Source organism: Athene noctua, chromosome 26 (genome assembly GCF_965140245.1).
Source record: "Athene noctua chromosome 26, bAthNoc1.hap1.1, whole genome shotgun sequence".
Lineage (NCBI taxonomy): Eukaryota > Metazoa > Chordata > Aves > Strigiformes > Strigidae > Athene > Athene noctua.
Window position 1 is genome coordinate 7,892,199 of NC_134062.1, and position 131,363 is coordinate 8,023,561.

General features: G+C 56.4%; 15 protein-coding genes across 29 annotated transcripts in view; 7 read left to right on the forward strand and 8 right to left on the reverse strand.

Annotated features, from left to right (window-relative positions):
* Positions 1-3,470: 3,470 nt before the first annotated feature.
* VSIG10L2 (V-set and immunoglobulin domain containing 10 like 2) lies at positions 3,471-9,135 on the reverse strand. Its single transcript, XM_074927489.1, is given in 12 exon segments — positions 3,471-3,701; positions 3,780-3,886; positions 3,959-3,983; positions 4,061-4,183; positions 4,473-4,775; positions 4,862-5,243; positions 5,245-5,519; positions 5,800-6,078; positions 6,245-6,520; positions 7,060-7,344; positions 8,576-8,926; positions 9,019-9,135. Coding segments are annotated over 12 exon segments (2,559 nt in total). The 5' UTR covers positions 9,095-9,135; the 3' UTR covers positions 3,471-3,624.
* A 1,146-nt stretch (positions 9,136-10,281) lies between these two features.
* On the reverse strand, positions 10,282-17,365 carry DDX25 (DEAD-box helicase 25). 3 transcript variants are annotated; one of them, XR_012635215.1, is made up of 12 exons: positions 17,065-17,365; positions 16,932-16,976; positions 15,910-16,045; positions 15,728-15,820; positions 15,501-15,603; positions 14,680-14,794; positions 14,134-14,311; positions 13,540-13,777; positions 12,189-12,351; positions 11,831-12,019; positions 11,072-11,543; positions 10,282-10,774 (listed from the first exon to the last, which is right to left on the reverse strand). XR_012635215.1 is itself a non-coding variant. In XM_074927318.1 (11 exons), exons 1-11 carry the CDS (start codon positions 17,243-17,245, stop codon positions 10,713-10,715), a joined length of 1,506 nt encoding a protein of 501 aa, XP_074783419.1. In that variant the 5' UTR covers positions 17,246-17,365; the 3' UTR covers positions 10,282-10,712. The 3 variants fall into 3 exon arrangements, 1 of the variants encoding a protein (XP_074783419.1); XR_012635214.1 differs by having other exon boundaries at positions 16,932-16,979; XM_074927318.1 differs by lacking the exon at positions 11,072-11,543 and having other exon boundaries at positions 16,932-16,979.
* A 43-nt stretch (positions 17,366-17,408) lies between these two features.
* On the forward strand, positions 17,409-23,870 carry PUS3 (pseudouridine synthase 3). Of its 3 annotated transcripts, none has more exons than XM_074927319.1 (5): positions 17,409-17,445; positions 20,631-21,064; positions 22,198-22,763; positions 23,126-23,316; positions 23,446-23,870. In XM_074927319.1, exons 2-5 carry the CDS (start codon positions 20,678-20,680, stop codon positions 23,757-23,759), a joined length of 1,458 nt encoding a protein of 485 aa, XP_074783420.1. In that variant the 5' UTR covers positions 17,409-17,445; positions 20,631-20,677; the 3' UTR covers positions 23,760-23,870. The 3 variants fall into 3 exon arrangements, with proteins under 3 accessions (XP_074783420.1, XP_074783421.1, XP_074783422.1); XM_074927320.1 differs by having other exon boundaries at positions 22,198-22,466; XM_074927321.1 differs by lacking the exon at positions 23,126-23,316 and having other exon boundaries at positions 23,446-23,699.
* HYLS1 (HYLS1 centriolar and ciliogenesis associated) lies at positions 18,246-24,140 on the reverse strand. 3 transcript variants are annotated; one of them, XM_074927323.1, is made up of 2 exons: positions 24,086-24,140; positions 18,246-19,484 (listed from the first exon to the last, which is right to left on the reverse strand). In XM_074927323.1, exon 2 carries the CDS (start codon positions 19,458-19,460, stop codon positions 18,645-18,647), a length of 816 nt encoding a protein of 271 aa, XP_074783424.1. In that variant the 5' UTR covers positions 19,461-19,484; positions 24,086-24,140; the 3' UTR covers positions 18,246-18,644. The 3 variants fall into 3 exon arrangements, with proteins under 3 accessions (XP_074783424.1, XP_074783423.1, XP_074783425.1); XM_074927322.1 differs by having other exon boundaries at positions 24,001-24,110; XM_074927324.1 differs by lacking the exon at positions 24,086-24,140 and adding an exon at positions 20,900-20,993.
* A 159-nt stretch (positions 24,141-24,299) lies between these two features.
* RPUSD4 (RNA pseudouridine synthase D4) lies at positions 24,300-27,652 on the forward strand. Its single transcript, XM_074927240.1, has 7 exons — positions 24,300-24,480; positions 24,917-25,082; positions 25,332-25,533; positions 26,500-26,593; positions 26,687-26,837; positions 27,143-27,240; positions 27,393-27,652. Exons 1-7 carry the CDS (start codon positions 24,310-24,312, stop codon positions 27,576-27,578), a joined length of 1,068 nt encoding a protein of 355 aa, XP_074783341.1. The 5' UTR covers positions 24,300-24,309; the 3' UTR covers positions 27,579-27,652.
* Positions 27,625-32,361, forward strand: PANX3 (pannexin 3). 2 transcript variants are annotated; one of them, XM_074927237.1, is made up of 6 exons: positions 27,625-27,754; positions 29,050-29,175; positions 29,904-30,046; positions 30,138-30,352; positions 30,500-31,164; positions 32,015-32,355. In XM_074927237.1, the coding sequence occupies exons 1-6, from the start codon at positions 27,625-27,627 to the stop codon at positions 32,074-32,076; spliced, it is 1,341 nt and encodes a 446-aa protein (XP_074783338.1). In that variant the 3' UTR covers positions 32,077-32,355. The 2 variants fall into 2 exon arrangements, with proteins under 2 accessions (XP_074783338.1, XP_074783339.1); XM_074927238.1 differs by having other exon boundaries at positions 27,642-27,754; positions 28,991-29,175; positions 32,015-32,361.
* An 8-nt stretch (positions 32,362-32,369) lies between these two features.
* Positions 32,370-39,226, reverse strand: SIAE (sialic acid acetylesterase). Its single transcript, XM_074927236.1, has 11 exons — positions 39,200-39,226; positions 38,795-38,838; positions 36,980-37,141; positions 35,836-35,999; positions 35,627-35,765; positions 35,359-35,542; positions 34,906-35,015; positions 34,681-34,814; positions 34,308-34,462; positions 34,039-34,234; positions 32,370-33,295 (listed from the first exon to the last, which is right to left on the reverse strand). Exons 2-11 carry the CDS (start codon positions 38,835-38,837, stop codon positions 32,993-32,995), a joined length of 1,590 nt encoding a protein of 529 aa, XP_074783337.1. The 5' UTR covers position 38,838; positions 39,200-39,226; the 3' UTR covers positions 32,370-32,992.
* Positions 39,006-42,145, forward strand: SPA17 (sperm autoantigenic protein 17). Its single transcript, XM_074927242.1, has 6 exons — positions 39,006-39,037; positions 39,409-39,582; positions 39,839-39,909; positions 40,035-40,097; positions 41,225-41,283; positions 41,922-42,145. The coding sequence occupies exons 2-6, from the start codon at positions 39,429-39,431 to the stop codon at positions 42,136-42,138; spliced, it is 564 nt and encodes a 187-aa protein (XP_074783343.1). The 5' UTR covers positions 39,006-39,037; positions 39,409-39,428; the 3' UTR covers positions 42,139-42,145.
* A 1,549-nt stretch (positions 42,146-43,694) lies between these two features.
* On the forward strand, positions 43,695-48,019 carry NRGN (neurogranin). Its single transcript, XM_074927243.1, has 3 exons — positions 43,695-43,906; positions 45,865-46,071; positions 47,846-48,019. The coding sequence occupies exons 1-2, from the start codon at positions 43,892-43,894 to the stop codon at positions 46,069-46,071; spliced, it is 222 nt and encodes a 73-aa protein (XP_074783344.1). The 5' UTR covers positions 43,695-43,891; the 3' UTR covers positions 47,846-48,019.
* Positions 48,020-48,726: 707 nt separating this feature from the next.
* Positions 48,727-57,626, reverse strand: ESAM (endothelial cell adhesion molecule). Its single transcript, XM_074927239.1, has 7 exons — positions 57,511-57,626; positions 51,907-52,064; positions 50,598-50,811; positions 50,362-50,517; positions 50,012-50,134; positions 49,727-49,865; positions 48,727-49,369 (listed from the first exon to the last, which is right to left on the reverse strand). Exons 1-7 carry the CDS (start codon positions 57,554-57,556, stop codon positions 49,018-49,020), a joined length of 1,188 nt encoding a protein of 395 aa, XP_074783340.1. The 5' UTR covers positions 57,557-57,626; the 3' UTR covers positions 48,727-49,017.
* A 6,990-nt stretch (positions 57,627-64,616) lies between these two features.
* On the reverse strand, positions 64,617-88,978 carry MSANTD2 (Myb/SANT DNA binding domain containing 2). 4 transcript variants are annotated; one of them, XM_074927377.1, is made up of 5 exons: positions 88,461-88,978; positions 75,859-75,903; positions 74,982-75,240; positions 72,648-72,708; positions 64,617-66,282 (listed from the first exon to the last, which is right to left on the reverse strand). In XM_074927377.1, exons 1-5 carry the CDS (start codon positions 88,968-88,970, stop codon positions 65,430-65,432), a joined length of 1,728 nt encoding a protein of 575 aa, XP_074783478.1. In that variant the 5' UTR covers positions 88,971-88,978; the 3' UTR covers positions 64,617-65,429. The 4 variants fall into 4 exon arrangements, with proteins under 4 accessions (XP_074783478.1, XP_074783480.1, XP_074783479.1 ...); XM_074927379.1 differs by lacking the exon at positions 75,859-75,903 and having other exon boundaries at positions 74,982-75,084; XM_074927378.1 differs by lacking the exon at positions 75,859-75,903.
* Positions 88,979-97,427: 8,449 nt separating this feature from the next.
* ROBO3 (roundabout guidance receptor 3) lies at positions 97,428-110,153 on the forward strand. Its single transcript, XM_074927198.1, has 26 exons — positions 97,428-97,575; positions 101,326-101,652; positions 102,727-102,884; positions 102,969-103,089; positions 103,160-103,298; positions 103,551-103,678; positions 103,770-103,894; positions 103,982-104,153; positions 104,264-104,475; positions 104,800-104,881; positions 104,967-105,135; positions 105,225-105,391; positions 105,726-105,847; positions 105,931-106,150; positions 106,234-106,346; positions 106,462-106,633; positions 106,752-106,937; positions 107,023-107,149; positions 107,223-107,326; positions 107,409-107,561; positions 107,719-107,863; positions 108,035-108,202; positions 109,415-109,521; positions 109,592-109,669; positions 109,749-109,856; positions 109,939-110,153. Exons 1-26 carry the CDS (start codon positions 97,428-97,430, stop codon positions 110,151-110,153), a joined length of 3,966 nt encoding a protein of 1,321 aa, XP_074783299.1.
* A 61-nt stretch (positions 110,154-110,214) lies between these two features.
* ROBO4 (roundabout guidance receptor 4) lies at positions 110,215-118,529 on the reverse strand. 5 transcript variants are annotated; one of them, XM_074927412.1, is made up of 20 exons: positions 118,430-118,529; positions 118,261-118,305; positions 117,875-118,153; positions 117,660-117,798; positions 117,458-117,585; positions 116,538-116,650; positions 116,220-116,439; positions 116,010-116,131; positions 115,251-115,422; positions 115,020-115,170; positions 114,804-114,934; positions 114,250-114,426; positions 113,880-114,165; positions 113,202-113,786; positions 112,962-113,114; positions 112,752-112,871; positions 112,242-112,661; positions 111,836-112,161; positions 111,584-111,718; positions 110,215-111,506 (listed from the first exon to the last, which is right to left on the reverse strand). In XM_074927412.1, the coding sequence occupies exons 1-20, from the start codon at positions 118,509-118,511 to the stop codon at positions 111,373-111,375; spliced, it is 3,918 nt and encodes a 1,305-aa protein (XP_074783513.1). In that variant the 5' UTR covers positions 118,512-118,529; the 3' UTR covers positions 110,215-111,372. The 5 variants fall into 5 exon arrangements, with proteins under 5 accessions (XP_074783513.1, XP_074783515.1, XP_074783512.1 ...); XM_074927414.1 differs by having other exon boundaries at positions 112,242-112,391; positions 112,512-112,661; positions 112,752-113,114; XM_074927411.1 differs by having other exon boundaries at positions 112,752-113,111.
* Positions 118,530-119,023: 494 nt separating this feature from the next.
* On the reverse strand, positions 119,024-125,052 carry HEPACAM (hepatic and glial cell adhesion molecule). Its single transcript, XM_074927452.1, has 7 exons — positions 124,902-125,052; positions 122,486-122,827; positions 121,979-122,260; positions 121,778-121,871; positions 121,261-121,334; positions 121,102-121,172; positions 119,024-121,015 (listed from the first exon to the last, which is right to left on the reverse strand). The coding sequence occupies exons 1-7, from the start codon at positions 124,984-124,986 to the stop codon at positions 120,728-120,730; spliced, it is 1,236 nt and encodes a 411-aa protein (XP_074783553.1). The 5' UTR covers positions 124,987-125,052; the 3' UTR covers positions 119,024-120,727.
* A 1,083-nt stretch (positions 125,053-126,135) lies between these two features.
* The window catches only part of CCDC15 (coiled-coil domain containing 15), a 16,950-nt gene continuing 11,722 nt past the window's right edge, over positions 126,136-131,363 (forward strand). Inside the window, exons 1-5 of the mRNA XM_074927483.1 lie at positions 126,136-126,182; positions 126,918-127,115; positions 129,123-129,272; positions 130,163-130,345; positions 131,203-131,301. Coding sequence (XP_074783584.1) covers positions 126,942-127,115; positions 129,123-129,272; positions 130,163-130,345; positions 131,203-131,301 — 606 coding nt within the window. The 5' untranslated portion in view covers positions 126,136-126,182; positions 126,918-126,941. The remainder of the gene's footprint in view (positions 126,183-126,917; positions 127,116-129,122; positions 129,273-130,162; positions 130,346-131,202; positions 131,302-131,363) is intronic.

Sequence of the window (131,363 nt, forward strand, 5' to 3'; positions counted from 1 at the left end):
TGTGCTCCTCCAACCCTCCGGTCCCTGAACGCCTCCCATCCTCTTTCAGTTTCTCTTGGAAGAACCCAGTGGGTAAATACAAAAAAACAAAACAAAACCAAAAAAACACAACAACTTTGGCTGAGTCCGTAGAGCGTGGCTTGAGGAGCAGAGCTCAGTTTGGTGACTGTGTCGTTCGGCGGTTGATAACACTTGTGTTTGCAGAGCACGGGTGAAAATCCAGCCTGTCTCCCCTTCCCACTCACAGAAGACAGAAATCCAGTTCAACTGTGCTCCTCGGTTTCAGGGAATACTCACGGCTTGAACAGCCTCTGAGACGAAACAAGTTGCATTCAAGCAGCTCCCGCTGGCTGTAAGAAACCTGCTGGCCCCGCGGATACAGCCTGATGTAGGTGTTGCAGCATTAACTGCAGGGTTTGAGTTTTTTCTTTTTTTTTTTTCCTCCTTTCCAAATTTAATCAGAGTAAATAAACCAGTGCTTGTAAAGCACACCCCCCCCACCCCCTGAAAAAAATCGAGAAGGCCTGACCCCAGAAATGAGGTGCATAAATTACAGCTAGAGCCGGGCCGAGGCGTGTGCAGCCGCCTTTCAGCCTTTCCGAGGAGGGAGTATTTTGGGAATATTTTTCTAGGCGAGGCTGGCAGCGGGGCTGGGGAGGGGGGAACCGCCGCAGCCCCTCGGGGAGCCGAGGCCCTACAGGTGCAGCGATCAGCCGCGGTCTGGGGAGCGGTTTCCCGTCGTGAGGGAAGCTCTTGCTTCGGTAGCACCATCTCTCCGTGGGCTGGTCTAAGTGCTGGGGGGTTTTATTCCTTTTAGTGCATTGTTTATAAATCTATTCTTTTTTTTTTCCCCTTTGTTTTTAGGGCTGTGCGTCCTCCCAGACAAAGCTGCTTAATTCTGAAGCTCCGAGCGTCGCAAAACCTGTGGGCTTCAACTGCCACCTACCCCAGAGCGACTGCAAAGCCCCGCTCCTCCCTCGTCATTTATCTCCTCCATCTGCTCCTCGCAGCTGCCTTTTACCCTGGCTGGCTCTTTCCTACGCCCAGACCCGCTGCAAGGCTTCCCCCGCCTTCCGGTGGAGGTTGGCAGGCAAGTAGTTGGGTTTTACCTCTGGCTGCTTTGTTTTCCCCAAACGCTGAGGTTTAACCACATTTTTAAATGACTTCACTTAAATCAGACCATGGTTGTGTCAAAGGCGCTATATTTTCCTAAAAAGCTGTAATATTCCTTCATAAATGTTACATACATACATACAACTACACACTGTGTAGTTTCTGCAGGGGTTTGGGGTAGCATTTTTATTTTTTTGGGGTGATTTGATAGAGTGATGCTTTTTTGTGGCAGAAGTGGGCATTAATACTCCATGGGCACTGATGTGAGGTTGGTTCTCATTACTTGATACTTCCTGACAGGTTATTAACAAATACGGGAGAAAAGGGCCAGACATGCCCTCGTTTATCTCTCACACCAGAAAACAAGGGCCAAGGAAACTGTGGACGCTCAACCTTTTCCTTGGATGCTGCCTCCCTCCATGCTTGCATTGACGTGGGGAAAAAAACATCACTAATATCTGTTTTTAACAGCCTGCAGTTTGGCCTGAAAAAGGGGATTTTAGGGTGAAGATGAGGACCCCTTCCCCACTCCATCAAAGCTTTGGTCCTGTCTCTGCACCACATTAAATGCAGTGTGATCCCAAAGCAGCATCCGCAACCTTGGGCTGGGGGCAGAGCTTTGGCCTTTTTTTTTTTTTTTTTTTTCCACAGAATCACAGGGGTTTGGGTTGGAAGGGACCTTAAAGATCATCCAGACCCCGCCCCTGCCCCAGGCAGGGCCACCTTCCACCAGCCCAGGTTGCCCAAAGCCCCGTCCAACCTGGCCTTGAACCCTGCCAGGGAGGGGGCAGCCACAGCTGCTCTGGGCAACCTGGGCCAGGGCCTCCCAGGGAAGAATTTCTTCCTTAGATCTCATCTGAATCTCCCCTCTGTCAGTTTAAAACCGTCACCCCTTGTCCTATCCCCACACCCCCTGATCCAGAGTCCCTCCCCCCTTTCCCGCAGCCCCTTTCAGCCCTGGGGGCCGCTCTAAGGTCTCCCCAGAGCCTTCTCTTCTCCAGCTGAACCCCCCAACTCCCCCAGCCTGTCCTCACAGGGGGGCTCCAGCCCCCCAAGCATCCTCGTGGCCTCCTCTGTCCCCGCTCGAGCGGGTCCGTGTCCTTCTGCTGTTGGTGCCCCAGAGCTGGACCCAGCCCTGCAGGGGGGTCTCCCAGAGCGGAGCAGAGGGGGACAATCCCCCCCTCGCCCTGTGCCCCCCCTGCTCTGGGTGCAGCCCGGCACACGGGGCCCTTTCTGGGCTGTGAGCACACGTTGCTGCCTCAGAGTCAGTTCTCCACCCTGGAACCCCCCCAGTCCTTCTCCTTGGGGCTGCTCTCCAGCCCCTCCTCGCCCAGCCTGTGTCTGTGCTGGGGATTGCCCCGACCCCTGGGCAGGACCTTGCCCTTGGCCTTGTGAACTCCACGAGGTTTGCACAGTCCCCCCCTCCAGCCTGTCCAGGTCCCTCTGGATGGATCCTTCCCTCAGCGTGTCCCCGCCCCACACAGCTCGGTGTCGGTGGGGACTTGCTGAGGGTGCCTCGATCCCACTGTCCACGGCCCCAACAAAGGTGTTAAACAGCGCCGGCCCCCACCCCGACCCCTGGGGACGCCACTCGTCACCGCTCTACCCTGGGACATCAAACCATTGACCACAGCTCTGAGTGAGACCATCCAGCCAATTCCTTACCCACCCCGTGGTGCATCCGGTAAACCCACGTCTCTCCCGTTCGGAGACACGGATGTTGTGTGGGACAGGCCAGATGCTGCACAAGTCCAGGTAGATGACATCATTTGCTCTTCCCTTATCCCCAACACTGTAACCCGCCGTAGAAGGCCACCAAATACATCGTGTTGGCTCTCACCAGTGACCTCCTCATTCTCCATGGGCCCCAGCACAGCTTCCAGGAGGATCCTCCCCGTGTTCCTTCCAGGCACAGAGATGAGACTGACTGGCCTCTAGTTCCCTGGGTCTTTCTTTTTTTCATTTTTTTAAAAATGGGGTTTAAGTTTCCCCCTTCCCAGTCACGGGGAACTTCTTTCCCAGGGTGCAAAAATCCTTATTTTAGTCTAAATCTCTATTTTAGCCCCAGAAGTAGCAGAAGGCTCGTGGCTGACCTGGAGAGGTTTTCACCCAGTCACCCACTTTTACCCACACTGAGGCTGTGCTGCTTTTTGTAGCCATGGGTAAAGCCTTAGCCTGAGCTTTTAGGCCAAGCCTTCTGCCCTTCTTGCTGCCTGGACGCTTATCACGATTTCACTCCTCCCTTGTACTTTTTGGGGTTAGAAAAGCTTTCCCTTCCCCAAGCCCAGGAAAAATCATCTAAATCATCTTATTTCCCCTAACGCCTTTTTAAATATAAAGAAGCAAAACGCCTTTGCTACCAGCCCCAAAGTTTTGGTCCAGGTCTGGATCACAGATATTTTTCCATCAGCTGAGTTTTGACTCCAGCCATCCCCCCTTCCTGCCTTTATTAACGCAGAGGGACGTGCAGTGGGGAGAGGAAAGGGAAGTAAGGAGGAGAAGCCGCCGTGGTCACGGTGTCACCGGCGTGGTGACTGTGACGGTAACCGGTGGCTCCTCGGCGGTGTCCGGCGGTGCTGAGAGTGCTTCTGGGAGAGATGGGGAAGAGTCTCTGGGTGGGGGCTGGGTCACCAGGGTGGGTGCCTCAGCCCCATGGGTGCTGTTACCTGCTGCTGGGCTGGGGGCAGCCGCCTCTCCCGGTGCTGCTCCCTCCTCCCCGGTCGTCTCGGCGTCCTCTGGTGTGCCGATGGGCTCCTGGGCACCGGGACCAGCCCTGGAAAGGGGGGGACAGAGTGTGTGTGTGGGGGGGGACGCGCTGGGCGGGGACGCTGGTTTGGGCACTCACATGCGGAAGAGCAGGTCGTGCAGCCCTGGGGACAGATGGACGGACATGAGGTGCAGGGGGGCCAGGGAGCAGCTGCGGCCGCCCCCTGCCCCTGGCACTCACGTGGGAGAGTGTCGCGGTGGCGGGCGATGCAGTGCACAGCCAGGAGAGATGCAGCGGTGGCCACCAGCATCCCCACCACCGCTGCCGCCATCACTGCTGGGTAGGCCTCGAAGGGAGGCTCGGCTGGAAAAGAGCAGCTGCTGTCATCCCCCTCCGCTCCTCTTCTGGGGGTAATTAGGGTAACAAGGCACCCCGGGCAAGGAGGGAGCATGTCAGTCAGCAGGCGCCCCCAACCGCAGCCTGGCAGAGCGCAAGAAGGCAGCGGGAAGTGGGAGCCTGTGCCTGTTCACTCTGGAACCTACTGATGGTGGCTCACACTCAGCTCCTCAGCTCCACCAGGGTACAAACGTCGCCCTACTCCACTCCAACCCGGATTTTCCCCCACGGAGTGGCGTCCCCTTGCCCACGTCACCTGGCGTCTGCACCTCGGAGGGGTGCCCGGCCGTCCGGTGGTTGACAGCCAGCACGCGGAAAGCGTAGATTACGGCTGGGTCCAGCCCCCCCAGGCGCCGGTCGCGCGAGTGGGGCTCGATGTCGCCAGCGGCTGTTTCCCAGGGGCCAGGCACCCGCCGGGAAGGTTTCTTGGCTTGGCGCCGCTGCACAACGAAGCCGGTGAGGTTGCCACTGCCCTGTGTCCGCCATTCCAGCCGCACCTCGGTGCGCGCCCGCGTGTACCGCAGCTTGCTGATGGTGACGTTAGGGGGGGCTGGGTACCCTGCGGCAAGAGGGCAGCCGGCAAGAGGGGGGTGACCTCCTTTTTTTAGGATCCCATCTCCTCCCACACCCCTCCCGGGGACTCACGGTCCACGCGGAGGTGGACGGGGAGGCTGGCGGTGCCCACGGCGTTGGCCGCGGTGCAGCGGTAGATCCCGTTGTCCCGCGGCCACTCGGCGTCGTGGACGCTGAGATTGACCCACTCTTCTCCCCGTTCTAACCGGTATTTTGCCAACCCCGGCGTCACCTCCCGGTCCTCGGGGTCGTACCAAACCACGGTAGCGCCGAGATTGGCCCCGTGGCCGTGCCGCCGACACGCCAGCCGCGCCTCGCCGCCCTCCAGCACCGCCACCTCGCTCCTCTCCGCCTCCAGCTTGGGGACCTCTGCGCACAGGGCGCAGCGGGGAGGGGGGGAACGGTGCCGGCGTGACCCCCCATCCCGTGGTGGCAGGGAAGGAGAGGGAGGGGGACGGGTCCGGCTTACCCAGCCGCAGGCGGCACTCGGCGCCAGCGGCCCGTAGCGGGTGGTCGGCAGCGCAGATGAAATCCCGGCCCCCCAACGTGCCGTTGGCACTCAGCACCAAGATGGCGGCAAAGGGCGTGGGGTCACCCAAGGGCTGGCCCCCACTGTCCCACCAGCGCAGGGTCACCGGCGGCGTCCCCCCCTCCCACCGGCACCGCAGCATCACGTACTCGTCGCCTTTGGTGGCCGCCGCCGCGCAGGAGGGGCCACCGGCCGGGACCCCTGCGGGAGGGAGAGGCGTCAGGGCGGGGCGCGTGGTGCTGTGCTTGAAGCAGCCCCCCCAAAAATAGGGGGGCCAGCCCCCTCTCCCCACTTGGCGCTCTGGCTGTGCCGAGGGGATCCCTGTTTTGGAGCAAGCTGGGGGTCCCAGCATCGCCTTGGGGTGTGGGGATCTCCACGGCTCCACTGTGCCAAAGGGGGGGTCAGGAAGGGATATTTTTGTTTTTTTTCTTGGGGACACAAGAGACACAAACACTACAGGTGCCCCCCCACCAGCACTCACACAGGGTGGTCCCACACACGGCCCCCTGCGGCAGCGCGGGGTGGGAGGCCAGGCAGGAGAAGGAGCTGCCGTTCCTGGTGGCTGCCCCTGGCTGGATGCTGGTAGTCACAGAAAAACTGGCGCCCATCACCCCCTCTTCCTCCTCCTCCTCCTCCTCCTGGGGGCCCACCCAGCGCAGCCGCACCGGGGGGAAACCCCCGGGCCAACGGCACCGCAGGGCCACGTCCCGCAGATCACCGGTGGCCACGGCAGAGCAGCTGGGGCTCCCGGCCGGTGGATCTGCAGGAGACCGGGGTAGGATGGCGGGGATCCCCACCCCACTCTTACCTCCCCCCCCCCAGATTACCCCTTGCACCCCCGTTCTCACCACCGAGCTGCATTGGTCCATCTGAGACGGAGAGGGGGAACCCACCGGGCTACCTCCCGCCGCCCCAAGGCTACTTACAGTAGACAGTGAGGACGATGGTGGCCTGGGTGCGGGTCTGGAGGTGGGGGTTCTCGGCCAGGCAGGTGTAGGTGCCCGCCTGGGCGCGGGCGATGGCGGCCAGGACGTAGGTGGGGCCGGTGTGGACCTGGGACCCGTTGTGCAGCCAGACGTAGCGGCTGGGGGGGTTGGAGGGAGCCAGGCAGGTCAGCACCACGTCCTCCCGCTCGCCCGCTGAGAAGCCCCCGGCTTCAGGGGAGAAGGGCTCCACGCTGATGGCCGGCTGGTCGGGGCCGTCTGGGGGGACACGGGGACCTTTAGGCAACTGGAGCGTCCCCACGGAGGGCATGCGGCCCTCCCCACGTGCTTGGTGGCCCGTGGAGGCACCATGGTGGCCATGGATGTGCCACACTGCTTGGTGGCCATGGATATGCCATGGTGCTTGGTGGCCACGGAGGCACTGTGGTGGCACAGCCCGTGGTGGCTGTGGAGGTGACATGGTGTCTGGTGGCTACGGACACACCACAGCAGGTGCTTGGTGGCCATGGATATGCCACGGTGCATGGTGGCCATGGAGAGAGATGGTGCCAGGATAGCAAGGTGCTTGGTGGCCATGGGTACATCATGGTGGCCATGGAGGCATCACAATGGCAGGGCCCGTGGTGCCCATGGATGTACCATGGTGGCCATGGACATACCATGGTGGCAAGGTGCTTGGTGGCCATGGCCATGCCATGGTGGCATCTCCAGCCCTGAGGAAGCCCCAACAGCCAGTGCCTGAGCCCCCACCTTGGCTCAGCCCCCCCCCCCTCCCTGGTGGCAAGCGGGGCACTCACAGACAATGTCCAGGTAGACAGGCTCGCTGGTGCGGTTGTTGACCTCGTTGCCCACGGTACAGATGTACCAGCCAGTGTGGCTACGGTTGGCGGGCGTCAGGCGCAGCTCTGCCCCGGACCCCCCCAGCCCCTCGGGGGACACTGAGGGACCCCCCCGGGGCTGCTGATGCTGCCAGGAGAAGCTCCGCGGCTCCGTCCCCTCCCGCACGGCGCAGGTCAGGGCCACTGTAGCCCCCTCGGCCACCGCCGCCGCCGTCGGCCGCACAAAGGGCTTGGAGACAGGCACTGGGGGCACCGAGCCGTGAGCGGCCCCCAAAGCTGCCAGCCCCTCCCCCCCAGGCCTGCTGGGAGCCCCCACGCCCCTCCTGTCCCACCCCGGGGTGATCTTGCTAGCCCTGATGGCTAGTGAGGGGGAGCTAGAGCGGGAGGGCTAGTGAGAACATCTACGGGCTAGTGAGGGGGTGTCCCGGCTATGGGTGTGGGGATGAGCTGAAGCGGCCACATACAGGCTAACGAGACCAGTTATGGGCTGGTGGGATGCTGGGATGGCCAGGGCAAGGAGATGGGGATGGTTAGTGGCCTGCTGTATTGGCTAGTGCAGTGCTACCCCACTGTGTTGGCTAGTGGGGCACTACCCTGGCTGGAGGCAGGGGAGTTCATGAGCTAGTGGGGTGTACTTTGACTAGAAAGGTGCTGTGTTGGCTAGTGGAGTGGAGTGCTTTGCTGGCTAGCGAAGTACTTCACTGGCTAGTGGGGCTCTATTTTGGCTAATGGGATGATTCACTGGCTGGTGAGTGCTACATTGGCTAGGGGTGAGCTACTTTGGCTAGTAGGGTGCTATGTGGGCTAGTGGGGCTCTTTGTTGGCTAATGGGGCACTATGTTGGCAAGCAGGCTGCTTTGCTGGCTAGTGGGTTGCTATATCAGCCGGTGGGTCACTATGTTGGCTAGTGGGGCTCTACACTGGCTGGTGGCACACTTTCCTGACTAGTGGGGGACTCTGTTGGCTAGTGGGGGCTCTCTGTTGACAAGTAGCATGCTTCATTGACCAGTGTGGTGTTGGCTAGTGGGCTACTACCTTGGCTAGTGAGAGCTCTCTGTTGGCTAATAGCATGTTTCGTTGACAGGCAGGGTGTTGGCTAGTGGGGCTCTGTACAGGCTAGTGGGGCACTCTTGGCTAGTGAGGGCTTTCTGTTGGCTTGTGGGACCCTCTTGGCTAGTAGGGGCTCTCCGTTGGTTACTGGGGCACTGTTGGATACTGAGGGCTCACTGCTGGCTAGTAGCATTGCTTCACTGACAGGCGGGGTGTTGTCTAGTGGGCTACTACCTTGGCTAGTGGGGCTCTACACTGACTAGTGGGGCCCTTCACTGGCTAGCGGGTTCCTTCATCTGCCTGTAGCACGCTCCACCGCCAGCGGATGAGACTATTGGCTAGCGGGCAAGGGGAATGCGACGCTGGCCTGCCAGCCGCTCCATGGCTAGCAGGATCCCAGGGGAGGCAACCGGGAGCAGCTTACCCAGGACTCGCAGGAGGACAGCGGCGTAGCCGACGCGGAGCCGCCCTCGCTCGGGGAAGAGCCCTTGGCAGAGGAACCGGCCCTGGGCGGCCGCTCGCAGCTCCCGCAGCTCCAGCGTCCCGTTGCGCAGCGTCACCCGGCCCAACGTCCCCGCGCCGGGGGCTACCGCCACCTCCGGGCCCGAGCCCACCGCCACAGCCCGCGGTGGCCCTGAGCCCGCTGCGAAGCTCCAGAACACCACAGCGGGGGGGGCCGCCGCCACCGGCCCGCAGCTCAGCTCCACCGCCCGGCCCCGCACCCCCGTCACCGCTCGCTCCTCGTAAGCCGCTTCGCCGGCCGCCAGCGGCTGACCTGGCCCAGAGGTGCGGCGACTTGGTCAGGCCGCTGCTAGCCACACCCCAGGGGGGTGGGGGAAAATTTCGGGGTGTCGGGGCTCTGCTCACCCCCCGCCAGCGCTGGCAGCAGGCAGAGGAGCCAGAGCCCCCTCCGAGGCGGCAGCAGTGCCCGGCCCGGCTCCATGGCGCCATGTCCGGCCCCGCGGCGGGATGCTGAAGCAGGGCTGCGCTCTTGGCTCTCCGGTTACCCCTGGGTAATTAGGCCCGGCCCTGATTAACCGTTAATTATTTAGAAACCTGGGCAGGGAGAAGCCGCGGGGGGGAACCCAACCCCGCTGCCTGCCTCGGCCCCTGCAATCTCAGGGCTGAGGCTGGGCACACTCGTGGCAGTTGTAGCACCATCCCCTCCTTCCCCCACAAGAAAAACTGATTCCCGTTACCCCCAGCCCTTCCCACCCCATTTTTGGTTTTTCTTTTGCTAAAAAAGGAGAAAATAAGGTGCCACACTCCCCTCCCTTCTATCAAAACCCGGGGGGTTTGGGCACCGGGGGAAGCCGGGTGCTCGGCGCCGAGCGGGGTTTGATATTTCATCTCCCGCGCTGTGCCGCGCCCCGGCCCATCAAACATTCACGGTGGGGCGGCGGCACTGTAATGCAATGCCGGGGGGGTGGGGGGGCTGGAGCACCCCCATGGAGGATTTTGGGGTTCAGATGACAGGGACACACACACATCTCCAGAGCCAGCACCCACTGTGGAAAGGCCGTGGCCAGAGCCAGTCATGCTCAGGAGGTGGCAGCCCATGGGCTGAAATTCCCCTCAAAATAGGGCATTTGCACAAAATCATCCCTCAATATTTTGATTTTTTAAAAAAAACCAAAACATCTGCCCTCTGGGGTAGGGGTACCACCATGGGGGTGTTTCACTGAGGCAGTGAAATGTCTTGGGATGCTGATAACCCAGGGGAAAATAAATAAAGATCCCAAATATAAGGATTTTTTGGCACAAGGGTGCTGGTGTCAGCACAGGATGAGGCCCAGGTGCTGAGGGGGGGCAGTGTTAAGGCTCAAGACCGGCCTTCTTCCACCTGCTGGCCTGGCCTGGCCAAAACAGCAGAAAATTCCCTGGTGTCCCTCCTCCCCCACCCCGCTGCCACTTCCTTAATTACAATTAATTTCTCTTTACCAAAACCGACACCATTAATACCGAGCGGGAGGCTCCCAAGGCCTTCGGGGATAAATAATTCCTTTTTGTCAGAGACCGGCGCTGCGCCGGGATAAATCTTTTGGGGACAAACGGGTCCCTCGTTTAGGCCGCGGTGGGATTGGGGACGGCGGCGGCTTCCTGCTGCCATCTAGCGAGAATGGGTTAGTTTGGGCTTTTTTAATAAGAAAAAAATCAGGAGAAAGGAGCAAGTTACAGAAGTTTTTTTCTGAGCTGTTTCTGACAGAAACGCCACCCGCCACTGCTGCCTGCAGACCAGCAGCGGATTTTTTGGGCCAGTTACTGGATTTTGCCTGTTTTCTGACCCCTCCGAGCACATCTAGACCCATTTTTGGGGAGCTTTACCTCATGTTAAACTCCTCAGGGGATCCCTCAGGCTATGAAAACCTTGGGGATACAACAAGGGACAAAAGCAAGAACGATAACCGCTAGGGCTGAAGGTTCCCCCTCGCCGCCTCCTAAAACACTGTAACAAAACTAAACAGCTTGAGGAAACGTGAACTGGGAGATTTTCCCCTGGAACTTTTCCTGCTGTTTTGAACCAGAACTGTGATCTGGGAGAGCGAATCCCCATTGCTCACTCAGTTTTCAAGCTTCTCGAGCTCGTCCATGTTGTCCGGGTCCAGCTGCTTGATCTTGGTCTCTGAGAGAAAAAAAACAAACAAAAAAACTGTCAGTGTTTGGCACAACCAGGGTGAAAACCCACCATTTGCGTGCGCGTTAGGAAGCTCCCCGAAGCGCTCGATGCAGTATTTCCCGTTTGTGGCCTTCAAGCAATAGAAAAATAAACTTGCAGGAAGTAAAGTGTTAAGTGGATAAAGGGCAGTGGCTGAGAGAAAGCTGCTGAGAGAGAAAGCTGCTGAGAAAGCAAGAGGTGGCCCAAGCGTGAAGCAATGCGTCGGGTTCAGCTTCCAGCCACGCTCCCGCTCTCTGCTCCCACCTCCACAGTGATGCCAGAAGGGGAAGTTCCTTTATCCAGGCCCTGGCCCTCGAATTGCAACATTAAGAAGGAAAAAGTTGGGTGGCTGGGAGTTCATCTGCTTGGATTTTCATCCTTGGAAATCCCACACTGGGCTCCTCTGGCTAATTCTGGCCGTGCCTGTGGTCAGGCTCATCCCACCTCGTGGTTATTCGAGCTGCTCATCCGTTGCCTGACAATTCTGCCACTCAGAAGATAACTGTCTTTTCCCTTAAAATAACCAGAGGGAAAACAGGCACTGGGATTTGAAAAGCCACTGGTGCAGCGACAGCCTCCTGAAAACTCCGTGGAAATCCTCATGATGTTTGTGAGTGACGAGCGATTTGCAGTCAGGTAAGGTTTCAGCTGCTGGCTTTTCTCCCCCATCCAGGGCTAAGCTGGGGTACCAGCTCCCCCCGGACCGGGACGTGCAGGGTAAAGGTAGATAAAATGCCTGAAGGAGGGAAAAAAAAGAGGTACTGAGGCACCCTGGGTACCTGAAATGTCCCTTGCAAGTCATGCACCACCTCCTCGGCTGTTTCTCTGAAAATCTGGCCGGTAGGGGAAAAAAAAGAAAAAACATCCTAGAAGGGCTGAAAGCTGCATCTGATGCACTGATGGGATGAGCCCCGGGGAGAGGAGCAGCTCAACAAGGTCCATTTGCAGATGGGAAATGAAGCAGAGGGGGATGACCAGTTCCAAACCCACCTCCTGGTGAGGTGTCGACGCGCAGATACTCACGGAAATGCTCCTCTATCATCCGCACGAGCTCCAAGTTCTGACTTTCCACCATGCTGAAGGCGATGCCCTTCTTCCCAAAGCGTCCCGTTCGCCCGATGCGGTGGAGGTAGGTCTCGAAATCCGGCTGGTTCTTCTGCCCGGTGGGAAGGGTGAAGTTCACCACAATGGTGACCTGCTGCACGTCAATCCCTGTGAAAAAAAAAATAAATAAAATGGGGAGAAAGGGGCTGTGGAAAGGCATCGCAAGTCGGGGAGGATCTGTCGCTCGAGCCCACGCTGACACCAGAAGAACCGGTGGTGAGGAAGCATGTTTCATGCCCCTCGGAAGGGCGAGGGGCGTTGGGATTTTCGGGGGTACCTCTGGCACAGACGTTGGTGGCAATGAGGACCTTTTCCTTCCCGTCGCGGAAGCGCTGGATGACGTGGGCCCGCTGGGCTACTGTCAGCTCTGCTGTCAGGATGGCGACCTGGTGCCCATCTTGGCTCATCTCCACCGACAACCAGTCCGCACTCCTCCGAGTCTGGGGGAGAGGCGGGATCAGGTTTTATTTTCCCCCACTCCTGAGCCCCTGATCCTTTTGAGGGACCTCGCGGTGCTTGTTAACACCCCAAAATAATCCCAGAATCATCTCAGTTGGAAAAGCCCTTGAAGCTCCTCCAGTCCAACCATGACCCTCACCCTGACCGTTCCCAACTCCCCCAGATCCCTCAGTGCTGGCTCAACCCGACTCTTCAACCCCTCCAGGGATCCCGGGGACTCCCCCCTGCCCTGGGCAGCCCATTCCAACGCCCAACAGCCCCTTCTGCACAGAAATCCTTCCTCAGAGCCAGCCTGACCCTGCCCTGGGCAGCTTGAGGCCATTCCCTCGGGGCCTGGCGCTGGGGCCTTGGCTCCAGAGACTCATCCCCCCTCTCTGCCCCCTCCTGGCAGGGAGTTGCAGAGGGCCAGGAGGTCTCCCCTCAGCCTCCTCTGCTCCAGACTGAACCCCCCCAGTTCCCCCAGCCGCTCCCCAGCAGACCTGTGCTCCAGACCCTGCCCCAGCTCCGTTGCCCTTCTCTGGACACGCTCGAGTCATTCAATGGCCTTTTTGGGGTGAGGGGCCCAAAACTGAACCCACTCATCGAGGGGCGGCCTCACCAGTGCGGAGCCCAGGCTCAGATCCCTTCCCTGTCCCTGCTGGCCACGCCAGTGCTGACACAAGCCAGGATGCCATTGGCCTTCTTGGCCCCCTGGGCACACTGCTGGCTCATTATCAACACCCCCATGTCCCTCTCTGACCGGCAGCTCTCCAGCCACTCCTCCCCAAGCCTGTAGCGCTGCTGGGGGTTGTTGTGGCCCAAGGGCAGGACCTGGCATTTGCCCTCAATGAAACTCCCCCAGTTGGGCTCAGCCCATGGCTCCAGCCTGTCCAGGTCTCTCTGCAGAGCCTCCCTGCCCTCGAGCAGATCAACACTCCCACCCAACTGGGTGTCATCTGCAAATCCACCGAGGGTGCACTCGATCGCCTCGTCTAGATCATCAATAAAGATGTTAAACAGGAGTGGCCCCAAAACCGAGCCCTGGGGGACACCACTTGTGGTGAATAGGGTTAAATCCAGTTAGCAGCCAGTCACAACTCTTTGGGCCCGGCCATTCAGCCACTTTTTTACCCAGAAAAACATATGTACAAGGCAAAAACGATCTCTGTGGGCAGGCCGAAGCACTTCACCTGGCAGAAGATCATAGCCTGGCCAATGGTGATGCTGCCATAGATGTTGCAGAGGGCTCTGTACTTCTCCTCCCTGCTCCTGCACATGAAGTAGTACTGCCGGATGTTGCTCAGGGTGAGCTCGTCCTTGCGCAGCTTTATCACGATGGGGTTGGAGATTATCTGCATAGCAAATGCCCGCACGTTTTCCTTGAATGTGGCTGAGAACAGCAGCATCTGGCAGCCGCTGGGTAAAGCCCTGGAGGGGAGAAAAAGGACTTGTCAGCCCAGGAGAGCAGCCTGATGCCCAGATGTGCTCACTGGAAGCAAAAAAAAAAAATTGAAAAGTTGATTTTGAGTCACCTAATGGTTCAAAGGAAAGGTAAGCGAGGTAAAAGTCTTCCTGTGTGTCTCACCATGAGGTTTTACAGCAGGCTGGACCCCTGGCCTACGCAGGTCAGAGCCTGCTGAGGTGCAAAAGCCAATTCTCACCGCAGCAAGCCCCTTCGACATCACAGGGACACAGACTGCTCGTTCAGCGACCGATTCCCTCAAAACTGAGCAAAAAGGGAGAAAAAATGGGTAAGCCGGATGGCAGCTCTCAGGAATCCTCACCTCTGAACACGCATGCTTTGACAGCAGAGGCCCTGAGTGTCCATCATGATGTCGGCTTCATCCAGCACAAACAGCTTGACCTTCTTCACGTCTATGAGTCTGCGTTTGAAGCACCAGTCCAGCATCGTCCCCGGCGTCCCGATGACGATCTGCTCCTGCAGCCTGGTGCCCTGCAGAACTGTGAGAGGGGAAACTGCATCCCAGCGCCTCCAAAAAACGATGGGTTTCTGTTGCTCGGGCACGTTTTTCCCCTTGGTTATCTCAGATTCCACAAACTGGATCTTGAGATTAAAATTACAAACAGGGCTGATGCTTCCCTACAGCCTCGGGGAGTGGGGTGGAAAGCAGCCCCACGTGGGAAGGAGGGAGACTGGAAGCAGCCAGCAATTGTGAAAAAGACTCCTTAGGCAGTGAGGGGAATACAGACACTATTTTACTGGCCTTCACCGGGGTCTGTGCGGCTCAAGGCTCTAAGAGGGGATCCCTGTAACCACTCAACACTCCCGTGACGGCGCCGGTAGCTCTGCTCGGCAGGGCTGGACTCACCTCTGTTTCCCCGGACAGCGTATGTAACCTTGACATCAGCACAAAACCTCCCGATGCTCTCAATCACGCACCCAATTTGCAGGGCCAGCTCGTAGGTGGGAGCCAAGCAGAGGCACTGGGGGAGAGATAAAAGAGCTGTCAGAGGAGAAACGCCTCGATTAAAGGGTGCTCCCGGGATGGGATACACCGGGCAGGCAACAGTGTATTTCGAAGGGACGGAAAGAAGAGCAGAGGAAAATCCCACAAGCTAAACTCCCTCCGAAGCACGGGGGGTTCAGGTAGTTGGTCACATGCAGAGGTTAGAGAGCTGGGAATGCAGCACAGCTCGAGGGGTGGAAGCAGGAAGAAATCGCTGTAGCTATTTTTGAGGGGGATATGTGTCTCCCGAAGCATGGTGTGGCTCGTTTCTGCATCCAGCTTTAAAGCCGCGGCTTAGATCGCCCTGTAGGCTTGAGGAGGGACTTCAAACTGCAGTAACCAGGGCACAAAGCTGATTCTGCGTATGGAGAGGCAACGGGAGCTCATGGGGGCATTTAAACCACCAGAAAACCAGCAGTCTCTGCAGTCGCTTTTCAAAATTTAAATTCCAGGATAGCTAGAGCCTGGCTTAATCCACCACTAGCAACTAAAAGTACCTCCCTTGAGTGGGCACCACGCTTTCTGTCCTACCTGCTGCTGCGATGGTACCTGGGGGTTTATTACCCCCCTCCAGCAGATAAAATCACCCAGAGACGGGGCAAAAAACAGAGCTCTGCCCCCAGGCAGTGTCTTGAGGACGTGGGCAAACCCCTCCTGCATCAGCTTTCCCTTTCCTGCGTTACCTGCGGGTATTTCTCAGTGGCATTAACTCTGCTCAGCATCGCCAAGACAAAAGCTGCTGTTTTCCCTGTCCCTGACTGGCTCTGGGCAATCAGATTTTGGGGCCTGCAAGGCAAAGGCTGCTTAGTGGCATGAAAAGGGAGGGGGGGGGGGGGGGGGGGGGGGGGGGGGGCGTCCCCATGATGGGGATGCCTCAAGGGGGGGCTCACCCGCCTGGCATTCTACTCACGGATATGCCAGCATGATCGGCAGAGCCATCTCCTGGATTTTGGATGGTCTGTTGAAGCCCATGATGTAAACCCCCTGCAAAAGCTCCTTCTTCCTATGAAAAAAGCAACAGCAGAAAGGGCCTGTTGGACGAACAGCAGCGGCTCTCGCTCTTTGCCGGGCTGGGGGCCGCTGGTGACTCACAGGGGCAGCTCTTCAAAGCTTTTGACAGAGAAGAGCGGGGAGCTGGGGTCCTGCTGCAGGACCTCCACACAGTGGCTGGACTCCACGAGGGACGTGCGGATCAGCTTGTTGAGCAGCGAGACTTCTGCCAAGTCCACTGGAAAAGGCAGAGACTCATTTGAAAAAAAATGACATTTTAATGAGAAGTCTCTCACAAAAGTCCCCACTTCCTGCAAATACTGGGGTCGCCGGCCATCCCTTCTCGCAGGGATCACAGAATTACAGAGTCACTCAGGTTGGAAAAGCCCCTCGGGATCATCGAGTCCAACCCTCAGCCCGACTCTACAAGTTCTCCCCTACCCCACATCCCCCACAGCTCATCCCAACGGCCCTTAAACACCCCCAGGGATGGGGACTCCCCCCTCCCTGGGCAGCCTGTTCCACTCTCTGACCACTCTGTCTGGGAAACATTTTCTCCTCCTGCCCAGCCTGACCCTCCCCTGTGGCAGTTTCCAGCCGTTCCCTCTTGTCCTGTCCCTGATCCCCTGGGAGCAGAGCCCAGCCCCAGCCTCTCTGCAATGTCCTGTCAGGAGCTGCAGAGAGGGATGAGGGCTCCCCTCAGCCTCCTCCTCCTCACACTGAACACTCCCAGCTCCTGCCCTGGCTCCTCACAGGATTGATTCTCCAGCCCTTCCCCAGCCTCGTTGCCCTCCTCTGCCCTCGCTCCAGCCCCTCCAGATCTCTCTGGGATTGAGGTGCCCAAACCTGGACACAACCTCCAGGTGTGGCCTCACCAGTGCAGAGCACAGGGGGACTGTCACCTCCCTGCTCCTGCTGGCCACACTATTTCTCATACAAGCCAGGATGCCGTTGGAGGCTTGTTGGGATCCCGGACACCGGTAAGATCTGCACGGAGTCAGTGAGTAATGAGCGGGACCCGCCACAGAAACCCCGCAGCCCCGCTCCCTGTCTCAGTTTCCCCGCCTGCTTCACGGGACGGCCCCGACACCCCGGCGGCCGCACGGCGAGGCGCAGGGACCCACCTTTCTCGTCCTCCTCCTCGTCCTCCTCCTTCTCATCGCCGCGGCCTGCTGAGGGAGGAGAAACGGGGGCGGTGTGAGGCCGAGGCCTGGCCCGGGAGCCCTCCCCGGGGCTGGGGCCGAGGCTTCCCCTTACATCGGCGGCAGTCGAAGGGGTCGCGGCGGCGCGGCGAGGGGCGCAGCGGCGGGGCGGGGGCAGAGGCGGCCGATGCGGGGCGGCGGAAAGCGGGGGGCAATGCGGGCAAAGGGACGAGGCTCCGGGGATCGGGGGAGCGGCCCAGCGCCGACCAGCTGCCGCTGTCTCCCTCCGCCGCCATGGCGCCGCGGCGGCCGGAAGCACGAGTGGCGCCAGCGCGGGGCGGGACAGCGCCCCCTGGCGGGCGGGCGGACCGCGGGTACTTTTTTCTTTTTTTTTCTTTTTTTTTTTTCTTTTTTCCCTTTTTATTTTTTTAAGGCGGGTGGTGGTGTCACCGGACGGGGCGGGCTCTTCCGGGGCACCCGAACCAGCGAGCGGCAGGTATGGCAGGCCCGGGGGTGGGGAGGGGCAGGGACCGCTCAGGGTGCCGGCGCTGCCCCCGTGGGGTTTGGGGGGTCCCGAGGGTCCCGGGGACAAGGGACCCCGTAGGGCGGGGAGGGGCTCCCGCCGCGAACGGGGACCCCGTAGGGTGCCAGCACTGGTCCCCGTAGGGGATTTTTGGGGGAGGATGTCTGTGGGGAGCTGGAGGAGCCCGTAGGGAGGTGGCGCTGTCCGCCGTAGGTTTCGGGGGGTCCCCAGGGGACAGACCCCCCCTTATAGGTGGATGGGGGGTCCGCAGGGTGTAGGAGAGCCTGGGACCCCCCCACACCCCGCAAGGTGTGCCAGAACCCCCCAGGGTGGGGTGACAGTAGGGTCCCCAAGCTGGCGGGAAGCATGTGTGTGTGTCCCAGCCCCCATTTTCCCCCACATTGTCACCCCTGCACTCCCCTCCAGAGTGAGTTTGGGGGGACCCCGACTCGGGGGTCACCCACTTCCCCTCCAGCCCCTTTCCCATCCACCCCAATGAGGTTTTGGGGACCCTCTCCACAGGGCCGAGGGGCCAGAGCCCCCCAACCTCTCACTGTGGCTTAGAGGCCTTTCCCTGCACAAGAACTGCCAAATCCCCTCAGTCCATCCCCATACCTGGGAAAAAAATAACAATAATATTATCTTCACTTCATCCTAAAGCTCATTTATTTTAAAAATGAAGTGAAATAAGGGGAGCTGAGAGTTTGGATAGGTCTGGAACAACAGGCCTTGACAGAGGGAGTGAGGCAACGTTTCTAATTAACACACAGAGCTATAACAAACCTTCCCACACGCTTTATTAAAGAAATATTGTCGAGATGCCAGAAATAAAAAAGTGTTAAAAGCTCACACAACAATCCGGGGGCAATTACATGGCCAAAAAAAAAAAGTCACCAGGCTCGTTACATTCTTATTTCTCCTGTTGTTTGAAAAGTCTCACAGCCTGGGTGGTTTTTGGGTGCCTGCTCCCCTAACTCCTGGTTTTAACCCAGAGAGCCGCTCCGCATGACGTGGGAGGCAAGCGGGGATGTTTCCTTTAACAATCCGAGGTGCTGGGGTCAATTTTTAATATGAGAATTTAACCCACTTGACATGCAAAAAGGGGATTTTTCCAAATTAGAGGAGGGAAAGCACGCATGTGTGTGGTTAAAACATTTGTTTTCCTTCAGGAACTAGGAGGAGGTGTTTTTTCGGGGGGGGAAGCCGTTGGCCAGGTCCCAGCGCACCTCCCAGCGCAGGGCAGCTCTCTTTTTTTCGGTCGGCACGGTGTAAGTGTTGGGGACGTGGAGGCGTTGCGGCTTGCTGGGCAGCTCGGGCTTGCAGAGCATCTGTTCCCGGATGCCCCAGCGCAGTTCTTGCCGTTGATCCTCCCCCGGGATTCGGAATTTCTCCCATTCTCGTTTATATTCAAAATATTTGGCCACTCGGTCGGTTTTTCTCTGGTTATGACCCAGCGGCTCAAACCGTGGAGGAATGAAGGACTTGGGTTGTCCCGCCGCAGCGACATAGTGAGAAGCGGAACAGCTCCGGCTCCTGAAATCCCCGAGGAGAAAGCGGGGACTGTCCCCACAGGGCCAGCGGTGAGGGGATTCATCGAGGGAGCTGCTGCTCGTCTCGATTTCCCCCTCGGAGATGCTGTCTTCCAGACTGGTCTGGAGCGGAAACATTTTCCGCCTCAGGCTGCAAACATCGGCATCACTCTCCGGCTCACTGCTCACCGACTCGTCAGAGACCTCCACTCCTCCATCAGGTCTGCGCCTCAGCACCTTCCTTTTCATGACCAGCCTCCTGGGTCCCCTCTGATTGTTGGAGAGTGTAGGAAGGGCTGGCTGCACCCCCAAAACATGGGAGGCCTCGGCGTAGGGATCGTCGCGGGGACAGGCTGGCTTCTGGGCGTACAGCCGGTTCAGGGCCAGTGCGGCCGCCAGCTGCTCCTCATCCTCTGGAGCGGCCCATCCAAACCTCTCTGGCCCCATCACCTCCTCCATGATTTCTGCCACACTGGGTGGATTCTGTCAAAAAAAAAAAAAAAAAAATTAACCCAGAGTTAATTTCTTGCAGCACGTTTGAGCTGGCTAAAGACATAAAGGGGTCTCTGACAATTTCTGGGGTTCAGGGGTGTCAATGTAGGCTGCGGTGAATGGGATGGGGGGGTCTGGGAGCGCTGGCTGCGCTGCTAGACCTCCCACCACCAGCAGAAGGCTCCTTCCCTCCAGCAAAATGGAAATGCAGTGCTGCTATAAAGTCCTGAAAGCCTCTAAAGTTATAATTAAATTATAATATATTACATATATAATAATTTATATTATAATTAAATTATAACCCCCCTGAATTCCTGCTTAAGAACTACGCTAAAACTAATTATATGAGCAGTCATGTAATAGCAAGATAATGGACAAACACAGGGCAGATTCAGTTTGCTTTGTAAGTGCCGGGCAAGAGATAGTAATGATTTTCCCCTTGTACCTATTTTTAAAAACACAGTATCCAGACACAGTTTAATCTAGGGACATCCGAGAGGGTTTTTTTACTTCTACTGAGGAGGAGAAGGCTCAGGGCGGTGTGTCCAGCTGTTTGTTTAGATGTTGGCAACCACAGCCCAAAGGCTGTTTGAGTCTGGTTGTAGTAAACCTCAAGATCTGCGGTGAAAAGGGGTCCAGAGGCGGTTTCCACTCGTGCCACGGGTTTGGGATATCCGTACGCCGCGAAAACGGGTTGGAAAAACGCGAGTTTTAACCATGCCGTTACAAAATGTCGGAGCAGATGGCGCGGTGAGATGAGTGGCAGCCGTCAGCGGGCTGTCTGAAGTGTTGATGCTGGATGAGCATGGCGTGAAAATGGAAAGGGCTCGGCGTGGATAGCAAAAGGCTAGTCGGGAACGTGCTGCCGCCACGCCTGGCTGACAGAGCGGAGCCGATCGTGCAGCGGCAGCTGGGGGAAGAGGAGTGATTCAAAAGTGCCAAAAAAGGAGACTTGAGTAAGATGAAGCTGTCCGAGCAAAGGCCCTTTGGTCCTTCCTGTGCTCTGCTAGGAATGCCAAGGGGTTAAAAAAATAAAGAATTGTTCCATGGGTAACAATTATTTTACAGAGTAAGCCTCTAGGTGTAATAAAAACCACATTAAAATTCAAACCTTCTGATTTCCTTCTTCCTTTGCAGACCCTGAGGAGCTACTGGCAACTAATTAAGGCTCCAAGACGGTGGCTATGGCAGAGGAGAGCGTGGCTACTGATCAGGAGCGGCTCCTGAGGAGGGTGCAGGAGCTGGAAGAGGAGGTGAAGAGGCTGAAGGAGAAGCTCCAAGAGGACAAGGAGGGCGCGTGTAGAAAAGAGGCTCCTTCAGGCCCTGGGAAAGCCAAGAAACGCCACCAACGGCCCTTTGATTTTGGTGCCTACGGGCGCAGACACGTGGCGCTGAAGATCGCCTACCTGGGCTGGGGCTACCAGGGGTTTGCCAGCCAGGAGAACACCAGCAACACCATCGAGGAGAAGCTCTTCGAAGCCTTGAAGAAGACGCGGCTGGTGAACGACAGACAGACCTCCAACTACCACCGCTGTGGGCGGACAGACAAAGGAGTCAGTGCTTTTGGACAGGTCAGGATCCCCCCCCAGAGGCTTTCCCAAATTTCTGGTGGGATGGAGAGGTGGTGGCATTACTGTTCTGCAGTGATGAGCCACAACAGCACAGGTTGGATTAAGTTTTTAAAAGCCATCGGCTTTGAAATCTGAAAATGAGCCTGGTGATGGCATCTTGAACACAGAATGATGATTTTAGACCCTCAAAGTGCTTGTTAGCCCTTATTTTTTTTTTTCCATATTAGTGCTTTTTTTTTTTTTCTAGAGGCCTGCTTGGAAAGGATGAAATGTGTTCTAGGCTGCAGCTTCCCCTAAAGCTCAGTGCTGCCAAAAAAGGGGAGATGCCCCTTCCTTGGCAGAGCCCCTTTCGGCTGATTTAACTGGCTACCCCCCCCCCAAAAAAAAAATCCAAGAAATGGATAGCTTCCTGTGGAGCCAGGCAGCTGAATTCCTGCGCAGAAGGGTCTGAGGGGAGGTGCAGCAAGCGGAAGGGAGCGTGGGAGTGGGAGCTGGAGGGAGGGGAGCAAGCCGGCCCGCTCAGTGGGCACGGAGCCATCGGGCTGGCTGAGCCCTTCCTGCACTGCGCCGGCTTCGCTGTCAGGCCAGTTTCTCCTTCCATCCCTGCTCAGGAAGCGGAGCTGGCTTTGCTTTTGCCTTGCCAGGGTGGTTTTGGCTCAGATGGGCGATCTGTTCTCCTTCACAAGATGAGCTGCAGAAAATAAGGGATGCGAGCTGCCTTTTCTTGCACCGTTTAAAGTCCACAGGCACCTGCGGTGTTAATTAACTTGTTCCCACACCAGGTTTCCCAGACAGCCAGGCTGTTACTGTGTTCAAGTCATCACCTCTAGGAAAAAAAAAAAGCACATTATATCCTAAAAACAGTGATTAAATTTGAAGCTGTTTCGAGACCGGACTACGTAGGCAGTCTGCAACTTTCTCTGTTTTATTAAAGGAATCCATAGCATCTGCTAGCAACCTTAGCAGAGGCACTTGCAGCTTTACCCGCAGGAAGGAGTGGTAAGATTGCCTGATTTAAGACACCTTCATCTGTAGGAGATCCTGAATTTATTTCACAGCAGTGTAGGAAGACTTGGCTTGACACGCCGAATACGCCCATCTGTGATCTAATCCTGGCTTTCCTCGTTTTGCAGGTGATTTCCCTAGATCTCCGCTCGAACCTGTCGGAGGGGAAGAAGTTCAACGGCCACGAGGGTGACTCAGGAGGCAAAAGCGAGGGGGAGGAGGAGCTCCGCTACACCCATATTCTGAACAGGGTGCTCCCACCCGACATCCGGGTGCTGGCCTGGGCCCCCGTGGAGCCCGATTTCAGTGCCCGGTTCAGCTGCCTCAAGAGGATTTATCGCTATTTCTTCCCCTGCGCCGACCTGGACGTGGCCCTGATGCATGCTGCAGCCCAGAGGTATGTGGGGACCCACGATTTCCGGAATCTGTGTAAAATGGACGTCGCCAACGGGGTGGTCAACTTTCAGAGGACGATCCTCAGCGCCGGAGTGACGTGGGTGGAGAGAGGAGGAGAAACCGGGCTGCGGGATCCCTTCCGTCTGTGCCAGTTTGAAGTGACAGGCCAGGCGTTCCTCTACCACCAAGTCCGCTGCATGATGGCGATCCTCTTCCTCATCGGCCAGAGGATGGAGAACCCAGAGATCATTGACGAGCTGCTGGATGTGGAAAAGAACCCCCGAAAACCGCAGTACAGGTACTGAGAGCTTGGGGGAAACCTCCTGGGCTGCTTCTCAAAGCGACGGCTGCGTGCGAAGTGCCGCTGGCAAGCCACTTCTCTGCCAGCCTGTGAAGCAGTCTCTCACAATATGGAAGCAAGCTGCCAGTGGCCTCTCAGGGAGGCACCCGTAAGGATCTCATTTTTCTTGCTCTCAGACAAATTTGCAACAACTTTAGCCCTTGGTATTAGGTTAAAACTAATTTTTTTATTGGAAAAAGGAGTTTTATAGAAGACAGGGCTGGTTTTGGCAGAAAGGACAGGCCCGTGCACTGTTGCTTAAGCCTTTTTTGTCACAGCATCCCTTCAGACAGGGTAACACCTTCTCTCCTTTTCCCTAGCATGGCAGTTGAGTTTCCCCTTGTCCTATATGACTGCGAGTTCGAAAACCTTCAGTGGCTCTATGACCGAGAAGTGCAGGAGTTCAACGTTACCCACCTACAGCAGCTCTGGGCCAACCATGCAGTCAAAACTCAAGTGCTACATAACATGTTACGAGGGTTAGATGCTGCGCCCATGGCTACTGGAAAAAGTAAGGGATGGTTTTGTGGCAATACGTTGGAATCACAGAGGGATGGGGGTAACTGGCTTTGAAAAATAATTTTAAAAAAAGGGTAATTAGATTGTTCAAACCACTGGTGTTTTTTCAATTATATTGCAGGCCCAGGGAACAACACGACTGTCCTCTGGGGAGATATGAAGCCTCCACTCTGCAGCCAGGTCAGCGGCTTCGTGGAAGGTGTCAAAGCCCGCACCTACAAGCCTTTACTGGCCCGCCCCAAGTGTGAGGGGCTGGAGGCCCGCATCCGCCACTTTGTGCGGAGGGGCCGCATCGAAAGCCCGCCGGGCCTGGAGGTGGCGGGGGACAGAGACGAGCAGCCCCCTGAGAGCAAGAGGAGCCACCGCAGCGATGCTCTGGGGAGCAGCGGTGCCACGGAGCAGCCTCCCAAGAGTGTCTGCGTGGACATCAAGTGATGGGTCACCTCAGCAGAAGGGCAGCTTGCTGCTTTGCCTTTTTGTTTTTTTTTTTAAGTTGAAAAATACGTAGTTTTCCAGTTCTATTTTTATAAATTTCAAGAAATCTTACGCAGTGCTGTTGTGTCCTGCTCTGGGAGGGGATGGCGGGGCCTCAGCCCCCTCAGAGCCGCTCACCTCGATGCGGGGCTGGGGGGGAAGGGGGCGGGACAGGGGGCTGAGGCGGCCGGGGCCCACCCACCTGCTCGGCGTCCCCGCGGGACCCACATGCCCCCCCCGGTACGTGAGCGGCGCCCTCGGTACCCGCGCAGGGCCCGGCTACTCACGTCGTCCCGCGGCCGCCGTCACCAGCCACCAACCGTCGCCGGCGTTTAAACTGCCGGGCAGGGGCGGGGCCTACTTCTGAGGCCTGCCCTTCGCGGCGGTACTATTGGACGACTTGGGTGTCGCTCGGCTGGCCACCCGCTTCCGATTGGACGGGCGGGCTGAGGCACCGCCCCCGCGCCGCCGCCATTGGCCGGAAGGGGAAAGAGGGGCAGGAGGAAGGAAAATGGCGGCGGCGAGTAGCGGGGGGCTGCGGCGGTGGCGGCCCGCTGCGGGCCTGGCCCAGGCGGTGCGCACCGTCTGCGGCGGCGGCGGCAGGCGGGCGGCGGAGACACCGCGGGCCGAGGAGCTGGCGGAGCGGCTGCGGGCGCGGCGGAGCGAGGAGGGGAAGCGGGAGGTGAGCGGTGGGCGAGGCCGCGGCCCGGCCGGGCCCTGAGGGGGAGACTACAACTCCCGGCGTGCACCGCGGCGCCGGGGCCCACAGGCCGAGCGGGGCCCTGGCCCCGGCCCTGCCCGCCCCGGGTGCTCCCCCGGCCCGGCTGTGGGTGGGATGGGCACCCACTGCCGTCGCGCCTTCGGGTTTTCTCTCCCCGCCTCGCCCGGGCAACGGGGGAGGATCTGGAGCGGGATTTGTGGGTGGCCACCCCTGCGCGTGAGCCCACCGAGCTGGGTGATGGGGTGGGACTGCAGCGACAGCCTCAGCCCTTCGTCTCCGTAGCGACTGGTCGCAGGACAAACATCGCTTCAGCGAGTTGCTGAAGGTCATGCGGGAGCTTTGGGCGAAAGCAAAGAGCCGTTTATCCTCCACCCATGGCGTTTTGTTCTCTCCTCAGATCCCCAAAGACCCAGTGCAGAGACGGGTGCGGGAACTTGCCATGCTGAGCAAGTGGCTGCAGCAGGTTCACCCCAACGTCCTGGCCAAAGTGCTCAAGCAGGAAACCGTGTACCAAAACAAGGAGATTGTGGTGATCAACAAACCCTATGGCCTTCCTGTGCACGGTGAGGGCAAGCCGGCCGTGCCACAGCTGCACCGATGCCATAGGGGGGGAAATGGCTCCATGGCACTGACAGGGGATCCTGTGTCTCCATCCTCCCTGTGCTGAGGTTTTCCTTCCCAGGGAGGGGATGTGGGGAGTTTGTCACTTTTAGATTTGTCACCGTTAGCCTTCGTCTCACATTTTGGGGGTAATTTAAGGTACGTGGAGAGGTGAACATCTCCCCTGATTGCTTTGCCTGTGGGTTTTGCAGGCGGCCCTGGAGTCAAGAATTGTATCTCTGATGTGCTGCCGATTTTGGCCAAGATGCTGGAGAACATGAAGGCTGAACCCCTCCACCTCTGCCACCGGCTGGACAAAGAGACCACGGGTGTGATGGTGCTGGCACGGAGCAAAGAGGTGGCAGAGACGATCCGGCTTCTCTTCAAAACTCGTCAGGTGGAGAAGATCTACTGGTAGGAAACATCAACCACAACAACCCCCAGCAGCGCTACAGGCTTGGGGAGGAGAGGCTGGAGAGCTGCCAGTCAGAGAGGGACTGGGGGGGATTGATAATGAGCCAGCAGTGTGCCCAGGGGGCCAAGAAGGCCAATGGCATCCTGGCTTGTACCAGCAATAGCGTGGCCAGCAGGGACAGGGATGGGATCTGACCCCTGGGCTCGGCACTGGTGAGGCCGCCCCTCGATTCCTGGGTTCAGTTTTGGGCCCCTCACCCCAAAAAGGCCATTGAATGACTCGAGCGTGGCCAGAGAAGGGCAACGGAGCTGGGGCAGGGTCTGGAGCACAGGTCTGCTGGGGAGCGGCTGGGGGAACTGGGGGGGTTTAGTCTGGAGAAGAGGAGGCTGAGGGGAGACCTCCTGGCCCTCTGCAACTCCCTGCCAGGAGGGGGCAGAGAGGGGGGATGAGTCTCTGGAGCCAAGGCCCCAGCGCCAGGCCCCGAGGGAATGGCCTCAAGCTGCCCAGGGCAGGGTCAGGCTGGCTCTGAGGAAGGATTTCTGTGCAGAAGGGGCTGTTGGGCGTTGGAATGGGCTGCCCAGGGCAGGGGGGGAGTCCCCGGGATCCCTGGAGGGGTTGAAGAGTCGGGCTGAGCCAGCGCTGAGGGATCTGGGGGAGTTGGGAACGGTCAGGGTGAGGGTCATGGTTGGACTGGAGGAGCTTCAAGGGCTTTTCCAACTGAGATGATTCTGGGATTCTGTGAAAGGTTTGGGTGGAGAAGTGGCTTTAAAGGGCCCATAGGGTTTGAAGAAGGGGGGAAGGGACTGTCACCAGGGTGTGAGGACATGGGGCTTTGTGGAAGCGGTGGGTGTTTGTTGATCTTCCCTCAAACAACTTTTTACGGCGCTGGGTCGGGAGAGGGGATGAGGGGAGGGTTCCCTTCCTGCTGGAGCAACACCCCGCAGACCTCTGGTTTCCCTCCCCAGGGCAATTAGCCTGGGGGACCCAGATCCTGCGGAGGGCATTGTGGAGATCCCCATCGTGGAGAAAGAGGTGCAGAGCCACCAGTCGCACTACAAGGTGAGCTGCATGTCCTTGGGGCCACCATTCTGGCCTCACGCTCCCCATCACCCCCCTCCTGCCTTCCCGTGGGCTCACCTCCCCGCCATTCAGATGACGCTGGCCCCCAACTACCGCCTGTCTCCAGAGGACGGGAAGGTGGTGAAAATCCGCAAGAACCGCAACGCTGAGAGCGCCGTGACGCGGTATCGCCTCCTGGCCAGCTCTTCCGCCTGCTCTCTGCTGGAGCTCCAGCCCATCACGGGTGAGGCCTGGCCGGGTGTCTCAGGGGTTGTATCAGCTGCTGGATCCACCCTGGCTGTGCTTTTGGTGCAGTTCCACAGCCAAGAGCAGTGCTGGAAGCGAGAACTTGTCATTAGACCTGACTGAAATAATCTTTGGGCCAAGGCTCTGGGAACAAGCCACCCCGGGGCGATGGTTTGCTGCCAGGCTGCTCTCTGTCTGCTGGTGGTTTTGGCACAGGATTATCTAGCATCGAGGGTGGCAGGTGAGAGCCGAGGCCTGGCCCGGCTGGTTGTCACATTTTTCTTCTTTATCTTCCCTCCTCAGGGGTGAAGCACCAGATCCGAGTCCACCTGGCCTATGGCTTGGGCTGCCCCATCCTGGGGGATCACAAATATTCGCACTGGAGCAAGCTTGCACCCCAGGTAAGGCAGGTCCCGTGTCGAGGAGGGGGCAGCCAGAGCCAGATCCAGGGCTAGGCAGCCCCTTTGTGTCCCCCAACTCCCCGTGAGATGGGTGTAAGTCCCAGCTGAGGAGATGAGGTTGCAGAAGGGAAGTTTTCTGTCCTCGCCCACAGAAGCTTCCTGAAATCACCTTGAAGAGGCTGAAGCTGAAGCAGAGCAAGGCTCGCCACTTGCCCCTCCACCTCCATGCCCACCGGCTCTCTTTGCCTCTGGGCGAGCAGATAAACATTGTCTGCAAGCCACCTTTCTTCTTTCAAAAAACTCTGAAGAAGCTGGACCTGGACATCGCCAAGGACTAATGGGGCAGGGTGGGCGTGGTACCGTCTGTCTCCACATCTCCAGCACATGGTAGCGCTGGGTCTGGCCGCTCTGCAGCAGTGTCCTCCTTGGAGCCAGCGGTGTGATGAAGTCTACAGTCTCTGCTGCTTCCCAGAGATCTCCTGTGTTGGTACCGGCATTGCTGGCTTCAAACCAGGTACCTGCCTGTGCTTCTCGCCCTGATTAGGTGTGGAAATGTGGCTGGGAGTGCAGAAGAGCCTCTTGTTCGGACAAACGAGGCTAGGCTTTGCCCAATCCATGTTTTGAACTTGGTCTCTGAGCAATAAAAGTGGCGGTTCCTGCCAAGGTGAAGGGTTGTGTGTGTCTCTGTGCTCGGGCCAGGTGGATCTCGGCCCCTGGGCTGGTTTGAGCGTGCCTGGGTTCAGTCCCTCCCGGTCTGAGGGCTGTCACTTGTCCCTCCAGAGCTATTCAGCAGTCTCTCCCTCCTATCCTGGCATTCTGCGCTCAAATTTGGAGATTCCCTTCATTTGAAAAATCCATCGAAAGTGCAATTTGGCAGCAGCTGTGGGGTTTTGTTGCTGTGCTGAGAGATTGTGCGGGGAGTTCCTCTGCTTGGCTTGGCCGTGCCACTCTGGGAATCCCTCTGCTCTGTGCTGCCAGCAGTGTCGGCGCAGGTTTCTGGGCACTGGCTGCGCTGCTGGGAGAAACTTTTCCATCCCACCTCCACTTCCAATTTCCTCGCCACTTATTTCTAGATCCTGTTATCGGGATCCCTCTCCCTCAGGAGCTTGCCTTGGAGCCAGATTCCTTCCCCTGTGCCCCACAAGGGAGGCGAGTGGAGAAACTGAAAAGCTGGGGAACCACAGTTGATATTCTGCCTCAAAATCGATGCCACCAGCATCACTTGGCCTGTCCCCAAAATCTCAGGGCTGGACAGCAGGACTTTCCCCAGCCCTTCTAGGGTTTTTTGTACCCCATGGGGCCACCCTGTACCCGGCTGGGGCTTCTCGGTAGGGTAATACCCTGTCTCCTGCCTCCCGGCTCCTCACGTGGGGTGGGAATAGCCGGGGAGCCCCACACCCCTCAAACGTGCTGCCAGAAATACCTCTGCTTATGAGAGAGAGGCATAAAACCACGAGGAGCCAGGGAGTGGCTGTGGCTGGGGAGGAACGTGGCCTTCCCAGCCCAGTGCTGCGACTGATGGTGGCTTTTTTTTTTCTATTTTGGGGTGTGCTATTTGCAAAAAAGGTTTCCCCCTGTAATTACCAGTCAATTTAATGCACTGTCTAAGCTGTTATTTACAGCTGCTTGGTACAGAGAGTTTCAGCCCTACAAAGTCCCTCCTCGAGCCGGTCACGCCTCAGACGACACCAGAGCCCCCTGGCAGCAGCAGCAGCAGCAGCAGTCGCCATCGTCTTCTCTTCTTCGCTAGAAAAATGTCCCTCTCACACACGGCCGCTGAGTACATGCTCTCCGACGCTCTCCTCCCAGATCCCGGCGGTTCTCGAGCCAAGGGCCTGCGGTTGGAGCTGCCAAGCGATCGCCTGCTGAAGTTTGTCACCGTGGGGCTGCCTCTCTTCCTTGTCTCGCTGGCGTTCGCCCGGGAGTTTTCTGCCGGTGAGTTGCTGCTTTGGCCACAGGGATCTTTGGGTTGTGGGTGGTGGTTTGGTTGGCGCTCCCTTGTGTTCGTGCTGGTGTGGTTGCGGTCCAAGACGAGGCAGCCTGGAAATCCTGTTTTAAGAACCATTCCATCTCGGGGGGTATTTATTGATTGGTTTTAGTGGATTATTGGCCGTTGGGAAAGCCCGGGAACAGCTGGGAAACACCAGGACCGGTGGTGAATCAGCGCCCCACCTCTGCTCTGTGTGCCCCCAGCACCTTTGGGTGCCACAGCATTGTTCCTGAGGAGGAGGAGGAGGAGGAGGAGGGTGCCAGCAGTCTGGCTTAGGGGATATGTCCCGCTGGGATTCACGAGGGCAGCACAGAAGGTTGCATTGATGGTGCGTTGTGACCTCAGGCTAAATCTGGCCTCGGCCAACATCCCACCGCTGGCCCTGGGGATTTGGTTTGACTCCGGTTTCTGGCCAGTCTCTTTAATTCCCACCCCTCACCACCCCCCTGCCGTGTACCCAGGGCTGTGCTCAAAGGGTTTGTGTTTGGGAAGCACTGGAAAAGTCCTTGCTGGGAAATGCAGCTATAAAATGGCTGTGAAAAAGGCTTTTTTAATTCAAAGTGATGCCTTATATGTAATCACCCTCCTGTAATACCTCGGCACCCGGCCACAGAGCGCTCACATGTGCTCGCCCAACCTCCGTGGCTGACGTTCACCCTTCTCCTTCCCTTAGGCTCACAGATCAGCTGTTTCTCTCCCAGCAACTTCACGGGGAAGCAGTCCGCCTACGTCGACACAGCTTGCTGGGACTCCCTCGTCCACCACGGCTTCGACGCCGAGGGACGTGCCATCACCAAGTCCCTCTGGGCTCTCAAGGTAGGGACCGAGCTCATGTCTGGGTGCCCTCAGGATCCCACCTGGTGAGGTGAAACAACTGCTCAAATCCCTGCTGGTCTCCTTCACCCAGGTCTTCCCCTACTCGCTGTTGGTGGTGGCAGTGCTCATGTACATGCCTTACCTGCTGTGGCGTTACGCGGCCGCCCCCGCCCTCCACTCCGACCTCCTCTTCATCATCGACGAGCTGGACAAGTCCTACAACCGTTCCGTGCGTCTGGTGCAGCACATGAGGAAGGTCCAGCAGGCCAGCGCCGAGCCGGAGCGGTTCTGGGAGGAATACGAGAGGTGAGGAGGCCACTGGGCAGCCTCGACTGGTCGCTGCCTCCCTCCAGAGTCCCTCCTTGGGGCCGTGGCTGTGCTTAGGATGGACTTGGGTGAAGCAGCTCGGTTGGGGGGGTGGCTCTAACTTCCTGTGTCCCCTTTGCCCCCCAGGGCCCGCCAAGAGAGGTATTTTGAGTTCCCATTGCTGGAGCGCTACCTCACCTGCAAGCAGCATGCCCACTCCCTGGTGTTCATCTACATCCTGAGGAACCTGCTCCTGCTCTTGTTCCTGGCCGCCACCTGCCTCTACCTTGTCTTCCTCCACCTCAACATCTTCTTCCAGGACGAATTCAGCTGTTCCATTAAAACGGGGCTGCTCCAGGCGGAGCCCCACATCCCGTCTCTCATCCCCTGCAAGCTGGTTTTCTTCTCCGTCTTCCAGCTCATCAGCCTCTCCATCGGCGGCGTGTACGTCCTCCTCATCCCCGTCGTCGCTTACAACGCCCTGCAGCTCTGCCAGTGGGACAAGGGCCTGCTCTCCGTCTACGAGATGCTGCCCGCCTTCGACCTCCTCAGCCGCAAGATGCTCACCTGCCCCCTCAACGACCTCAACGTCATCCTCCTCTTCCTCCGGGCCAACATCTCCGAGCTGACCTCCTTCAGCCGCCTCAACGCTGTCAATGCCTTGAGGGAAGCCACCACCAACAAGCAGGACATCGATACCGTCGTCGACTTCATGACGCTGCTGGCTGGGTTGGAGACCACCAAGCCCAAACATGCCCTCTGCTCGCCCGAGGCCGACGGCAGCACTCCCCTCTCCAATGGCGGGGCTCTAGGTAGGGTTATTTTGGGGTAGAGAAGACTTCTTTGCTCTCCTCGTGCGTCCCACGCTGCCAGATCCCACCCTGCGGCAGGTGGGGGGGTTGGATCCATCCACTGCCACCCTAAACCTTTGGCCAAGACCTTGAGGTTTTGGGGGGAGAGTTGGGGGGCTGCCGGGGGTCACCGGGAGGGCCGATGGTTCTGTTTACAGCCGAGGATGGGTTCTGGCAGCTGGGACATGATGCTACTGCGAGCCCAGGCGTGGGCAGGAGTTGCTATAGGAACAGAAAGCAGAGAGCTTGCCACTTAAATCTGGGCAAAACCGGGGGGCTGAGTCCCTGTTTTTGGCAGAAAGAGCAGCCCAGCCTGCAGGGAGCTTTAAAACCTGGGCTGGGGGGGGCGGCTGATGGGATGCGGTGCCTGCCCCCTTCTCCGGTGAGCACGGCACTGGCGGGGCTGCGTGGGGAGATGGAGATGAGGTAAAGCCGTGTCCCCCAGGGCCTTGCGCCCACCCTCTCCTGGGTGCTGGGGGTTCTGGGAGCTGGGGGTGCCTCCTCTGCGGTCCCACAGGGATCCCCCACCCACCCCAAAACTGCCACAGCAGCAGTTTCTAGGCTGTGCGAGATGGCTCGTCCTTGGCAGGGCAGGAGCTGGGAGGCCTGAGCTCCTTTCCTGGCCCTGAACACATCACCTGAGGGCTGCGGTTTCAAAACAAAAATACCCAGATTTAGCATCATTGTTGGCATGGCAACCGCGAGGCTAGCACAACTGGCTCTTGAGCTAGTCACAAATCGGTGGAGAAAGCCCAAGATGTTTGCGATCACCCGGTTAAATAACGTTCTCCTCTTCCTCCCCCTTGCCTAGAAACGAAGCCTGGAGTGGAAGTGATGGGAAAAGCCTCCCGGGACTCGCTTGGCTCTGCCTGACCCCAGGAGCAGGCAGCAGCAGGCTGCAGCAGGCCGGGGGGTTGGGATCCTGGGATCCACTTTTGATCCACTTCCTCGGTGCCAGCGTTGCTCCAGCGCATTAAAATCCAGTTTTGATACGGCCTGGTGGGGTCACATCTGTAACGCAACGGCGGTGGCCGGGCTGCGCTCACCGGTTCCCTCCCTGCGTTTGGGGTTCCCCTTCTTACGGATGGTTTTCCAGAAAAAAAAAGAAGAGTTAAACGATCAATTTTTTATTATTTTTTTTTTTATTCTGCAGAGGGTGCCACATCGTGCCTCTTCCACACAAATTGCCCTGCTTTTACAGCAGGAGGGGGGGAACGGAGGACTAACGGGTGCTCCTCTGAAGGGAAAAAGGACCCGAGAATAAAATTAGCTGGTTTATTAACTATTTATTAACTATTTATATATTAACATGGAGGTGGAAGGCTACAAAGCAACACACCCTGCGCAGCTCCACGTCCCAGCCCCAGTTTAGTTGTGGGGTTTTGGGTTTTTTTTGGCAGAGCTCCTCGCGCCCTGCCTTCCACCCCATAGACATGTCCTGCGAGCACCCTGCCACGGGGCTCAGGTGTCTGTGCCCCGAGAAGTTGGGGTGTCATAGGATGGGGGGAGCCAGGGCCAGCTCTGCAGGCAGTGAGGAGCAACAGTGAGAGGTTCGATTCCCATCAGTGTGTCCTGCTGCTTGGCTTAACATCATTTTTCATAAGTTTTATTTTAAATTGGCTTTTGTTTTGTTTTTTTTTTTCCCTTGCAGCCTTGACTTCAGGCCAAAGAGAAGCTGGGAAGTGTTTAATTAGTAAGACAGTAATCAAACCAGCCGCCTCCCCAAGTCTGAAAGGCACAGTGCCAGCAGCTTTGCATGAGGTCTGAGCTCCCTTCCCTGTCCCCTCACTTAAATCCCCCGGGAGAACCGGGAGCCAGGGATGAGAAGCATCTCCCTCCCTCTGGCTGTTTGGGATCGCCCTGGGGTTTCCCCTGTGGCCAGGGTGTCCAGGAGAAAAGGGGGTGCGGGCAGCCCCCAGCTGTTGTAGAGGATGCAGGACTGGTAGTCACAGGGCCACTCAGCCCAGGCGTAGCGCAAGGCCAGCACCAGCCCCCCACAGCCGGCCAGGGCCAGTGTCACCCTGCGGGACTCCACGGCCACCACGGGTGCTGGCAGCCACCTGCATGGGGACGGTGGGTTGGAGCAGCAGACCTGGGTGAGGGGAGAAACCTCCATCACAGTGGGTTCAGAATCCCAGAATCATCCCGGTTGTAAAAGCCCTTGAAGCTCCTCCAGCCCAACCATGACCCTCCCCCTGACCGTTCCCAACTCCCCCAGATCCCTCAGCGCTGGCTCAGCCCGACTCTTCAACCCCCCCCAGGGATCCCGGGGACTCCCCCCCTGCCCTGGGCAGCCCATTCCAACGCCCAACAGCCCCTTCTGCACAGAAATCCTTCCTCAGAGCCAGCCTGACCCTGCCCTGGGCAGCTTGAGGCCATTCCCTCGGGGCCTGGCGCTGGCTCCTTGCCTCCAGAGACTCATCCCCCCTCTCTGCCCCCTCCTGGCAGGGAGTTGCAGAGGGCCAGGAGGTCTCCCCTCAGCCTCCTCTGCTCCAGACTGAACCCCCCCAGTTCCCCCAGCCGCTCCCCAGCAGACCTGTGCTCCAGACCCTGCCCCAGCTCCGTTGCCCTTCTCTGGACACGCTCGAGTCATTCAATGGCCTTTTTGTGGTGAGGGGCCCAGAACTGAACCCACTCACCGAGGGGCGGCCTCACCAGTGCCGAGCCCAGGGCTCAGATCCCTTCCCTGTCCCTGCTGGCCACGCTATTGCTGGTACAAGCCAGGATGCCATTGGCCTTCTTGGCCCCCTGGGCACTCTGCTGGCTCCAGCCAGCTGAGATTCCCTCTTCCAGCCCTGGGTTGGGGGGCAAGAAGGCTTTTCCCCTTTTCCTCACCTCGAACGCCCGCGTGTCCCTGCGGCGCCAGATGAGCTCCTGGCTGTAGGTGATGTTCAGCAGCCCCCTGGTCACCTCCAGCACGGCGCGTGTGGGGTACGGCCCTTGGAAAATCACATTTTTCTCCCCATATGCCACAGCCCTGGCACCCAGCTGCAGGCGGTGAGCCACGTTCTGCTTGTCCCGGGGGTGGATGCTGCCGAGGAGGAGGAGGTTGGTAGTCGATAACTTCATCCCCTCCAGCCTCGCCCCCTCCGCCTGGGACTTGCCTGCCGTAGGGCGAATGCTCGTCACCCAAATCCATTGCCACAGCCATGAAGGTGCGTGGCATCCTGGCGTTGGGGACAACCCCCAGATCGGCCGTTTGGTGCCAGCGGAGACGGGCGAAGCTGTCGGCCGGGCTCTGCTGGCGATAGGTGGACAACTACAAGGCAGAGAGGGGTGTTTCTGGGGGTGAAAACGGGAAATGGCGCAGCCATCACTCCCAAAACCACCTGCTGCGGTCCCTGCCTGGGCTTTGGCACCCCGGCAGGATCTGTCTGCGGATTTACAGCATTCTCTCCCTCCCACCAGCACAGAAGGACGGGTAAAACCCCACAAAGGGTGGGGGTCCTGCCCTTCATCCCTCCTCCTCCTCCTCACCTGCACGAAACCGAATGGGAGGAGCAGCTCTGTCTGCCCGAACGATCCGATGTGGAAAGCCTGGCGCCAGTCAGCGATGAGGGCAGGGAAGGTGCAGTTGTACTGGTCCGTGTGCAGGAAGGCATTGGCCTCGCCTGTCCCCAAAAGGGGCTAGTGAGAGCCCGCTGAAGCTAGCGGGGAGGGGACAGAAAATGGCACGGGGGTGGCGTGGGGGGGGGGGGTTACCCTGGTACCAAGCGACACCCCGCAGCGTCATGTTGAGCAGCGGGTGGATCATGGCGTTCCACAGCACCGAGGGCGTTTGCGGGCCCGAGAGTTGCCGCTGTGGGGAAATGCTGGAAAACAAAGCTGAGTTTAGGGGGGTGCAAAACACGAGGCCAGGCTTGAAGCCACACCTTCAGGAACCAGCTTTGCATGGTTAAAGCAAAAGGGGAGCTCTGGGGTCCCCCTCTTCCCCCCACCGCTCCCTTTACCTGCCCAGATGTGCCCTATGCCCTCAGCATGAGCGTAAATCTGGGGATTTTACCCAGAGCGGGTAAAATGGTGCATAGAGGGGAAAGCGGGGCTCCGGGAGAGGGATTGGGATGGAAAGGGACAGACAATGCCACCCCGAGAGTGGCAGGGGTGAGGATACTCCCAAAAATCAGACAGCAAGGTTTCCCCTGCATCTTCTCTCACCTCTCCACATCCCCCAGGAGCCCGCACGCCCGCAGAGCTCTGGGGGAAGACCAGGCCTCGATGGGGGTGCCCCCCCAGGCTGCCTCCACCAGCCCGAGGGGGTACCGCAGAGCCTCGTAAAGGTAGCGCCCCAACAACCAGCAGATGGCCGAGAAGTAGGTGAAATTCCCGTGGCCCAGGTTTTCTGTTCAAAAAACAGTGGGCTGCAAAGGGAAAAAAAGCCATTTCTGGGCTTTTTTTGGGTTTTTTTGAGGTGTCTTGCACTCACCAGCCGTGGGGATGGACCACGGCAAATTGATTCGCTCCAGGTCATCCAGCTCCATGTCAGAGCGGGCGGGCGCCGCGGCGAAGATGCGGACGTAGGGGTAGTGAGTGGCGGCGGCCAGCTCCTGGCTGGCGTTGGCGACCTAAGGAAGGGTTGGGAGCGTGCGAGGCACTTCCCTGCCTGAGGCAGCAGGATCGGGCCGCGGTGCTCACCTGCAGGACCGTCATTGCCATGTTGCTCTGCCCGCTGCAAAGCCACACGTCGCCAAAGTAGACATCCCGCAGCGTCACGTTCTCCGAGCCCTGCCCGGCCGTCAGCGCGTAGGGACCGCCTTGATCCATAGGGTCCAGGATAGTTGTCCACATCCCAGAAGGTCCTGGAAGAAGAGGATGGTGCTTATCTTTCACAAACCCAACAAAGATCTCAAGATCTTTGCAAATGAGCAGCCAACAACCAGACAGGCGACGAGGGAAAGCTCCCCCACTGCAGAGCCAGGCTGGGGAAGTGGATTTTGGAAGCTCTCCACCATCGGAGGGTCTTCCCTCCTGCAGGAACGTAGGGGTTAAAAAGAAAATCTCGAAGACAAATGTGTGTCAGAGCAGAAGCTGCTGGGAGGAACCAGGATTACAGGAGCAGCTTGGTGTGTGTGACACCGAGATGTCTCCAGCTAATTTTAGAGGCGCCGATTTGAGGCGTAAAGATATTCTGCTGGAGCTTAGCATGGATTTTCTGGCCCGGCTGGGACTGGATCCTGCAGATCTCCCGAGAGCAGCAGATCGCTGCTCTCTCCCAAAATGCCTCCAGCTTGTGGAGGAGCTCTTTTGGCAGCAGTTTCACCCCCCCTCAGAAAGGTGAAGGGCAGCCCCCCGACTCACTTGGCAGGGAATGAGATTTGAGATGCCTCCCAGTCTCAAGGAAGGCTCTGTGACATCCTTCAGGTCTCAGAGATCCCCTCCGAGGGGGGAGACATCCAAAAAAAAAAGCCAGGAGTGCTCTGGAGATTTCCCCAGAGATGGTTTTGACAGGGAGAGGAGCTGAATCCCCTCCCCTCTCCCCTCCGCAGCCTCATCATTCGGCTCAAAGCCTACGCGGTGCCACCCACTCCAGCGGCAGCTCGGCTCCCGCTCGGCACCTGCTGTTGGGAAACCAAAGTGAGCAAAGGCCGATGGGGAGAGGGACAGCTGACCCCCCCTTTCCCCACAGATCTCCTGGAGAAGGCAAAAGCATGGCCCCAGGGGAGACGTCACCATCGCAGCCACCTCCCATCCAGCAATGGGACAAACCCAGTGGGTCTGATTTGGGCTCGGACTGGTGCTCCTCGGCCACCAAAACCACCGGCGAGGGTCCAGGACCCACCTTTAACTCGCGCCATCTTCTTCATGACGAGGCCACCAGCTCCGGAGAGAACCACGGTCACGGCAGCCCCCGGCTCCCCGTAGCCCCACACCACGGCTCCCGCCGGCTCCTTCTGCAACACCATGTGGTCGCCGTAGTAGGAGGCGAAGCCAAACATCGCCCCTAGGATCAACAGAGCACAAACATCCTCTCCAAGAGGCGAAAAGTGATGAGAAAAATCCCACACACAGCCTCTGACTCCCTCTTAAATGCAGATTATTAGAGATCCCACTTTAATTTACAGCTTCCATCAGTCCCTGGTCAAGCTTAAAGTGGTTAAAATCACCAAGGAGCTGAGGAAGCAGCACGATTTTGTCCCCAGGAAAGCCCAACCCTACGAGGGAAGTCACCTCCCGAAACACAGAAGCTTGTCTTACGCAGAGTTTGGATAAAGATTTAGGTAAAAAAATTTTCTAATAACAGTATGGGAGCGTTTCTGCCAGCCCAGCCTTGCTAATAAATATCTTCTGACATATTTTTCCCTTGCAAAAAAAGTTTGGTGAGTGGTGGGACAGGGAACACCAGGCACATGGCACCAGCAAAGACGCTCTCAGTGGGGAGGGAAGCAGAAGTCTCAGCCCTGGTACCCCCAAAAGCCCCATTTTTTGGGGTGTGAAAATAAAACCATGCTTGAAAGGGGGTGAGGGCAATGTCTGCAGGAGAGGTGATGTGGGTGGTGATCCCTGTTGCAGAGATCAAACCGGGGCTAACGGAGCCCCATCTCCTTCACTGCTCATCCCAGGTTGGGTTTAACAGAGGAAAGAAACGATGTCCTCGGCCCCTCTGAAATCAGCCGCATCGCCAGTCCCACCGTCTCATGCGACGAGGCTCCAAGAAGGACAAGTTACATAAAAAAATGAGTCGGAGGAGGAAAAAAAAAAAAAAAACAAACCCCGAGACGCCGGGGAAGAGACTGGAGGCTATAAAAAGCAGCTGGGAGGAGGGAAGGGAGGAGAGCCCACGAGACGCTGCCGAGGAGCCGCATGCGACTCCCACCTTACATAAAGCATCGTCCCATGGTGGCAGCGACACGCCAAGGGCGTCGGAGAGGGGCTGGGGGTGTGTAAAGGGTGTCAAACAAGGGATGGGGGGGATGCCAAGGGTGTCAAAAAGGGAGTGGGGGAGTGTAAAGGGCATCAAAGCAGGGCTCTGGGGGTGCCAAGGGCATTGCAAAGGGGCTGGGGGGTGCAAAGGGAGTTGAAGAGGGGCTGGGGGGTGCAGAGAGCACTGAAGTGGGGCTCTGGGGGTGCCAAGGGTGTCAAAGATGGGGGGAGGGGTGCAAAGGGCATCACAGAGGGTGTAGGGGTCATGCCAAGAGTGTCGAAGAGGGGGTTGGGGGTGCAACGGGCATCAAAGCAGCGCTCTGGGGGTGCCAAGGGTGTTGGAGAGGGGCTGGGGGGTGCAAAGGGCATCGAAGGGGCAGTGGGGGGTGCCATGAGCGTCAAAGGGTGTCGAAGAGGGGGTTGGGAGTGCAAAGGGCGTCGAATCGGGGCCCTCGGGGTGCCAAGGGCATCAAGAGGGGCTGGGGGGTGCAAAAGGCGTCAAAGCAGCACCGCGGGGGTGCCATGGGCGTCAGAGTGCGGCTCAGGCAGGTGCCAAGGGCATCGAAGTGAGGCTGGGGGGTGCAAAGAACATCGGGGCGGGGCTCTGGGGGTACCGAGGGCACCAGAGCAGGGCTCGGGGGGGCGGGGGCCCCGCCCCCGGGCCGGGCTGCGGCGCGTGCCCGCGGCGCTGGGGGTGCGGGACCAGCCCCCCCACCGCCCGCAGCCCCTTTACCTGCCGCCACCGGAGCCAGCGCCAGCAGCACCCACGGCGCCATCCTGGGGGGCGACAACGGGGCGTGAGGGCGCCGCGACCCGCCGGGACACGCCCCCGCCGGCAGGCTCCGCCCACTGGGGCGTGGCCAGAGGGCGGGGGCGCGGCCTGGGCACGCGGCGCCGGGCGTGTGTATACGGGGGGGGGCGTTGCCAAGCAACAGCGTCCTCAGCACAGCCAGAGGCGCCGGCGCGGCCTGGCCGGGTCGGAGCGAGGGAAGGGGCCCGGGCCCGGGGGGCGCGAGGAGGAGGGTGCGGGGAGCCGGGAGAGGGAACCGGGAGAGGGACCCGTGGGGGGACCCGTGGGGGGACCCGTGGGGGGACCCGTGGGGGACCGGGGGATCCGGGGCCCTCTGCGACCACTCACCCGCCCCGCCCGGGCAGCCGCTGCTGCGCATGCGCAGAACAGGAGCGGCCGTGCGCAGGCGCGGCGGGCGGGGGGAGGGGAGCGCCCCCTAGCGGCGGCGCTGCCCCCCACCCCGGCCCCGGCCTCCGATCCGCGGGTTCGAGTCCCGGCGCTGCCCTGTCGGGACAGCGGGGTGCGGGTCGCTACTTAATCCTGTTGTGGCGCTGCAGGGGGCTCGGGAGAGGCGGCCATGTCCATCCCTTTCTCCAGCACCGCCCTGCGGTTGCCCGCCGGCTTCCAAACCCTGCTGGAGGGGCTGGCACTGGAGGTGCTGCGGGCACAGCCGCCCGACGTGGTGGCCTTTGCTGCTCAGCACTTCCGAACGCTGCTGGAGCGGAGAGAGGGTGAGTGGCCCTGCCCAGCACCACCCATCCCCGCACCTCCACGCCCTGCTTATCCCGCGTGGCGTCGCGCCTGCCCCGTGTGCCCATCACCCAGGGCGTCAGGCCTGCCCCTTTGTGCCCATCCTGGGGGACTTTGCGCCTTCCCGACACTCCCATCACCTCGTGCCACCAGTCCTGCCCTGTGGGCCCATCCCCGGGGTGTCAGGCCTGCCCCGTGTGCCCATCCCACAGGGCATCAAGCCTCCTTCCTCCCCAGAGAGCTCAGCTGACCCGGCAGTGCGGAGAGCCCGGCTGGAGGACGAGCTTCTCACCCAGCCCCCTTTCCAGGTAGGCTGCCCACCCCTCCGGCCCGCTCTGGAGAATTTGGGGTGCTCGGAACCCTGTGTCCACCCTGGCCCTGCTGCCCTTGTCCCATCCCACCTAAATTTTACGTTTTCCTGCTTTTCCTCCAGAAGCCAGAGAAGGACAAGGAGAAGGAGGACAAGGACGACGAAGAGGAGAAGTCAGGCGAGCAGGTGGGCAGTGTTGCATCCACACACAGGGTAAGAGACACAGCACCCACACCCAAAACAGGGCTATCTGAGCCCAAAACAGCATCAGGGGTAGCTGACAGCACCCATCAGCGTTGGCACACCATGATTCCTCCCCAAAAAATCCTCACCTTAATGCAGCAGAGAGGAGCAAACCCATGGGCAAAGGGGAGCACGCCCCCATAACCCTCTTTAAAAGGGACACCTCCCTGCAGACCTGACCCGAGCGCTCGCCCCAAATCCCCCATTTGGCAACATCTGAACCCAAATCGAGGTGCAATGACTCAAAAAAAAAAACCCCAACCCTTAATTTCCCTACCAGGCTCCTGCCCTTCTCTTGGGGGCGGGTGATGATCTCCTGTAGCATCCCTGCGGCACTTTTTTAATGAGAATTTTTATTAATGAGGTCCCCACCGTTATTAGCGACTCTCACCTGAGATTTCTCCCCTAAAAAAACCTGGGTTTAGGAGCTGGGCTGAGCTCGAGATGGTATTTTAAGGCTCTATATTTAGGCCCCTGCATCCCTGGAGGTTGTCAAAAATTTAATAGTGTCCCCATGTGAAGGAGGGATGTGACATTGCTCCTCTTCTACCCGCCCCCCACCCCAAGGGCTGAGATGCGTCCGTGACATTTTGGGGAGCACGTGGGCCCCCCCCCCCATCCCATCCCAGCTGATGAAATCTGTGTTTTCCTGTTAGAGCGGTTTCAAAATCCCAGCTGGGCGCTGGAAAAAAAAAAGGGGTGATGGGGTTTGAGTCGAAACCGGCTGCTCTTTTTTTTGGGGGGAGGACTGGATCCCCCCACCCATGCTCACCCCAGTTTTGCCCCCCCCTTTTCCTGTTTTTTCCTGGGGGGAGCCAGCCATATGCAGCATGCGGCACTCGCCCACGGCACGGGGCACGGCGGCGGCTCTCCCTGGAAAAACAGGAAGGAGGGATGGGGAAAAAAAGCTGGCGGGGACCCCGCGCCGGGGCTGATGCCAACCAGCTACGCCTTGACCCCCCCCTCCCCCCCCCCCCGTCACCGCCTCGCCGGCTGCCGGCTCCCGCTTTGGCAACGCTGCCTGCCCAGGGCACCTTTCCAGCATCAAATTCCCCCTTTTTTTTTAAAAGGATTTTTTAACACCTCGGTGCCACCATCTCAAACCACGACGGCGGGATGTTTCCAACAGGTATTACCAGCCGTGGTGCCTGTCCCCTGCTTCCAAAGTGTGACTTATTTTATCAGGATTCTGATTTAGGAAGTGCAGGAGCACCTGGAAAATCATCACCCCAATATTTCTTCCCCCCCCCCCATTATGTTGCGTCCCAGGGTGGGTTGTTTTCTTGGATGAAGGGGCCCGGGGAGAAAAAATGCAGAGCCTGGAACGGGCTCAAAAACCGCCGTTAATGATTAGAAATGTTCTGGCATTTCGCATCCCTCCTCCGCAGCCGCAGTCTGCGGGAGACGCCGGCGCTTGGCGGCTCTGCCAGGACTGGGGGGGCTGTGGCCAGAGTGGATTTTGGGGACAGGGAGGCTGTGTGCCACTGGTAAAAATGGGGGGCCATCTATTCTTGCATGGAAACTGCTCCCAAACCCGCTATCTTTGTGCATTTTGGGGGGTTTACTGGTACCGGGATGATCCTCCTACCATTTTGCATCCTAGTTTTGGGGCTAGTTTTCCCAGATCCCTGAAAGACGAGTCCCTCCGAGAACCCTTTTTCGCTCAGCTCTCCCCAAAACACCCCATCTTCCCTCACCAGAGCAGGCAGTGATGGACCTGCAGGGTCTAGAAAAAAAAAGGGAGAGGGATTGTTTTCCCATCTACAGATCCCAGCAGAGCGGCCGAGGCTTCGCCTGGAAGCTGGAGCGGGGGTTTTCTGGAGCAGAGCTATTTTTCCCCCCCCGCCACGTTGGTGGGAAGATGTGGTGGTGGAAAAGCGTCTCCGGCGGGGAGAGCCGGGTGCGGGGGAATCAAGGGATGCTGCGGGAGCACCCATCTTCCTGGGTGTGGGGCTTGGGGGGGCTTACCCGCATCGGTCAGTGAAAGTGTGGGTAGGGATGGGGCAGGGTGGGGAGCAGGGTGCCCTGGGAAGGTGGAGGTGTTGGGGGGTGGGGGCTGGAGTGGTCTCGGGGACGGGGATGGAGATGGGGATGGGGATGGGAACAGGGTTGGGGACAGGGACAAAGGGATGGGGACAAAAATGATGGTGGGGGTGAGGTTGGGGGTGGTGCGGGCAGGGGAACAAGGATGGGGACAGAGCGGATGGGGATGAAGTTGGGGAGGGGGACAAGGATGGGGTTGAAGTTGAGGATGGGGACAAGGATGGGGACAGAGATGATGAGGTTGAAGTTGGAGATGGGGACAAGGATGAGGGGGTTGAGGACAGGAATGGGGATGGGGATCATGACAGGGACGATGACATTGGGGATGGGGACAGAGATGATGGTGGGGATGGTGATGGTGGGGGTGGGGACGGGGATGAGGACAGGGCTGGCGACAGGGCTGGTGGCAGCAGTGGGGACAGTGCTAGTGCCAGGGACAGGGACGGTGATGTCAATGGGACAGTGACGGTGATGATGATGATGCCAGTGATGGCAAAGAGGAAGGTGGGTGCCACCAGGTCCCCAGGCAGGGCACACCCCCATGAGTGAGCCCAGCTGGGGAGAGCCTGCGTGGCCTGACTGCACCGGTGGGCCAGGGTGTGCTGGTACCTGTCTGGGGGGGGCCACGCCGCATTTCGGGGGCCGGCCGGAGCCGGCATCGGCGTGCGGAGCCCACGGGCAACTTATGCAGTTGCTTAGCAACTCCCAAACCCGGATTAGAGGCGAGCGAGGCGGGCGATGCAGGGGGCTGCAGCCCCCCGCATTGCCCTGGGGGTGTCTCCCCTTTTCTGGGGTCCCTCCCTACCTCACCCCGCCAGCCCCAGCACCTAAGTGTGGTCCGAGGGCTGAAGTGGGATCTGCAGGTAGCACTGAGGGCTGGAAAAAGAGCTGGTTTGCAGGTCTGGCTGGAAAATATCCCAAATTTGGGGGAGTTGGATGCTCCGGTGAGCAGTGAAAGGACCCCCAAACCCTGAAAGAGGAGCCCCCCTCCTTTGCGTGGAGCCCACGTTTGGACACATCACCCCTGGGCTCCAGCGGATGCTCGGTGGGAAGTGGTGTCCTGCCATGCCCACCCTTCCTCACCATCCTCATCCTCACCATCCTCATCCTCACCCTCCTTCAGAACCAAGCCCTAAGTAGGTCGTGAAGGTTTTGTCCCCTGTGCAAAGAAACTTGGGGGGCAAATCCCCCCTCTGGCATTGCTGCGGGCCGAGCATCCCTCCCCCCCTCCAATAACCCATCACCCCTGTTTGCTGTAGCTTCACACACCGCCCACCCCCCCGGCCCCCCAAAACCAGCTCTATTAAACCCGCCACACTGCGGGTGAAACCCGAAAGCGCCGTTAAATATTTGATTGCATCCTCCGCGTGTAATTTTATATTACACGAAACTCCGACGCGAGCTGCCGGCTCCTTTAAGCGTTAGGAGGGAGTTGGAGGCTGCGAAATAAAATTGGAGGAGGTTAAAAAAAAAAAAAAAAAGAGAAAGGGAAAAAAAAAAAAAAAGAAACACCAACCTCCCCCCCACCAAAAAGCCTGGCAGGGGTGTAGGGCTGATAGGCTCGCCCGGAGGAAAGCGCATTACGTAGGCAAGCGGCTCCGCTCAACTTGCCACCTGCGCCGGGAGAGCTGCCGGGGAAGCGAGACCCTGCCGGAGCCCCTCGCCCATCGCTGGCCACCCACCCGTCCTCCGCCATGGACTGCTGCAACGTAGGTCCCCCCTCTTTTCCCCCAGTGCCTCGCTTTTTTTCTGCCTTTTATTTATTATGATTATCATTTATTCTTATTGTCGGCTCCTGCCGGAGCGGGGTACGGGGGCGGTGGAGGGGGTTTGGGGTGGTGGAGGCGGAGGGGTGGGGAGGGTGTTTGCAGGGAGGGGGGGATGCTGTGATGGGTGCTGCACCCAAGAGCTCAACTCTGCACCCAGTGCTGCTGCAAACCCCCAGGCCCTTATTTCCCCCCCCCCCCCCCCAAACCCCCTTCCCCTCTTTTTCGCATCAGTTCAGGATCCGTCCCGCCGGGGCTGCAGCCACCTCACCCCACATCCCGGGCAGGAAAGTGCCCCCCATCCCCAAATCCAGCCACCAGACAGGGTATTCTGATTCTGCTTTTCTTCCCCCAAAATTACTCTCTGGGTGAGATTGGAGGTTGCTGGTGGATACGGGGATAAACTGGGGGGCAGCAGGGGGCTGCACCCCTCCATCCTCACCTGAGGGCGAGCACCCCTTGCTGCCCGGCCACCAGCCAGCTCAGGGAACTGATCCGGCAGAAAACCGCATCCTTTTTCCCCCCTTTCTCCCTTTCCCCCCCCTTTCCCCCATTTTCCCCCTGTCCCCCTTCTTTTCACCCCTTTTTTTCCCCTTTTCCCCCTCCAGCTCAGCTGGCAGCACAGAGAGAAGCCCCCCTCTCCCCTCCTGGACACATCCAGAGAGGCAAAGCCCCCCCTTGATATAGGATTTATCCCCCCTGGATATAGGATTTTTCCCCTTATATATAGGATTTCTCCCTCTGAACAGAGGATTTCTCCCCTACATACCAGATTTCTCCCCTACGTATAGATTCCGTCCCCTCAGCTATCAGATTTCTCCCCTGGATACATGTTTTCACCCCCTAAATATAGGATTTCTCCCCCTAAATACACAGTTTTTCCCCATGGATATAGATTTTTGCTCCCTGGATATAGGATTTCTCCCCTGAATATAGGCTATGCCCCCCATATATAGATTTTCTCCCCTAGATATGGGTTCTCCCACCTGTATATAGGATTTCTCTCCTGAATATAGGATTTCTCTCCTAGCTATAGGGTTTCCTCCCCCTGGCTATAGGATTTCTCTGCTGGCTATAGGATTTCTCTCTTGGATATAGGTTTCCCCCCCTTGGCTATAGGATTTCTCCCCCGGCTATAGGATTTCCAGCCCTGGCTATAGGATTTCTCCCCCGGCTATAGGATTTCTAGCCCTGGCTATAACATTTCCACCCTGGACATATCATTTCCACCTTGGACCTGTCACTTAAGCTGCTGCTGCTCTTTCTCTCCCCTCACCTTTCGCAGCGGTAAAACAACCTGAACAACTTTGCGGAGCCACGGCGCGCTCTGAGGGGACGAGCAGGGTCCCCCTCCCCCTAAATCTGCAGCTTCCAAATAACCCCCCCAAAAAGCCCTCCTTTAAGTCCTTTAACGCACACCCAGGGTGATGCAAAGGATGCACCCGCGCCGCTGCCGACACCGGAGCATCCAATGCCGCCTCACTCCCGGCTCATTTAGTTTTCCTGTTTGGTTCCCCCCCCCGCCCTTGACCTCAGCGCCGGGTCCAACCGGGATGCGGCAGGAGGGGAGTGGGCTGCGGTGATTTATCCTCGGCACGGGGTGGGCTGGGGGACTTTTTCCCAAATGTGTTATGTTTTATGACCAAAGCCCTGAGGAGGGATGCGGGAGGATGCAACAGGCTGTGCAGGGAAAGGGAAACTGAGGCACGGCCAGCTTGTGTGGAAAATCCCCCTCCTCAAACCCACGGATGCTCTTCTCCCTCTGTCACAACCCTCGAGGAAGCAGGATCCGGCCCCAAAGAGGCTAATTTAGAACCTTATTTAATAAATTAAATTGAGGAAGGGGGGGAGTGGCCTTTTTGGGGTGTCACTGGCCGTAACCCTCCCGTTGCCACTGGCAGGAGGGAGCCTGCACGAAGCTGGACGAGGACATCCTGGACATCCCCTTGGACGATCCCGACGCCAACGCGGCGGCCGCCAAGATCCAGGCTAGTTTCCGCGGCCATATGACCCGCAAGAAGATCAAAGGGGGCGAGATCGATCGGAAAACCAAGGACGCCGAGTGCGCCAACAGCACCCGCGGCGGCGACCTCCGCAACGGCGACTAGGTACGCCCCAAACCTCCCTTATCCCCCCGCCCCAAAGTCGGGACGTTTTTACATTTTACTGCTCCGAGCATCCTTCCCCACGGCGGTTCGGGATGGAGAAGGGGTTTTTCTTCCCAGGAGGTGAAAGCATGGAGACAGGCAGCCCCTGCCTGCCCTAATTTTGGGAGCGCACCGTAGTAGTTAGCATGGGAAGGCGAAGCCCTAGATTTGAATTTAATTTCTCCCTTAGCAACACCACCCCGAACGCCTCGCCTCAGCACATGCTATTTTTAAAAGCCTGTGTCACAGTCTCCTGGCAGGAAAAGGTAAATTTAAAAAAGCGCCCACGGCGCCGAGGCCGCGTGGCATCGGGGCCCGGGGGGTGGCTGTGCCGTGCCCTGTGCCCGCTGGCCAGCGGAGCGGGGCCCTGGCTGGCGGGAAGGAGGGGTTGGGGTGAGCGGGGGGGAGGTCGCGCTGCCGGCGCAGCCACGTGGGTGTGGCGGGACTGGGGGGGGCGACGCGACTGGGTTGGAACTGGGGTGCTGTGGGGCTGAACTGAGGATGAAGTGGGGGAGTAGGGGGTGATTCCAGGGGGCTGCAGTGAGGATGCAACTGGGAAGTAATGGGGATTCGGTGAGGGTGTAACCGGGATACAATGGGAATTCGGTGCGGATTCAACTGGGGTGCAATGGGGATTCAGCGTGGATGCCACTGGCGTGTGGTAGGGATTTGATGAGGACACAACTGGGATGCAATGGGAATTCAGGGAGGACACAACTGGGGTGCAGTCGGGATTCAGTGAGGAAGCAACTGGGAAGTAATGGGGATTTGGTGAGGATACAACTGGGATGCAGTGGAGATGCGACAGGGAAGCAGCTGCCAAGCGCAGGCGCTGTGAAACTCATTAGGGCCACAAGGTTCATTAGGGCCGCCTCGTTAGGGTCACCTCATTAGGGCCGCCTCACTAGGTGGGCTGAGCAGGTCTGCATCAGGTGAGCTGGGTTCACCTACTCCCACCAGTGTCCTCTGCCCCGGGGGGGCCAGGCTGGGCGTCCCCCCCCAGCCCCCGGCTGCTGGGATGGGGCTGGGGGAGGGCAGGGTGCAGGCCAAGGGCGCAGGCAAGGTGCAGGCAGGCGGTGGGCGGGCTGCAAGTAGGGCGTGGGCAGGGTGCAGGCAGGGTGTGAGCAGGGTGCAGGCAGGGGTGCCAACAGGGAGGGGACAGGACATGGAGAGGGTGCAGGATGCAGGAGCAGGGTGCGGGCAGGGTGCGGGCAGGGTGCGGGCAGGGTGCAGGCAGGGTGTGGGCAGGGTGCAAGAAGGGTGCAGGCAGGGTGTGGGCAGGGTGCAGGAGCAGGGCAGGAGCAGGGCAGGAGCAGAGTGCAGGCAGGCCATAGGATCAGGGCAGGAGCAGGGTGCCAAAGCCAGGTGCAGGCAGGGCAGGCTTCAGCAGCAGGCTGCAGGCTCCAGCAGCCGGGTGCAGGCAGGATGCAGGCAGGCCATAGGAGCAGGGTGCAGGCAGGGTGCAGAAGTGGGGTGCAGGCAGGCTGTAGGAGCAGGGTGCAGGCAGGGGTGCCAACAGGGAGGGGACAGGGCATGGAGAGGGTGCAGGATGCAGGAGCAGGGTGTGGGCAGGGTGCAGGAGCAGGGTGCCGAAGCGGGGTGCCGAAGCGGGGTGCAGGCAGGGCACAGGTTTCAGCAGCAGGATGCAGGCTGCAGCAGCTGGGTGCAGGCAGGAGGCAGGCAGGGTGCAGGCAGGGCTCAGGCCCAGGGCTGACCACTCTCTCCTTGCTCGCAGGGGCCGCCAGGTGCTCCCCGGACCCCCCTCGCCGCCGAGCCCCCGCCGACCGCCGAGGCCCAGGAGCCCCCGCTTCGCCCCGCTGCCCCCCGCATGCGCCTCCCGGGGCCCCCCCGCAGCCGGGCCTTGCCCCCCCCACCCCCGGCTGCCCCCTGACCCCCCCCCCGGCCCCCCCCTCCCCAATAAACATCCCTGCCAGAGGCCCGGCCTGTCCTTGGGCACCTTTCGATGTCACCCGGCGGAGCGGTGAGGTCACAGCGGCGGAGGTGGGCAGGGCGGGGGGGTGGGGGTGGTGGTGTGATGTCATCCGCGCACGCGTGACGTCACCAGCCGGCGCGTGACGTCGTATGGGCACGGGTGACATCACGGCAGCGCGTGTGGCACGGGGAGGAGGAGGAGGCGGCGGCTCGTGGGACATGGCGTGACGTCACCATGGGATGCGGGATGGCCGCTGTGATGTCACACCGGGGCGTGACGTCATACAGGCGCACAGCACCGACGGGCAGCGCGACACACGGCAGGGTGTGACGTCACGGCCACAGGCCTTGGGGTGTGACGACACAGTTGCGGCCTGGCTGGCGCGCCGTGACGTCACGCCAGGCCCTGTGACATCACACCAGGCCCTGTGACATCGTGCACATGCTGTGACGTTACCCAGGCGCTGTGACATCACCAGGAGAGACGTGGGACCCACAATTCCCTAAATCCCCACAAATTCACCCAAACCCACGGCGCCGGACAGCACGGCCAGCTTTTAATCAGAAAACCCCTAAAAAAAAAGTGCATATTCCTCCCACCCCCCCCGTGCCCCCCCCCAACCCCAACCCCCTCCTCGCTTTATTGCTCTTTTACGAAAAAGCCCCCATTTCAACTGAGATATATATATATATAAAATAAAAAAAAAAAAAAAGAGGACACACCCCCCTTGGGTGGGGCCGGGACTATTTTGGGGTGTTATATTTACGGGGAGACTCGGTCCCCCCCAAACCCGGGGAGCCCCCCCAAAACCAGGGAGCCATTAAAAAACCCCCATGATGAGTCCAGCTGCTTGAGGCGTCTTTTAGAAAAACAAACAAGAAAAAAATAACAAAAAGGGAAAAAACCACCCCCAGAAAATGGGGGGGGAAGGTTGTGCTGGATACCTGCACCCCTTTTTTTTTTTAGCGGGGGGGTCACACCAAGGAGCCGGCTCGGCTCTGCGCCGGCACCATGACGGGGACGGCGCCCGCCCGTGCCAGGCTGGAAGGGGGCAACGACCCCCCCGGGGGGTCCTGGCGGCGTTGGGGGGCCCCATTAACGGCAGGGGCGGGGGAGAGGGTGGGGGTGTGCGCCCCTCGGCGGGGCGGGGGGGGTCCCCGGTAGCTGCCGGTGGTGGTGAGGATGGAGGCGGTGTCGGAGGGGGGTTTGGCCCCGTAGGGTCTCTCCCGGGGGCCGGCGATGGAGGACAAGGTGCTGGTTTTGGAGATGGTGTCCGCAGCCGGGCTCCGGGCCCACGAGGGAGTCTTGGGGGCCACGGCGTCTTCCCTGCCAGGGGGGGACAACGTCGGAGAGATCGGCACCAGCAAGCCCCGCGAGGCCCACCCCCGGCATCCGCCCCCCACCCACCCCCTAAAACAGCGACAGGGACCCCGAGGTTCTGCAGAGCTCCTCAACCCCAAAGCAGGGGGGCAAGAGGGGACGGGGGGAAAACAGAGACAGAAAATGCACTTGTTGACTCTGAAACCTAGTGATGACTGGCCAGAGATGGAAACCTCCCCACCCCATCTGTTAACTCTGAAGCCTAGTGATGACTGGCCAGAGATGGAAACCTCCTCCTCCCCCCGTTAACCCTGAAGCCTACTGATGACAATTTAAACCTCCTCTGTGGGAGGGGCGCCTCACTTGATCTCGTTGGCTGCTTCTTCCTGGCTGTCACGTTTTTTCCTCCGGTAGCCGACCACATGGCGGGCAAAGAAGACAACGGTGGCGAGGGCACCCAGGGAACCCAACACAGCACCGGCAATGACGGCTTTGGTGCTAGCTGCCGGAGAGAGACAGAGAGGCAGCAGGGAGAAGGTCAATACCCCCCTTATCCCCCCAGGGGACACCACGGGGACCAGGGGACACCACAGGGACCGTGTGTGTGTCCTCCCCAGCCCTGCCCCAGCCCTGCGGACACGTACTCACTTGAGTGCACCTCCAGGACGATGCTGCACTCAGCTGAACCCACTCGGTTTTCGGCCACGCAGACGTAGACGCCCGACAAGTCAAGGGAGAGGTTGGTCAGCTTGAGGGTGCCCCTGGCCCGGTCTGCGGGTGAGAAATTTGGGTGCTGCCCGGCGGCCACCCGCCCCCAATTCCCCCCCACCTTCTTGTGCAGGTGGAGTTAAGGGGACAGTCCCCTGCCTGCTCAGGCAGCAAGGACAGGAATGGGCAGAGTTAAGGGGACGAAGCCGAAAGCGCCCCACAGACGGAGCCTCCCAGGATTTTCCAGCCCCCTCCCTGCTCCCCAATTCCCCACCCTGGTGCCACCTTACCCTGGGCAGGGGGGAAGAAGACTTGCAGGGTGGGGTCCGTGCGCTGCCACTGGTAGGTGGGCGAGGGCTTCCCCTTCTCGGAGGCACAGCTCAAGGTGACGTTGGCTCCCACAGCAGGGTCACCGTGCAGGTGGCAGGCGGGGGGGGCCGGCGGCACTGCAGGCACTGACGTTAGTCCCGAGGGGACACCATGGGGTGGGGTGTGGGAGGAGCCGGGGTGACCGGCGGAGCCTTACCCAGCACGGTGAGGTTGATGACGCCAATGTTCTTGCCCGTGCTGGTGGCGTCGTCCACCACATTGACGGTGCACATGTACTGGCCCGAGTCGCGCTCCCGGGTGGCGTTGATGAACAGCGAGATGTTGTGGGTGAGGATGGGGTACAGGAAGCTCACGCGGGGCTTCAGCTCCGTCTCCTCCACCTTCATCACCCCATCCATGTAGGTCAGGATCTGCATGGGGGAAAACGTCCGCTTGGTCACCTCTGGACGGTGTCCTAAATTTTGTGGAGTGGCCGTCACTGCGGAAGCTCCCTCCATCCTCATCTGCCCCCAGCAAACACAGCGCGGGAACCAGCGGCATCTCCCCGTTGTGGGTTCCATGAGCATCCTCCTACTGAGGGCATCTCCCCATCGTGGGCATCTCCTGATCATGGGCACCATGCTCATCCCCCAGTGCAGGCATCTCCCCATCGTAGACACCATAAGCACCTCCCTACCATGGCCATCTCCCCATCTTGGGCATCTCCCCATCATGGACACCACAAGCACCTCCCCCTTGCAGGCTCCACCACAGGCATGACCTCATCATGAGCATCCCGCCAACAAAGGCACGTCCACATCATGGGCACCACGAGCTTGAGTCCATGGTGGGCACCGCCCCATGGTGGGCACCGTGAGCTTCATCTTATCATGGGCACCACGGGCACCGCCCCATGGTGGGCACCGCCCCATGGTGGGCACCACAAGCAGCTCCCCATTGCAGGCACCATGGGTATGTCTCCATCACGGGCATCGACCCATCATAAGTACTGTGGGCACCTCCCCATTGTGGGCATCTCCCCACGGTGGGTGTCTCCACATGGTGGGCTACCTGAGCTTTCCCCCATCGTGGGCACTTCCCCATTGTGGCCACCATGAGCTTCACCCCATCGTGGGCATCTCCCCGTCATGGGCACCTCCCCATGGTGGGCACCACGAGCTTCACCCCATCATGAGCACTGCCTCATCATGGGCACCAATGAGCAGCCCCCCACCGCGGGCACCTCCCCATCATGGGCACCATGAGCACCTTCCCATTGAGGGCATCTCCCCATGGTGGGCACCAGGAGCTTCCCCCCATCATGGCCACCTCCCCATGGTGGGCACCAGGAGCATCGCACCACCATGGCCCCCTCCCTATTGCAGGTACCAGGAGGTTCCCCCCGTGGTGGCCACCTCCCCATCACAGCCACCACCCCACAGTGGGCACCACGAGCAGCCCCCGCCACCGCCACCTCCTGGCTCGTCGCCCTCCCTCCCCCACCGCAGCCCCTCCCCACCGCTCACCTGGAAGGGGCCAGCATCTTCCTTGTCCAGCAGCCAGGTGACATAGGGCTTCTTCTGGGAGTGGCTGGTGTACCAGGCGGGCAGCACCGCTTGCTGCCCTTCCACGGAGAAGACCGACCCCGTCCCCACGTGCACCTCCAGCACCGCCGAGGAGACGCCTGCCCGCGGCCAGAGAGGGAAGAAAACGGGACGTGACTCAACCCCAGGTGCTGCTTTTCTGTAAAAACCCACCGATTGTTGGAAAAACCTCCTTCTTCCCAAGGGGAAACCCAACAATCCCAGGTTATCGCCGGGCGGCTGGGCCGGGGAGGCGTTCTTCCTCCTTCTCCCCCACGGGAAGGGTTTTATGGCTGCTCCGGAGGATGCCGGACAATGCCGTTCCCTCCCATCCCCATTTCCCCCTGCCTGGGCTGGGAGAACCTCCGGCTGAATATCCCCCCCAACCCAGCAACCACTGCCTCTCCCTGAGGGGCTCCAGTGCCTGGACACCCCGTTTTAGCCCAGGGTAGGGGTACCCCCAGCCCTCCCCCACGCTGCTGCACCAGATCCTCCACTCCCTGGGATTTACTGGGGGGGGGGAGCACCCACAGACACCTCTCGAGCCCTCCCCAGCATCCCCTTTTCGCTGCCAGCACTCAGCTGGGATCATTCATGGGTGCCCTTTCTTGACACCCCCATCCCATCCCCACGTCCCCGGCGTCCCAGCAGAATCCCACTGGGAGAAAGCAGCGGGATACAGGCGGTACCGGGCTGGAGAGGGATGTTTGGCTCCCGGGGGAAGATTATTCCCCAGCTTTGCCCAGAAGGCTCAGCCAGAAAATTAATCAGCTCAGGCGAGGTCAGGTTTTGTGCCGGGGTTTGGTTTGGTTTTGTTGTGTTGGTTTTTTGTTTGTGTTTTTTTTTTTTTTTTTTTTTTTGTTTTTGTTTTTGTTTTGTTTTTTTTTCCCCCGGGGGAACACCACCGAGGACCTGCATCCCGGTGGCTCCATCCCTGCATCCCGCCCATCGATCTGTGTCCCCGGTTGGCCCCAGTCCTGCCAGCGCCCCAGGACCGCTCCAGATCGGGATGCAGGGGGGAAGGGACGGTGCTGCCCCATCACCCCGAATCCTTGCTGCTACCTGGGATTTGGGGGAAAAAAAACCCAATTCTGAAGGATTCAGATCCAACGGCCTCACCCTCTTCCCTATGAACTCAGAGGTTTTAATTTGATTTTTTCCAGGGTGGGAGGAGGAACTAAAGGCTCGGGGGGGGTATTCTTAGCCTCGTGCCCGCATCCGTTCATCCCCCCCTCCCGGCAAGGCATCGGCGCGGTTTCCGGACGGAGCCTTCCAGCTCCGGGCAGGAAACTCTGCTCCGGCCGATAAGTCTTCCCAGGAATTAAGGAAAGGAAAAAAATAAAAAAAAAAATAAATAAATCCATTCTCTGGTGAAAAACTGGGAGAAATCAGCCCCGGTCTGGTAAGGATGCTTAAAAATAGCTCACCCGGGCTAAGAACATAAACCCTTAAGTCCTGGCGAAGGGGGAAAAAAAATGCTGCTGGGTGATGGAGATGGCAGCGGGGAGCCTGCCCGTGAATCATATCGTGGGCAAACTAATTGGTATTAGTACTATTATTAATTATTTTGAGCTATTGTGTGGAATAAAATACAGAGTGGAAAAATAATGGTAATTATATTGGAATTATTTGTCATTATGAAGGCAACTGTATTAAATTTAGATAGTATGTAAGAAAATATAAGGTATCCAATAATGATATTGTAATTTCTATAATAAAATAGATATTAGATAATATATTATATAGTAATTATAAACATATTTTCATAAAATAGTAATAATATGGGGATTTGATAGTGACAATAGTGATCATAATAATGATAATAGTGATGATCGTAATAATGATTATGATAATAATGATAGAATAATTAAGCTAATGTTAATAATAATAATATAGTTCATTAATTATGCAGACGGCATTATTAAATGACACCACAGCTCCTAAACCTCCGTGCATCCCCAACAGCTGTTTTTTCAGCACGGCTCCTCCACCATTATAAATATAATTGTATTAAATTTAGACAATCTATAAGAAAATATATGACATATAATAATTATATTGTCATTTCTATAATAAAAGAGAGAATATATAATATACGTTATATAATGATTATGAATATAATTATATTTTTATAAGAATAATGGTAATAGTTATAATAATAATAGCAATAGTACTACTAATAATATCATAATAATGTTCATTAATGATGCAAACGATCATTAAATGATGCTACAGCTTCTAAACCTCTGTGCATCCCAAAAGCTGGGAAAATCCAGGTTTTTCAGCTCGGCTCCTCCACCAGCATCACTGCTGGGGCACAAAAAAGGTGATGGGCCAAAGGGTGCTGTGGGAAATCCAGGCTCAGGAGGGTGAAAAGATGCTCCGGCACCGGCCGGGGGCTTCCCGTCATACCCTGAGGCATGAAAACAGCCCCCTGTGTTTCAACTGTGGCAAACCAACCCACACCCGCTGCAGGCCAGGCTCCTCATGCTCTCCCTGGGGGGTGTTAACTCTGAAACCTAATGGTGACTATGTTAATAGTGCTTTGATGCTGCAGCTTTGCTCTGTCATCCTTAAAGCCATGGCGACAGGAGATCACGCCTCCATCATCCCCCCTCCAGCACATCGGGGAGAGGTGGGTGGACGGATCTGGATCTGGAGGATGCTCACTCACCTAAATCCTCTATTTTCTTGCAGAATTCACCCAAAATTCCTCATCTGGGACAAATTTGACCCTAAAAAGGGCTGGGAGTGTCGCTGCTTGAGCTGCGGGCATGGGACCGAACTCTGGCATCGGCTCCAGCTTTAGCCACCTCGCCGCTTCAAATCCTCTAATGCTTTAACCAGATCGAAAAAATTAAGCCGCTTCCGGCGCTCATACACATATCGGCGGGGGGGGGGGGGGGGGGGGGGGGGGGGCGGAACTCGGGACCTCCCAGCTGCTATTTGGGCTGAAAAACCTTGATTTTTCTCCAGCCGCCCTGAGCTAAGCACCTGCCCGGGTGTTTTCCCCCTGCTCCAGCCCATCTGCCAGGATTTTTTCCCTATGGAAAAAATACCTTTACGTTTACTTTTAAAAATACCTTTCCAATTTTTTCCCCATGGAAAAAAAAACCTTTAAATTGACCTTTCCGAATAACTTTCGATTTTTTCCCATTGGAAAAAAAACCCCTTTCAATCCACCTTTCCAAATAACTTTCCATTTTTTCCCCTATGGAAAAAAATACCTTTAAATCCTTGCGCACCTACCGCAACCTCAATCGCTGCGCCTATGCTAAACACCCCATCCTCATCTAAAAATCACATCATTTCACCCCAAAAAAGAGGCTTCCCAGCTCAAGGCACAGCCTGAACCCCCCAAAACCCAGCATATCCTCCCCCCGCCTGACCCTATAAGCTATTAACCGTATGGGGAATTAAAGGCTGGAGGCGGCTGGGGTTTGATGACCCCGCTCGATAGGATTAAGGCACTGGAGCCATGTGAAACCCAGACCCAAATTAAATCCCAAGAGACCAAGCCTGGGATTTAAAATACACAGCGGGAATCCAGCCGGAAAAACGATCCTTCAAAAAAAACCTCGGAAAAAGGTCAAGGAGCATCTCAGCGATGCGACATGCGACACAGCCTCACGTTTTTTTTTTTTTTTATATACATATTGGGGGGGTATTTTTTTTTTTTTCCTTCTTTTAACTTTGACTATTTATAAACGGGCAGATAGGAGATGCCGGGCTGTGGAGCAGCGTCCGTTGGGAAAATCCACAGCGGCTTTTCTCACGACCCTGGGGTGGGGGGGCAGAAAGCGCCGTATCCTCCGGAGAGACCAAATTTGGGAAAAAAAAAAAAATAAATAAAATAATAGTAATAATACGTGACTTTGCTATAGATAGAAACACGCTTTAACCCCTGATGTGGGAGAAGGCGGTGGTGATGGGATGGGGATAAGATTTGAGGTGGAAATGGGGCAGGAATGGGGCAGAAATGGGGATGGAAATGGAGATGGAAATGAGGTAGGAATGGGGGTGCAAATGGGATGGAAATGGGATGGAAATGGGGGGGTGGAAATGGGATGGAAATGGGGGTGGAAATGCCAAACATCACCCCTCATTTTGCTTTTCCCCGTCACGATCCCGTATGGACCCCACAGGGTGGGGACGGGATGGTTGAAAGCAAATGTAAAGGCAAACCACGAATTTTGGGCTCAAAACCATTTTTTTGCTGCATTTTGGTACTCTTGGTCTCTAAAGTGTCACATCCCAGGACTCGGATGTAAATTTTTTTAGGGGGCTCCATCACGAGCCCGTGGCAATTCACGCCGTTGGGATGCAGGATGTGGTGGAAGAGGATGCTGGTGGGCTGTAAGATCGAAGTGACCCCTGTGCCTCATCCCAACACCCTTTAATTAATTTTTATCATGGAAAAAAACCTTCAAGGAGAAAATCCCAGTGGCTCTGGGAGCGGGGACCCCCACCCAGCATCCCGCCGGGGAGGAAATGCTGCTGCCATTGTTTTTGGGGCCATTTCCTCTCCCCAAAGGCCTCTCCTTCGCCGGGAACGCCAAAGGACGTTTCCCTTCGGAGCAACTGTGGCGTTGCCAGAAAAAAATCAAACCAGAAAAAAATCAAACCGGGTAGAAAATTAGGGTGGGGAAGAAGGGGAAAACCCCATGGAAAGGGGTCAAGACCCGTCACTCCAAAACCAGCTGGGGTGGCCTTAAAGCACCAGTAAACAAGGGAGGTGGCAGGTTTTTATCACGGGATAAAGAAAAAAAATTGATTTTTTTATCTGCCTGATGCCAGGCAGGGGGGTGAATTATCAACCCCAGCACCCCGGGATCCCTGGGGTGTGCCCATCCTCCTCTTCCCGGAGTGGCTTTTGGTTTGGGGGTGCTGGTGGGCTCGGCAGCTCCGAGGAACAAAGCGTCTTTTCCCCGGGGACCCAGATTTTCCCCTCTCGGTGCACCCCGAAGAGGGGACAGGTGTGGATTGGGCCCCCACACCCCCCACCTACCTGCTGGAGTGGGGGAGCTGGGGGCACAGAGAGCGGCCGGTGGGTGCTGTGACACCCCCCCCACCCCCCAAAAAATATCCCTAGATCCTGTCTGGTGCCCCCCTACAGCTCCCCAGGGTCCTACCCGCCGGTCCCCGGCGCCCGCGCATCCTGCTGGATGCCCCCCGACAGCTCCAAGCCCTGCCCGGTGACCTCCCGGTACCGCCCCGTCCTGCTCGGTGCCCCCCGAAAGCTCCCGCGCGTCTTGCCGGGTGCCCCCCTTGGGACCCCCCCATCCTGCACGGTACCCCGAAGTGCTGACCGGTGCCCCCCCGGTACCCCCAAGTCCTGTCCAATGCCCCTCCGGTATCCCCCGTCCTGCCCGCTGTCCCCCGACGCTCCCCCGGCTCTTGCCGGGCGCCCCCCCGCTCCCCCCGTGCCCTGCCCGGTGCCCCCCCGTTCCCGCGCATCCCTCCCGGTGCCCCCGCCGCTCCCCAGCGCCCTGCCCGCTGCTCTCGGGCCCCCCCCACCCCGCGCCCCCCCGGTGCCCCGGGGCTCACCCAGCAGCGCCGCCAGAGCCAGCGCGGCCCGCGGCAGCGCGACCATGGCCGGAGCCGCCGCCGCAGCAGGTGCCGGGGCCGGGGGGGGAACCGGGAAGGGGGGCCCCGCCCCGCAGGTGGGGGCGGGGCATAGTAAAGGAGGCGGAGCATAACGAAGGGGGCGTGGTCTCGTCCCACCCCACCCCACAGAGAGGGTGTCCCAGCCCCAAGCAGTGCCCCCCCCGCGGGTTCAAACCACCCCCCCAGCCATCCCAGCCACACCCCAACAAATGTCGAGGATTAATTAATTACTGGGGTTATTAATTAATTATGATATTAAGGTTGTTGTTACCCCCAGGGGTAACATTTCTGACTGATGCTGGGGCACAAATTACCGAAGCAGAACAATGAGGACTCTCCGCTCCATCTAGAAACTAATTGTCCTAAATGGGAAACCCCAGCCAGTGCCTCTGACTCTGGTGACACTGTGGTTACCAGGAGAGGAAAACCCCGTTAATACCGTGGTGGCCACAGGATCTTCCCCGATGAATCTCTCAGGCATAGAAGTTCTGAAGGGTAGGCAGTGGCGGGACACCCCGGGGAACTCGTGGTCTTTTGGTGTCTCCCAGACCAGGCTGGAACATCAGGCACTGAGGTGTGTTTATTGCAAGCGGCACCAACCCCCAAACTGACAAACGTTAAACCCTACCCATTGCCTCTAGGAGCGAGGGAGGAACTTACACCAGTTCTGGGAGATTTGAAAAAGCAAGGGGTTGTAGTTTCCACTCACCCCCCCCTTCAACTCTCCAGCACAGCTGGTCCAAAAACCAAACGGCAAATGGAGTTTGACAACAGACTCAATGCCACTATCAGCTGCTGGACCAACCACTGCTGAACTGATAGCATTCAGGAACAATCCCACCCCGTCATGGCAACAATTGGTGTCAAATATGTGGTTTTTAATGGTCCCTTTACAACCTGAGGACCAGGATCGCTTTGCCTTCACCTGGGAAGGACACAGAACACCTCTACAGGACTTCCTCAGGGATACAAGCACTCCCCCACACTAGCTCACCATGCTCTAGTGCAAGAGCTGGAAACGATCCCCAGAAAATCAGAGGTGAAGATTTATCAATATATAGATGATGTACTCATAGGAGGGAGCCAGGTAGAGAAGTTAGAGAAACTCAGAAGGACATCATCACCCATCTAGAAAGTATAGGGCTGACAATTCCACCTGAGAAAATACAGATCCCTTCAAGTGAGGTGAAATTTTTAGGAATCTGGTGGAAGGGAGGGATGACTTGTATCCCACCGGATACTCTCTCCTCTCTCAATCAGAGTCAAAGAAAGACTTGCAGCATGCACCAGGGTTGTTTGTGTTTTGAAGGAAACACATTCCTGACTTTTCAATTATCGCTAGGCCCTTGTATGACTTACTGAGAAAGAGAGGTCAGTGGGAACGGACTCAGGTCCATGATGAGGCTTTACAGTTCTTGGTGTTTGAAGTGACTGCCTATCAAGCCCTGGGTCCAATTCACCCAACAGATCTGGTTCAAATTGAATGGGAGTTCGCCAAGACTGGACTCTGCATCCATTTGTGGCAAAAGGACTCAGACGGGCTGGTTAGGCCCACTGGTTTTTATTCTAGTAGCTTTAAAGATGCTGAAAAAAGGTACACAACTTGGGAAAAGGGTCTATTTGTAGTTAGTCTAGCTCTGAGATAAGCCGAACACACCATCCGGCAACAACCTATAGTCCTCAGAGGCCCGTTTAAAGTGATCAAAGCAGTTTGGGCAGGAACTCAACCCCCTGACAGGGGGGCCCAGAGAGCCTCTGTGCAAAAATGGTATGCACAAATAGAACACTACTGTGAAATCTTTTCTGTAACTGAAGGAGCCACAGAAGTGTTAAATATACAGGATGAGGTAGACCCGAGTAGGGAAACACCCGAGCTTTGGTCTGTAATACAAGTAGATTCTCCATTTTCTGGACAATTGCAAAATGTCTGGTTTATGGATGCCTCGTCAAAGCGAGAGGGAAAAATCTGGAAATACCAAGCTGTGGCACTTCGGGTAGACACCAAGGAACAGATCATTACCGAAGGAGAAGGTAGCGCACAAGTAGGAGAACTGTGTGGAGCGTTTTCCAACGCAAGGCTCAGACTGCTTCTTCTGTCTATATCTATACTGACTCTTCTGCTGTGTTCAAAGGTTGCGCTGAATGGCTTCCGTTCTGAGAACAAAAAGGGTGGGAGGTCAATAGAATACCTGTATGGTAAAAGGAAAAATGGTAGGATATCCTTACCATTGCCAGACAAGGGAAACTTGCAGTAGCATGGGTAGCATCTCATCAGCAGGATGATACCCCAGTGAACCGATGGAACGCCGAGGTGGATGAACTAGCCCGGCTAGCTGCCCTACAAAGCACCCAGATAGCAGAAAATTGGGAAAGTCTGTTAGGATGGTTACACACAAAACTGAAACGTTCAGGAGTTAAGGACCTCTATTGTGAGGCACAAGCCCGAGGGTGGCCAGGGAAGAATGTAAAACTTGTGTATCTTCCTGTGAGCAATGCCGCATCTGCCTGGACAGACACCTGCTGGGGGCGATCCCCTGCATTCGAGAGAGGGAAAAGCCTATGGGAGGCCTGGCAGATCGATTGCATCGGTCCCTTTCAAAAGTCAGAAGGAAAGTACTATATACTGGTAGGTGTAGAGATAGTGTCTGGGCTAGTGCAAGCTAAAGCATGTGCTAAGGCAACAGGAGAAAACACAGTAAAAGCTCTGAAAGAATGGTTTGGAATTGTCCCCAAACCACAGCCGATCCAATCAGATAACAGCTCACATTTCACAGCCAAAGTGGTCCGAGAGTGGGCAGCTCAGGAAGGAATTTTGTAGGTGTTTCATACTCCGTATTACCCCCAAGCGAATGAAATTGTGGAAAGAACAAATGGTCTACTAAAACACTTCCTCAAACCGCATAAGCCAGGATGGGCTGAGCGGGTGTGGGATGCAGTGACCAGCATCAACAGTCGCTGGGGGGTAAATGGATGCCCAAAGATCACAGCATTCTGTCCTAAACCTCCAGCAATCATGCCAGCCCCACACAGTCCTGACCACGCCAGCAATCCATCCCATTTCCCAGGACAACCTGTCTTGGTTGAACTCCCCACAGTGGGCAAAGTGCCACTGGTGTTGGACACACCTCTTAATAAATACACCTGGAAGGTCACAGATGCCTGTGGAAAAACTCACAAGATTCACACTAGATGGATTGTTCCCTCTTTCTAACCCGAGAAGCAAATTTGAGGAAACAGGCGACTCAGACGCACCCACAGAAGAAGTGAAGCAGACACAGATTTTAGTGTAATTTGGTTAGGATGTGTATGTTAATTTTTGTTATATTATTTTGGGGATTTACCTATAAGAGTGAAGGGAAGCCAATTCTCCCACCTCCCCGCAACCCGTATGACCCCCTTGAGGATAATGAATTTGTTTTGTTAGCAAAAGCTGTAAGCCAAACCTTTAATCTAAGTCACTGTTGGGTCTGTGGAGGATGTCTAGGATTATCAAGCTGGCCATGGGTTTCTGCACCCCTCACTCCAGCACAAATTGTAAGCAAATATAGTGAAACTGATAACACCACCCGGGATGATAGTGGAACATGGCCAATCCAATTTTCTACTGTGGGTCAATATTGCTCGAATCACACCCAGAAGGGAGGAGTCAATGTGGGGGAAAGCAGGTGTCAACGGACACTCACACATAAATTGGTTAACAAAGACAGAGGTGTTTACATATGGATGTGGCTTGATGGAACCGGGTGCAACAAAAGGTTTAAAAGGTTTTGGTCAAACAAAAATGAAACCTTATATGCCAAAATGAAACTACTTTTACCATCAAATCTGCGAGTGGAATAACTACACTGGTGCCTGGTATTGTACCGGCCGGACAAGCAATAGCCCAAACAGCTTTTTCAGACCTTTGGGAAATGAAAACACAATTTATTTCCAATTCCCAAAGGCTGCAGCTGGACCATTTGCTAAAGGTGCCAAAGCCCAAAAAGGCCTTTTGGAATCCCAGTGAATCAGTATCAGGGGCAAGAGAACCGATTTATAATTTGAACCGTATAATTCGACTACAAGCAGTCTTAGAAATTATTACCAATAAAGCTGCTAATGCTATAGACCTTTTAACTCACAATCTCAACAGATGCGCACTGCAATCCTTCAACATCGCATGGTTTTGGATTATCTAATAGCTGAAGCTAAATGTCTCTAATGGTTGTTTGGAAATAGACGATGTAGTAGTCCTTCAACTGACCACAGACATGAGGAAACTGGCCCATGTCCCTGTTCAAACATGGAATGGCTGGAGTGTGATTTATGGTCTTGGTTATCCAGAGCACCATGGGTAAAACAGCTTTGATTTTATCTGTTATGTACATTTGCTGCCTTGATGTTTTTGCCCTGTATTATTCCTTGCTTTATCCAGCTAATCCAACACGTTGCATCCAACATGCAATTCATATCCACCGCCTCACCTGCTGGTGTAAAGCAGATTCGTGTTGTTCGCCAATCAAAATCTGCCACTGTATCAATTATTAAAACTTGATATATACATATATATATCTTTTAGTGTTTTTCATTTGTCTTTGTCTGAATTTAGGATAGATGCTTTTAGGCCTGAACCACACATAACAACTACCTCCTTCCCCTCCCTGTCCCCAAAGACCAGGAGCACATCCCTTGGCTGGGCCTGGGATGCATTTTGTTTAAGTATGTTTGGTTAAAAGACTTGAATTGGTAGTGTTACTGTTACCTTTTTATATGTTTGTTTAGAATATTGTTAAGGTTGCTACAAATACTGGTATAGTTTGTTTATTTTGGTTTAAATCTGGGATAGAAGTTTCTAGGCCCAAATGACACATGTGCTTTAGGATAAAGGGGGTGTGGGAAGGGATTTTCCCACCGCACATGCTGACCCCAACCCCAGCAGACCAGAGCAGCAGATCGCATGGACAACCAGGGCCTCAGACACTTTGTGGTATTTTGTTAAGAATCACGGGAATATGTTGGAAATAATCTCAATTCACTTCATAGCCTTAGCCATAATAATAATTTTCTTACTTGCTCTTGCAATACTTCTTTCTTGTCCCTGTGAATGTCAACCATGTAAACTGCTGTCGCATTCTTCTGCTGATTTGTCAGAGCCTTAAAATTGGTTTATATGGTTTTGGTTCTATAAAGTGAGTTTTAAGCATGATATATCTGTTAAAGATGTTATTAGTTATATGTTTGTTAGCTAAAGCTGTTTGTATTTGTTAAAGATATTGTTAAGGCCATGTTTATTGATGGAAAATTTGCTGGAAATTTTGTCTGTTACTGTATTGTGAGCTACTTCTGGCCTCTCTCTCTCTCTCTCGCTCTGTACCGTTATCTTTCACACCCCCACAAAGACAGCAATGTTGAGGCACAGGTTGGTGTAAGGGACTGTGTTGGACTGTATGCCTCAATCATTGCTGTTGCACCACCACCACTTCCTGGCCTCAACGTCTTGTCGACATGGAGAAGTACACTCTGGAGAAGAGGAACAGTCCTTGACAAAACCACGACATTCACCCGAAGTTAAACTGAGGTGAGGAAGACGTGCAGGCTGGCACGACCACCGTGATGGTGAGCATGTGCGCACGGGGGACCTTGAGGCTGCATGTATTACAATGAGCCCCGTGGAAATGGGTGGACTTTTCGGAAAAATCGTGGGGGCTGGGACAATAAAAGGACTGTGTACTCCTCTCTCGGACTCTCTCACTCTTGTCATCACTCTTGGAGCACCATCACCTGCACCAAGACCGAGCCAAGGGTACATCGCTGGATTCGTGGTGGTGGTAATCAATCTTGCTGCATCTCTACCGTTTTCTTGCTTAGGGAATCTGATTTTTTCCTTTTTCTCTCTGTCCTATCTCTATTACCAGTTGTGTGTACAATAAAGTTCACAAGGTGGGATGGCATCTGATCTTGTTTCTGTCTTAATCTCACTCTTGGGATTGTTTAAAAACCCTCCCCAATATCGGATCAGGACAGGGGGCACAGAGGGACCCCTAAACCCTCCCCAGCCACATGCCCCCAGCATCCCTCACCCTCCTCCTGCTGACACCCCTGGGGCACTTTGGATATTAATCCTTAAAAAAAAACCCTTAAAAATACCCAAAAAAGGCCATTTTTGACTCTCCAGATCAAGGTCCCTGATTTTAGGGAGCGCTGGGACAAATCCTTCCCAGTTTGGCCGAGGTTATCCTGGTCCTTGATCCAACCAGGGTCAGACCTCGAAGCACGAGCAGAGATTAGACGCTGCCGGTGGAGGAGGAAGAGGAAAAGAGGGGGGAGGAGGAATTAATCCCTTCTCGGCCTCATCTCCACCCCACCCCCCCCCCATCCCTCATAAATCCCGCCTGGCCACTGGGATTGCAGGATCCGGCCTTGGAGAGGGAGGAGGCTTTGAGGGATCAACCCAGCCCAATTCTGCCAGGATCTCACCTCCTGCTTCCCCTCTTTGGGGCAACTCACCCTATTTTGGAGCAATTCACCCTATTTTGAGTGGGGCAGGGGGGGTGTGACCTCCTCCTCTTCCTCTCTCCTCCATCTCAGGGCTCAGTCGCAGTCGAAGGCGATGCTAAACTCCACGGGGGCAGCGGTTGCACCTTGTCAAAGATTTCAGGCATCTCCACGGGGAAGGAAACAGGCTCCAGCAACGCTCACCCACCGTAAAATAAGGAAATTAAACATCTCTCGCAATAACGACTCCTGGAACAAAGCCCCGGGGGAAATATCCCAGGAGAAGACCTCCGCATCCTCCCCAAAATTCCCCCCTCGAGGAGGAGAAAGATTTGCCGAAGCCCGTACGTGTTTGCTTGATTTTATTAGGACCGACACATTCATTGTATGTCACAACTTCACCGATCGATGAGCTTTAGAAAATAAAAAAACCGAAACTGCCAGCGCCAGCCAGCAAGATAATGGGGCTTATATAGTAACACGTCTGAAAAAGGCATTAAATGCGTCCTCCCCCATCCCCGTGTCCCCCCCCGTCCCTGTGTCCCCCCCCTCCCAAACCCCCCTTCCCCATTCTCACAGCTTTGATTGTATCCATAAGCATGGTTCAACAGAAAAAAAAAAAAAAGTTTCCCAGCTGCCAGGTTATTCTCACAAAGAGGCTAACTAGAACTCAAAAAAAACCCCAAACAAACAAACAACCCAACAACAAAAATAAAACAAATAAAAATAAAAAGGCCAGGAATTATTTTAATGTTAAAAAATAAAATAAAATAAAAGCGGATATGGCAACGCTACTAGTAAAGTGGAATACATCACAGAAACCAAAGTCTTTTTGCAGGCAACACTGTTTGGAGAGAGGAGAACACTCGATGGGTGAAAAAAGTGAAGTTCTAAATTATATACAATAGTATCTAAGGGTGGCTTTGAAAAACAGTCTCCTTTAACGTGATTCAACGTTTAACTTGCCGTTATCTATTGCTTATTTATTCAGATCCGTAATAACACTTAAGAGACATGGATGCGTAAAAACGAGACACCGTGGAATAAAGAAAAACCAAAAAAACAGCTTTTCATATGAAAATGCCACGTGTACGCGCTTGTCCGATGTGGAATGTACCTACAGTCGTTTCACGGGCCGGGGGCTTCTCCTCGCCGCGCCGCTCCGGTAGGAAAACCGGTCGGTCTGTCCGGCCAGAGAGCCGGGACATGCTCGCTCGCTGGGGGGAGCTCGGGGGAAGCGCCCCGCAAGCTTCTTATCACCCCAAAACTCGTTTCCAGGCGGAAAAGTCCGACTCGCCCGGCTGTGAACGGACAGGATCCGAAAGCGTCTGGTAGCGAGATGGAAAAAAGGGGCAGAAAGCCCTAATCCTTATGAAGGACGAGACTCAGTTGTTAAATTTTAAGGGGTATCCGATGGCTTTTTCCAGGCACTCTACCAAAGAGCCGGCGGAAAGAAAATCCCTCTCCACTTCCACAAATTTGATGTAGATGGATTTGGGCGACACGCCAGGCTCTACGACGCAGTTCTGAGATAAAAAGGCGTTGATCCCGACCCAATCTTTGCTGAAGGTTTTGGTGTTTGCCTGAAAGTGTAAAAACAGGCACTGCTGGAGAGTCCGGACCTCGGCGATGCCGAGGTAACAGTAGATAATCCGGGCGGATTCCATGTCTACCCGGAGGGAGGCTTGTGGCGAAGGGACCTCCAGCTCCCCTTGAGTCTCATTGCCAGGATCGGGCCCCCTGTGCTCGGCGAGAGGGGAGGGGGGCTTCTCGTGGCACTCTTCGTACCCGATGGCATACAAGCCAGGGCTTTTGGGGATCCCTCCCGGTAATAAATACTGAACAACGTTTCCTCCGGTGGGCTTGGAGTGAGCGATTGGTATCCAGTCGATCTCCATGTGCAGCTCGAGGCATCTGGCTTCGCTGATGGTGATCTCCAGAAATTTGTAATAAACGTTTTTCCAGTTCATTTTCTGCACTCTGGTCATGATAACCCGACCCTCTGGTTTTTCCGAGTTGAAATATTCCCGGAGCCGCTTGCCGAGGGGTACCTGGGAGCTGATCTCCGCGTAGTGGTAACGAATATCCTCCTTCCAGCGGGTGTTGTAACCGATGCCGAAAATGGCCAGTTTGTTAGAAAGATGTAGCCTGGAGAAGTCTGTCCAGCTCTGAAACAGCTCCCACTTCAACTGGACTGACTCCAAGATTTGCATAATATTCTGCATGACGTCGCGCTTCCTGGAGATTAAAAAACACGGAGAAAAGGATAAAGGCATCAGTAAACCGGAGCGGCAAAACCCTCCCGGCCAACACAACGACCTTTGGAAAATAGTAATAATCCCTTTCAGCTTTCTCAGCTGCTTTTTAGACAGTGGGTATTTTATTACTCTATACATCCTATGTTGCTAGGTGAGTGTATGGATTATAACACCACACTGATGTTTTTTTAATTAATCTCAACAAAACTAAAGAAAAAAACCCAACCCGAACTCCTTCCAATATCTCAAGCAAACAATCTCTGCAGGAAATAAGATTTAATGCAAGAAGTTCTGCAGGAGATAACCCAGTAAAGAAAACGAGAGCGGATAAATTCCCAAGTTCAGCTTCCAAGGAAGATTTCTGCTCTTCCCAATCCCCAAAAAACACACAGTGGAAATGTCCTGCTCCTACCTGCACTGCTTCAAACAAACCACGAGCAAACACATGTCTGGTGCCGCTAAATAAATGCAAACTCAGTTACTGAGTTACTCTTTACATCCACTTGTCCCCAGCAGCACCCAGAGTTGCATCCACCGCTCCAAACACTCCCACCTCATCATTACTCCAAAATTAATGTGAGTGAACGGGGCTGTAATTGTACAAAAACCCACAAAGCAAGGGCCAAGTCGGTCCCGGCGCTGGATCAGGAACATGGTTCAAGGGACTGACCCTGCGGAGCAGAAGATGGCTCAGACGCAACCGAGACGATAACCTGCTGTGGGATGGATAACAGAAATCCCTCTGGATTGCCAATAAAAAATTCCCTGCATTTCCCAAGATTTCTCTTCGCTCCCAGCAGCGATGGCAGCATCAAAGCGAGTTTCCACGGGGGGATTTACGCTTTGCTAAGCCATCAGGAGCGAGCGTTCGCGTGCGCTTGAAGCAAGCTGGAATAGCTTCCTCCAGGATGAATGAGACACTTAGGGTGTAATTAGCTAGTAGGGAGAACTACTAATTTTAGGAGTTATTGTCCTGTAATCAAAGCTGTAGGAAGATAATGCAATACTCATTTGGTAATAGAGAAATCTCTCTTGGTCCAACAAATCGGATTTGAAAGCTTGCTCCACGCAACTCTCTTTTATCTGTCGTGCCGAACTGCAATTGCACAGGGGGCCACCACATCCCCAAGAGGATCCTCCCTCCTCCAATATCCCACCAGAAGAAAATACTGTGTCATTAATCCCTGCACCAGGTGGCACCAGTTTTCTCCTACGGGGTTTTCTTCTCCGTGGCACGCACAAACTTCCCTCCTCTTGTGGGTTCCTTTGCTGCGTTTATTGAGATCACTTAAACTCCCTCAAAGCAGCTTTTCCCAACAGCTGCCCCATAGCTGGGGCACGAGACTGGTGAGGGACTGAAGCTTTTTAGGCAAAAGCAGATATGACACCCCACAAACCGCACAAGGGGTTAAGACTCCAGCAGCTGCATTTCTGCCCGGTAAATCCCTGCATGGATCAGGTGGCCTCTTTCTCCTGCGTACTGATGTAAGAGTTCAAAGAAATAAGGTTTGGGAGCTGCAGACCCTTCCCGTGGTGCTGGAGGGGTCCAACCTCACAGCCTCTGGTCTCAAACCCCCTGGCTTTTAGAGGTGTAAATACAACACGTGTGATTTTGGGAAGGTTCTCCACGTGCTGGCTGTCCTTCAGGCGACATGGTGCCTCCGGGACTGAGGGCGCTGGACTCGGTGTCGAGCAGCTGGACACCCAGCAGTCAGCACATGCCCGCCCAGCAAACCGCAGCCGGGGTGTACAAACCCCCCTGACCCCCGGCTGAGATCACTCTCTGCTCACGGCCACAGGAGGGACACATCCACCAGCGTGCTGCCCGTCTTCTCTTTAGCAGCAGCAACCACGCCAGAAGATTCTTGGTTTGACCTTAAAAGTCACTTCAGCACGGGCCTCTCTGCCACAATCAGAGCGTAACCGAGTTTCTAGAGCACCAAGGAGGGGACCTGCTTGGCAAAAGTTGTTGTCTGACCCCAGAGGCTTTTAAAAACGCCTGCTGCATCACCAACAAACTCCTGTTTCTTATTTTAAGTTACTTCTGAGGAGTTATTTACACTTCCCCCTCCCTAGCAGCAAAGGAGAAAAACACCATACAAGAAAAATGCGTATTTACCCAAATCCATTTGTATTTACATACAAACACTGAGGCAATACTGAACCATTTCAAAGCTTCTCTACAGCTTCCCCGCTGCTTCTTCAGATGCTGAGCATCACAGCATCGCTACGCTTGGAAAAATGTCTTTTTTTAGACTTTTGGAAATGCAAGTTCACCTTCCGGGGACAAGACACCAGCCAGACAAGGGGACACAGTAAGCGCAGGGCTGTTGGTAGCACAGAGCTTGCGTTTCACTGCTGTTATACACTCCTTCGACTCAAGAGAGACAGCTGAACTCAATTTAAAGAAAGCAGTCCCATCCAAACCAGAGACAGAAGAAAGCAGCGTGGGTAGATTTTCATTCAACAGTGGAGGAACAGAGCTAAGAACCAAAAAAAAAAAAAAAGAGCTCCCACCTTTATTAATTACACTATAAATATTCTCGCTAAGTTTAGTTCAGCACAAAATAGAGCTGAAGCTCTGGTGAAAAAAAAAATTAGTCACTCAAACTGCTCCTGCTGGGGAGAGGAATAATTTCACTACAGATGATCTCTGGCAGCACCTCACGTATGGGAGAGAAAGGCTTTCCACAGAGGGAATCCATCACTTTGAGCACAGAGGAAGCAATAGGGGAAAAAAAGAAATTTTAAAAAGCTTTGCTTTTCAGTTTTAGCATCTTCTCTTCCCGCTTACACCAGGACACTGTGGAGCTTCACTTTCCCAGGCTCTACGCAGCATCTCCATGATTCAGCCAAACACAGGTATTATAAGCAGTAAGAGACAAATTGTTACTATTATTTATTTTTCAATAGAAAAATCTAAGCGAGGGGAGGGCTCACCCTCTGTCAGCACTGTGTGTCACAAGGCAATCCCGTTTTTCATCTGCAGAAGGTGCCCTAGAGCTGGGTTTTACTCTATCGTCAAACCATGACCTCCCTGCTGGAGGCCTGGAGACCAGCCATCAGCATTTCTTTTTCCCCCGGAAGCTTTTGCAATTCAAATGAGGAAAGATGCGAGACAAGACATGGTGCAAATTTGTTTTAAGGCACTGTTTCCAAACCAAAGCAGACTTCAAAGAGGCTGGAACAGCTGGTTTCAGTGAAAGACCCAGCTCGCCAAGCTTTTTCTAGTTCATCTTTGCAAAACGAATAAAACCGCTCCTCAAAAATAAATTTAAAATAGCAGAACAGAGTCTTAAGTAGCATTTCACTTTTTAAAACAGTTTATTTGGAGGCAGCAGCGTGCCAAAGGGATGCAACAGCAGAGCCGATGTGGGGAAGGAAAGTTCAGCTGACAGAGCACAAGACCCAGACACAGCTTACCTAGCGCTCCCCTCTTCCTACACCACCAAAAATAAGGTTTTCCCTTATTTCCTGGGTTGCCTTATGTGTCCGTGGAGGCTGGTTATTTACTACCTGAAGCTAAGAGAGGTCTGTGCTAATGTGCTGTGCAGCTTGCTTGGAGCTACAACCTCTGGTGTGCACGATCAGCAGGCAGGAGCGGCCGAACCCCTCGCAGGCAGCAGGAGTAAAGCGAGCTCCCCCTCTTTGCACAGGTTTGTGGTCAGTTGATAGCAACAGCAGCCTCACACGTGTGTGTTTGATCAGGAAAAAAAAAAGAGCTGGAATAAATTCCAGCACCCGGAGAGCTCAGCGATACGTTTCCTGCAGCAAGCATCTCGGTGGCACTCTCCCACCCTCTCTGCTAGGGAAATAATGTCACAGTGCACATCTGTTCCCCTGTTTTAATGCAAGCTGCTTAGCTCCAAAAAATCCTTCCAAAAATCCCAGGGGAAGGAAAGAGGGAAGCAAAGACAAGATTTTCAGCAACATGTGTGCTTACAGTCCAGCATCATGCATCATAGTTTCTTCACCTCAAAAATTGCAGTGCAAGGTTCAGCAGAGTCAGAACACACCATCACACCCTCGGATTTTATTGAGATTATTTCTGCTGCAAATCTTCATCCAACCAAGCAAGCAGATGAAATGGCCTTATTTCAACCTCCTTTGAAATAAGTGATATGTATTTTAAAATGCTGGCCAAAGAGGTAAAAAAGTTTGGCATCTATTTATCATCTTTATCAGCCTTTTAGGAATAGATGGAATACTATTTTTTGAAGATAAATAAATACCCAGTTTATCTTCATATCAGATACGTTCTCCCAAATGCTTTTAATCTACTAAGTTAGAGTTTAGAAGTTCCTCGCTCTCAGAGCAGGGAAAAGAAGTTTTCAGCAAATCTCTGTGTTCGAAGATGCTTTGTGCTTCCACTGAGCACAAAAAAATGGGCTTATCACCTGCACACTTCACAAATCGCCCAAGAGTTCAGAGACTTCTGTGCATTTTAGACAGAACTTGGGGGGGAAAAAAAAAAGATCAGAAAACTCTGAAAGGTCTAATCTACCAAATCTAATCCAGTAATCCATCTACATTTCAAAACCTGTGTCCTGGTTTTGGCTGGGATAGAGCTAATGGTTTTGTTTGTTTTGGTTTTTTTTCCTTCCTTCTTAGCGCTAGAATAGGGCTGTGTTTTGGACTCAGTGTGGGATTTGATATGAAAATACTGAAAATGCACTGATGGGTTTAGCTGTTGCTCAGAAATCAGGGACTTCTCACGTCCTGCCAGTGTACAGGTACACAAGAAGCTGGGGGGGAGGCACAGCCGGAGCACTGGACCGGAACCAGCCGAAGGAACATTCTGTGCACTACCCATTTGTATTTTCTATTATTATCATTATTATTTTAATTTTATTTCAATGATTAACTTGTTTTTATCTCAATCTACGAGTCTCCTTACCCTTACCCCTCCAACTCTCCCCCCATTCCCCAGGGGCAGGGGAGGGTGAGAGAGCAGCTGCCGGGCGGGTTTAAACCGTGACGACCTAGAAGAGAAGATTCAGGCAGTCCGAGCCCCTGCCTCTGAAAATTCAGGATTATTTTTCTACGCAGCTCTCTAAAGCACGCCTTGAAAGGTAAAATTATCCCAGAAGAGTTCTAAGAGAGAATAATAACAATTCTACTGAAAAAAGTTATTTTTCTCCAGGTCATCCCTGATTTGCTAAACTGAATTTTCTTCACAATAAGAAAAAAAAGGCACTTTTGGGTACCACAAAAATCCATCTTAAGTGAGGAGTCTGATGAAGCTAGGCCATTACAATGAAAGCTTTTTTTCCTTTTCTATTTTTTTTTTTTTGGGGTGGGGGGTGGGGTGGGGTGTGTTGGAGGATTTTTTTTCATTTAGCTATAGTAAAAAGCCTCTGTTGTATTACTAACCAGAGACACTGTTAATGCATACAGTGCTGATGATTTCCTCCCCTACAGCAGCTCGTGTTCCAGCATAGGAAATACCACACTGACTTCAGATGACACTACAAATTGCTGGGGGGGGGAGCTCCTGTGTGGAACCCCCTCAAAAAGGATCTGCAAGCCAACTTGCGATGGCTCGCTCCCATCGCAGACAGATCTACAACCACCCTGGGGTTTTAAAACCCTAAAGGTTGGAAGAAAATAGCCCTGGTCTGAGTAAATACAGCACAATTCCTTTCATTTTTCAAAATGCTCTGTGTTATTGTTGGCGAGGCAAGGGAGCTTCACATGCTCGAAGCATTCGATATGCTCCGGTATTTGTCAGATTAAACTGATCCAAAAGGTTTCAAGTCAGCTCTGGAAAGTTATAAAAATAATAATAAAAAAAAAAAAATCACAAGCTTTGGCATGCCTTCCCACCAAGGAGGGGAAATGAATGAACTTTTCCTGCAAGCCTTACGCACACCAAGCCAACAGTACACACTACTACAGGGGTGCTGCATCCCTCTTCTCCCCCCTTCTTTCCTCCACTCCTCCTACATTCTCTTTTTTTCTTACATCTAAAGAGGCAGATAGGAAAAACAAAACAAAACAGATTACAAATAGATCCAAGAGCTCAGCCTCATGTCACGACACCTGCAGCCTGCCCACAGCCCCCCCTAATAAATCTGATGTGTATTTTATCTGCATTTTAAGTCCTTGCATTCATATAGTAAGTCTTGTTTCGTCTGCTGAATGATGAAGCCAAGAAGAAACAGAGTTGTGAAGCTTTTCAGATGTTCTGAGGTAACTGGAATAATGCGTAAAGCAGATTCAACTGTATGAATAGTCTTTCACAATATATTTATAATTATAATCAGAAGTTTCAAATATCCTCCCCTCCTGCACAACATCCCCAGGGAAATACATTCCAGGGTAAAACATTCATAAATTACTTACTGCGTGTCTTCTGAAGATTCCTGTTTTATCTTTAATGTTCTTTTTGTGGTAGGCATTTCATCTGAAAGGTAAAATTCCAACACATAATTATATTTTAAATAACGTTCCTGGGGCCTTTTTTTTTTTTTTTAAAGGCTGAAATTAAAAAACTTATAGTTGCTTCCTAAGCCAGTCAGTCCATTAGAGTTCTGCACAAGACAGCTCCAGTTCCTAAATCCTCCATAACTGAATAGTTTGTTTTTTTTTTTCATTGGAGAAGACGTGGTCAGTTAAGATCTGAATCTATCTCTGCAAGTGCAAAACCTTTCAAGGACAAGACTACAATTCCTGCTATTAAATCACAAATCAATTTAATTGCAAACTGCATTGTTTAATAAAAAAAAAGAAAGAAAGAAAAAAGGCTATTCTGCTTTCAATGGCACATTTGAAGAGCAAGCACCAGAACAAATGCATCTGTATTCCATTTAGATGTTGTGTGCTAAGTGCTTTTCTCATAACTTCTCTGAACATTAAGAATATTGTCAGCCCAAATGCACACAAATGTCTCTGATTTGACTGAAGGAAAACGGTGACAAACCAGGAGACCAGAGTTTGACTCACCAGAATGAGTCAAACTAGATAGAATTAGCCATCGTTTACATACGTTTTGTAATGTCTTTTCCCCACCATTTCTCTCCCACGTATTTCTGACTTTTAAATCCCCTGGGGAAGAAGTCTGAGAGAACCAGAACGTGGTTAACAGCCAGCTTGCAAATTTTAACACTAAACGGTGATTTAAGCCTCTTTCAAAGCATCCTAATTCACCAGTCCCCTGAACAGTTGTGCACTGATAAGCGACTGCCTCTCCTCTCCCTGTTTCATGCTACAAATCACGAGGGGAAGGGGGAAAAAAAAAACCCCTCATGGCACCAAGAGCCTTTATCCAATTTGCCTTCCAATACAGTTTTTCTTGGGTCTCTGCTGAATTTGATCAACAAAGATTCAGCTGTGAAAATAACCCCCTTGCTCAGGCAAGGGAGGAACACGCACCTGTAAGATCAGTGGCTCAAGAGGTATAAATATGCTTAAAGAAACCCACTTCTTCACAAAACTGCTCGGATCAGCGTGTGTTTTCAATCAAGTATGTAGTACCCTGCTCCGTTTAACAACGTTCAATAAGCCACGAGCAACAACCAAATCTCCAGATTAATTAATGTATTTACTATTATACAGAGACACCAATAATTCAGGCAAGCAAAGCATGCAGAGGAGTTCAGTTCAGGTCTCAATCCTGGAGTGTTGAGCTTGATTGGCTTTTTTTTTTATTTTGAAAAAGGCTACACATCTGGATATAAGCATATTTACAAGTTCAAAACAAACCAACCAGTTAGGGTATACAGGAAGGAGCAACATTTATTTTATACACAGTAATAATTTGAAGTTCTGTTCATAATTTAAGCGCATGGTGTTTGAACGGTAACTCAGAGATTCAGCCAGTGCCCAAGAACCTCCAAAGCTGGGTACCACTGAAAGGGAAAACATCTCCCCAATACCACAAGGGGAAGTAGAACTGAGCAAGGGAAGCAGAGACAGAGAACGTGTCATCTTTCTGGAGCCTTCTTTCACACAGCCCCTTCCTTCCCTCTACTCTTTAAACTCAAGCCCCCATCCTAAAATATTTCAGAAACCATGGTTTGCCTTTGATAATGAACTGGGGAATTTCTTTCCCTTTTCTCCCCAAGGACATCAAGTGTTTAGTATCTTGAGCATCATGTCTGACACATGAAAGCTGGTACCAAGATGTGCAAGATGGGAATGAGCACAGGTAAAAATCAGAGGACAGAGGTTACAGAATCACAGAGTCACTCAGGTTGGAAAAGCCCCTCAGGATCACCCAGTCCAACCCTCAGCCCCACTCTACAAAGTTCTCCCCTACCCCACATCCCCCACAGCTCATCCCAATGCCCCTGAAACCCCCCCAGGGATGGGGACTCCCCCCTCCCTGGGCAGCCTGTTCCACTCTCTGACCACTCTGTCTGGGAAACATTTTCTCCTCCTGCCCAGCCTGACCCTCCCCTGTGGCAGTTTCCAGCCGTTCCCTCTTGTCCTGTCCCTGATCCCCTGGGAGCAGAGCCCAGCCCCAGCCTCTCTGCAATGTCCTGTCAGGAGCTGCAGAGAGGGATGAGGGCTCCCCTCAGCCTCCTCCTCCTCACACTGAACACTCCCAGCTCCTGCCCTGCCTCCTCACAGGATTGATTCTCCAGCCCTTCCCCAGCCTCGTTGCCCTCCTCTGCCCTCGCTCCAGCCCCTCGAGATCTTTCTTGTATTAAGATGCACCAAAACGGGATTTCTTACCCAATTCCTGTTCACCAGTCTGGTAGCAATGAAGATCCTGACTGTGGTTTCCCCAGTCCTCCTGTGAATACTCCTCCATGGTGCTGCCATCCGACTCCAGCTCCTGGTACAAGCCACTGCTGTTGATGAGGACAGGCTGGCAGGGCTGGGAGTCCCATCCTCCCTGCCCAAAAACCTGCTCCAGCTGTTCAAACGTGTAGCTGCTTTTCCTCTTTCCAACGCCGTGCTCCTTCACGCGGCTATAGCACCTGCGGAGGGTCTAAGACAAGAGAAAAGCACGTTCATCACGTGGCAACAGGCTGGAAGAGCACACATGCACTTGCAGACATTACACGGCTGCTAGACAGAGTTTAAAGGTTTTTCTGGGTTTTTTTACTTCTGCTGATCAGTATTTGCCCCACGGTCACCAGCTAAATGCAGTGTTCCCAAATCAATCTACGCCCGCCAGGAAGCATCATACGTATCCGACGTTCCCACTGCAGCAATTTATGCAGCAATCTACGACACAGGACAAAGCTGCGTAGCAGCTACAGGTTCATGAGATTTAACTTGGGCAATTTATTCTCTTCCCCACTTCAAAAAAATCCCCAGATCTGTTATGTAACGTAGGGAAAAAAAAATAAAAATGCCAAGAGACCCCCAGTCAGAGATACCAACCAGCCAAGAAAAATGCACACCTACTACGAGGAGGAGAAAGCAGAGCTGGTGTTGTGCCCACAGCTTGGAGAAGCTGAAGCGGGGAGGAGAGAGAAAGGAAAAGAGAAAGAAGAGTCCCCCAAAGCAAAGATGGTCGAACCTTCCTTACTCTGGTAAGAAGACACAAGGTACAAAATGTATATGCCTAAGCTATTCAGCTAGGAAAATATATATTACTTACATATTTTGCATTCCTTACTAACTCACTCTGTCTCTTGTGAAGCTGCTGAAATTTAAAAGAGGTCAAATCAATAATGCTCCAAATTCCCAGACTTTGATATCAAGCATTAAGTAAGAAACAATACTAAGATGGCTCTGTCTAATTAACCTTTAAAAACAGTGCTGAGGCCAAAACCTCCCATACAGACAGATGCAAAAACCTCGTCTACTTTGGGTGATCCCTGTAGCATCCCGCACGGATGGCGGATGGCTGCGTGACAGCAAGGCAAAGCCTACGATTTCCACGTTCCTCCCCTAACTGAGCACCATGCAACTATTTGGGGGTGTTAAATTACAAAAAAAATCTTTATGTGCATCCCTCAATGTGGCTTTAATTCTACCACCACTCTATTTTTGAAAGATAATGATGTGCTCCAGGTTTGCTGGATCTTGATGGTTTTCAGATTGGTAGAGTGCTAGAAAATTTTTTTTTTTTTCATATTGTACTGGTTAGATTGCCCAGGTTCTAGCTTGAATGGCAAAGCCACCTCTGGAGTTCAAACGAGACATTAATTTGGAAAGAGCTAGTCCTGTTGCCTTGCTTCCTGGAAAAAGAGCGTAATGGACTTTCAAGCACACATCACTGCAAAAACCGCTCTTTTTTCCCCTCCAAAAGGCGCCTTTACATCTCCAGAAAGCTCGAACCTACCTAATGTTCCTCATATAACTGGTTTAACAGCATCAGCAGGAAAGGAGTACATTTCTAACCCCTTTCCTTGCGATATTCAAAGCCCTGGGGGCAGAAACAAAACTGCTAAGCAGCAAGTCAGTTTTACCCTGCTGTTTCAAAAAAAAAAAACCCCCAACCAACACACACACACACAAAAATAACACAAAATAAAAAAACCCCACACCATATAAACACACAGGCAGCAATAAGACCAGAATTATTCAGCAGTTTAAGGTGGAACCCTTCCTGATTCTGCCACCAAATTGGACACCACCAAATTTTAAGTTTCTGTCTGCAAGCGGGGTGAAAAACAACTGGTTACATCAACCTGGAGCCAAGGACCCAGCCAAAAAAATCTGTTGATATTCATTGCAGGTAAATTGTGTTCCTTAGGGCAGGGGGTACAGACAAATTTGGTTATTAAAATCTGGCAACAAGAACCCATTGGGAACATCTGAGGCAGTTTTAAATGGCCCGGTTTGCCCCGCTTGCCTTTCAGAGGAAAAGCACATTGGAGGATGCATTGCCCAGCTTTTTCACTCCAATTTCTCTCTCCTCTCAGCTCAAGTCTCACCGAGCGATACAGGCAAACTCTTGTTGCACTCCCAAACTCTTTCTAAAATTGCACACAAGTCAGATTTTTTGAAATCTATTTCCTAAACCCCAGTTCCTAAGTCTGCCCTGGCTTATCCATCAGCATTAGATTTAGATTTATTAACAGCCTTTAATGAAAACAAACCATCTCCAGTGTAGTTAACCAAAAAACATTAATGCTCTTGGCCAAGCCCACTTGGGAACACTCAACAGCCACTTGCTGTTTTAAGCGTGTGCTTCAAAACATCCCTCCCTACCCGTGGAGTTATCAAGTACCTCACACTGGGTTGTAGCCTAGTAATTATTTCATTCGGGCTGCAGACTGGTTTATTTTACCATGAAAATAATTTAGCATCAAGTCAGTGGAGACTAGTACAAGAATTAAAGGGGGCCACGTGGAAAGAAGGCAAAAATAAACGAGCAATGCTCTTGCTGCTCATTACTCTTGCAGGTTAAGAGTAGTTTCGAGGTTACTGCCTACACGCTTCTGGACCTGCCTGCGTGAGACATCTTTTATTTCCACTTCTGCCAGCAGATAACCTAGCAACTGGTGGCTCCTTGGTCTTGTTTCCTGGAGAACTGGGATTGCCACTAGCTCTTCTTCCAGAAGGCACTGCCTAGTTTCTCCAACCGTACCACTTTTCTAAGTGACATTCACCTCTGAGTAACACAGGGCAGCTCCACTGCACGGATGCCCACAGGCTTCTGCATGGCAGGCGTGAGGTGGACCAGAGCGATGGTTCTCCCTCTGCAGTTGCCGGCACCTCGCACAATTATTTTCTTCAGAGACCATTGTAAGACTTAACTAATAGCTCAGACTTCAGGAAACCTCCCCTGGATGTTTTACAGCACTCTGGTTCAGACACCTTTCTCCCAGCAGGTTATTTTGATCGCCAAGATTTAAGATCTAGGTTTTTTTTTCTTACGCACCTCCTCTACTCCTCTCGGTGTCCAGCTCAACTCCTGCTCCGTGGTTCCTAAAGTGCACATACATATATTGATACAGATAGACAAGAAACCAGTAAATTTAGGACAAGTAACTGAAAACAGACCTAATAACTGTTCAGTGCACAGACTGGAAAAGACCGAGCCTTTGCTTATTGTTCTGCAACACTGCCTGCAATACGAAGACAGATTATCCCCGCTTAATTTGTAATTATGAAATCCAAAGGAGGGAGACAGTCAAAAAAGCTCAACGTGGGTTTTCTCACCATTTCTAACTTACGATCCCTCATCTTCTCTACAAGTGAAGTCACAGGAGAACTAATCACTCTACAGAAACTGCAGCACATCAATCAGAAAAGCCTTAGGAAGTGACTTTGAGGAAGGCTGTGGACACAGTCCTCCTCCCAGCAAAAAAAATAAGATGAGGGAGAATCACACCACAGCGAGCTTTTTATATATAACCCCAGAGGTGGTCCAACACAAGAAACTCCAGATCCCTGATCCGAGACATGTTCTTTCTCAGGGAGACACTATGGGCTCTGCAGAGCAGTTAGGCTGCCTACAGGCGTGTCCACATTAATCTATTTAAGTCGATTAAATGATAGCAGCTGGCCTAAAAGGGGTCCCGATGGCACAGAGCACTACTTAGCACCACGCTCAGCTCCGGAGATGCTCTTTTACTTAATGGGAGAAAGTCTTGGCTTTACATCCTGAATTAAGAACAGCAGTACCAAATAGGTTCCTCCCTTGTCGTGGCAGGATACTTACAAACAACATGAGATGAAACTACACGGGGACAAAAGAAACAGCTTTTGAAGCCTGGAGTGGTTGTAGGATATGTAGGGATGACTGGCAAAGTCTTCCTTCTTCAAGTTCATTCCTGAGCTGGATGGTGGGAGCACAAGGAAACAGAACTACAGGACTACAGCAGTTTGACAGCTCTGCTCAACTTGCTAGCTCATGAACTTCTAGATTAAAAGATGTGTGCAAGGCAGGAGAACATAAGACTTATATAGGATATTGCCACAAGAAATCCTATTTCTGTGGTCTGTCCAGAACAAAAGGAGAAGAGAGAGCACCTTAAACTCTCGAGACCGCCATACACCACTGCAGAAAGGCAGCCAATGACTTCAACATGTCTCCAACATAAGACACCAGGCCATAACACTCCTCTCCACAAAACAAGCAGCCCTACACAAACTCACCCTTAAAACTTTGCAGGCACGCGCTGGCTCTGCAAAGGTTCCAGTCCCACAGGTGGCTGCACGTTGCAGCACTCGGGGACACGCCAGCAGTCAAAATAAATAACACTTTGCGCCAAAGAGCAAAGCCTCAATCGTATCCCAATGGGCCCAAATGCACAGGGACTTTCTGAAGGATGTGGCTCCAACACAGAACAAGGAAAGCCACGGGAACGTCCCAAGGGGGGATGAGTGGTGAAGGGGAGCACAGACACGTTGATCATCTGATTGAGCAAGGAACCAGAGATCTCTTTGGACAATGACCTGAAGAAGCAGAGTCACCCTAGAAGACACAGAGAAGGGATGTCAGGCAAGGCAATGCACGTGTTTTTAGGTTGGGTTAGTTAGCCAGAGCTAGAACTTAACAAAAAACCACAGTGGATTTTCTACTGTAAGCCAAAATGTGTGCACCCAGTGCTGCAGTAAAGAACACCTGCTTTCTAAAACTCCAAAATGGGTCTTAGAGAGTTCCTGCACCGGCTTTTACGGTAACACCACCACTGCCCATTTCTAAATCACAATTAATTATATTAAAAAAAAAGCTCTTGCCCGGACAGAAGTTATCTACAGAAACACTACAGCCAATTGCAGAGGTCAACCTAGATGAGACAGGACTTTGCCAGCAGCCAAGAGGGAACAAACCCAGGATATAACAAGCCGCAGCCCAGCCGAGTGAGGAAGCTGTGCAGTGATACGCGGTGCCGAGAGCTGAACTTCCCTGCACCTCACATCTCAAAATAGCCACCTGCAAAGATGCTCCATCGGTTGCTGCTGTTAGAGAGCTGAGAATAAAATTATTCATACCCTTCTCAGGGATTTGATGCTAATCGGGCTAGACACCTAGAGAGAAGAAACTCTCCAGTATTGCCTGAGGAAAGGCAGACGGCTGGGCACCTCCATCTCCCAACGGACTGAGCTTCTGGTTTAAGACAGCACTGGAGGAAAAGAAGAGTAACTAGTTAGAGCTTGAGAAGGGAGATCAGCAAAACCCTCTGCCATGCCCATACCCACCACTGCCAATCACTTTTGGCTCTGTCAAGAGTTTAGATGGGATGGATGCGTCCTACAGGCAGAACTCAGCTGGCAGAGACACATGAGTAAGGTTCATAGAATCAGAGAATCATCTGGGTTGGAAAAGCCCTTGAAAATCCTCCAGTCCAACCATGACCCTCACCCTGACCGTTCCCAACTCCACCAGATCCCTCAGCGCTGGCTCAGCCCGACTCTTCAACCCCCCCAGGGATCCCGGGGACAAACCCCCTGCCCTGGGCAGCCCATTCCAACGCCCAACAGCCCCTTCTGCACAGAAATCCTTCCTCAGAGCCAGCCTGACCCTGCCCTGGGCAGCCTGAGGCCATTCCCTCGGGGCCTGGCGCTGGCTCCTTGGCTCCAGAGACTCATCCCCCCTCTCTGCCCCCTCCTGGCAGGGAGTTGCAGAGGGCCAGGAGGTCTCCCCTCAGCCTCCTCTTCTCCAGACTGAACCCCCCCAGTTCCCCCAGCCGCTCCTCAGCAGACCTGTGCTCCAGACCCTGCCCCAGCTCCGTTGCCCTTCTCTGGACACGCTCGAGTCATTCAATGGCCTTTTTGGAGCGAGGGTTCAACCTACTGGAGTGACCTGCTCAAACCCATCACTTCTTACTTTAGAGCAACGAAGGCCACACTGGAGTAGATTGTCTTGCCTTTGGAAACATGCTTGTTCCTACAATGAAACTTGAAGTTTCACATATCTGCTGTGATCAGGACAAACATCTTTATGCCATCCACAAAGCTAAACTGCAGCAGTTCGGACCAAAGAGGTCTGAGACATACTCAGGAGGTCACATCTCTGCTGCCGGTAAGCCACAAGAGACCACACCGCCCCAAATCCCTGCTGGTTCTCACTCTCAAATGAAGGAGCAGAGCGAGGCCACGCACCCCTCTGTAAGATGAAAAGCAGCACAAACCCTCCCACAGGTGGGAGGGAAAAGGCTCCTCTCCAAAACAAGCTTCAGCCCAGCAGCAGAAAGCATCAACATGGGCAGCACCACAAGGGAAAATTCTTGCATAGTTCAGAAAGCTAAAAAACTTCATGAGTAACACCATCCTAGAAGTGTGTCGTTGCTGGTCCTGAGGTCTCTGGAGGAAGGTCTGTGCCACTTGGCCTTCAGCTGTGTTAAGAAAATGTTACCAGCAGAGACCAATATCTACATCCATGGGAAAAGCTGGAAGTGAAATACCAAAGGCAGCTTTAACTCAATTTTCACCAGGACCAGTGGTCAAGGGTTGGTAACTGGTGACACCAGAGCAGTCCAGAGAGCAGCACCTACTTGGCCCTCAAATTTATACACTTAGTAGGATGGAGCGTAACAGGGAAGAGTAACGAAAGCGAATCTGCTCCCACACAGGCGCTTAAAGCTTTACACTCTCACACCAGCTTCATTCTGGTGAATATTTCAGGTGCATCCAGTTGCTTCTAAAATAAATAAAATCCACAATCAACCATCCAACACCTCCTGCATCATTGCTGCTGGCACCCTTTCCTGACATCAAAGCAGCCTCTGCAATAACTGATGTCAAGGGGATGCCGGAAATTTCTGCCTGCCTGTGTGTGCTGGCTAAGGACAAGTGATAAAAATCAGAAGGAGGGTTTTTAACACCTTTCCAAGTCCTCCATAGGCAAAAGAGTACAACAGGAAAAAACTGTTTGCTCCCAAACTAAGATTTAATGTTCACAAATCTCCCAAATTAAGATTCAGTGTTCAAGCTTAGCAAGTTGGCCCTTCTGCAATTAGTTCCTGCCCATCAACTGTTTCTGTCAACAGTGTAATCTGCCGGCTGGCTCCCAGCTCCCCCCAGGAATCATTTTGCACCCATGCAGTAAGTAGTGGATGACCTGGGTATGCCACAACAACCAGCCCAGAGTATTTCAGATGTACAACACAGCTGCGGAAGCTACTGGACAGGAAAGACACTTGTCCTGCACGTGCAGAGACAGATGCCTACCAGTATAACACCGCTCTGCAAACACCCCGGCTGAAGAGAGAGGATGCAGCTGCTCTGCAAGAGGTCTCGCTCTATGTGACACTCACCCCCCGGAGATGCCCCTCTGCTACAGCCCCACAATACGTTCAAGGAGTAAAACCAAATAAACCTCATCTGTTACCAAAGAGTTTCTTTCTTCCAGCTTATAAATGTCAATAAAAAGTTGCTCCAACCTACCAGGGCCCATGAGATCCCCCAGCAAGAAGCTGAGTTGCTGCAAAGGATTCAAGAAGTGACCCAGCCTGGAAAACCCAGCACATCTGAATGGATTTAAGCCAAAGAAAGATCCGGAGGTAACTTGAACGCTGCCTGCAAACACTGCAGCTGGTAGAGCTACCTGGATGAGGATCTGGGCTTGAGATAACAAGTGCAAGACAAAGATAAAATGCATTCAAAAGAAATAGAAGGCAAAGTTGTTTTGAAGGTGGACAGTTGGCTGATTGCTACAAAACAAACTGATGCTCCATCATTTGAGATCTTCAAATTAAAAGACAGCTACTCTGCTTAATGTTATCGGACCCAACGATGAAATTCTGGGCGAAATCCAATCTCCCGTATCACGGTCAAACTAGATTATGACAAGCGTCGCTTCTGAGATAGTCTAGCTACTGCAACTTCTCCTTCCTTAAAAACAACTTCACACAAGAGTTAAAAATAGATTATTTACATCGTAAAGCATCTAAAACCACAGCCCCATTACAAATAAGCCCCTGTCATCATCACTTTACATATAGCTTAAAGCAAGAGAACACCAAAGGCTGATACTCAGGCGTGATTTTTCATTCCTTTCCGTTTCATGTGGGTTCGCAGCATTCACTTTTCCCCTTTGTCCTTATGTTCTCCAAGTGTTTAACCAGCATCTTCAAGGTATTTATTTTTTCTTTGAAAAACAAACACCACACTTCGCAGACAACCGCAACTCAGCAGAAACCTCCAGTCACCCGTCTGGGGTGAGGAGGAGGTCGCTACGTATAGAAAATCCAACACCAGGGGAGCAAGTTTGCGAGCGGCAGTGAGGTTTGTGAATTCCTGCAGCTGGGAGTTAGATGTTGGAGCTGCTTCTCTTTGAACAAATGGCTTGGCACCAACTCCGGGCAAACAAATTTCAGCAGCTCGCTCGCAAAATAAAAGCAGATCTTGCATTTCCGTGGTAGCTGAAGAAATGACACGTTACAAAGGCCCCTGAATTCATTTTAACCATCTCTCACAGCTGAACGATAACTTTTTAAGGAGTGATTTCTTTCTGCTCGTGAAAAGCTCGCTAGCTGCAACCCCAGCCAGGGAATTCCTAGCACTGAAACGCTCTTGCAGCTCGGCTAAGCAAAGCACTTTCAGGAGAGCAAGTCTTTGATTTCACCTTCCACGAAGAACGATGCATGCAGTAGAAGCAGAAATTCTTCCACAGGCTTAAAAAAATGCCTAAGGTTCAGCATGAACAAACGACCAGAGCACGCAATTTCAGGAGCACTCCTTTAAAATAAAACTCGACTTTACTGCCTGAAAATTATCCTTGACTTGCACTGGTCAGCAGCCACCATAAAACCTGAGCTCACCTGCGCTTCCCCAGAGCATCCCCCTGACACTGCAGCCACGTGCGAAGGCTGGAAGAGGATGAAACGACGACGTCCCCGCGTATTACCCGATGGAAAGTGATCTCAAAGAATACAGACTGGATATGTTGGCTTTTGGCCTTCAGACGGCAGCTTCACAGCATGAGGCGACAGCTCATTTTTCTGTGGTTAAAAGCAGCTTGAGTTAACAGCTGACCTCCTGCTCTCCGGCTGAAACACCACCGCCAGGCGAAGGGCACAAAATCAGCATGCACGTCTAGGCAGGGTTTTGCCAAGTATTCCATCATCTGCCTTAAAACACCAGCGCTAAGGTCAAACCTTAAAACATAAAGGCTCTCCACGCGCTGCTGCGGAGAGGTGAGGAGTTTCAGGATACACAAGCCAGGCTAAATCCTTGACCATGAACACACTTAGGAAACAGGAGGAGGGCTGGATGTAAAGCAGTGCGCTTTAATAAACTCCTCTAACGAGAGCTCTGTGTTGTAAGGACAGTCAGAATAAATTACTAAACAAGCAAGGATTAAGCTACAACTTGACATGGCAGGATGAGAAAACTCCAGAGCACAAGACAGCTTTTCTGGGAACCCAACTGGCAGAAATCGAGATGTTTCAGCCCTCCTGCAGCTCCCAATTGCCAAACTCACCAGTCCACTGACCTGAGAGCCACAAAGTCGGCTTCAAGGTCTCTTTCTGAAGGAAGAAACCAGGAAAAGCTGCTGAAACAGTTACGTCTGAATCCCTAAATTTGAAACAGACACTTCCAGAGTGGCTCAAACCCAACAGCGGTCTCGTTCCCAGCTTGCAGGCCAATGCTGCTTATGTGCAGAAAAGCACATGCAGATGTTAAGAGACAGACGAAAATCTGAACTGGGACCTTACTTTGCATCCTGTTTGAATTAGGAGAGAATGCATCTACGCGATCAACTGGAAAACTTTCTTCTTCGGAGTTGACTTTTTCCTTTCCAGCTCATTTCTAACTCACTCTTCAAGATTTGGCAGAGTCCGGGGAAGGCAGGTGTCCTGAAGAAAGCCAATATCGAGTTCTTATCTAAAATGCATTTATAAAATAAGTTGAATCCACTACGTTTTAAGCACGACTTACATTTATAACACATCAGCAAATCCTCACGGTCCCTTGATGGGCATTAAGCATCCTATAAAATCATGGAAATATGGAACGTTATGGGTAATAAACGGAACGATGAGGCTATGTGCTCCTTTACCACCATCTCCCCGATTCTGTTTTCAGCTCGGACAGCCAACGGTGGGGACTACGAAGTGCCTGCAACCTCCCCTTGTTCCAACAGCTCATTCAAGTGGTCCTACTCTGTCTTAAAGATGCCTCCAGGCATCGACCCCTCCACACCCAGAAGCGATTTTTGCTCTTGGTTGAGCATTAAAGAGTCAAGCAGCCAATCTTACACACACACAAAAAAAAAAAAAGGGATTTTAGCTTTGGCAGCAGCTACCACAACTATCTCAATAATCTTCAGGACAAGGTCAGCGCTTGGCTCTCACGAGAAACCCCAGGTTTGATTTCACAGTGATTCCAGGGAAAAACCTACGGCAAGCCCAAAGGCTTTGGGAAAAAAACACCTTTTTGTGCCTCCAGGTGACTGCGCTGATGAAGACGCTCGCAGTGGGGATCCAGGACACGCAAAAGCTCAGGCAGCAGCACGATGGCTGTAGGACAAGGCAGCCAGCCCTGTTCTGTAGCACATTTGAGATGCAAAAGCCCCCCGTGAGGGTCTTTACCAATGAGCACCAGACACAGCTGGCGCTGAACAGCTGTTCCTCACCTGACAGACAGCCCAAGGAGAGGCCAACCCACAAACGAGTACAGGCACAGGACAGCACGCGGATGGAAAGCTGACAACTCCCCTCCAGCCAGACCTTTCAACCAGGTATTGGAGAGGACTCCGTCCCAACGTATCCCGTGTTGATCCAGGAATCTCTGACAGGTCTGTCAAGAGCTGCTCTTGGAGCCATTGCAAGGTCAAAAACATAAGCCTTGGGGTCTTTTATTCCCTGTTTGATAGGTAAGTGATGTGCGGTTTCTTTCAAGCTTGAACATTTCATGGGCAAAGATGTGTTCAAGCACCACTTCTTAAAGGAAAGGGGGAGAAGTCCTCCTCTGCAAAAAGCTCCTCAACTCCTGGGAAGATGGGATCTTGCAGCAGTCACCAAAATGCTTGCTCTGGCCCCAAAGCAGCCACAACCCACGACCAGCTCCGTACAAAAGCATTGTCTGAACCTGAACAGCCAGTTTTGGGCTGCTTTACTAGGGAGACTTCTCCTCACAACCACGCTTAGCCTCCTCAAAAGCGTAAGTCGCAGAGCCTGCAGCCAAAATTGGGGTAGCAGTCCTATACAGCTGCTGCATAAACACCCCCCACAACCCAAAACCATCAGAGTCTTACGGACAAAACCAAACTTCTCCAGCGTGCATCAGCCACTGGCAAAGCCCAAAGTTTCACGTAAGAAGTGATTTAAACAAGAAGCACCTTGAAAACCACTGAGAAAACAAGGGTCTGGAAGAGGTTTCGCCGTGCAGCAACGTCCCTCTCAAAAAATATTTGGATGTGTTCAAGGGAAATAAACCCCTGAGCAGCAAACACACAGAAGCACCAAGATGACAAGAGGAAAATACATTAAGAAACTAAAACAGCTATAGGAAGGGGGGTTGCTTCATTTTGGCCAGCTACCTTCAGGGACAGAGACTGTTCTAATTAACAGGGATTGAAAGGTGAGTCTCTTACTTATTCCTGAGCATCCTCCATACTGCAGAACCCCTTATTTAATATATTTTGCAAATCAAAGGCAGCCTGGGTGTATATACCTGGAGATTCCCAGCCTGACTGTGCTGGCACAGCTGTATTTAACAGAAGAGAAGCAAACAGCCTCACTGATCTTTAGCAATAACAAGATGTTATTTTTTTAAAAATCAGTCGGCATTTTAAGCGGCTGCATGGGCAGTCTAATGGGTCACAAAAGGGGAAAAAAGCTGGAGGAAGCTCAGAACATTTAATTGCCCTTGCAAGCTTCATTCATGTTTATAAACTGAAAATCCACAGCAATTCCCACGCCATCCACAGTCTCTCCAAATATCCCTTTTCATAACAGCGGGACATATGGAGTTGCTGCTCCCAAGCTGGACACCAAACCCAGCCTCTCCCTTTTCCTCAGGGAATGATGCAAGTGGAAAGATCCCTCTTTAAAACCTGCCGCCAGAGGAAATGCAGCCCATCGGGCTGTTTAACAGGGCTCAATTCTTAAAGAGGTTTCTGAGACTGCAACATGCTCCGGTGCGAGCCAAGGGAAGACACTGTACCCTGTAAAGCAACTGCAAAGCAAAAGAGGGAGCCCCAAGTGTAAGAGGGCAACCAGAGCCTGAGCCACACTTGTTACTGGAGCAACTGGAAGCCCCCTTTTCCCATGGGGGCTTCAAGGAGTGGCTAGTGCCACCCTTTCATAGACAGAAGAGGCTGGTGGACATGGAAGGGACTGAGTCAACCCACCCAGGGCCACAGTGCCCACCACACTTAAGGCCAAAGAAGGCAACTCAGGGGATGTGGTGCCCCAAAATCCCAGCGGAAGTGATCCATGTGAGGGGACTCGAACAGCTGGGACAGCATATGCCCCACTCTCAGGGCTGGAGAGTGCTGCCACAGCCCACTCACATGGGGGAACCGAGTGGCTGAACCCAAAGGATGCAGTGCCTGGGTGCGAAAGACACTTCTGGAGGCTGCAGGTGTGAGGGTTGAACCCACAGGACGTGGCACCCAGCCTGCCCCGGTCCAGGAGATGCCAACTGGGTGCTGCTGGGAGCCAGGCACCTGAGCCCAGACGATAGAGTGCCTCACACCCAGAGGACACCCACAGCCAGGGCCAAAGGACGCTCCAGAAAACTGTCTGCATGGGGAAACCCTGACGGGTTGATCCCAGGGGATGAGGTGCTTCACACCCAGGACTAAGGGATGCTCTGGAAAACTGTCTGCACAGGGAGACCCTGATGGAGTGATCCCAGGGGCTGCAGTGCCCCCACACTCAGGACCAAAGGATGGGTCTGAGCACAGAGGATGCCCACAGACAGGGCCTGAAGATGCTCCAGAAAACTGTCTGCTGGGGGAGACCCTGATCAGATGAGGCCAGGGCACACGATACCCCCAAATCCAGGGTCAAAAGATGGGCTGAGCCCAGGGGATGCTCGCAACCAGGCTCAAAGGATGCTTCAGGGAAGATCCTGGAGAGATTGAGCTCAGGGGACGCAGTGCCCCCACACCCGAGGCCACAGGCTGGGCTGAGCCCTGGGACCACAGCGACCCCACCCCCACGGCCAAAAAAGGCTCCAGAAAATGGGCTCGCATGGGGGGACCCTGAAGGGCGATCCCCCGGGAGGGCTGCCCCCACTCCCAAGGCCAAAAGGTGCCCCAGGAGATGAGCCCGGGAACACCCGGGCCGCCCCTTCCCCCCTCTCCTGTCACCTCCCCGGGGACGAGCCGCCCGCCTCCCGCCGGGGTACCTTGATGCGCTCCCGGCACTGCGAGGGTGTGCGCTCGTAGCCCAGCTCGGCCAGGGCGCGGGAGACGCGCTCGTACATGGCGGGCCCGGGGGCCTTGCTGCCGAAAACGGTGCCGGCGCCCTCCAGCTGCTGGTACCGCGCTTCCACCAGCCGCTCGTTGCCCCAGACGGCGATCAGCGCGTTGGTCTCCGCCGGCGTCCAGGACATCCCGCGGCAAGCGGCAGCAGCGGCGGCGGCGGCAGCGCCGCCCGGTGAGAAGGAGACGGAGGGCGAGGCCCCGCCGCGGCCCCCCGCCCCGCCGCCGCCGCCGCCCCCCAGCCCGGCCCCGCCGGCCGCCGGCCCCGGCCCCGGACCGAGGGGGGAGGCGCCGCTGGGGGTGGAGGGGTCGGAGAGGCTGGGGTTGCCGTCGCTCAGCGCTCCCGGTGAGCCCGGCGACAGCACCTCCATCTTGGGGATCTTCAGCGGCGGCTCGGCGGCCGGGAGCTGCGAGGAGCCGCAGGACGCCGCCATATTGAAGATGCCGGACCGAGCGGGCGGAAGTGACGCGAGCGGCCGGGCGGGAGGGACTTCCGGCGGCCCGGGGCGGGGGGCGGTGGGAGATGGGGAGGGAGCACGTGCCGCAGCCGCGAGCGGGCGGGGGCGCGGTCAAGAAAGGGGGCGTGGTCGTGCATGGGACGGCGATGGGGGCGTGGCTAGCCGCGAAGGAGGCGTGTCCAGCGATGCTAGGGGCGGGGCCTGCCTCCAGGGGGCGTGGCCGAAAGGGGTGAGGGTGTGGTCAGTGGTAAGTAGGCGTGGCCATTTGGGGGTTGTGCGGCTGGGGCGGGGCTTAGCGGGAGGAGGCGTGGCCAGGGCTCGGGGCGCGGAGTGGGGCCGGGGCTTGGCTCGTAGGGTGAGGACACGGGCAGTGGGCGTGGCTAACGGGGATGGGCGTGGCTAACGTGAGTGGGCGTGGCACCGGGACACCTCCCAGGCGGGGTCCGCATAGACCCCCGGGGACACGGACCCCGTGACACCGGAGCGCTACGGGGCAGCGACCCCCAAACCCTCCGTAACCGCTGGGTGTCCGCGCCCCGGGGCTGAGCACCCCCAAACGGGGGGGCTGAGCGTCCCTGCATCTCCCCCACAGCGGGGCTGCGCACCCCCCCACGTACCGGGGCTGAGGCACCAGGGTTAAGCGCCCCCATTTACTGGGTCTGACCACCCCCCCATACCGGGGCTGTGTGCCCCAAGACATCAGGGCTCCCCTCGTTTTGGGGGGGACCAGAGCCCCCCTTTTCCCCTCTGTCCCCGCAGGCCGGAGGGGGCTGGTTGCTGCCCCCCGACCCCGGTGCCGCACAAAGGCGCCCCCCCCCCCCCCCCGGCATGTGCGCTGCAGCCCCTCGCCCGCCGAGCTCCTAATTAACGGGGTTGGGACCAGAGGGGGCCCCTTGATTGATGAGCTCGGGGGGGGCAGCTAATGAAGGGGGGCAGGGGGCTGGCCCCGCTCCGCCGGCGGGGGGGCCCAGCACCCCAGCTGGGCCCCAAACTCTTCGTTAAGCCAAAGACTAACGAGGCTCGATGAGATTTGGCCTCGGTGGATGCCCCCCCAAATCCTCCTGCCACCCCCCATCCAAGGGGGATGGCTTTGGGGGGTTCCCCCACCGGACTGGCGTCGCCCGCCCGGGCTCGTTAATTAAACGCTTTAATTAGAGCCGTGTTGGTTAAACAAATGGAAGGGGGTGGGGGGGTGGGGGGTGGAGAAAGGGCAGGATTAGGGGGAGCTGCCTGCTCCTGCCTGCTCCTGCCTGCTGCAGCACATCTGGCAGGAGAGCGGCTCGGGAGCAATCAGGGGCCGTAATTATCCCCTTCTAATTACGGGGATTAGGCGCTGGCGGCGGTGAGAGGCTGCGGGCGGGGGGGTAGGGGTGGACGGGGACATTAACCGCCCCCCTCACCGGGTGGGGGCCGCGGGGATGGCAGGCTCTTTGTCACCGGCTGCCTGTCCCCAGGGGAATGTCCCCAGTGCCAGCCCTGGGTGTCCCCAAAGGGACGTCCCTACTGCCACCGTGTCCCCAAAGAGATGTCCCCACTGCCACCCCCGTGGCATGTCCCCACTTCCAGCCCTGCAGGGTGTCCCCAAAAGGATGTCTCTGCTGCCACTGTGTCCCCAAAGGGATGTCCCCACTGCTGGCATGTTCCCAAAGGGACGTCCCTTCTGCCACCCCCATGGCGTGTCCTCACTGCCAGCCCTGGGTGTCCCCAAAGAGATGTCCCCACTTCCAGCCCTGCAGGGTATCCCCAAAAGGATGTCTCTGCTGCCACCGTGTCCCCAAAGGAATGTCCACACTGCTGGCGTGTCCCCAAAGAGATATCCCTGCTGCCAGCCCTGCAGGGTGTCCCCAAAGAGATGTCCTCACTGCCACCCCCGTGGCATGTCCCCACAGGGATGTCCCCACTGCTGGCATGTCCCCAAAGGGGCATCCCTTCTGCCACCCCCATGGCATGTCCCCACCGCCAACCCTCGGTGTCCCCAAAGAGATGTCCCCACTGCCATCCCTGTGGCATGTCCTCACTCCCAGCCCTGCAGGGTATCCCCAAAAGGATGTCTCTGCTGCCACTGTGTCCCCAAAGTGATGTCCCTACTGCTGGGATGTCCCCAAAGGGATGTCCCTGCTGCCACTGTGTTCCCAAAGGGATGTCCCCCTGCCACCCCCATGGCATGTCCCCACTGCCAAACCTGCAGGCTGTCCCCAAGGGGATGCACCCACTGCCACCCCTGTGGCGTGTCCCCAGAGGCAGGTACCCACCGCTGGTGTGTTCCCAAAGGGACATCCCTGCTGCCACCGTGTCCCCAAGGGGTTGCACCCCCTGCCACCCCTGCAGCATGTCGCTGTAGAGGTGTCCCCACTTCCACCCCTGTGGAGTGTCCCCAGAGGGACATTCCCGCTGCCAGTGTCCCCAGAGCCCATGGGGACGCACCCACTGCCAGTGTGTCCCCACGCCTGGGCACCCGCGTCCCCAAGACCTGGGAGACCACCAGCCCCTTCCCCCTGTCCCCAAGCCCACCGGCGCTGTGCCGCATGGAAACACCCCTGCCCGGGAGCTAATCAGGCCCCAATTAGAGGGGCTCGCTGTAAGCTGGGGGAGGAATGCAAATGAGGTTAACGGTTAATTAGGGATTGAAAAATTCATTATTCCTCTAGAGCAGCTGATTGCGATGCAGCCCCGCATCCCCATTAGGGCCATTTGACCGCTTGCTAATGACACGGCGGTGGGGAGCTCGTGGGTCCCCCCTCAACCCACCGACTGCCTCCAAGAGTCATTCCTGTAGAGATTTGTGCCTGTTCTCAGCCCCTCCCCGCAGCGGGTCGCTTCAAGCGATGAGCTGTGGCTGTTCTCAGCTGGGGCTCGAGTGTGAAACAAATTGTGGCTGTTCTCAGCCGAGATCGCCCCTGTGCAATGAGTTGTGGACGTTCTCAGCCAGGCTTCACCTGTGCAACGAGTTGCAGCTGTTGTCAGCCGGGATCACCCTGTGCAATGAGTTGTGGCTGTTCTCAGTCAGACCTCACCCATGCGATGAATTGTGGCCGTCCTCAGCTCCCCGGGAAGCAACTTGAGGCAGAGGTGGGGAAACACCCCCCTGCTCCCCGATGCTCCCCCACTGCCTTGCTCCAGCCAACCTTCCAATTCAATGAAGATAATTAACAATTAGCTAAAAAGCCAAGCGGATGAGCCATTAGATATAGGCTAGTGTTTACTGCAATTTACTGACCCGTTCATAATTAATCTCCCATTGCCAAAATAAGCTGCCAAAAAGATGCATAAACTTATTAATGGCAACGGTGGCTAATTAAAGCCAAAGATCTAATTACCCCAAGATGTGGCCATGGGCAGGAAACTGTGGTGATGGGGAAAAGGCGAGAAAAGCTGCTCAATGCAGTTTTTAGGAGGACACAGGGATGCTGAGCGAGGCAGCACCCTGCTGCCGCACCCTGGTACCCATCAGCATCCTTAGGGGCTGCGGCCCGTATCCAGCTGCCCTGCCTGCTGCACAAAGAGGACCCAGGCGGGCTAATTCGGCGTGGGGAATATCGTCACGCCTCCGCCTTTGTTTCCCTTTCAAAGCCAATATCCCGGCCCCAGATGGGTTAATACATAATGCAGACAAGCAAGTAATTGCTTGCTTTTGTAGGGCCGTCAGCGCTGGGTCCCCGGCCCTCTGATCCCCCATTAGCGGCCATGCAAACAAGCCTTCCACCCAATTAAGCCCAGCTTTGATAGAGCCTTTCCCAATGATGTGCCGGTCCCAAACTAGCAATTCGCACATGAGCCACTACCTGTTAAACCCGGAGTTGGCTTCCTTCGGGGACAAGCTTCCCTCGCCTCTTGCCGTGACCCAGCTGCCGAGCTCTGCCCGGCTTCCCCCGGCCCTGAAGGGAGGCTTGGCTGATAAATGATCTCGACAAACTCTATATTAAAGAGGTGGAAATGGGATGTTAATATACCCCGAGTTGCTCGTCTCGAGAACACATGGGCTCCAGCTTCCCAAAGACGGCGGTAATGAGGCGGGCTGGGACACCCCGCGAGGAGACCTCAACCCACCAGCCTCCTGCGTCTGCCAGGCGTGGAGGAAAGACAGCCTGACACAGCGTCCCGCAGAGCATCGCCGGGTCATCCCCTCAAGCATCTCAATCTGCTCACCTAAAGCATCCCGGCACCATCCCCTAAAGCATGCCAGTGTCATCCCCTAAAGCAGTGCCGTGTTCTCCCTTAGTGCATCCTGGCGTCATCCCCCAAACCATCCCTGCACCATCCCCTAAGGCGTGTCAGTGTCCCCTAAAACACCTCAGTGTTATCTTAGTGCATCCCGGCACCAAAACATCCTGGCATCATCCCCTACAGCATCCCAGGGTCATTCCCTAAATCATCCCACCAGCATCTCCTAAAGCATTCCGGTACCCTTCCCTAAAACATGCCGGATCTTCCCTCACAGCACCCCAGCATCATCCCCTACAGCATCCCAGTGTCATCCCCTACAGATCCCAGTATGCTCCCAGGAAACATCCCAGCACATTTCCCTAAAGCATCCCAGCACCATCTCCTAAAACATCTTGGCATCATCCCCTCAAGCATCCCAGCACCACCTCCTATAGCATCCCAATGTCATCCCTTAAAATAACCCAGTACTCTCCCTAAAAACATCCCAGCATTATCCCTTGGTGCATCCTGGCATCATGCCTTAAAGCATTGCAGTGAAATCCCCTAAAGCATCGCACTACAGTCCCCTAAAACTTCCCAGCATCATTCCCTAAAGCATCTTGGCATTGTCTCCTACAGCATCCTGCCATCATCCCCTACAGCACCCCAGAACCATCCCCTACAGCACCCCAGCATCATTCTCTAAAGTAGCCCAGTATCCCCATAAGCATCCCAGCATCATCCCCTAAAGCATCCCAGTGTTGTCCCCTAAAGATCCCAGTATGTCCCGGAAAAACATCCCAGTATCATCCCCTAAAGAATCCCAGCATCAGCCCCTAGATTAGCATCTTATTGTCATCCTGTAAAGCATTTCATTGTCACCCCCTAAAGCACCCCTGTGCCATCCCTGCAGCATCCCAGAATCATCCTCTACAACATCCCAGTGTTGTCCCCTAAAGATCCCAGTATGTTCCCGAAAAACATCCCAGTATCATCCCCTACAGGATCTTACTGTCATCCCGTAAAGCATCTCACTGTCATCCCCTAAATCGTCCCAGTATTATCCTCTACAGCATCCCAGTTTTGTCCCCTAAAGATCCCAGTGTCACCCCCTAAACCATTCATCCACCCCAGCACCCCCTGCCCCCCTCCAGCACCCCACCACCGCTCCTCTCCACACTGACCCCCCAGGGGCAGCCTCTCTCTGCTGCCCCCCCCCACGCCGTGCCTGCCACAACCTCTATAAATATTCAAAAAGCCACATTTTCCGGCAAACTGCCCAGCTCAGGGTGGGGGGCTCCCGGGGGGTATGTTAATAAAGGAGCTACGAGGGATTTACCCCCCCGGCATCGGCGCGGGGTGGGGGGGGCATACAAATATCTTGTCGCTCGTCATTACCGCCAGCTCCTTCCTGCCTCAGTTTCCCCACCCCGATGCGCCCAGTGATGCTGTGGAGGGGTTGGGAAAAACAAGGAATAAGGAAGCAGTGAAAATAAGGGGGAATATCGAGGATAATGAAGTGTGGGGGAAGCCTCCCCCCATCCAAAAAAATTTCGGGACATGACTTTAGGCCGTGGCAGCAAGAGGTTTGAGCAAAGCCTGTGCAAACAGCAGCTAATCGCTGAATAAAAGGGCAATTAAACTCCCCGGCAGCGGTAATAAATCTGCTAACAAGGAGGCGATGCCCCCGCGCTCCCTGTTTGCCCAGCTGATTAACAGGGATGAATCTGGGGGGGGGCGGATTATCCATGGGGATGAGGCGGCTCCTTTGTCTCCTTTTCCCATCCCAAGCCACCCCGGAGGAGGTAGCGGCGACAGACACGCGTGTGCCAGCCCCAGGAGCCCATCCCCGCAGCCTCAGGCCTCCTGGTGGGATTAACACAGAGGTGCTCTAATCTCTGGAGCTGCCCCAAAATTTCAGGATTCCCATTAAAAACTCTTCTCTCTTTTCCAAGCACTCCATGAAAAGAGGCCCAAAAGCTTTCTGGGGATTAACATCCCTTTCCATCCCTGCTTCCCGTGGTGGAGTTGCCCCATCCCGTGATTTGGCTTTTCAGGGAGTCCCAAAAAGAAAGGGGGGGGGGGCAGAGGGGGGAAAATTTGATGTTTTATATCCCAGTGTCACCTTCAATTCCCATCCTGGAAAATTATTTGAATAATAGTTGAATGAACCTGTTCTACGGTTAAATTATTTTTCCTTTTTTTTTTTTTTTTTTTTTTTCTTTCTCATCCTACTGGGAAATCCTCGGGCTGCCACATCCCCGGCAGGAGAAACGGAAAAGCTTTGTGGTCTGACGAAATGAATATTTATTTACTTTCTCCATGCCTGGCTACAAGAGGGCTGGATAAATAATGTATCGCCCCCTGCACGCCCCGGCAGCGGCTTCGCCTGCGCCGGGATCCCGCGGGTTTTGGTGGGATCCGGAGGGTGCTGGGGAGGCTGAGCCAGGCCAGATGTGCGTGGGAGGCCAGATGTGTGTGGGAGGCCAGATGTGCGCGGGAGGCCAGATGTGTGTGGGAGGCCAGATGTGCCCCAGCACAGCTCTGGGTGGGGGAGAGAGTGCCCGGGCGAGCTCGCCAGATGTGCACTCAGATGTGCGTGTCCCCTTCCCTGCCGCTCGCTGCTCCAGATGTGCGCAGCCACAAACCACCCGGCATTCCAGATGTGTTTGGGCGTCCCCGTGCCCTTTGGGGGTTCACCCGGCTCCTCTGCCAGATGTGTGCCCCGGGGAACATCCAGCTGTGGCCTGAGACCTCCAGATGTTCACTCCAACACACATGTAACCCCCAACCCTCCCAGATGTGAACACCCCGGAGACCCTTGGTGTCCCAGATGTGCGTGCGCACCCCCCTCAGCTGTACCCCCAGAGCCATCCAGATGTGACACCCCCTCTTTGGGGCGCATTCACACCCCTCTTCCAGATGTGCAAAGGCGCTTGGGCCCGTTTCACTCTGCCTCCAGATGTGAGGCCCCTCCTCCTGCCCACCCTGCCCATCGCACCCCAGATGTGCACGCAGATGTGTGCCCCCCCATCCTCCCCCACTGCCCCTTCCCTTCCCCAGGCTGCCCCGGGGGACACTCCTGACCCCCCTTTTTCCCCCCACCCCACCATCACCCCCACCTTTGCCCTATTCCAATCAGATCATTAGTGACCCCATAATGACTCCCCCACCGCGACCCCCCATAACGACCCCCCCCCCATAACAGGGGGCTCACTGGAGGGGGCGCATTTCTTCACACATCAGTCCTGGCACCTTAATTAAGTGGCTAATTATGAACTAAACGGCACCGCCTGCCGACGCTTGTGTCCCCTACCCCCAAGTTCGAGGCCACTGGTGGCCCCAGCACCCCCAAAAGCCGCCCCCCCCCGCCAGCGCACCCCAGTGTTGAGGTACGTGGGTATAAGGTTCCCCCCCCGCGCAGCCGCGTTTCCCCTTGGGGGGGAGGGGGGTGTGAAGCTGCCTTTGGGGGGCACAGAGGGGGGGTCCTCGGGCTGGAGTTTGCCTGGGTGGGGGGTGACGCAGCCCCGTGGGGTGTCGCGTTATGGGGGATGAGGCAGCTCCTGCCTCTCTTCCCCCCCTCCCTCCCCTCCCTCCTCTTCCTCCTTCCAAACCAAGACACCCCCCGGACCCCCCCCCTATGGGCCCCTCCCTTCCCCCTCCATCCCCCTTCCTAAAAGCGGGGGGCAGGGACACACACACCCCCCCCGCCCCGCGCTGGCCGCGCCCCCGCTCCCCGCCAGACCCGGGGGGCGGCGCCGTGGGCTGAGCCCAGCCGAGCTGAGCCGAGCCGAGCTGAGCCGAGCCGAGCTGAGCCCCGCCGAGCTGAGCCCAGCCGAGCTGAGCCCAGCCGAGCTGAGCCGAGCCGAGCTGAGCCGAGCCGAGCTGAGCCCAGCCGAGCTGAGCCGAGCCGAGCTGAGCCCCGCCGAGCTGAGCCGAGCCGAGCTGAGCCCAGCCGAGCTGAGCCCCGCCGAGCTGAGCCCCGCCGAGCTGAGCCGAGCCGAGCTGAGCCCCGCCGAGCTGAGCCGAGCCGAGCTGAGCCCAGCCGAGCTGAGCCCCGCCGAGCTGAGCCCCGCCGAGCTGAGCCGAGCCGAGCTGAGCCCAGCCAAGCCCAGCCGCGCTGGGCCGGACCGTGCTGAGCCCAGACGGGCCGTGCAGAGCTGAGCCGAGCCAAGCTGAGCTCAAGCGTGCCGAGCTCAGCCCTGCCGAGCCGGGCTGGGTCGGACCGTGTTGAGCCGAGCCTGAGTAAGCCGAGCCTAGCCAAGCCGAGCCTAGCCAAGCGGGGCCAGGATGCTGCGGTACCTGCTGAAGACGCTGCTGCAGATGAACCTGTTCGCCGACTCGCTGGGGGCCGAGGGCTCCAACTCCTCCCAGCTCCTGCTCGGCATCAACCGCACCATCGCCGCCCTCCACCTCCCCGCCCTCACCCCCGACAACGGTACGTGGCCACGGGTCCCGCTGTCCCCGTGTCCCGCTGTCCCGCTGTCCCGCTGTCCCCCTGTCCCCCTGTCCCCGTGTACCGCTGTCCCCGTGTCCCGCTGTCCCCCTGTCCCCGTGTCCCGCTGTCCCCCTGTCCCGCTGTCCCCGTGTCCCGCTGTCCCCCTGTCCCCCTGTCCCCCTGTCCCCGTGTCCCGCTGTCCCCCTGTCCCGCTGTCCCCGTGTCCCGCTGTCCCCCTGTCCCCGTGTTCCTCTGTCCCGCTGTCCCCCTGTCCCCGTGTCCCGCTGTCCCCGTGTCCCGCTGTCCCCCTGTCCCGCTGTCCCCGTGTCCCGCTGTCCCCCTGTCCCCGTATCCCGCTGTCCCCGTGCCCCCCTGTCCCCCTGTCCCCGTGTCCCGCTGTCCCCGTGTCCCACTGTCCCCCTGTCCCCCTGTCCCCGTGCCCCCCTGTCCCCGTGTCCCCCTGTCCCCCTGTCCCCGTGCCCCCCTGTCCCCGTGTCCCACTGTCCCCTTGTCCCCGTGTCCCGCTGTCCGCATGTCCCGGGGTCCCCAGTCCTGGTCCAGTGGTGACGCTGGAAATAGCCCCCAGCCCCCCAGTCCCAGCTAGGACCGACCTCGGGTCCCCAAACTGTCCCCGTGTCCCCACACTGGGACCTACCCTGTGTCCCCAGTCTGGGAGTGACCCGGTGTCCCCACATCCGCCCCGTGTCCCCACTCCAGGAACGGCTCCGTGTGCCGGGACCAAATCCCAGGTCACAAGCTGGGAGCGATGCCACGTTCCCAGATAGCCCCCGTGACCTCGAACTGGGACCAGCTTGGTGTCCCCAAGTCGGGAGTGACCCTGTGCCCCCAAACTGGCCCCTAGACCCCAAACCAGCTCTGTGTCCCCAGGTCCCGAGCCAGGAGCAAAACCAGCCCCGTGTCCCTACACCGACCCCCAGACCACGAACTGGGACTGACCTGGTGTCCCCAAACTGTGCCTGTACCCCCACACCGACCCCTGGCTGAGCTGGGAGACACCCATGTCCCCAAACCGGCCCCATGTCCCTGAGCCAGGAGGGACCCCCGTGTCCCCAAACTCTCCCCGTCCCCCCAAACCAACCCCCAGACACTGAGAGGAGACACCCGACGTCCCCAAACCAGCAGCGTGTCCCCAAACTGTCTCCATGTCCCCAAACCAGCCCCGTGTCCCCGAACTGGGATGGGGCTGGGGGGGCGGCTAGAACCGGCAGCAGGTACTGGGGGGGGGGGGGCGTCTGCCTGAATTTTAAGCCCTTTTGGAGCTTTTCCCCTCTTTTTCAGAGTCTCAACATCTGTCTCTCTGTGGCCGATGGGGGGGGTGTCCCCAAACCCCCGTGGACCCCCCCCGCCCCGGCGCAGCCAGCCAGGCGCAGGGGGGGCCTGGCCTGACCCCCCACTTGTCCCAATTAGCCACCGGGCCCAGCTGCGGCCCCCTCGGCCCCCGCTGTGCACACCCCCCCCCCCCCGGCCTCATGGGGTGCCCGGTACCCCGCAGCATCCCCCCATCCCCGCGGCAGCCGCATCCCGTCCCCATGGCAACGCATATCCCCCCCCCCCCCCCGCCCCGAGCCCCCAGAATCGCAGCCCAACCCCCCTCAAAGCTGGGGAGCTGGGGAAGGAGCGTGTGTGCACGTGTGTGTCCGCGTGTAAATGGGGGGTGTGCATGTGTGTGCACATGTGCAAATGGGGGACACGTGTGTGTGAGCACATGTGTGCCCGTGTGCAAGTGGGGGGGGCACGTGTGTGTGTGTGGTGTGCATGAGTGTGCATGTGTGTGCCCGTGTGCAAATGGGGGGACACATGTGTGGGGTGCATGAGGGGAGCTGTTGGCATGCGTGTGCATGCGTGTGCCCATGTGTAAATGGGGGAGATATGTGTGTGATGTGCATGTGCACCGTGTGTGCATGTGTGTGCCCGTGTGCAAATGGGGAGTCACATGCGTGCATGTGTGTGTGCATGTGCATGTGTGTGCATGTGTGAGCACATGTGTGCCCGTGTGCAAGTGGAGGGGCACATGTGTGTGGAGTGCATGCATGGAGCTGTGTGCATGCGTGTGCCTGTGTGCAAATGGGGGGAGGTATGTGTGCGGCACGCATGTGTGGGGCTGTATGCATGTGTGTGCATGCGTGTTCATGCATGTGCCCGTGTGCAAATGGCAGGACACGTCTGTGTGGTGTGCATGTGTGGAGCTGCGTGCATACATGTGCATGAGTGTGCATGTGTATGCATGCATGTGCCCATGCACAAATGGGGGACACATGTGTGGTGTGCATGTGTGTGAATGCATGTGTCCGTGTGCAAGTGGCAGGACACATGTGTGTGGCGTGCATGCATGGAGCTGTGTGCATGCGTGTGCATGAGCGTGCATTCATGTGCATGTGTATGCATGCCTGTGCCCATGTGCAAATGGGGGGAGATGTGTGTGTGATGTACATGTGTGGGCATGTGTGTGCATGTGTGGAAATGGAGGGACATGTGTGTTTGGTGTGAACGTGTCTGCATGTGTCTGCATGTGTGAGAATGGGGGGACGTGTGTGTGGTATGCATGTGTGTGTATGTGTGTGCATGCGTGTGCATGAGTGTGCCCATGTGCGAATGGCAGACATGTGTGTGTGGTGTGCAATTGTGGAGCAGCATCCATGCATGTGCACGCATGTGCCTGTGTGCAAATGGGGGACACGTCTGTGGTGTGCACGTGTGTGCATGCGTGTGCATGAGTTTGCACGTGTGTGCATGTGTGCAAATGGTGTACATGTGTGTGTACACGTGTGCATGTGTGGATTCAAAGGGATGTGGGTAAACACAGATTTATGTGCCCCACAGAAAAGCGTGTGTGGACGTGCATGTATGTGCAAACCTGTGTACATGTGCAACTGCGTGTGTGCACACACGTCTGCGCACGCACCCGTGCCCCTGTGTGAACACACGCGTGTTCGCTCCCCTCCGCATGCACGTAAGGGCCGACACGTGAGCGCACGCCTGTGTGCTGGCACACGCGTGCGGGCCTGCGCAGGGCTGCGGGCGTGTTCGTGCACACGCGTGTTCGTGCCCACGCGTGTGCGCGCAGCCGGGCTGTGGGACTGCAGTGACGCTCAGTGACCGCGGCCTGAACTGCAGCGGGTGGCACTGGGGACACGGGTGGGCCGTCCCAGCCGGGCCCAGCCAATTAGACCCCAGGATTAATGAACATTAATTATTGAATTATCCCAGCATTAATGAGCGTTTATTAACCCCCTAACGGCGGGGATTTTCCTGGAACAGCCCCACAGACCCAGTATATTTTTTTTAACTTAAAATTAAGCGTTTTCTGCGACCTTCTCTGCGGCAGGAAATCATCACTGCAGCTGACGGAAAAATCCCCTTCTGGGGGGAATTGAGCCCCAGCCCCAGGGACGCCCAGTCGGAAACTGGGTGGAAGAGGGGGGGTGCTGGGAGCAGGGCTGCTTTGTCCCCCTGTCCTTGTACCCAGTGTGTCCGAGGTCTGACACCCTCCCAGTCCCGTCCCACCCCACCAGCACCCACCCTGAGTTGGGGGGGGGGTGCATGGGGCTGAGGCCTGGCCACACCTCATCTCACCTCATGGTCATCTCAGCTCCAGGGTGGGGTGGGGGGACGCCACAGTGGGCTGAGGCCTGGCCACACCTCATCTCGCCTCCTGCGAGCCCCGCAGAACCCGCCTTCGCTTCCCAACATGGGGGGGGATAACGGGGACCCCCCTCTTTTTCCGCGCAGGGTCCCACCCGCAGCTGGAGGACACGGCGCCCCGCATCGTGGAGCACCCCACGGACCTCCTGGTCTCCAGGGGGGAACCGGCCACCCTGAGCTGCAAAGCTGAAGGGCGCCCGTCCCCGGCGGTGGAGTGGTACAAGGACGGGGAGCGCGTGGAGACGGACCGGGAGGACCCCCGCTCCCACCGCACCCTCCTCCCGGGGGGGTCCCTCTTCTTCCTCCGCATCCTCCACGGCCGGCGGGGGAAGCCTGACGAGGGGGTCTACGTCTGCGTGGCCAGGAATTACCTGGGGGAGGCCACCAGCAGGAACGCGTCCCTGGAGGTGGCTGGTGAGTCCCCGGGAGGGCCACGGGGCAGGGGGGGATTTGGGGGGGTCGGTGTCACCCCTGAGCCCAGCTCGCTCCGGCGGTTGGCGTGGGGGGGCTGTAAAACCCACAGGCCTGGCGCTGCTGAGTGGAAAGTAGTGAAAAGAGGGGAAAAGAAATGAAAATAGATGAAAAGGGGTGAAAAGGAGGAATGAAAAGAAGTGAAAATAGCTGAAAGAAATGAAGTGAAAATAATTGGGAATAAGTGAAAATAAATGGAAATAAATTAAAAGTTAAATAAATGAGAATAATCAGAAATAAGTGAAAATTATAAATAAGAGAAGTGGAAATAAATGAAAATCATCAGAAATAAGTGAAAATAATTGCAAGTAAGTGAAAAGAAGTGAAAATAATTTGCAATAAATGAAAAGAAGATGAGTGGAAATGAATGGAAATAAGTGAAATAAATGAAAATAATTTGAAATAAGTGAAAATAATTGGGAGTAAGTGAAAATAAGTGAAAATAAATGAACAGAAGTGAAAATAAATGAAAAGAAGTGAAAATAATTGGAAATAAATGAGAATAAGGGAAAATAAATGAAAAGAAGTGAAAATAATTGGAAATAAATGAAAATAAGGAAAATAAATGAAAAGAAGTGAAAATAATTGGAAAGAAATGAAGTGGAAATAATTGAAATAAATTAAATTAAAATAATTGTCAATAAAATAACTGAGCATAAGTTTAAATAAATTAAAATAGATTAAAATAATGTCCCTGGTGCCACCCCCAGCCTCCCCCAGCTTTGGGTGGTTCTGAGGCACCGTCTGGCCCCCGCGGCTGAGGCTCGGGGTTAGACCCGGCACTGGGATGATGCCAGAGCTAAATCCAGACCAGGCTTAGCCCCAGGTGTGAGCTCAGCTCAGATTATTTTGGGGGGACAGGGCTCGACTGGGGGGGGGTACACCCCACATCAGGGGTCGGATCCAGCTCCTGAGCTTTATTATCTCCGTGCTGGGAAAGGGCTGGGGGGGGGGCCAGCACCAGGATGGGGAAACTGAGGCAGGTTTGATGTCATGGGGACCCCCCCCGCCCCCCAGTGCTGCGGGACGATTTCCGACAGCCCCCCGGGGACGTGGTGGTGGCCGCGGGCGAACCGGCCGTCCTGGAATGCGTCCCCCCCCGCGGCCACCCCGAACCCAGCGTCTCCTGGAAGAAGAACGGTGCCCGGCTCAGCGACAAGGACGAGCGCCTGACGGTGAGGGATACGGGGGGTCCCAAAAAATACATTTTTTGGGGGGGGTAGAGTGCCCCACCCTGGTTAAGCTGGGCTGCCCGGCAGATCCGCGGTGGGAAGCTGATGTTGGCCAGCACCCGCAAGAGCGACGCCGGCGTCTACGTCTGCGTGGCCACCAACGTGGTGGGAGAGAGGGACAGCGAGCCGGCCGAGCTGGTGGTTTTCGGTGCGTGGGGACGGGGAGGTCACTTTTGGGGTGTCGTGGGGGGGCATCGGGACTGACGGCCCCCCCGCAGAGCGCCCGGCCTTCGGCAAAAGGCCCCTCAACCAGGCGGTGCTGGTGGAGGGGACGGCGGAGTTCCCTTGCGAGGCGGTGGGGGACCCTCAGCCGGCGGCTCGCTGGCGCAAGGAAGAGGGCGAGTTGCCGCCAGGAAGGTAAGTGGTGGTGGGCGAGAAGGGCCGGCGCGGTGGTTGCCAGGGTTGGGCGGCCACGTGCCGGCCCGGCGCCCTCGGAGCGTGGCGCTACATGGGTGTCAAATATCCACGTCTGTCGCGTCCTCCACCCTCATCGCATCCGGCATCGCCATCACCTCCCGCGGCCTCGCTGCACCCGGTGGCATCTCACGGCACCCGGCGGCCTCCCGGGGTATCCCCCCACCCCACCCCACCCCACCCCTGCACCCCAAGGTGGGAGGTGCTGCCCGACAACACCCTGCGGATCAACCGGCTGCGGGTGGAGGACGAGGGCACCTACACCTGTGTCGCCGACAACAGCGTGGGCAGGTCGGAGGCGTCGGGTACCCTCACGGTGCACGGTAAGGGGGAGGCAGGGTGGGGGGGGATCCCCCTGAGGGAGCACCTGTGGGTGCTGGCAAAGCGGCCGGGCAAGGCCTTTTGTCTCCCCAGTGCCCCCCCAGCTCGTCACTGGGCCCCGCAACCAAACCGTCACCCCTGGCCAGAGCGTCACCTTCCAGTGCCAGAGCAAGGGCAACCCGCCACCCGCTGTCTTCTGGCAGAAGGAGGGGAGCCAGGTCTGTCCCCGGCCCTGTCCCCATTCGTGTCCCCACTGCCCGTCCTGCCCCCCTCCCTCAGCACCCACCCTGCCGTGTCCCCCCCAGACCCTGCTGTTCCCCGGCCAGTCCCCGCACCCCTCCAGCCGTTTTTCGGTGAGCCTCACCGGCGCCATCACCATCGCCGACGTGCGTCCCGCCGACGCCGGTTATTACCAGTGCCAGGCCATCAGCGTGGCCGGCAGCGTCCTGGCCAAGGCGCAGCTGGAGGTGGAAGGGGGTAAGTCCTGTGCCGGCAGAGAACAGGTGCATTCAGTGTACAAGTGGCGCCCGTCCTCAGCCCCAAGAAATTCCCATTTAAAAATTTTTTTCCTCCTTTCTCGACGGTAGTGCTGGCTGAACGCCAACCGCCGGTGATCCACCGGGGTCCCGCTAACCGGACGGTGCTGCCGGTGGGGGCCACGGCGCAGTTACCGTGCTGGGTGGGGGGTGGTGACCCCCCTGCCAGCGTGGGGTGGTTGAAGGATGGGAACACCTTGGTGGGTGCCCAGCCCCGCGCCAGCCTGCTGGACAACGGCACCCTGCAGATCACCAGCCTCCGGGTGAGCCGGCCCGGAGCGGGGGCTCAGGGCACCCACCCTCCTGGGCACCCCCGTGGGGATGGGAGGGGCTGAAGGGGTGGGGGGTGCTCAGCCATGGTGAGTGCAAGAGGTGGGGGGTGCTCAAGGTGGTAGATGGTAAGGGCAATGGGTGCTCAGGGGGGTGCAAGGGCTGGTGGGTGCTCAGGGTGGTGGGTGTGCAGGACGGCAGGTGCTGGCGCTGGTGGGTGCTCAGGGTGGTGGGTGCAAGGGCAATGAGTGCTCAGGGTGCGGGTGCCCAGGTGACGGGTGCTCAGGGTGATGGGGCAGGAGCTCTCCCCCCCGCAGGTGACGGACTCTGGCCACTATGAGTGCGTGGCCACCAGCCCAGCAGGCAGGACCCACTGGGGTGGCTCCCTGGAGGTGCAAGGTGGGTCCCGGCGGAGGTCACCACACTGGGGACACCGTGGCGTCAGGGAGAAGGCCACCCCACATCTCCATGAATCTCCCCACAGGTGACGGATCCGACCTTTCCCTGCCTTCCCCTGAGCCTGGTGTCCTCCCGGGGCCACCCTCCACCCCCGTGGTCACCAACGTCACCCAAAGCAGCGTCACCTTGAGCTGGAAAGGGAACGAGGACAGCAGTGCCACCCATGTCACCTCCTACATCGTGGAGGCCTTCAGGTATCACACGGGTGTCCCCTCTCCAGGTGCAGGGGTGACGCAGTGGCCTGGTGCCACCCTGCCACGTGTCACCCCTTTTCCCCTGGCAGCCAGGTGGCGGGTGGCCCGTGGCAGACGGTGGCGGCCAATGTGGAGGGGGAGACCCACACGGTGAGCGGCCTTGTCCCCGACACCGTCTACCTCTTCTTGGTGCGGGCGGTCAACGCCTACGGCCTCAGCGACCCCAGCGGCGTCTCAGAGCCCGTGCGCACCCAAGGTGAGATCCAGTGGTGACACCAGCAGAGGTGTCCATGAACCCACCACCCATGGGTGCAGCTTTGGTCATGCCAATGGGGATGCCCATGAACCCATCTCCACTTGGAGAGGCCAATGGAGGTGCCCGTGTGCTCACCACCCATGGGTCCATCTCCACGTGGAGATGCTGATGGAGGTGCCCATGTACCCACCACTTCTGGGTAAATCCCCACCTAATGATGCCAGTGGAGGTTCCCATTGACCCACCATAAGAATATGGTGTCACCATGGCATCCCCACTTGGTGACACCACTGGGGCTTTCCACCGACCATCTGCCCTCTCATGTTTTTGGCAGAAGCCACCCCAACGCAGCCAGGGCTGGACCCAGAGCAGGTGCAGCGGGAGCTGGCACAAGTGGCTGTGCACTTACAGGAACCCGTGGTGCTGCCACCGGGCGCTGTCCGTCTCTCCTGGACTGTGAGTGCTGTGCCATGCTGCCAGTACAGGGGTCCCAGTGCTGACTGTCCCCCCGCCATCCCACCCTCCCCTTTGGTCCCCAGGTGGAGCACCAAGCACCCTTCATTCAGGGCTACCGGGTGCTGTACCGGCAGCGCGGCGGGCGCTGGGAGGAGGCGCGGGCAGTGCGGGCGCCAGGGGAGCGAGGGGCTTTGCTCACCGAGCTGCGCCGGGGCCAGGACTATGAGGTCAAGGTCCGACCCTACTTCCATCACCTCCACGGCCCTGACAGTGCCGTGCGTGCCCTGCGCACCCCCGAGGCGGGTGAGTGCGGGGAGGTGGCGGATGGTGGGGGGTCCCCAGGGAACCCCTGGAGATGACACTCTCCTTGTCCCCCTCCCCGGCAGCCCCCAGTGCCCCTCCACGAGCCGTCAGAGTGGCCAGTAATGGCACCAGTGTCCACATCTCGTGGCAGCCGCCACCGCCAGCTGAGCAGAATGGTGTCATCCGCGATTACCGGGTATGGGCAGACGGTGCCAGGGATGCAGTGAGTCCCCTCTGCCCTGCCATGATACCCCCTGTGTCATGGTGTCCCCATGGTCATCCCCCATTGTTTTCCCCCCCGCCAACCTCAGATTTGGTGCTTGGGCAACGAGAGCCGCTTCCACATCAACCAGAGCGTGGAGGGGACGGTGCTGGCGACGGTGCTGCAGGGCCTGGTCCCTGGTGTCCCTTACCATGCCGAAGTCGCCGCTGCCACTGGCGCTGGTGTGGGTGCCCGCAGTGCCCCCGTCCCCATCCGCATCGGTGAGTCCCTCGTCACCCTTGCTGGTACAGGTAGGGGGGTGGCAGGGGTCACCCTGATGCTAGGGACGAATCCTTGGCACCCCCACTGGTGTGTCCCCCTTCCCTGTGCTGCTTGCAGCTCCCCCGGCAGAGCGGGATGTGGGGCCGGCGGGCGGGAGCAGTGTGGCCGAGCGTTTGGCCGAGGTGGCCAGGCAGCCGGCCTTCATCGCTGGTGTTGGCGGCGCTTGCTGGGTCATCCTCGCTGCCTTTGCCGCTTGGCTCTATGGCCGCCGCCGGAGGAAGAAGGAGCTCAGCCACTTCACCGGTATGCTACCCCTGTGATCCCCCCTACCCTGGCACCCATCATCCCACCAGCCACCCCCTGCCTCTCTCTCTCTCTCTCTTCACAGCATCCTTCGCCTACACACCCACGGGTAAGCCCATAGGTGCTGCAGGGACCCGGCGCGGCCCCTCGCTGCCCTCACCCCCACCTCTTTCCACAGTTGCCTTCCCGGCTCCGGCTCGTGGCAGCCCCAGGTAACCCCCCAATTCCTTCCCCCTTCCACGGGACCCCCAACCTCTGGCATCCCTTCACCCTGTCTCCGTGTAGGGCAGCTGCTGGTGGTGGTTACCCATGGCTGGCGGACACGTGGCGTGGTGGGGGCACAGCCGGTGCCTCCGGTTGTTTGGGAACTGCTGAGAGATACTACAACGGTGAGGGCTCATCATGGAGATGGGTGGTTTGGATTGGGGGGGGGCCATGGTCAGCCCTGACGGTGATCCCCACCCTCTGCAGATGCCGGCATCACCCGTTACATCGCCCAGACAGAGCAATTTGGGGCGGGGGCCGGCGAGGGGCCAGTGTACAGCACCATCGAGGTGGGCAGCGAGGACCTCTGCACCTTCCCCCGTCCCTTCTCCCAGCATGGGACCCCCTACCCTGGGGGGGGTCCCCTGCCGATGGATGCCCTGGCCCCCCAGGCACCCTGCAGCCGGGCTGAGCACGGTAGGGTGGTGGGATGGGTGGGGGTACACCTGGGTGCCAGTGGCACAGTCCCCTCCCTTCAACACCCCCCCAACATCCTTCCTCGGTGCAGGGGCCAAAGGGAAAAAGCTGGGGCAAGCAGTGAAACCTCCAGTGGTGAGTTGGACGGAGCTGCTGCCCCCGCCGCCCTCAGCCAGTGAGCTCAGCCGCTGCGCCCAGGAGGAGGAGGAGGAAGAGGAGGATGAAGAGGAAGAGGCAGCCGGAGGGTGAGTAGGGGGGCCTGAGGGGCTGGGGCATCCATTGGCGGGGGATCTCCCCCAGGGTAGAGGATCCTGTGCTGTGAGAAGGGATGGGGAAAGGTGCAGAGGTCTGCGCCTGCCTCGCTGTGGAGGTTCTGTGCTGACCCCAGCACCCACCCTGTGCCTCCCACCCCACAGGTTGGGGACAGAGGAGTGGTACCCCGGTGAGAATATCCCCTGTGCCACCGCCGCATCCTCACCCACTGCCTCCTCTGGCTGCCGGTCCACTGCCACGTTGACGCCATCGCCCCATGCCACCGAGGACATCCCCCGCCTCCATGACTTTGATAGCCCCCGCCTGCCCCGGTAGGAGATGGGCCTCACTTGGTCCAGCCGTGCCATTGGGGTCTGGATGTCCCATCAGGTTCTAGATGTCCCATTGGGGTCCAGATGTCCCATCACAAGCCAACCATGTTGTCACTATCCAGCCATGCCGTGCCATCATGATCTGGCTATGTCATTGGGGTCCAGTTGTCTCATAGGGACCCAGATGTCCCACTGGGGTCCAGATGTCCTGTCACAATCCAGCCATGTTGTCACCATCCAGCCGTGCCATGCCATCATGATCTGGCTATGTCATTGGGGTCCAGTTGTTTCATAGGGGTCCAGATGTCCCATTGGGCTCCAGATGTTTGCCTGGGGTCCAGATGTCCCATCACAATCCAGGCATGTTGTCACCATTCAGCCATGCTGTGCCATCATGGTCCGGTTGTGTCATTGGGGTCCAGATGTCCCATGGGGTTCCAGATATTCCATTGGGGTTGATTGAGATGCCCCATCACAATCCGACCATGTTGTCACCATCTGGCTGTGTTGTCCCATCATGGTCCAGATGTGCCATCGGGGTCCAGATGTCCCACTGAGGTCTGGACGTTCCATCACAATCCAGCCATGTTGTCACGATCTGGCCCTGCTGTGCCATCATGGTCCAGCCATGCCGTTGGAGTCCGGATGTCCTATCAGGGTCCAGATGTCCCATCGTGATCCAGCCATGTTGTCACGATCTGGCCCTGCTGTGCCATCATGGTCCGGCCATGCCTTTGGGGTCCGGATGTCCCACTGGGGTCTGGATGTCCCACCATGGTCCAGATGTCTCACCACAATCCAGCCACGTTGTCACCATCCATCCTCACTCTCAGTTGTGCTCTGGCCGTGCTGTCATGACCCATCCATGCTGCTGTGGGCTGATCGTGGCGTAACGATCCAGCTGTGCCATCAGGAGCTGGCTGGGACATTGCCATCCAGCTGTGCCGTTGTGGCCCAGCTCTGCCACAATCCAGCAGTGCTGTCGCAATCCAGCTGTGCCCCCACAATGCTGCTGTGATCCAGCTGTGGCACTGCCATCCAGCTGTGATGTTTCAGCCCACCCATTGCCGTCCAGCTGTGCCACCAACACGTGGCTTCTCCCTGCTCTGGCACAACACGGCACGGGGAGGGTCGTGCAGAACCACGGTGGCCACCAAGCCTCCCACTCCTCTCCTCCCTCCTCAGCTTCACCCCACACCCCCTCTTTGCCAGGAGACCCCCCCACGGTACCATCACCCCTCCACGGGCATCCAGCCCCTCACTGAGTCCAGATGTCAGCGAGGGCCACCTGCCCCGAGCCCCCCGCCCCGCCGGCACAGGTGAGCCCTGGGGAGCCATTTTGGGTGGTTGGGGGGCTCTGCGGGGTGATGACACTGCCATCACCCCCAGGGAAAAACCGTGGGGAGACCCCAAAGAGTCGCCCGAAGCCCAAATGCAGCCGCTACCGCCGGGAAAAGCAGCCAGGAGGTGATTGAAGAGGGAAAAACGGGGGGTTCGAGGCTGGGGTCCAGAGGGGGCTCAGGCCTCTCCTCCCTCTCTGCTGCAGACTTGCCGCCGCCGCCACTGCCGCCACCAGGCGAGAGCCCTGGCCCCTCACCGGAGCGGCAGCCGTGTGGGGTCGAGCGCAAGGTCACCCATCGCCCCGCCCGCGGCGGTAAGCTGGAGCCACCGACCGCGTGCCAAAGGGGTTGAGGGGGTGTCACCGCCGCACCCCAACCTTGTCCCCTCCCTTGCAGAAGAGGTCATTCCTTACAACAAACCCTCCTGCCTGCCCCGGGGGCAGGTGTCCGGCAGCTGCTCCACGACGGGCAGTGTTTCATCTCGTGGCTCCACCGGGTCCCGCGGCCATGGCTCGGGGCGCAGCCGGACGCCGGGGGACCGTGGTGAAGGGACCGGCCATCGCCGCCGCCCGGGTCCCCCGTTTCCCTGCCCGTCGCAGGAGAAGCGATGAAGCAGTGGGCGAGCTGGTGGCAAGGTTGGGGACACAGGGATGTTGACATTGGGGGGGATGGGGGGAATGATCTTTAATTTCTGAGTGGCACCATGTAAATAGGTTTGCACAGAGCCAGCAGCTGGTGAGCAGCAGTGTGAGGGGGGACAAGGACAGTCAGAATGGACAGGGGTACTTGGGAGGGACAAAGATGCTCAGGAGGAATGAGGATGCTCAGGGATGGATGAGGAGGATGCTCAGGGAGGGAGGAACCTGGGGAGAAAGACAGTTGGGAGGGACAAGAACACTGAGGGGGGACAAGGATGCACAGGAGGGATGAGGATCCTGGGGACAATTGGGAGGGATGAGGATGCTTGAGGAAAGATGAGGGTTCTTGGGGAGGCCAAGGACAGTCACAAGGGATGAGGACTCTGGGGAGGAACAAGGACGCTGGGGAGGGATGAGGAGGATGCTCAGAAGGGACAAGGACCCTAAGGACAAGGACAGTTGGGAGCGATGAGGATGCTTGGGAGGGCAAGGACAGTCACAAGGGATGAGGACTCTGTGGAGTGAGGAGGACACTGGGGAGGGATGAGAATACTCAGGAGGAACAAGGACACTTGGAGGGGGTACAAGGACATTCTGGAAGGTCAAGGTGGCTTGGGAGGGATGAGGACATTTGGGAGGGCCAGGGATGGCAGAGGTGGGACAAGGATGCTGAGGAAGGACAGGGATGGTCAGGAAGGACAAGGACAGTCAGAAGGAACAAGGTCAGTGGGGATGAGGATGGTCAGGAGGACAGTGACCCTGGGGAAGGACAAGGACACTTGGGATGGACAACAGTGCTTGGTTTGGATGATGATTGGGGGGATAAGGATGCTGGGGAAGGAGGAAGACACTGGGCAGGGATGAGGATGCTTGGGGAAGATGAGGACACTTGGGGAGGATGAAGGTGCTGGGGAGGGATGGGGACACTTGGGAAAGATGAGGATGAGGACACTTGGGGTGGACAATGGTACCTGGGCTGGATGAGGATGGTTGGGGGATGAGGACACTGGTGAAGGAGGAGGACACGTGGGGAGGATGAGGATGCTGTGGAGGGATGAAGGGGTCTGGGGATTGATGAGGACACTTGGGGAGGACAAGGATGATGGGGAAGGAGGGACACCTGCCCACCCCTGTGCCACCCACCCTTCACAGGTGGCTTTTGCTAGCAGAAAACCCCTTTTTGGAGAACCACTTAATAAAGCTGGATTTTAGCTGAGCTGAGGGGACTCTGGCCTTGCCGTGTCCGACATTCTGCTCCCGTCCCTCCTGTCCCCAGCTCGCCACCCACACTGGCCCAGGGAGTGCCACTCCTCGACCTATGGCCACCTGGAAAGAAAAAGACATTTTCCAGCACCCCGCACAGTCCCCAGTGCCCATTACCCAGGTGTCGGGGCACTACTCACCATGCTGCGGGATGCCCGCTGCCGTCTCCATCCCGACTCCCTGGGGGGCCCCCAGTGCTGTCCCCCAGTCCCAGGTGGGGATGGGGACCCCAGGTGGGAAGATGCCCTCCAAGGGTGATGGTGGCGGTGAGAGACCTGACAGGGAGAAGGCAGGAGATGGTGGCATCACTATGGTGTCACGATGGGGCCACCTTCCTCGAGGAGGTGATGATTCTCTGGGACAGAGGGGGGATCTGAGGACCCTTTGCTCACCCCCATAGGCCCTATCGGTGTCTTCAAGGCCAAAGCAGAGGCCATCAACGGCCACAGCCAGCGCCCGGGCAAAGCTGGCATCTAGGAGGAAGGAGCCATCACAGGAGCTCACCAAGCTGCAGCGGGCACTGGCAAAGTTGTCCTCTGAGACAGACCCCCAGCCATTCAGTAGTGACCCCCCCGGTGAGCCCCTCGACGCTGGCCGCTCTTCCTCCTCCTCCTCTTCCTCCTCCTCCTCTTCGCCCAGTTCAGAGGCTGGTGGCCCGTAGATGTAGCCATAGGTGTGTGGTGGTGAGAAGGACCGTGGCGTGGTTGGTGCTGGGAGGCTGTGGGGGACACAGTGGGGAGGCTGCTGGCACTGGGGGATCCTGCCACCATCATAGAGTCCCAGGGAGATGGGACATACCTGGGGCGGGTGATGTCCTGGTCCATCTCCAGGTCCTCGGCCACCCCCTGCGGCGTGAGGACCCCATCGCTGAATGCTGGTGAGAGGCGCCCAGTGACCGGTGACGTGTCCCTTGGGTGCCTGGTAGCTGGGGACGTGTCCTTAGGGTACCTGATGGCCAGCAACATGTCCCTCGGGTGCCTGATCACCAGTGATGTCTCCCTGGGGTGTCTGGTGGCTAGGCACACGTCCTTGGGGTACCTGCTGACCAGGGACATGTCTCTGGGGTACCTGTTGCCCAAGGACGTGTCCCTCTGGTGACCAGTGGCTGGGGACATCTTTTCAGGGTGCCTGGTGACTGAGGATGTGTCCCTCAGGCACTTGCTGGCTGGGGATGTGTCCTTGGGATGTCCCATGGCTGGTGGCATGTCCTCAGGGTATCTGGTGATCATGGACATGTCCCTTGAGTGCCTGGTCACCCATGATGGGTCCCTGGGGCACCTGGCAGCCAGGGACATGTCCTTGAGGTACCTGTTTCCCAAGAATGTGTCCTTGCAGTGACCAGGGACTGGAGACATCTCCTCAGGGTGCCTGGGGACTGGGGATGTGTCCTTGGGATGCCCGGTGACCAGTGACACGTCCTTTCGGTATCTGGTGGCCAGAAATGTGTCCCCTGGGTGCCTGGTCACTGGTGATGGGTCCCTGGGATGCCTGGTGGATGGGGACATGTCCTTGGGGTACCTGCTGCCCAAGAACTTGTCCCTGTGGTGCCCAGGGACTGGGGACATCTCCTCAGGGTGCCTGGGGACTGGGGATGTGTCTCTGGGGTGCCCAGTGGCTGGGAATGTGTCCCTGGGATGCCTGGTAGGTGCAGTCATGTCCTCAGGGTACCTGCTGGACAAGAACATGTTCCTTGGGTGCCTGGTCACTGCTGATGAGTCCCTGGGGTGCTTGGTGGCCAGAGACATGTCCTTGCCATACCTGGTGGCCAGGAACTTGTCCTTGAGGTGCCCAGTGGCTGGGGACTTCTCCTTGGTAAGCCTAGTGACTGGAGACCTGTCTCTTGGATGTCTGATGCCTGGGGACACATCCTTGGGGTGCCTGGTGGCTGGTGACATGTTCCTCTGGCTCTTGGTCACTGGTGATGGGTTCCTGGGGTGCCTGGTGACTGGGGACATGTCCCTGGGGCACCTGGTGACCAGGGACATGTCCTCAGGGTGACTGGTGGCCAGGATTGTTTCCCTCTTGTGCCTGGTGGCTGGTGATGGGTCCTTGGGGTGCCTGGTGGCCGGTGACATGTCTCTGGGATGCCTGGTAACTGGTGACACAGCCTTGGGATGCCTGCTGTCAAGGAACCTGTCCTTGGGGTGCTCAGTGACCAGGGACATGTTCCTAGGGTGCCTGGTGACTGGTGACACATCCCTGGGGCTCTCAGTGACCGGGGATGTGTCCCTGGGGTGCTGCGTGGCTGCAGATGCATCCCTGGGGATCCCAGCGGCCAGGGACATGTCCTTGGGATGCCTGGTGACCGGGGATGTGTCCCTGGGGCACACAGTGGCCGGGGACCTGCAGATGCAAGGGACACGGTGGTTTTTACAGCACGGGGTTGGGGTGCAAGGCACCCATCTGTGTCCCCAGGGTGGGGACACCCAGACTCACCGGGTCACTGGCGGGTGCCAGGCATGGGAAGGTCTTGGGGGTGTCCCAGTGACACTGGAGGCCAGTGAAGCACTGCCTCGTCGTGGTTTTGGGGAGCTGAAGACTGGCAGCCACCGCCGGTCCCCTCCGGCCATCATGGCAGTGGTGGTGTCACTGTCATGTCCCCTTTGCTGAGGCCACCCAGCTGCCAGCCCAAAATCTGTTCCCCACTCACCTCCATTCCTGGTGATGGGAATGTGCCCAGGGCCACCCGTGAGCACCGGGGTGCTGTGCACTTGGTGCAGCTCTGTGGGGAGAGGGACACGACACAGCGCCATGAGCCACATCCCCAGTGTCCCCTCGTGTCCCCTTGTGTCCCTCCCATACACACCTCGCTTGCGGATGCGCTCCCAGGGTGCTGGGTTCGGGGTGCTGGGTTCGGTGCATACCCCAGGATGCCCCCTGTCACAGCACCCCGTGTCCCCAAGAGGCAGTGGGTGTCCCCCGTGGAGGCTGCTGCAGTTTGGGGATGTGGGGGGACCAAGGCTTGACGGTTCCAAGGACAGGGCTGGAGGGGTGAGAGTGGTCAGAGCACCCATGGGTGCTGAGGTGGTTGTCCCTTGTCCCCTCCATCCTCAGCTCTGTCTGTCCCCAGGTCCCTGCAGCCTGAAGAAAGGGTCCCACGGCACCAGGGTGTCCCAGGCATAGGGTGGGGGTGTCAGACAACTTTTGCTTTAGCACCCTGGGGGGTTCCACACTCTGGATGGGGGTCCCATACCCCATGGGGCTCACTGGAGGGGTGGGGGTCCCATGGCACTGGGTGGGGGTCCCATGACATCAGGTGGGGATTCCATGGCATGGGGTGATTGTCCCAACCCTAGAGTTCACTGGAGGGGTCGGGGTCCCATGGCTCTGGGTGGGGGTCCCTGTCCCCGTGGGGCTCACTAGAGGGGTGGGGGTCCCTGCCGTCACTGCCCAGGAGCCGGCTGCTGAGGCTGCTGCTGCTGCTGAGATTTTGGGGGGCACAGCCAGGTTTCCAGGGACCACCAAGCCACGGCGAGTCACCAGCCATCAGCCTGCGGGGTGAAAGGTGCCATCAGGGCATCTCATCCCCACCCTGCCAGGGACCCTCCCGGTGTCCCCCACCCCACAGCTGCTCACCTGTGGCGAGCTGCAGCGTCCTGAGTGGCGCGGTGCTGGCAGAGGAGGAGGAGGAGGGCGAGCAAGGCCAACCAGAGCAGCGAGCCAGTGGCTGCGATGACGGCGGGCTGCCGCAGCACCCGCACCACCCCAGTGCTCCCTGCCATCATCCCTGCAATGGTCCCATCAACGTCACCCCCATGGCACCACCTTGACCCCCACCCGCACCCCACCTTGCTCCCCGTCCCCTACCCAGGATGCCACAGGTGGCGTTGCTGGGGACCCCCAGCCCTGCGCCGTTGAAAGCTGCCACCTGGACACAGAATTCGGCCCCAGGGTTTGGGTGGAGGGCTTCCAGGCGATGGGTGCCTCCATCCACTGTCCTGTTGGTGGGGTGCTGCAAGCCCTCGCCCACTGACCAGACCTGGCAGGCACCAAGAGGATGGGCCCTCTTAGATGAATCCCCTTTATGGACCCCCATTGATGGAACCCCCTTGGATGGACCCCTTTGCACGGACCCTTTTGGATGAATGCCCGTAGGGTGGATGCCCTTGGATGGTCCCCTTTAGATGAGTCCCCTTGATGGATCCCTATTAATGGAACACCCTTGCATCATCCCTCTTAGATAAGTCCCCTTGATGGACCCCCATTGATGGATCTCTCTTGGATGACCGTTTTAGATGGAACCCCTTGGTTGAACCCCCTTGGATGGACCTCCTTGGGCTAGATACACTTGGACGACCCCCTTCGTTACACTGACCCCTTGGATCTCCTGGGATGGACCTCCACACGGTTGGCTCCTTTGGATGAACCCCCTTGTCAAGATCCTCCTTGGGTGGGGCCCTTGGATGGATCCCACCTTGGACAATTACACCTTGGATGGCCACCCTTGGATAGACCCCACCTTTGACAGGCTCCCTTCTTGGATGATCCCCCTTAGACAGACCCCTTGGATGGACCTCCTTGGCCAGACGTGACCCAACCCCACCACCTTGCCCTGTCACCCCAGACCTTGTAGCCCTGGATGATGCCGTTGTGGGACTCAGGAGGAGGTGGCTCCCAGCTCACGACCACGCTGCCGTTCCCTGTCTCAGCCTGGCCCACGGTGACGTGTTGGGGTGCTGCGCTCGGCACTGCCGGAACAGGAGCGCTGGGACCCCTGGAACACCCAGCCGATGCCCCTATCCTCTACCCGGACATCCCTGGGGACAGCCAACGCACCTTCCTCAGGTATCCAGAGGTACCTGCTGTTGCTGTCCAAGCCCTGGGTCCCTCCAGCGTAGGGTCGGACCTTGAACTCGTACTTGTAGCCCCTGCGGAGCGCGGGGATGATGGCACTGAGCTCCCTGCCCGCGTCGTGTTGCACCCAGGAGGTGCTGGCAGGGAGCAGGCAGCGGTACAGCACCATGTACCCCACCAGCACCGGCACCGGCATCACCATCTGAAGGGAATGGGAAGGGTTATGGGTCATGGTGGGACATGGAGACCCCTGTGTCCCATCCCACCCCTCTGGTGGGGACATCCTGGTCTCACACCAACCCGCCAGCGGAGATGGACGGCGGCAGCGGGCAGCACAGTGACGTTGTCCAGGTAGAGCTGCACGGCCAGCGGGTCCCGTGGCGCAGCCCCCCGCCGGCCCGGCGATGCCTGGCCTGTGGGGCAAAGGGAGGCAGTGCTTGGCAGGAGCAAAGACCCCCAGCACCTGCCCAGTAACCCACCTCAGATACCCATCTGGAGACCTTGATGTCTCCCTGGATGGACCCACTCAAATGGACCCCTTGGATGGACCCGTCTTGGATGGACCCCCTTGGACAGACGCCCTTTGATGGGTCTGTCTTGGGTGGACCCCTCTTGGATGGACCCCATGATAGACCCCTATTGATGCATCCCTCCTAGATGGACCCTTTGGGTGGATACCTCTTGTTCAATCTCCCTTTAATGGGCCCCCCCATCTTGGACAAACCCCCTTAAATTGACCCTCTTGGAGGAACCCACTTGGATGGATCCCCTTGGATGGACCCCCACCTGGATGTCTCCCCTTAGATGGATCCCCTTAGATGAACATGCTTGGATGGACCCCTTAGATGGATCCTGTGGGATGGATGCTTTTAGATGGACCTCCTGAGATGGACTGCCCTACGGAGGCACCCCCTTAGATGGACCCTCCTTAAATGGACCCCTTTAGATGACTCAGTTGGATGGACTCTTTTTTGATGAATCCCCTTGGATAGACTTCCTTGGATGGACTCCCCTTGGACAGACACCCCATGGATGACCTCCTTAGATGGACACCCATGGATGGACCCCCATGGATGGACCCTCATGGATGGACTCCCCATGGATGACCCCCTTGGATGAACCCCATGAGATGGACCCCATTAGTCAGATCCCATTGTGTGGACCCCCAGGTGTCCCTGGGTGCCCATGACGGTGCAGACCACAGAGGTCCCACCACTGACCCTCCACGCGGATGCGGGCGGTGGCGGTGGCGGTGCCCAGCTGGCTCTGTGCCGTACACACGTAGGTGCCAGCGTCGGCGGGCGTCACAGCATAGAGGCGCAACGTGTTCTCCTGGTCCACCTCATGCCTGTGGGTCACCAACTCTCCATCAGCACCATCTCCACCCTGGGGGTGGGACACCTCCACCCTGACACCACCTACCTGCCCCAGGGCAGGTCCCCACGTTCCTTGTGCCACTGCACCCGTGGCGCTGGGTCACCTTGGGCACCGCAGCCCAGCTCCACGGTGCTGCCGGCCGCTACCGCGGCGTCACTCGGGTGCCGTATGATGGTGGGTTTCTCTGTGAGGGACACAGAGGACGTGGCACCAAGGGTGGTTGTGACACGTCCACCACCCATGGGATGCCCTTGTCTTACCCAGGACGGAGACGTGGGTGCCCCGGCTCTCCCTCTCGCCCGCCGCGTTGGCCGCCACACAGACGTAGAGCCCAGAGTCACTCCGGTGCGCCGGTGCCACCCGCAACTTCCCGTTGGTGACCGTGTACCGGTCACCCGCCAAGTCCAAGGTCACCCCATCCTTCTTCCAGGTGACGCGGGGTTCGGGGTGCCCCGAGGGGGGAACGCAATCCAGCTCCAACGCTTGCCCCGCCGTGGCCACCAAATCACCCGGCTGCAGGCGGAAATTTTCCCGTAGTGCTGCGGTGGGGAAGGGACACCATGGGAGCGGGGAGGGGTTTGTGGTGGTGAAAACAGCTTTTTTTGTGGTCCCCCCCGCCCTCATCATCCCCACAGGGTGTCCTTACCAGCTGCGCTTTGGGGTGCTGTGGCTGTGCCGGGGGGGTGGCAGCCTGTGAGGCGACATGGAGGCCAGTGGGTGCACTGAGCGGGCACGGTCTCAGCCCCGTTTGGGGGGGGGGGGGGCAGAGTTAAGGGTGGTTTACGCCCCCCCCCCAACCCGGGGGCCGCACTCACCTCCCCAGGGCAGCACGGTGAGGCAGAGCCCCAGGCCCAGCGCCGTCGCCCAGCCGCCCGCCATGCCAGCCCCAGGCAGCATTCCCGCTTCCTCCCTATGTCCCGGTCCCTCCCTGCCAGCACCAGGACCGGATCTGGCTCCGGATGGGGGGGGACAATAGCCGGATACGGGGGGTGGGGCTGGGAAGTGCCGGGGGGGCTGGGGGGTGGACACAAACAGCTTGGACAACCCATGGTGGTGGGAGCGCTTGGGTGCGGTGGGGCTGGCAGCACCCGGAGGTGGCGGTGACGGGGACACCAGTGGTTAATGAATTTAATTAATCAGTAGAACTTCTGCTCTCCACTCCCCCCGCCCCCCCCCCCCCCCCCATGTTCAGAGGAAGACAAATTAAGAAAAAAAGAGCTCCCAGCTAAGGACACCATCAGTAGGGACCAGAGTGAACGGTCCAGGGTCTGCAAACTGGAATTTGGGTGCCAGCCAGATGCGTTGGTCTCTGGTGTCACCCACCTCTCATGTGTCCCCCCTCCACCCCGGGCGGGGGACCCTGTCCCACAAAGACACCCAAGGGTGCCGCCGCTGGCCAGGTAGTACGTTTAGTTTATTGGTTAGTAGCGCAACCTGAGCACCCTGGGGTGCCCTGGCACCCACCCCGGGTGCCCCGGGGCCCTGCTCGCTGGGCTGGCTGCTCTCCAGTTTTCATCCTAAATCTATTTCCTGGGAAGGCCTGGGGGAGAGGCAACGGCGTGCGCCCCAAAAATGGGGGATTTTCACAGAAAATCCAGGCGCGGCAGAAGGACAGCGCTCGGGCCGGGGAGCTGCGGGGAGGAGGGACCCCCCATTTAGGCCACCTGCACGTGTGCGCGCTTGGGTGAGCTCACACGTGAACATGGCCCCTGCTGCACGCCTGCGTGCGTGGGGCTGGGTGCTGCGGCAGGTGGGCACGGCGCTGGCGGGCGGGCACCCACTCGGCGTGCTCGACGCGTGCTCCCTGCGCGCTCTTGGCATGCTCTGGGCGCGTTTTTCGCTGCACGCTTCCTGCGTGCCCTTCCCACGCGCCACACGCGCCCTCCTTCCACGCGCCCTGAGCGTGCCCTCTGCAAGCGCCACACGTGTGCTCCTTCCGGAGGCTCTTTGCATGCTCACTGCGTGCTCCTTGCGTGCCCTGTGCAAGCACCACACACGTGCTTGCTTCGCACACTCTCTGCATGCTCTCTTGCAAGCTTCACGTGTGCTCTCTTCTCACACTCCATGCATGCTCTCCCGGCGTGCTCTGCATGCACGCTCTGTCCACACACGCTCTCTGCACGGTCTGTGTGCACTCTGCACAGACTCTCTGCACGCTCCGTGCATGCTTGGAGGGTGCTCCCAATGCTGTCCCATGCACGTGCAAATGCCGTGCGCAGTCGTGTCTGCACACTCCATGCACACCTTCTGCACGCTCCATGCACTCTCCCTCCACATTCTCTACGTGCAGGCTCTCCACGCAACCCACGCAGTCTTAGCTGCAAGCTCTGTGCAATCTCTCCCTGCACATTCCATGTGTGTTCTCTCTGCACACCCTTGTGCATGCCCTCTTGCACCCTCTGTGCACGCTCTCTGCATGCTCCAGGCGTGCTCTATCCACATGCCCTCTGCACATCTTCTTGCATACTCAGTGCATGATCCGTCTGCACGTGCATGCTCTCTCCACACATTCTGTGCATGCTCTCTGCAAGCTTCCTGCACGCTAACTCCGCACCCTCTGCTCACAATCTCTCTGCATGTTCCATACACGTCCTCTTGCACACTCCACTCGCACTCTCTCTGTGCATGTTTCCTCTGCACACTCTATCTGCACTCTCCGTGCATGCTTTCTTGCATTCTCCATGCATGCTTGCTTCGCACACTGCCTGCACGCCCTCTTGCATGCTCTGCAAGTGCTCTCACTGCGCAGCACCCACACGTTCTCTCTGCATGCTCCGTGCGTGCCCTCTCTGCGTGCTGCATGCGTGTTCTCTCTGCATGCTCTGTACGTGCCCCCTCGCACGCTCTCTCCGCGTGCTGTACACACGCTCTCTTCCACATGCTCCCAGCACACACGCGTGCTTTCTGTGCGGTCCCCGCACACTCATCGCGGCGAGAAAGCCATTAAAGTGACGCCCCAGGAAGACAGGGGACGGAAGAGGGGAGCTCTGGGTGGGATCAATAGCAAATTAGTGACTTTACACCGAGCTGAATGATGCCCGGTGGCAGGAGTGGGGCCATGCTGGTGTCCCCGCTCGCTCACCGCCGCCGAAGCGCGCACATGTCCCCCCTGCTCAGGCGCTAATCTCCACGGCGTTGGCCTCCTCCTGCTCCCGGATGACGTGGACGCCGGCAGTCCGCAGCAGCCGCGGGGCGCCACGGGAACGTGCTGGTGATCCCGGAGGCGACCTGTGCGTCCGCGTCGAGGCGGGCGAGCGAGCTGGTGAGCGATGGTAACGACGAGTCGAACGTCCCACGGGTCCCGGAGAGCGACCGGCTGCCGGTACTGGCGAGCTCGTGTAACCCGGTTCAACCGTGCCGCGGGGTTCAGGTGGCGAATCCTCCTCCGCCTCTGGTGACTCCTGCCAAGAGCCAAAGGTGGATGAGCGTGCAACGCATGTGAGAACCGGTGCTGCCACGCCAAGCCGGCACGCCACTGGCCGCTTACCTTGTCCTTGAGGATGTACAAGGCCACCGGGTTCTTGCGCTCGTGCTCGCTGCTCCGCGGAATGCCCTCAGCTGCGTGGAGGCAAGGCGTTGCTTACCGCACCGGCGGCGTTTCCATGCCCCAACCCACCACCACCGCCACGCCGGGCCCAGCACTCACCCTCGTGTTTCAGGCGCTCCTCATCCTGCTCAGCGTATTCGGAGGCCGGTTGTGTCTCTGCTTGATGCTTCTCCCTGGGGAAGGGACAGGGGATGGGGCAGCACTGGCACTGTGCTGCGGTGAGGGAGAGGTGGGACACAGTGGGATGGGATGGGACAGGGTGAGACAAGACGGGACAAGATGGGATGGGATGGAATGGGATGGAATGGGATAAGATGGGATGGCAGGGGATGGGATGGGATGGGATGGGATGGGACAGGAGAGATGGATCAAGGTGAGAAGGGAATGGAAGGGAAGGGAAGGGAAGGGAAGGGACTGAATAGGATGAGGCAAGATTGAACAAGATAAGATAGGATATGTCAAGACAGGATGGGACGAGACACGATGAGGTGTGATGTGATGGGACAGGACAAGATAAAATGGGAAGAGATGAGATGGGATGGGATGGGACAGGATGGGCCAAGATGGGCCAGGGAAAGAGAACCCCCTTTGGCTCCCACGTTACCCCCAGCCATACTTTTTGGAGGGTTTCCAGCAGGCGCAAACAGTCACCAGGGTGACAAGGAGGAAGATGCCGCCCGTGGAGAGGATGATGTAGAGGGAGCTCCGGCCTGGGGAAGAGGAATGTGGGGGGACACCCCCCCTCGATTTTAGCTAGGAGAATCTCCAAGGGATGGCTAGCCTCTCAGGTGCAGGGGGGTAGGAACGAGTGGCTTACGGTAGACAGTGATCTTCACGGGGACGCTGCGGCCGTGGCTGATGGGGTTCTCCACCAGGCAGCTGTAGACATCGTCGTCAGCCATGAGGACGCGGGTGATGGTGAGGACCTTCTGGTCAGGAGAGAGGAGCAGGCGGGAGTCGTTGCTGAGCGGCCGCCCATCCTTCAGCCAGGTGTAGGTGGGCTTGGTGCCATTCTCATGCGAACAGTTGAGGGTGAAGAACTCACTGAGCTCCAGCACCGTCGAGGAGGCCACCAGCACTTGTGGCTTTGAGATGGGGACTGCGGGCAAGCAGGGGAACCACAGTGACGCCGTGTCTCGGGATGGATGGGCCCAGGGGATGGGAGGGGTTACATCAAAACCCCACCAGGGATGTAGCTTGGCTTCATGGAGTAGACAAACCCCAAAAAAGCCTCCCAGATGGAGAAAGCCCTCCCAAAAAGTGGTTGGGGAAGACATCCCATGTGGAGAACCCAACCTCCACTGGACATCCTTCTTGTGCTTACTGTCCACAGTGAGGTTGATGGTCTTCTCGCCGGTGAAAGTGTCATCAGTGATGGACACCTCCACCTCGTAAGCACCTTCATCGGTCAACTGCAAGGGACTGATGAGCAACGAGCCGTTCTCCAGCACCCGGATGCGGTCGCGGTAATCGGGCCGTAGGTTGCCGATGATTTCGGTGCCAATGGACTGGACAACGGTGACGGGTTTGTCCCGCTTCAGCTGCCACTTGACCACCGGCTTGTCGGCACTGGTGCTGGCGTAGCGCACCGACAGCAGCGCAGCTTTGCCCGCCGTGCCGCGGACCAGCGACGTGGGGCTGGTGATGTTCACCCCCGCCAGCAGACCTTGGGAGAGACAGTGGGGCGCCAAGTCCGGGCAGGCTGCCTGGTCCTCCAAGCCCAGAGAAAAATGGGGAACCCCTTCCCAAAGCTGTGTTGAGCACCCCCAAAATGCATCCCCAACACTGGGATGGCCAAGCGCTGTGCAAGCAGGCTGTTTGCAAAGGCACATGCATTCCACACCCCCCCGCCCCCAGTTGCATCGGGGTGGGAGCACTCCTGAACCCAGGGCAGTGCAACCCTTTCCAAAACGCACGCATCACCCCCAAAAATGCATCAGGCGTGGGGTGTGGGTCAACACAACCCTTTGCAAAGACGCATGAATCGCCCCCAAAAGGTGCATGGGTGGTGGGAGACATCCTGCTGCTGGGTTGATGCAATGCTCTGTCAAAATTCATGCATTGCTCCCCAAAATGTGCAGGGGGGGTGGGGGGGCTGTGGGGGGGTGGGAGCTCTCCTGCAGCCAGTTAATTCATCCCTTTGCGAAGATGCAGGCATCATCCCCAAAAATTGCATGGGGGAGGGAGCCCTCCCAGTGTGATGCTTCGCAAAGATGTGTTTATCACCCCAAAAATTGCAGGGGGGGGATTTTTGCTTCCCAAGCCCAACCCCTTCAGATGCTCCGCTCCAGCCAACCCCCCCCCCCCGCAGATGCAAAAATGCATCATGGGGGACAGTGCACGTGCATTGCTCCTCATGGCTGGTTTTAAGCCAAAAAAGGCAGGGAAAAAGTAGAAAAATAATATTTTTGGGGGGTGGAGTCCCCAAATCAGGTTTATCCCCGAAACACCGTAACCTCATCCCCCCTCTTGCCAGCCCAGGGGTCCCCTCTGTGAACCCCCATGCAGATGCTGTCATCTGACGGTGAACAAACCCCATATTGATGAGGGGGGAGAGTGGGAAAACCAGCTGGAGAGGGCGAAGCAGGAGCAAGAAAGGCTTTAAACAAGCCCGAAAAGTCATGGGACCTATTGGTATGCAGCGTCCGTCCGTCCGTCCTTCCCAGCAGCACAGAGCTCGGCCCCGAAAACATGCCCCTACCCGAAAAATTTAGGGGGCCCCCGTAGGGGAAACCCAGGCACAGGATGGGGATGCAGCTTCGAACGCATCCTCACACCCAGTGCACCCCCAAATCGCTGCTGTTTAACCATTTCTTTCCTTTTCTCACCCAGTTGTTAATTTTTTTCTCTGCTCTGGGTAATAAATTTGGGAGTTAATTCATAAATCAGGCAATATTCCTATTTCCTACAGCATCTCTGGCTTAGGGATGGGGATCTCCCCCACTTTCTGTTGAAAAAAAACCACAAACCCCCCTATTTTTCCTATTATTTGATGGAATAAATCCGTATTTCTTTGGAAAAAGCATCGCAGCATTTTTGGGGTGCCCTGGCTGCAAGCCAGGCGCTTTTTTGGGGTGCAAATCAAAGCCAGCAGCATGCAAAACCAACTGGCTTTGCATCCTCAGCTCATCTGGAGGGAAATGGGCCCTCTCTAGCGCTGGTTTCAGGTCCAAACTTCGGTAAAATGGTGTAAAATTGTTGCAGGTGATTTTTGGCATTGTCTGACCCAGGATGGGGTGGTTTGGGGCTCACTGAACCCCAAAATGTGGGTATTTAGGGAATAAATGATGGATGCAACCGGAGTTGCGGTGCAATGGGGTTAACGGGAGCAAACCTAGAAACAGAGTGAAAAAATGAGCTTTTGGGGAATGGTGAAGGATGGGTAAGAAAATAGATTTGGGGGTGCCAAAAATGATCAAAAAAGGGGTTTTGGGGAAGATGAAAAGCAGGGAAGAAGCTTCAGGGGGTGGGTGGTGTCGGATCCACCCTACCAGCAGGTCCCGCTTGGCTCTGGAAAAGTGTTTTTCCCAGGTTTTATTCCCTATTTCCCCCCCTTTTTCCCTCTCCCAAGTGGAGGGGATGCTCGATGTCGCAGCAACCCCCCCAAAACCCCCACTTCCTCAGGTACCACCACCCTCCTCACCCACCCCCCCACCCCCCCCCCAGCATCCTCCATCTGGATACCCCCGAAAACGATGGAAAAATGGGAAAAAACGTGGAAAAATGGGAAAAAACCCTACCTGCGTGCAGCGCCAGGAGCCAGGTCACCGGCAGCAAGCAGGGGGGAGCAGGGTGGCCCCACGGGGCAGCCGGCGCTCCCCACATTTCGGGCAGGCTCACCCCCCAAATTGCTCCGCTTCCCCACTCCGGGCACGTCCCTCGGCGCTCCCAGCTTGGCGTTCTGCCCGGCTAATTTTTTTTTTTTTTTTTTTGTTCTTTCCTTTTTCAATAGAGCCCTGTGTCCTGGCAGCTTTCGTCTCCCCAGCGGCCTTGAGCTGACATTTATTTGGGGAAAAAACACTCAGATTTGTAATTTTCCCCCCGTCACAAGCCCCCGTTTTCATGTATTCCTCATCCTGAGTTGACGCTCGAGGTCAGGAGCATCCCCCTGTCGAGTCTGGCTAAGGTTTGCCATCCCCTCCACGGGACAATCCATTAGGATTTAGGGCTCTGCATATCCCGTCAAGTTGGGGTTTTTTTGCGGGGGGGAGCATTTTGCAAAGCTGCACTCCTGTCAATGGAGCCCCTCACTCCCATTTTTTTCCTCTCCCCAGGCTTTAAAACGAAGCCGCGGTCGCATCCAGGCTTCGTTCCAGCTCCGGTGTCAATTAGAGCCAGTTCCTGGGCATCGCTGAATAGGGCAGCCGGGATGCAGGGCAGGATGCCCGGAGCCACTTCCCACCCCCTCTCTGAGACCTGCCAAGCTCATCGCCCCAGTGAGCCACCCCCCGAGGAGGCTCCCCGGCCCTCAAAAGAGGTCGAGGCCTCGAGCATCTGGCCCCAGTGGGATGGAGATGCTTTGGGGGAGATGTTTTTGTGTGTGTGTGGGGGGGGTGTTATAGGGGGATGTTATGGGAAGGTGTTTTGGGGGGGACTTTTTGGGAGGACATGATAGGGAGATGCTCTGGGGGGATTTTTGGGGGGACGTTGTGGGAAGATGTGGTAAGAAGATGCTTTGGGAGGGTTCGGGGATGCTATGGGGGACACTGCGGGGATATCTGGGGGGGCTTTCAGGGGGATGCTCTGGGGAATGCTCTGGAGGACGTTTTAGGGATGCCCAGGGGGCTGTTTCGGGCATGTCCCGCGGGGGGGGTGCACAGAAGAGTCACCACACAGACACAGACACAAACACACCCCCCCAACTCCCCACCTTGGACGCCGCGGCGGGACGCGAACCCGCGGCTCCGGGACACTGTGGGGGCGGGGCCAGAGGAGCGGGGGCCGTGGGCGGGGCCGTGGGCGGGGCCAGGCGGGCGGAAGTGGCGCCGGGATTCAAAGCGTCGGTTGAGGCGGAAGCGGCGGTTGGTGCGGCCTGGGGGGGCCGGTGGGGCCTGGGAAGGGGTGCGGCAGGGGAATCAAGGTCTGGGGGTGCCCGGGGGGGGAGGGGGTTGTGGGGAGGTGAAGCTGCGGGGGGGCGCGGTGGGTGAGGGCATTGGGGGGGCGTGCCCGGGGGTATGGGGGTGCTGGGGCTGAGGGGAGTGTAAGGGGGGCCCGGGGGGCTGAACGTGCGGGGGCCCGGGGGGCTGAACGTGCGGGGGCCCGGGGGGCAGTCAGTGGGGAGGGGGTGCGCTGATGAGGTAGAGGCGCTCAGCGAGGGGTTGGGGGTCCCCAGTCACTGGGGGGGGGGCTGCAGGGCTGCCGTGGGGAGCCCCGGGGTTGGGTAACTGGGGGGGTACAGCGGTGGGGGGGGCAGTGGGGTGCGGTGTGCAGGAGATAGGGGTTTGGGTGAGGGGGGAGCAGTGGGTGCAGGTTGGGGTACCTGGGGTGCAGGACATGGGGGCTTGGGTGAGGGGGGGGCTGTGGGTGCATTTGGGATACCTAGGGGTGCAGGAGATAGGGGTTTGGGTGAGGGGGGAGCAGTGGGTGCAGGTTGGGGTACCTGGGGGTGCAGGAGATGGGGGCTTGGGTGAGGGGGGGGCTGTGGGTGCATTTGGGATACCTAGGGGTGCAGGAGATGGGGGTTGGGTGGGGGGGGTGTCTGTGCGTGCAGGTTGGGGTACCTGGGGGACACACTCACCCCTGTGCCCCTTCCCCAGGGCCAAACCCGCCGTGGTGCCCAGATGCTGCCGCCCACCAAGGAACAGCCCCGGGGGGCCGGGGAGCACCCGGGGGGCCGTCAAGCAAGACCCCTGCAGCAGAGCTGGCGGGTGCTGGCCCAGAGGAGCCAGAGCGTGGCTCCCGTGGGCATCTGGGTGGAGAGTGGCCTGGGCCAGCCAGAGGAGAGCCTGGCCTTCGTGAGTGCTGCTCTGGGCTGGCGGGTCTTGTCGGGGTGTCACCAACCCCTCCAGTCGTGCCAGTAAACTCAGGGGGGCGACCAGAGCTGGAAATGAGATCTATCTCTGTTTGAAGGCAGCCAGGAGTGCTGCTCCTCAAAATAAATTTAATTTTTTTTTTAGTAGGGTCAAAAGCCACTGTGGTGACCATAGGGCTTGGTGGCCCGTTTATATGAGTCTGGAGTTGATTTCCCTCAAGCTGTGTTTTTGCAGGAGAAACCCATCGGTTTTAAACACCGGTCCAGTGAGGAATCCAGCCAGCACTCTAATCAGCTGCTGTTGATTGCTTAGTTATTTGTACTGGGTGCTTTTAATTTTGACTAGGCCTTTAGATTTTCAATACATTGCTTTCTAGAAGTTCCCCTCCAGTGTAGGTAGTGCAGCGAAAACTTACCAGGTTCGTGCCCCACCGTGTGAGGTTCTTTTCTCACCATTCCTGGCTGTACCCAGCTGACTGGTCCCCCCCATATCTTTGCCTTCCTGTTCATCCATAAAGGATGTGGGTGAGCCAAGATTTTATTCCACGTTGCTTATTTTTAAAAAAAAAAAAATTTGAATGTTTCAGGGTCTGGAGCCAATCTCTGCTGTACCCCATTAGAAACACTTAAGAAAATCTTTATCGATGCTTATCTCAGGGATTTCTGCTTTGAGGGTTATTACAAGAGGACTAAAAGTGCATTAAATATAGGATGATGAGTTCAGTCCCCTGTAATTAACGTCTAAACGTTACAGAAGCTTCTGCCCTTCTGAGATGATTTATTTCCATATTGTAATTTAAATCCTGAAAGGTTGAGATAATATATGGAAATGAATCATCTCCATATTCCACATAACTTCCACCTTGGCACCATGAAACTTCTGGGGGAGCCGAACTCTTCCTGACTGCTTCGGGGGGGCCCTGGGCACTCCCAGTCCTCCCCCCAGCACAGGAGCTTTTAGGTGCCTTCAGGTGTGCATAAAAGTGCACAGGGTTATCAGAGCTTATTTAATATACTTTTTTACGCTAGCAGATCATATTAAAAAATATATATGAATGCCTGCTGCATCAGAATTGCTAATGAGGTTGCCAAGGGGGAGCGGAGCGAGCTGGCGGCGGCGCTGTTTTCTGTAGCTCTGGCTGGGTTTCATCGTTAACAGCGCAGATTTCTCCCTGCCTTCACGTTTTGTTTGGTTGTGCTGACCTTGCTTTGCTACTGGTAACGTTCCTGCAGTCAGCAGGGTGTAGGGAGCATCCGACCTAGCGTTTGCTAAGTTGATTTTCAGACTTGCCCCTTTCCTCCATCCCTTCAGACTGATTTTTTTCTTGCTTTAGGCTGTGCTGCGGTGACAGCCAGGAAGGCGATACCAGTTTTCTTTAAACCGTGGTAGTATCAGCAGAATTGCTTGGCGTGACTTCAAGCGAGAACCTTAAAAAAAAAAAAAAAAAAAAAAAGTGTTTCTTTTTTAGGTCATTGCTTTTAATCTTTTTACTTCAGATGGTAAAAACCTTCTCGGAGCTGTAGCCCTGCCTGTGCTGTGCTCTGCAAACTGCTTCCCTCATACACCTCTAGCCTTGCTCTTGCAGAGCGTTAATGGGATCAGAGGCCAGCCTGTTCCTTTCGGATCCAGGCTTTGAATACTTGAGCATCCTTTCATGGGAGCAGGAGCTGGGAGCTGCTGTATGGAGCTGCCTTCTTTTTTTTTTTTTTTTCCCCCCCTTTCTGTGTGTGTTGCAGAGAGTTTGAGGAGGAGGTGTGTGCACTCCGTATCTGGCCAGCTAGAGTCAATCCAAGCTCATAATAATTCAGTCAACATTGTCCAAGCTGTTATGGCACAAATTTAGAAATAAAACATTAACTTTGCTCTGGGTGCTGTTTGCCTGGCTTGCAGATGCAGGTGTGGGAAGGCAGCATGGAATGCAAGCTGCTATAATGCTGCGATGTAGCAAAAAAAAAAAAAATCATTGAAATCTGCTTCTACCTCTTGCAGGCTTCAGCATTTCAGGTGGAGGAGGAGCTGAGGGAGCAGCAACGGGAGAAGGCAGCCAGCCTGAGACGCTTCCAGGGAGAGGTGAGGCAGCGGGTGAACCAGCAGGTCAGGATGCGAAGGAAGCAGCAGCTGCAGAAGTCCTACGAAGCGGTAAGCAGATCCCTGTCCCTGCCTCGCCAGGGGTCTTGCAGGAGAGACCTGCATAAATGAGTTAAAAAAAACCCAACCAAAAACCAAACCACAAACAACCCACGAGACCTCGAGATGTTGATAAGAAAAAGCAAGGAAGCTCGTGGTCACGCCAGGCCCGGTGGCTGCAAATGGTGTCCCCTCAAGCGGGGTCAGCGTGACACCTTGGCTCGCTCTGGGGCTTTAAGTCCTTTGTGTCCCCATGGAAAGGTCACTGGCTCTCTTGGGCGGCAGCAGAACAGAGTCCCAGTGCTCTGAGCAGAATTGTTAAAATTCTGTTAAGTTAAAATAAAACAGCTAGGCCAGAGTTGTGAGTGGTGTGGGTATCTCCTGGTTGCATCTATAGCAAAGCAGCTTATTTCTGCCACCCCTTTTCCAAGGCAGTCAAATAGTTCACCAGCAACACTTCCACCCTGTCTCCACATTCCCAGCCCTGGGGGCTTGTTTTAGGTTATCCTGTGAATATGTTGAATCCTTTCTGCTTTTAAACAACTGCCAGGGAGACTTGCCAGGAACCGACTGTGAAGCAAGAAGGGAATGCAGGGAAATGTCAACGGGTTTGGCCACCCCTGGGGTGTCTGGGCCGTTTCCAGGGCTCGGGAGGCATGCTGAAGTGGGGCTGTGTTCATGTAACTCTGCTAGTGCTGCTCCATGAATGCCCGTGGATGCCCCTGAGAGCCTGAGGGGGCTCTTTGTGCCCCACTCCATGTGGAAAACAAAAATGTCCATCCCAAGAAATGCCACCAAATGAAGCCAGCGCCTTCCACGCAGTGCGCGTGATGTCCTGCTAGGCAACGGTTAGAGATTTATTTACACGTGGCTTTTGAGCTCTGAGGTCTGTGTCCTGGCAGGCGCAGAGGGAGAGCAGCGTGGCCGCGCAGTACGCGGGCTCCGTGCTGCGTTTCACCCCCAGGAAGAGCACGTGCCTGTTTCGGAGCCCCCCCACGCCCGGAATCTGCAGTCCCAGCGCTCCCGTCGTCCCGGCACTGCAGCCGGGGATGGGAAACGAGCCGTTCCAGCAGCAAGCTGCCGAGGTGAGCAGTTCCCCTCCTGCAGTTTTCATCCCTACTTTGGCCTGTTGGATGCTTGTGGCTTGAAATCCAGGGCAGGCAATATATTTTTTATTTTACAACTCATCCCTTAATTTTTAATTTTTTTTAAAAAATCCAGCTTACATTTTCATGCCGGTTTACTGAATATTGTACTCCTCCCCAGCGCTCATCAGAGCATCAAAAAGGATAGTACATGTCTTCCTGAAGGGCGCTGGGGTTGAACTTGCCTTGCTTGCTTGTAGATACAGTGAATTTTCACCCCCCCCCTGCCGCGTTCAGGGACTTGTTGCTGCGCAGCCCTGTCGTATCGGAGAGGTGGCACTAGGTGGTGCCACCTCATTGCAGCTTGTCTCCTGCAGAGCTGGAGTGTGGGAGCGGGAAATTTTGGAATAAACAGCCTTAGGGGACTGGTTTAAGCTTGCTGCTTTTTTTTTTTTTCTAATAGTGATGCTTGTGCTGCATGTAAAGCACGTGTGTTCGCCGAGGAGCTGGAGTCATTCTGCTTCCCTTGGGGTGGGGAATCATTTCTGGGCAGGACAATTAGAGACCTGGGACTTGTGGCATCTCAGGAAAGTGTTTTGGAAGCAGATGAACTGTAATCAAGCCCTTTACCTTGCCTGGATCAGGATTTCAGTGCACTGGGCAGCTCTGAAAGACACCTTGGGTTGTAGATTACCTAATTGTGAAGCTAATTGTGTATTGAGTTGCTCTCCCTTGATCAAGCACCTTGGTCCAGGTAGGAGACCCTGCTGCAGCTGAAGTTCTTGGCATAGTCCTTACAGAAAGCTGCTAGTGACCGCTTCTTCTGTCTTGTCTTTACCTTCCCTCTTAAACGGCAGCTTAGCAAAACCCTGAAGCAAGTTCGGCGCAGGCTGGCATCCTGTAAAACCGTGCTCCAAGGAGCCCCCGAACTCCCCGGCGGAATCTGGAGGCGAGAGGTGAGCAAGGGGTGCCTGGGGTAGGGTAGGAGGAATTACCTTGCGAACAGTTGAAGGTCTGG

Bases quoted from the DNA above. Each gene is read 5' to 3' on its own strand.
- SPA17 (XM_074927242.1), top strand. From the start codon at position 39,429: ATGTCCATCCCTTTCTCCAGCACCGCCCTGCGGTTGCCCGCCGGCTTC. The intron at 39,583-39,838 runs GTGAGTGGCCCT...CTTCCTCCCCAG, and splicing joins GCTGCTGGAGCGGAGAGAGG to AGAGCTCAGCTGACCCGGCA. The intron at 41,284-41,921 runs GTATTACCAGCC...TCCCATCTACAG, and splicing joins CGGCGGGATGTTTCCAACAG to ATCCCAGCAGAGCGGCCGAG.
- PANX3 (XM_074927237.1), top strand. From the start codon at position 27,625: ATGGTAGCGCTGGGTCTGGCCGCTCTGCAGCAGTGTCCTCCTTGGAGC. The intron at 30,047-30,137 runs GTAGGGACCGAG...TCCTTCACCCAG, and splicing joins AGTCCCTCTGGGCTCTCAAG to GTCTTCCCCTACTCGCTGTT. The intron at 31,165-32,014 runs GTAGGGTTATTT...CCCCTTGCCTAG, and splicing joins CTCCAATGGCGGGGCTCTAG to AAACGAAGCCTGGAGTGGAA.
- PUS3 (XM_074927319.1), top strand. From the start codon at position 20,678: ATGGCAGAGGAGAGCGTGGCTACTGATCAGGAGCGGCTCCTGAGGAGG. The intron at 21,065-22,197 runs GTCAGGATCCCC...CTCGTTTTGCAG, and splicing joins GAGTCAGTGCTTTTGGACAG to GTGATTTCCCTAGATCTCCG. The intron at 23,317-23,445 runs GTAAGGGATGGT...ATTATATTGCAG, and splicing joins GCCCATGGCTACTGGAAAAA to GCCCAGGGAACAACACGACT.
- ROBO4 (XM_074927410.1), bottom strand. From the start codon at position 118,511: ATGCTGCCTGGGGCTGGCATGGCGGGCGGCTGGGCGACGGCGCTGGGC. The intron at 117,586-117,659 runs GTAGGTGGTGTC...GGTGACCCACAG, and splicing joins GGGGACCTGCCCTGGGGCAG to GCATGAGGTGGACCAGGAGA. The intron at 116,440-116,537 runs GTTGGTGTGAGA...CATTCCCTTCAG, and splicing joins CCGTCCATCTCCGCTGGCGG to ATGGTGATGCCGGTGCCGGT.
- HYLS1 (XM_074927323.1), bottom strand. From the start codon at position 19,460: ATGGAGGAGGTGATGGGGCCAGAGAGGTTTGGATGGGCCGCTCCAGAG.
- ROBO3 (XM_074927198.1), top strand. From the start codon at position 97,428: ATGCTGCGGTACCTGCTGAAGACGCTGCTGCAGATGAACCTGTTCGCC. The intron at 105,848-105,930 runs GTGAGTGCTGTG...TTTGGTCCCCAG, and splicing joins CTGTCCGTCTCTCCTGGACT to GTGGAGCACCAAGCACCCTT. The intron at 107,562-107,718 runs GTCCCCTGCCGA...CAGGGGCCAAAG, and splicing joins GACCCCCTACCCTGGGGGGG to GGAAAAAGCTGGGGCAAGCA.
- DDX25 (XM_074927318.1), bottom strand. From the start codon at position 17,245: ATGGCGGCGGAGGGAGACAGCGGCAGCTGGTCGGCGCTGGGCCGCTCC. The intron at 14,795-15,500 runs GTAACGCAGGAA...TCTCTCCCCCAG, and splicing joins CCACTGAGAAATACCCGCAG to TGCCTCTGCTTGGCTCCCAC. The intron at 10,775-11,830 runs GTGAGTATCTGC...TTTTTCTCTCAG, and splicing joins GATGATAGAGGAGCATTTCC to AGACCAAGATCAAGCAGCTG.
- SIAE (XM_074927236.1), bottom strand. From the start codon at position 38,837: ATGGCGCCGTGGGTGCTGCTGGCGCTGGCTCCGGTGGCGGCAG. The intron at 35,543-35,626 runs GTGAGTGCAAGA...TTTTTTGAACAG, and splicing joins GTGGTCCATCCCCACGGCTG to AAAACCTGGGCCACGGGAAT. The intron at 34,235-34,307 runs GCAAGTCCCAGG...CCTCCTCGGCAG, and splicing joins GAGCATTCGCCCTACGGCAG to CATCCACCCCCGGGACAAGC.
- HEPACAM (XM_074927452.1), bottom strand. From the start codon at position 124,986: ATGTGGGGAGCGCCGGCTGCCCCGTGGGGCCACCCTGCTCCCCCCTGC. The intron at 121,872-121,978 runs GTAAGCCACTCG...CCTCTTCCCCAG, and splicing joins CGTGAAGATCACTGTCTACC to GCCGGAGCTCCCTCTACATC. The intron at 121,016-121,101 runs GTAAGCGGCCAG...GGCTCTTGGCAG, and splicing joins TGTACATCCTCAAGGACAAG to GAGTCACCAGAGGCGGAGGA.
- MSANTD2 (XM_074927377.1), bottom strand. From the start codon at position 88,970: ATGGCGGCGTCCTGCGGCTCCTCGCAGCTCCCGGCCGCCGAGCCGCCG. The intron at 75,241-75,858 runs GTAAGTAATATA...CTCTTGTCTTAG, and splicing joins TAGTAAGGAATGCAAAATAT to ACCCTCCGCAGGTGCTATAG. The intron at 66,283-72,647 runs GTAAGTAATTTA...TTTAATCTCCAG, and splicing joins GAATCTTCAGAAGACACGCA to GAAGCGCGACGTCATGCAGA.
- RPUSD4 (XM_074927240.1), top strand. From the start codon at position 24,310: ATGGCGGCGGCGAGTAGCGGGGGGCTGCGGCGGTGGCGGCCCGCTGCG. The intron at 24,481-24,916 runs GTGAGCGGTGGG...TTCTCTCCTCAG, and splicing joins GCGAGGAGGGGAAGCGGGAG to ATCCCCAAAGACCCAGTGCA. The intron at 26,838-27,142 runs GTGAGGCCTGGC...TTCCCTCCTCAG, and splicing joins GGAGCTCCAGCCCATCACGG to GGGTGAAGCACCAGATCCGA.
- ESAM (XM_074927239.1), bottom strand. From the start codon at position 57,556: ATGGTCGCGCTGCCGCGGGCCGCGCTGGCTCTGGCGGCGCTGCTGG. The intron at 50,518-50,597 runs GTAAGGCTCCGC...CAGTGCCTGCAG, and splicing joins CATCAACCTCACCGTGCTGG to TGCCGCCGGCCCCCCCCGCC. The intron at 49,370-49,726 runs GTGAGGCGCCCC...CCCCCCTGGCAG, and splicing joins GAAGCAGCCAACGAGATCAA to GGAAGACGCCGTGGCCCCCA.